Below are 139,928 nucleotides of genomic sequence, written 5' to 3'. Positions count from 1 at the left end.
GTCCATTAGCTGCAGGTATCATGGCACGACGAACGTTTAGCATGTTAAATAGAACGGGCAATGCAGTTGCGAATTGCTCTGGCTGGAAAGTGGAGGGCATATCAGGACGACCCCTAATCCCTGAAAGCTTCTTCAGCTCTTCTGTATCGGGTGTAAGGGTTGCAAGTCGAGATTCCACACCTAGGAGAAGAGCAAAAAGGCATGGTAATTAAAAATGGAAATCCCAGGTTCACGATGACCAGAATACCTTCTGATAAATTACCGAAGCAATACTTTCATATTGACTGAAAGCAACAGAAAGCAAAATAGTACATCAACTCAAAGAAAGAAATGCAATTGCAGAGTCATGACACGTATTCCATGGGTTTAATGAAGCAAAAACATGGTATACTTGCCTGGAGGTATTCCGATATAAAACTCCCCTTCTATTTGGAGGGAACGAACAAATGCTTCTTCAAGAATCTCCTTGAATTTCCTCTTCGATGCATGCTGTTCCACCCGAACAGATATATAGAAAAATGGTCAAAGCAAGCATTGAACATGAGATTCACGTTCATACAAACAATGATTCCAATAGATACTAAAACGTAATGAAAATAATAGATGTTAAAAATTGTTCTGAATAGTTGGCAACTGTACCTCAATGATTCCACCGCATATCCAACCAAAAGTTAGGTAGTGATACAGCTGCTCCTGGCCAGGTTCAGTCTCAGGTTCTGAAAGGGCAATGCGGTTTAAACACTCCTCCCAGTCTGAGATAAGCAAAGGGTTTTCTATGAGGTCTGCCGCAGCATTGTGCAGTCCAGAGGTATGGTTAAGGACATGATGGACCTAAAAATCAAAGGAAAGTACAAACAAAACTTATAGCTTTAGTGGATATTGGATTAAGAATATCAGTAATTGAATCACAAAGTATATACCTTTATGTTATGTTTTCCAAATGATCCAAATTCTGGCCATATATTTGCTACATCTTCCTCGAGGTTCAATTTTCTGAAAGGGCGGAAAAGTTAAAACAATTTACCGTACTTACCAACATGATGCATAAAGAGACATTATAAATCCCTCGTCAAGTCATTATAGTTAAAAGTAACATGTATGGCAGTTATTTTGTCAAACTACTCCTGAAGCCATGCAGGTAATGCCTAAAATATCAATTATTTCTCCGTATGGATCACATTATGGAAGTTTTTATACCAAGATTGATTCCCCAACTGTGCAGAATGGAATGGGATCCCAGACAACCTAACACAACGAGATACAAGCTACATGCTATGAAGACGCAAAAATAGAAACGACAGCTCATTCTAAATCAGGTAAAACCATATAACATGCCCAAATGCCTCAGGCACATATTTTATACAGTAAAAAGAAACATGGTAATAGAATGGATAACATGGAAACATACTAATACTCACCCAGTGTCTACCAGCCAATGTAACATTCCAGCCGTTATACCCTTTGTAGCAGAAAAAACTGGGAAAAGGCTGTCGGGCTGAACTGGACGAGGATCATATCTACCAAGCACTCCAGCAGCAGTGTCAATAATAACTTCCCCATCTTTGTAGGCACATACCTTAATTCGAAATCATGAAAGCTTGATTAAACTATAATTCGAAAAGAAAAATAGTCAAGTTTAAAAACAAACAATCAATTTTTTTGAAAGTACAAAAGAAGTAATAATAATATGAAACAACTGTTGTGTACTTCATTCAATACAAAAACAGAGGTAAAAATAAATAAACAATTCCAAGGGCATCTAGCGATCTAGCTCTTTGATCTATTGACATAAAGCCTTAACAAGAAAAGATCAGCATTCATAGAACACGCAACACAATTGTAACGAAGTGAAACTTGCACTGGAATATAAGAGAGAGCAGAAAGATCATACAATGTCAAGCTTTATTTGTTGGAGTATGTGGCGCCAACTTTTGGCTATAAAAAATTATAAAGAAAAAACTTTCGGTGAATATAATAGTGAAAGACAAAATGATGAGAATGAGGCATCATGATGATGTTTTCTTCTTTTGTGGTTTTTTATAAACCATAATTCATTGTTTTGTTTCGGTAGAGAGAAGAAAAGTAGAGCTCATTTTTAGATGAGAGCAGAGGAGAGAAAATTGAGCTGCCGAGAGCAAGAGAGTTGCAGAGAGCCCAAACAGAAAAAAAAAGGAAGTTGCTGCTTCATTTGGTTAGTAATCATTCACCAAAGTAATTGTTGTTGTAATAGCTTTGAGCTATATGTATAGAGAAGAAATTATTCATTATATTTCTTTCTCTATTTGTTTATGTGGTGTGTGAGAGCTATTGGGTGTATTGGGTTATTTGGGTTGTGAGATTGCCAACATTTTGTAAACTCCCATTTGGTTGATAGTGGATTATTGGGTGAGCTCCTATTGCTCCGAGGACGTACTCCAGTTACACTGATTGTTGAGGAACCTCGTTAAAATCTTGGTGTTCTTTTATATTTTGTTCTTGCATTTTCATTTGATAAATTTCCTGTGGGTTAGTTTGAGTTGGTTCCAAAAAGGTTTGGTGCTATCCTAGCGCAACAATTGGTATCAGAGCACTAGTTGCTCTTGGGTACTGTCTAGTTGCCAAAGATGTCAGACGGGCAAGATGAGAATCCTTTTGGAAGCACCTCCGGGTTTGCAAGAACTACGGTGCAAAATGCAAAGTTCGAAGTTGAAAAGTTTGATGGCACAAACAACTTCGGGATGTGGCAATGTGAGGTCAAAGATGTGTTGGCTCAACAAGATCTACTTGCCGCTTTGGGAGAAAAGCCGGAAGCTATGTCGAAGTCGGAATGGGAGAAATTAAATTTGTGGGCTTGCTCTTCAATTCGGTTGTGCCTTGCAAAAACTCAGAAGTATTTTGTGATGCAGGAGACGGTAGCAAGTGTGTTGTGGCAAAAATTGGAAGACAAGTATATGACGAAGAGTGCAGAGAACCGGCTACACTTGAAGAAAAAGCTCTACCGCTTCCAATACAAAGAAGGTACAAAAATGATTAGACACCTTGATGCTTTTAATAAGTTGATTGCCGACTTGTTAAATTTAGATGAGGATATTAAGGATGAAGATAAGGCCTTAATATTGTTGAATTCCTTGCCGGACTCTTATGAGCATTTTGTTACCACTATTATGCATGGTAAAGAAACTGTGAAATTTGAAGATGTGTCAAATGCCTTGATGAATTATGAAATGAGGCATAGAGATAAAAATCATGATAGTACCTCTGAAGCTTTATTTGTTAGAGGTAGATCATCGGAGAGAAGATCATCTTCTAGTAGGAAAAAATCACAGTCTCGACCTAGAGGAAACTCTAAAGGTAAAAAACCTTTGGAAAGGGATGAATGTGTCTTTTGTCGTAATAAGGGCCATTGGAAGAAAGATTGTCCTAAATTGAAGACCAAAGGCAAAGAAAGTTCTGAAGCTAATGTTGCTAAGGTTGAAACATATTTTTCTGATTTTGCTTTAACCACTTCCTCATCATTTGATTGTGCTACTAAGTGGGTGTTGGATACGGGTTGTACTCATCATATGACTCCTCACAAGGATTGGTTTTCAAGCTTGAAAGAGTTTGATGGTGGCGTTGTGTTCATGGGAGATGACAATCATTGCACAACAAAAGGGATTGGTACAATTCGTTTGAAGTTGCATGATGGCATAGTTAAAGAGTTGACAGGTGTTCGGTATGTACCGAATTTGAAGAAAAATCTTATTTCTTTGGGTACTTTGGAATCTAAGGGTTTCAGGTTTCATTCAGATGGACAGACATTGAAAGTTACTTATGGTGCACTTGTTGTGATGAAAGCTCTTAGATGTGGCCATTTGTATTTATTGCAGGGAAGCACTGTGACAGGTGAAGCATCTGTAGTCTCAGAAAATATGGGCACATCTGATTCAGATACTACTAGACTGTGGCATATGAGATTAGGCCATGCCGGTGAGAAAGCTCTACAAGGGCTTGTGAAAAAAAGGTCTTCTAAAAGGTGCCACGACTTGTAAGCTTGATTTCTGCGAGCATTGTGTCTTGGGGAAGCAAACTAGAGTGAAGTTTGGTACTGTTGTACATCAGACGAAGGGCATTCTTGATTATGTGCATTCGGATGTTTGGGGTCCTACAAAGACTCCCTCTTTGAGTGGTAGACATTGGTTCGTGACCTTTGTTGATGATTATTCAAGAAGGTCTTGGGTCTACACTATGAAGCACAAGAGTGAGGTGTTAGGTGTTAAGTATTTTCTTGGGTTGGAAGAAAATGGTTGAGAACCAGACTGGGAGAAAGATTAAGATTTTGAGATCGGATAATGGTGGTGAATACACATCCGATCCTTTCTTTAAAGTTTGCAAAGAGGAAGGAATTATGAGACATTTCAGTGTTCGGGGAACTCCACAACAAAATGGAGTTGCAGAAAGATTGAATCGAACCTTGCTTGAGAAGGTTAGATGTATGTTGTCTTAGTCGGGTTTAAGCAAGTCATTTTGGGCAGAAGCAGTTAATTATGCATGCCACATCATCAACCGGTTACCCTCAGCTGCTGTTCAAGGTAAGACACCAATGGAGGTATGGACTGGAAAACCTTCTTCTGATTATGACTATATCCGTATTTTTGGTTTACCTGCTTATTTTCATGTGACTGAAAATAAACTTGATCCTAGAGCCAAAAAAGCTATCTTTCTTGGTTTTAGTAGTGGTGTCAAAGGTTACAGGTTGTGGTGCCCAGAGATGAAAAAACTTGTAATCAGCAGAGATGTGACATTTGATGAAGAAAGTATGTACAAAGTCTCTGAGAAGAATGTGAAAGATGTCCAACAGGTGGAGCTTGAGAAAGTTGCCTCTGGTACTTCAAATCCTATTTCCGCTGATGTTGAAGCCACTACAAGTGAAGAAGTTTGAGACCATGAGGATGTTGAAGAAGTTGAACTTGAAGATTCTTTTCAAGTTGAAGAGGAAGTTTCACCTCAAGAGTCTATTGCCAAGAACAAGGGAAAGAGACAAATTACCAAGCCAGCTCGGTATAGTGACTATGTTGCTTTTACTCTTCCTATTATCACTGAAGAGATTCCATCCAATTTTGAGGAAGCTATTGAGAGTGAGGAGAAGAAGAGGTGGTGCAATGTCATGGGTGATGAAATGAATTCTCTCTTGAAGAACAAAACTTGGGAGTTAGCTAAATTGCCTAAAGGCAAGAAAGCTATCGGTTGCAAATGGGTGTATGCCAAGAAGGAAGATGCTGATGAGAAAAACAATGTAAGATTCAAAGCAAGATTAGTTGCTAAAGGGTATGCACAAAAGGAGGGCATTGACTACAATGAAATATTTTCTCCGGTTGTGAAACACTCCTCAATTCGTATTATGTTAGCTCTTGTTGCACAATATGATCTTGAGCTTGTGCAACTTGATGTGAAGACGGCTTTCCTACATGGTGATTTGAATGAAGAGATTTATATGTGTCAACCGGATGGGAATATAGTGAAAGGGAAGGAGAATTTGTTTTGCAAATTGAAGAAATCAGTTTATGGCTTGAAGCAATCTCCAAGGCAATGGTATTTGAGGTTTGATAAATTTATGAGAGGCCAAAATTATTCTAGAAGTCAATATGATCATTGTGTGTACTTCAAGCAGTTGCAAGATGGGTCTTTCATTTATTTGTTGATATATGTTGATGATATGTTGATTGCCTCAAAGAATGTTGAAGAGATTGAAAAATTGAAGAAGCAAATGAAGAATGAGTTTGAGATGAAGGATTTTGGTGAAGCGAAGAAGATCATTGGCATGGAGATCACTAGAGATAGAGAGAAGGGTTTAGTCAGTTTGAATCAAAGACAATACCTTGAGAAGTTGATTCGGAAGTTTGGAGTTCATGATTCAACCAAACCGGTTAGTACCCCTTTGGCTCCTCATTTTAAATTAAGTTCTCTACAATGTCCTAAAAATGATAAAGAGAAGCTGCAAATGAAAAATATACCATATGCAAATTTGTTTGGTAGTTTGATGTATGCAATTGTATGCTCTAGACCGGATATTGCTCATGCAGTTGGCATGGTGAGTCAATATATGCATAATCCAGGTAAAGAGCACTGGCAAGCAGCTAAGTGGATATTGAGATATCTCCATGGTACTCGAGATGTTGGTTTATGCTTTGAGAGGGATGACTCTGGTATTGGTCATTTTGCAGTTGGTTATGTTGATTCAGATTATGCAGGTGATCTGGATGGAAGGAAGTCTACTACAGGCTATGTGTTTACTATGGCTAAAGGACCAATTTGTTGGAGGTCCATTTTGCAGTCGTCTGTTGCCTTGTCTACTACAGAGGCTGAATATATGGCAGTTGCTGAAGCTATAAAGGAGGCCATTTGGATACATGGACTGATTAGAGATTTAGGGGTTGATCAGAAGCAAGTGGAGGTACATTGTGGTAGTCAGAGTGCCATTTATTTGGCTAAGTATCAGGTTCATCATGCGAGGACCAAGCACATAGATGTGCGTTATCACTTTGTTCGTAAAATTGTTGGTGAAGGGGAAATCATTCTCCAGAAGATTCCAACTAAAGACAACCCCGCTGATATGTTGACTAAGGTTATTGGTGTAGCCAAGTTTGTTCACTGTTTGAACTTGGCTCACATTTTGCCTATATAAAGAAGGCGTTGAGTAGTAGAAGTTTTAGAGCATTTGGCTCGGCATGAGTTGTTCTCTTGCTAGTGTTTGGGAGTGATGTTGTGTGTTAATTGTGTTGGTTGGCTTATCATGGTGTTTTTCGGAACTTGGCCAAGGTGGAGATTGTTGGAGTATGTGGCCAAGTGGCTAACTTTTGGCTATAAAAAATTATAAAGAAAAAACTTTCGGTGAATATAATAGTGAAAGACAAAATGATGAGAATGAGGCATCATGATGATGTTTTCTTCTTTTGTGGTTTTTTATAAACCATAATTCATTGTTTTGTTTAGGTAGAAGAGAAGAAAAGTAGAGCTCATTTTTAGATGAGAGCAGAGGAGAGAAAATTGAGCTGCCGAGAGCAAGAGAGTTGCAGAGAGCCCAAACAGAAATAAAAGGAAGCTGCTGCTTCATTTGGTTAGTAATCATTCACCAAAGTAATTGTTGTTGTAATAACTTTGAGCTATATGTATAGAGAAGAAATTATTCATTATATTTCTTTCTGTATTTGTTTATGTGGTGTGTAAGAGCTATTGGGTGTATTGGGTTATTTGGGTTGTGAGATTGCCAACATTTTGTAAACTCCCATTTGGTTGATAGTGGATTATTGGGTGAGCTCCTACTGCTCCGTGGACGTACTCCAGTTACACTGACTGTTGAGGAACCTCGTTAAAATCTTGGTGTTCTTTTATATTTTGTTCTTGCATTTTCATTTGATAAATTTCCTGTGGGTTAGTTTGAGTTGGTTCCAAAAAGGTTTGGTGCTATCCTAGCACAACATTATTAAACAATATACATAAATGGAAAAGGACTATTCAAATTTTCATGGCATCATATATTATCAACAGATAAATTGGTGCACACCTGGACTCCAAGTATTTTATTTTTATTCCCCAGCTCAACTAGGAGTTGCCTCAGCTTGGCCTCCACATTAGAGTGGGCAGGTGTGTCATAGACCCAGTGATCATTTTCCATTGGTCCCCTACTAATATTTCTGAAAATTTTGGGTCGATCAGAAAAGAACCAGATATGACAACAAACCAATGCAACACAATATTCAGCATACACTTACCCTTGTAGAACGGATTCAGCAAATGGTCTCATGATCTCCTGATATACAATCCGGACATTCATTGTGGAAGAAAGCCCTACGTCCAAGTCAAATGCAAAATTAAAAAGTTATAATTATTTAACACACAAACAGCAGAGAAAAACTCCGTATACAGACCTCTGAGAAGATTGAGAACTCGTGAAAAGATTACAATATCACCAGGGAATGCGTCTACCTAAAAAAGGAATTCTTACTTTAGCATAGATGAAATTAGTCAATAAACAGAGCAGAGAAGCACAGCGGTAGAAGGACATTATGCATGAACTTACAGGATTAAAGCGTTTTGCCTCCTTCTGGTTAAGTTGCATCTTGTCCTGTATAACCTTCATGTTTTTTGCTCTTTGATCCGCCAAAGATTTCATTGTTTCCTAAGGAAGATCATAAGCTAATAATAAACTGAACAGGATTTTTATATTGATACTAAACAAATAGGATAGGAAGACAAACTGAATAGAATAGAACTTCTGTCGTTGGAAAAATAGAACCAATCTAACCAGTCCAAAGTGGATAAACATACACATTAATGCATACTTACATGAGACTCTTTGGCAGGTGTTGTACTTCGGAATAATATACTTGTTATTTCCATTGCCTGCTCTGGAATATCTAGGCGCAACTTAAGTCCCATTTCTGCAAAAGCAGACAATAGAGCAACATGGTCCCCCTGTGACAAAGCATTGCAATGTAATAATCAAAGAAGTACTGTCAAGTAATTTAAGTGAATGCAGATTGTTCCCTGTTTACAATTACAGTACACTTCATTTAGTCTGACAAACGATATTACCGTCATCACTTAAAAAAGCATTGCTATCACTCATTACAGTGCTCTTATTTGCTTGACAAAGATGATCCTCAACATCTAAACGGAAAGGCAAGAAAGTAAAATTTTACATAGCACTACTAGTCGTTGCATTCCATGGAGAGCAATTCATAAGGGCTCTGAAACCTTAGGATACTCCAAGGTCAATCTTTTCAATCATTGAGCCTACTCACCTAAAAATCTTAACATCAAGTAACCATATGATATCAAAACTAATAACAGTTTGTTTTTCAAGAATTTTTTTATTATAACAGTTTGTACAAACCTCGGTAGAAGCCAAGAACATCTTTGCAAGTGCTTTTTTAAAAGAGCTTGATAATTTCTTTGTAAGCCCAAAATCAAGCAAAATAGGACGATATGGAAGTTCCTTGCTCACAAGAAAGTTTCCTGCAAAAAAGACTCAAGGATTAGTAAACCATGTAATACCTCACAAACTTGTTGAGTCGTGAATTCACTTGTTCTAAACAAAAAATAGGTGAAAAATAATAAAAACGGATGGGGTGGGAAGAGGGATACCAGGATGAGGGTCGCCATTAAAAAAACCATCAACATATATTTGATGGGCATATGCACGTGTGATTTCTTCAACAACCTTTTGTTTGTCAACACCAAATTCTTCCAGCGCTTCTATGTCATTTATACGAATACCATCCATAAACTCTGAAATGAGGACTTTCTCTGTTGACTAAACAAAAGCAGTAGGATGGTAAATGAGAAATATGTATAAAACAGGAAAGACAGCATCTATAGTTAAAGAAATGAATTAGATCAGCCACCAGTAAAGATCAGGAATAAAGGAGTCCCTATATACCTCCTTTTTCAGTTTTTACTCACTAAAACCACTTTTTTTTGTTGTTAATATCACTAAACCCCACTATATTCCACCATAAGTCATCTTTAGATTTTTATATGAACAATTGCTCATATTACTCTTAGTTAAATGAAATTGTGCTTGCAAAGTCATATATATTAGAAGAAAGGAACAGATAGTACCTGAATAACCTCTGGAATCAAGACATCCACTCGATCGGCACGTGTGTTATCATCACATTTGGTATCGCAGCCAAGATTTTTAGCCACTGTTCTGGTGTTCTCTACAGAAACAGAGAGTACATAAACAAAATCAATAAAGTAGACAAAATGAACAAACCTGTAATACAAATGGTCATCAAGGTTGCCAAACTAAAAAGGTATAAGATTTCAGCAGTAAGACAAAATTTAGAAATAAGGATGACAGTTAATTATACCAGCTTCATGATTGAAGTCAAGCTCTTTGGGAGATTCTTTGCACCATTCATCCATCATAGGATTAAAATTGTACTGAGGCTCTGCCCATGCTATCCAGTCAACAATTGACTTTGCATTCTTCAAGTCCTGCAAAACAAAAGTATGTCCGAGAATAATTTAGTTACCCCTTTTTAATTTATATAACCCGAATCTCAAAAGCCAAGCAAGACAAACCTCCAATATAATTGTCTTGATCCCCTCATGTTGAACTTTAACAACTACTTCCCGCCCGTTGAGCAGGGTGGCACGGTGGACTTGTGCGATCTGCATAAATTAGGATGGGAAACCAATTAGATAAACCTTTTTTTCTAGAATCAGAGTATCATTAGCAATGAATCTTAGCTAAGTGGTTATATTTGTTCACTCTACTTCCAAGACCCAAGAGTCTAAAAATCTTACTGATGCTGTTGCCAAAGGAACATCTACAAAGTCTAAGAACAACTCATTCATTGACTTCCCCAACTCTCTCTTTATAGTTTGACAAACCTGTGTAAATGAAATTGTCAGTTAGCAAATGACGTCGCAGATGATAATTGTATATTGATATTAAATCTATAAAGACAAACCTCTTCCAAAGGACGAGGAGGAAGAGAGTCCTGTAATTGCTTGAGAAGGCATATGTATGCCTCAGGAAGTACATCTGCCCGTGTAGACAGATACTGCCCAAGTTTCACCCACAAACCTTCCAACTCCACTATCAAACTGAGAAGACGTTTAGCATTTCGCTTATGCGCATTTTCCCATAAAGCATCTGTTTTAGTTTTGTTAGTCCATTTTTCTCTTTGCTGCAGAGCCTTCAATGATTTATAAGAAAAATAGGTTAAAAGGGTATTTTATATAAAATAGGCAGCCTAAAAGTAAAAGGAAATGAATGAAATTTACCTTGTAATCTAGGTATATCAGAAAAGCAACTGTGCATACTTTCATGCGTCTTTTGTAGATGTTTCCCCATCCCATCGGTGTAAATGGACTCAAGAGTAGTTTAAATTCACAAATCTTTGCTTGGGGGAAGAGAGGGGAAAATAAATGGCCAGAGTTAGACAAAATTGATCCAAATAAACCGACACATGGTCAGTCGGGAAATAGAACACAAAATGAAGTCAATAATATGTCCACAATATAAAACTAAAATCAGAGAGGACTACCCTAAATTTAACAAAATAAGGAAGATTTGAACAGTTAAGAGGAAAAGCTAAAGGGAAAGAAAGCTCAAGAAAATGAAAATCTCAAGTTTGAAATTAAGTGAGCTGAAACTCCAAGCAACACAAGCAATCATTGTATAAATTCTTATGCAATAACCACTATGAGATGATTCAAATGTGTAAGTCCTGTTTGACTTTGTTATTATTGCTAATAAAACAACGAAATGGAAGTCCTTTTTCAAGTGAAGGCATACGGCTTCATAAGAAAAATAAAAGAATATGCCAAATAAATATCCGAGCGAACTAGTTGCCAAAGAACATATCAAAAAGAGGCAGGTATGTCAGCGATCAAGATGATCATATACTGTTCACCCCCAATAATCCTTTCTAGTGTTCTTATAGGATCAATGCATCAACTTCAAGCTCATGAACATAAGCTCAAAGTTAGCACAACCCAATAAGCACAACCACTCCTACTAAATAGTTCTTAACCTCCATTGCCCCTTGCGAGGCATTGTGATTTATCCCCATCAATATCCTCCTTTGACACTTGTACATGTACGCGCATACAATGGTAATTTTTGTACAAAGGTAATTTCTTTCACAATGATAATTCAACAAGATTTGAAATTTATTGATGCAGCTTCAAACAACTTCACCAAAACCAAACCTTTCAAATGTTCATACAAAGTTAACTTCTTTCACAATGGTAATTCAACAAAAAATGGAAATTCAGGGATGCAGCTTCAGACACCTTTTACTAAATTCATCCGACTCCTACCAACCACAAATTCTCATGAAAATTCATTTCTCTGACTGAAATTCAAAACTTAATTCATAAAACCTCTCAAAATTTTCGAGCTACTAAATTACTTCGCGGCCAAAAAATTCATCCCTCAAATCTTAATCAGCAAATTAAACTACAACTAATCAGCAAATTACAATCAATAATTCGAAGAAAAAAACGATATTAACAAAATTAATCAGAGGAATGTAATCCACCTCAAGTCCCAGAGAGCTCCGGTAGCGAAAGCAGAGGAGAGAAAAACAGCTGAGAGCAATTTGAACTGAAAATAGTTGAGGAGAAGAAGAGACTGATGGGTAATTTCGTCGAAACGACGACTGTCGTTTTCGTTACGCGACTTAATACGAAAATTCCGCCACTGCCTTTGACTCTTCGATCTCGAGCTCATCCAATCGGAAGAAAAAAAACCGCGGGAAATTAAAACTTGGGGTTTCGCGTCGCGAGGTAGTTGGCAGGGTTAGTGCTGTGGGCGGGTGAGGTTAGGGGCTGGTTTGGTATTTTTACGCTTCGAATAAAAACTGTTTCTAATGTGTTATGAAAATAAGCAGTTGTGAAATAAAATAGCTGAGTGTTTGGTAAACTTTTATGTAAAACAATTATGACCGTGTAAAATGATCAAAAAGGGTTTGGTCTTATTTAGTGTGCCTTGAGGGGCCCACTCCTTTTATTTGGTCTCCCTCTTCTTCTCTCGTTCTTCCTTTTTTCTCGTGAGACTCTCATTTCTTTCTAACTCTTTATCTAACTATGATACTCTCGCTCTCTCTAATTACCAAGAGAATCACCCACACCAATGCCAAATTTCGAGTGAAATCCACACCAATATTCCTTGTTTTAGGTGTAGTTTGACATATGGATCGAATGGTGGCGTTGCATGTGAAGATCAAGTACTCAAAATGAATAAAGCCAACATTTCCCTCTCGGTGAAAAACTCTTCGACAAGTTGACCTGAGGCTCGACTAAATTGGGGTGCTTCAAACTCAATTCAACCTCCATTTAATCTCAGGTACAACTTCTATATCATGCATATTGAATTTTGGCATGAATTTTTTCGGATTTAACCCCAAATGCCCTCTTTGTGTTCATGCCCAGAAATCTGGTGACCTTCTTGGTCATTTTTCCGGCGAACTCGAGACTGAATCTACACCTATCGCCAAATCTCAACTCTGGGTAACTCTCTTGACTTTATCTGTGAAGTTTGAGGTTAACTTCGAACTAGAGCTAATGCATACTTTGTATTTTTTGCCCATAAACCAACGAAGCATCACCGGTGCCATTACAACTAATCAAAGACAAATTCATTCCTAATCGATGACTGTGTAAATCTCTGAACCTTTGTGTGAAGTTTTAATTGCTTAAGGTCATTTTAGGTACATGAAAGTTTCATTAAAACGCTCAGCACCTCTTAGAAAAGAGGTTTGCGCTGAAGCTGAAAAACTAGTTTTTCAAAGTTGCCTTTTGCTGCTTTTGTTTTTTTGACTTTTTTTCACTCAAAACTGTTAAAAAAAGTTGAAGTTTGAAGTTTACCAAATACAAAAATGCTCCCAGCTTTTTTTTATACCTGTTTTTTTTTTCAAAATCATCTCAGTATCAAACCATACATTAGTGTGGTTGAAATCAAATTAATTTAATGGTATGTCGCGTGGAATAAAGGTATGTAGTGGCCGTTGGAACGAGTGCGGAGGAGCATCGTGGCCGTGGAATTTCTTGAAATGCGTGGCACGTGGCGCGTTGCTAATCACCTCTTTGTATTTTGAAATATGGAAACTGGAATGGCGGTCCAATAAAAGGACAAGGATTGTCTGCCCTCCTTGTTCCCTTGCCCTCCCGTGCCCTCATGTTTTGTGCGGTCACAGTTAAGCCACGTCAACATTTTATATTGTTTTTTTTATAGAGATAATAAGACAAAAATGAATATTAATATAAAATGTTGAGTGGCTTAACCGTGACCACACAAACAGGAGGACATGGGAGGGCACGGGAACAAGGAAGGCAGACAATCCTTGTCCCCAATAAAAAGGCTATAGCCGTCTAGGACTAGGCCGGTGTTGAATTTTTTTCACCTTTCCAGTTCAATGCAATCTGCCTCATAACTTAGGTAAACCTGCCAAACCATGCACGAGGCGATTGCTTAAGTCCATAAAGTGACTTTCACAACCTACATACTCCGGTTTTCCCTTCGACATCGTACCCCGGAGGAAAATCCATATATACATCTTCTTCCAAGTGCCCATGAAGAAAAGCATTTTTCATATCAAACTGTTTTAATGGCCAATTCAAATTTGCAGCTAAAGAAATCAGAACTCGTACTGTATTCATCTTCACTATTGGAGAAAATGTCTCTTGATAATCAGCACCATAAGTTTGAGTATAACCTTTTGCTACTAACTTTGCTTTATACCTGTCTACCGATCCGTCTGCCTTATATTTGATCGTAAAGACCCATCTACACCCCACTGGTTTCTTTCCTTTAGGTAGCTCTGTTACCTCCCATGTATCATTCTTATGTAGTGCCATCATTTCCTCATCCATCGCAGTAGCCCATTTAGGATCCTTCAAGGCCTCCTCAACTCGGGTTGGTGCTTGGATTGCTTCCACATTGTTTACCCAGGCTTGACGTTCTGGTGCAAGGTTTGAGCATGACACATAATTAGCTATTGGATACTTCACTTTTCCTTCAGGAGAAAACCTGTCAGGAGGAACACCACGATTTTGCCTTAGCGGCAACTTATATGTACTCATAACATTATCTGGATTAGTTACATGAGTATCAGTAATACTTACCTCAAGAATATTCAGAGAAGACATATTGGGTGGCACTATTGAGCTTGAGAGAGAGGGGGTTGCAGGTTCGGTAGCTAATGGTTGCTGGAGCGGTGAAACTGGTTCGGCAATCCCTGCTGACACTCTGCATCACACTCGGCAACACATTGCCTAGAAGACTCAACTGGTACAGTGCTACTTGGCTGACTGATACTCACATTCTCGATAGTGTCTTGCCGAGATTCACTGTCTCCATTCTCAGCAATGTCTTGCCGAGAGCTTTCACACCTTTTTTTGTCAATAAATACTCCCCATGAGCTACATATTTCCAACCACCCAAGATCACCACTCATATTCTCCCCTGGGTGATCGGAATGTGATGGAGTCGAAGCATAAAATAACTCGGATTCGGAAAAGGTAACATCCATAGTTACATACATATGACGAGTTTCAGGGTGGTAGCACTTATACCCTTTCTGTTAAGGAGCAAATCCTAGAAAAACACACCGGTGAGCACATGGATCGAGCTTACTACGATGAATCTTGTGAATATGAACATAGGCTACACACCCAAATACACAAGGAGAAAGAGTATTGGTTGACACTACTGGAACAAATTCTGTCAATACTTGGAGAGGTGTACGAAAATCCATAACCTGGGATGGTATACGGTTAATCACATACACGACATAAGTGACAGCTTCAACCTAAAACCGTTTAGGTACAGATGCACCAATGAGTAAGGCACGGGCAGTTTCTAGGATATGACGGTTCTTTCTTTCAGCAACCCCATTTTGTTGTGGGTATGAGGGCAAGTAGTCTCATGTAGAATTCCTTGATCCCGAAGAAAGCTGGACAACTCGGAACCAATATACTCACCTCCATTATCAGAGTGAAGAACCTTAATAACAGAGGAATATTGTGTTGCAACCATTTGAAAGAATGATCGAAACACCATACCCACATCACTTTTATTCTTCATCACATAAATCTAAGTCATACAAGTGCAATCATCAACGAAGGTAACAAACCATTTAATTCCAGACAAAGTACTAACAGGAGAGGGACCCCAAACATCAAAGTGCACAAGTTCAAAAGGAAACAATCTTTTATGCATACTAGGAGGAAACGAAACGCGATGACTCTTCGCGAGAATACATACCTCACAATGTAAGTCTAATTCTTTTATTTCATGAAATAAACTAGGCAACATACGCCTTAAATACCCAAACGAAGCATGTCATAACCGACGATGCAATAACCAAACTTCATGTAAATTATTGGTACAGGATGCTCGAATTGCATTAGCTCTGCTAGGAATGACGTCATCCACATAATATAACCCCTCTCTCTTAGTGCCATGCCCAATTATCTCTTTGGTCTGAATATCCTGAAGCAAACAAAACAGTGGATACATAAGTACAACACAGTCTAATTGCTCAGTAACTTGAGGAATAGATAACAAATTATGAGACAACAAGGGAACAAGCAGGCAGTGATGGAGGGGAAGGGCTGGCGTGAGGTTTATAGTGCCGGCCCCCAAAACCGGTGTTGTTGTTCCAGTAGTAGTTGCAATACACTTCCATGAACTGGTTGTCATACTAGTAAATAAATTCTTATCATAAGTCATGTGATCGGTTGCACCCGAGTCTAGAATCCAACCTACATTCGTCATTGTAATAACTCACAAGACAGTAATACACGACAATCACAATACCACACCAATTATAGAACCACACACTGCAAGGGAAAAACAAGCAGTAGACTCCACAGATAAAACTTGTAGATACTCAGCAAAACCAATATAATAACATACGGACAATAGCAGCACTATAACAGTAGGCACGCCACTGAGAACTTCTGTGATTGTTGATGCACGACAACTAGAAAACCAGAGCACACGGCAACAAAAAAAAAAAAAAAAGCAGCAGCAAGTTGTCAAGCTGCAATTCAAACAGCAACTGGCAGCAGCACGTTGTCGCTGCAATTCAGATAGCAACTGGCAGAAAAACCTTATCGGCACAGTATATTACACACACGTACAGAAAGTTCGCATCTTTGCTGCAGGGAGGCAGCGACAAAAAAACTGCAGGGTACTGTGATTCCTTTCCTTTCCCACAACAGCACGAATACACACGGGCTGTCTTGACCCGCTGCAGAGATGCGGCAGAGATCAGAGACTTGCCGAGATATTTTTCCGGTTTTATGGTAGCAGCGGCACTGTGGGAAGTTTAGGGTTACGCTTGGCTCTGATGCCAAATTGAATTTTACAGCTTAATTTTCATTGTATTGCATAACAGACAATATATACAAGATACAATCCTTGTTCTATAAGGAAACAATAAAGGACACACAACTATCCTTCCTAATAAAGAATTTTAATATTTACAATATATTTACATACCCTTTTTAATACCACTCACGTTAACACTGGTTTGCAAAGTTGGGAAGATGTTCTTGAGATGTTCAACGACCTCATTGATTGGTTGAAAAACGAAAGGGAGTTACTCGTTTCCGTAGCAGAGCTTGAGGTTATGATAGAGGGGCTGTCTTAAGTAAAGGATGTGCTGACTGACAGAAGTAGAGGACTCTAGGAAGGCCGGCATCAAGGAAGCTTAGTGCAGAAGAAGTCGACGAAGACATTAGGTCATTAATCCCATTGCTTGTTCGCACTTTTGTTTTGTTATATTACCTCTATGGGCATGTTAGAGATATTGAAGTGGATGTACGCAGTGGGGTTTGTTGCTGTGGTAGTGAGAATGATTTCCGCTTGTGCATGGGAAGGATTGTGACTTTGGACGAGGAGGATATGGTTTGGAGTGGGGTGAGGCAGTTGGACAGTGCACTTGGGCTTTTTCAAGTTTGTATGGGAAACAGCAGGGATGGAAGGAGCTTTGCAACTGCAAGGCCATATATGGTGTGTAGGGGCTGAGGCCAGAGTGGTTACATACGGAGGAAACTCATTTTTTGTACACAGGATTCACGTTTAAGCAGCGATTGTCGTAGAATGTGAGTTCAAATCTCAGAGGCTATTTATGTGATTCGTTGATCAGTGAACAATTCATCAAAGTCGGGACTGCTGTAGAGAGACTAGCAAGAATTGGAGAAGTTGTTGCAGCAACTACGATGAGTTTAACTCAGTAGGTTCTAGGAGTTCTTAACATCACTCGACAACAGACTGACGATTGCTTGAATATGTGAAATTCGTCATCTGCAAATGTCAAGTGCTGTATATAGATGAAATGATGAACAGTTATCATTTACGTGGGCATCAGTTTCCTTGGTCATGAACAAACTAGAATCCACTAATGATAACAGGTGATGCCGAAAGAAAGATTAGACACACTGTTTGAATGGAAGTGATCACGAGGACTGCAGCAACCACAACAATAAAAAGTAGAGAGCATGGGGATTGAAAGAGTATTGTTTCAACTTTGCCTTCCACTTCTGCGGTAGGCATTGATGTCCTTACTAGGATCAGTAAAGAGATTTCTTCGGAACAGTTACTTCCTCGGATTAATAAGGTTTGTTAACCTCGTCCCTGTCAAGCTTTGAGTTTCAACAATTACATTATTGAACAAGCAAATTCCATATCCTTGCAAGTGATGCTTAAAGCAACATTTTAATGGAAATGTTCACTTGGTGTGGCCAAAAAAACAATCAACATGATACAGTTTCTCTTCTTTTTGTTCAAACATAAAAAGACATAAGCATAGGTCGATGAACATCAAATTGGTACGACATAAGAAGCTACATACGCATTAATTTAGGAAAGTGATTTTCGCACAATTGGTTGCATCTAAGGCCAAAAAATATAGAAGTGCAGAGAAGAAAAGGGTTTGTGGGAATCACTTCTCTTTATTTACAACACACACTTCAACAAAGCCATTACAAGTAGACACTGCTTCCCTATCAAATATAAAATCACTCTTCAATACTTTATTTTGTTGGAACATCTATTATGCTCACTTGAAGGAAACCTGAGATTGAAATGCAAACTCAGTACTCTCTCAAAGACTAGGCTAGACTTCCAAGTATATGGCAAGGGAGAGCCTAGCGGTCGTTGATGCTTAAGGGACAGATTTAAAAGAGCGGGACAGATTTGTAAGAGCACGCTGTTTGTATGACAGTGAGTATGAGGAGAATAACAGCAGCAACAACAGAAATACTGGCCCAAGGCGTGTTAAAATAATTTTGTTTCAAAATTACCATCCATCCGTGCCAGAGCTTTTCGCGGTAATCTTTCAGCTCTTTACAAAGAGGGGCATAGTAGTGGTGGTCAACCATCATCCCGGTGCCAAGGTCATGAAGCAAAGTAGATATCTTATGGGTATCACCTAGCCAATTATCAATGATTTCCTTATCAACAAGCAATTGCACATCCTCTGGGGTTTTCACGAGACGCTTCATAAGGAAAACATAATTAGCTAGGTAATCCTCCTCTCTGCGATGGCATTGTTCAAAAGCAAGGAGATTTCTGAGTGTCAGCTCTGTGGTATCGTCCACTGTTAACTTCGGAATTTCGAGGATCCCATGCGAGAATTTTATGTCAAATAAGCTGCTGCCTTTTCCTTCCTTAAACTTGACTCCAGCCTGGTGTAGCTCTGTCACGTTGGGTGTGTCTGTGACTGTGATGTTAGCTCTAGTTTTTGATTTCAACTGTCCGTATAGAATTCTTATCAGATCAACAAAATGTTGTACATCTCCATTAGAAATATTTTTAAAATTCTCTTCTTTTCCCTTGCTATCAATTTCGCCTTTGAAAAATTTGTGGGAAATATCAAGCAACGAAGGAGAAGAAGAAGAAGAAAAAAATCTGAAAAGATCCTGAAGAATGAAGAATGGCAGCTGATTTTCAATCAACCGCAAGTCTGGACGCACATCCCACAACATCCTAGGGTTGTTAAATATGTAATCATCTTCACCTCCATATTTTTTGTCATAGTACCTCAATAAGAGCTCAATGACAAAGGCGGCATCCACTAAAACAATTCTTACAAATTCATCACTGCCAAACTCAACGGATTCTGCATAAAAACCTCGCAACCTTCCCTCTTGGTTCTTTATCATTTGTATATAATCACAGAAGCTTACCCCGGTTCGATCTAGAAAACTTCGCAGGTACCTTAATTTGTGCTCTTCCATGCCTTTTAAGGGTTCCTCGCCATGGTGAAGTGGGCCTATAGACACTACTTGAGGTGTATATGCTTTCTCATTTCCTTGCCGTAGTCGCTTAGGAACTCTATAGATACACCGCCAGGAAGACAGGGGATTCAAGCTCCGCAACTCCTTGAGGACTGGATCCTTTTCGTTTTCTATGTAGTGTGGAGCTTCAGTGATTCCTTTCATTTCACCGCCTGAGATCCTTAACTGCATTGATTCAAATATTTTTTTTTTCCAACATTGATTCAAATATTTCATTAGGCACACATTCTACTAAGATACTTCGAGCTCAACTTTGTAAGAAACCCCAAAAATAAAAAAAATAAAAAAAAAACCGCCAGATGCCGTCGGAGTTCTTGTAGAGTGTTGCCACTAAATATTCATATGAACCCTGCCGGAAAAATAGGAAAGAGAATCGAACTCAAAATCTTGTGAGAATGAGAGCGTGAGATTTTTTTTTTTTTTTTTAAATTGTCAATAACAGTATTTCTCATCCAATTTTTTTTTTTTTAAATGAAGTGAATTCGCATTTGCTTTGTATACAGGAAAACAAGCAAGTTTATATGGTTAATTTGCCTCTTGTAGATAACTAAGAAATCTTATTACTTATTACTAGCTCTCCTTTGGTATATGAAAATTAAATGTTCTTTTAACAATACCATTTCTTCTTCAATATGTTTTTGCTGAAGGTTTTTTTTTTTTTTTTTTTTTCAACTAATGATATTATCTACACTAAGAGAGAGAGGGTAAGTTTAGCCTTACAATGAGCTAGCAATAATGTGGTTTAAATTCGCCTTTGGCGAGAATTGAACTTAAAACCTCTCACTTACAAATGAAGATGAATATTACTATATCGTAGTACTAAATCACTGCTAAAGGTGTTTAATTGGCCAAATTAATTAAATTAATGTCATGACTCATGTAGCTACCCACCCTTATCTTTCCTTAACTATAAACATAAGTGGTTGATGCTACTTCTCCAATTAATATAGTGAGTCTGACAAAACTTTGTGTTTTACCGTCTAAGAGATGAGAATCACTTACACGAACTTCTTCACCTTCAATTTCAGCGTCACTTTCGGCTGGCATCACTGGTATTACCAAACTCATTTCGGCTGGCATCACTGGTATTACCAAACTCATTGGCTCCTCTACAGGGCCCGAAGCCTACAACAAACAATAACACCATAAGTTTGACACCATTCATATATTTCGCCTAAGTGGTTAATTGAAGACAATACAGTGCATGGTTGTATTTGACAGCAAACACTTACACAACCAAAACATATGCATATACACAACCAAACTATTCAATTAAAAGATATTGAGCAGAAAGCTGCAGCATTCCCTTAACCGATAAGTATGAAACTAATGGCTTGTTTACTAATACGTAATTAGAACGAGAGAAATTGAATTGAGGAGTTGGAATATGGTAGAGTTAGAATCGAATTTCTGTTAAAATTATCTACTAAAATTTCCTAAAATTGGTATAGGAATCTTATTTATCCATAAAGTTGTTTATTGAAATATATGAGTCAGAATGAAAATTAATGTGATTACTAAAATGTTCCTATTGCAATAATTTACTTTTTTATTTTAGTATAAATTTTATTTTTTATTTTGTACTGTTCATAATTTTTTTCCATTCCCACAGTTCCATTTTCCCCCTCTTGGTTTGTGATACTCTTTCTTTTTCATCCTAAATTATTTGCAAATAGTCTTCTACAGTGATAGAGAGGGGGTGTTGTCCTCCCACCACGACATTGTTCGAAACCGTCGCCTTTCTAATCTAACCTCTAATCTATAGTTTGATAAAAAATAAAAAAACTTTTTTCATTTCTTCTCTCTATCTTCTTCCTGAACCCCCTTCCTCCGTAAATCTCTTCTTTCTCATCCCCAATTATTTTTTCTTTTCTTTTCTCCATCTTCTTCCCCGTCATCCTTGCTCCCTGATACTCTTCTTCCCATCCCCCAATTCTTTCAGCTTCACCATCTTTTTACTTTTCTTTTCTCCATCTCTTCCCAGACGATTCAATGCGCACTGAACGAGTTCCAAATCCGGTCGTCGCCAACGACAACCTATTCTTCACCAACTACATCTTCGAAACCCATCCTTTCAAAATCATCCTGAACCCGGGCAGCTTGAGCCCCGTCATCGCCGATGGACGGGATTGAGCTGGAGTCGGCAGACTCGGTTGAAAGGTAGAAGGACAGGGGTAGTTTGGGTAGAAAAGTTGGGTTCCTGATGGAGAGGAGACAAGCCAGATGTTATTGGTACGAACAAGTTGGATTCCTGATGGAAAAGTTGGTCTTCGTATTCCATTCCGGTTTCGTACACACGCCCTAAAAGTTTCAAAACAATGAATATGTGCAAGCATAGCAATGGAGAAGAAACAAGCCAGATGAAAGGAAAAAGAACAGAGAAAAAACAAAGATTATAAATTGAAAAGTGAGTTGTTATTGGGACTAACAATGTCGTCTAACACGGTTTGAAGTGAAATTTATTCCTTTGAGAATAAGTGTGTGATAACTTTTTAAAATCTAAATAACAAGTATTTCTCATCGTAAATGAAGAAAAAAAATGAAGTGAACTCACACTTGCTTTGTGTACAGGAAAACAAGTAAATTTGTACGGTCAATTAGCCTTCTTGTAGATATATAAGAAAACTCAATATTCTTTTAACAATAGCACAATGATAGGCTGGCTATATATAAGCATTTCTTCTTCAATATGTTTAATGGGATATATTAAATTATGGGGCTACCCACCCTTGTCCTTAACTCTTTTTACAATAGCACAATGATCCCTCCGGATCCATTACGTGAGAATCCTAGAATCATCACATTTCAGCTGTTTATCATGTACGTACAATCAGTTTTCGTCAAGTATTACTTATGTTTAATTTAAAATAATAAAAGTTAAATGATTTCTGATTATACAATACACGATAAACGGCTGAAATGTGAGGATCTCTAAAATCCCCACATAATGGATTCGGAAGGGATCCTTTTCCCACAATGATAGGCTGGCTGTATATAAGCATTTTTTCTTCACTTTGTTTAATGGGCTATATTAAATTATGGGGCTACCCACCCCTTAACTCTTTTTAACAATAGCACAATGATCCCTCCGGATCCATTAGGTGGGAATCCTAGGATCATCACATTTCAGCCGTTCATTGTGTACTGTACGATTAGTTTTTGTCAAGTATTACTTATGTTTAATTTAAAATAATAAAAATCAAATGATTTCTGACCGTATAATACACGGGATTATAAAGGCTGAGATGTGAAGATCTCTATAATCCCTACATGGATTCGGAGGGGATCCTTTTCTCACAATGATAGGCTGGCTGCATATAAGCATTTCTTCTTCACTTTGTTTAATGGGCTTTATTAAATTATGGGGCTACCAACTCTTGTCCTTTAACTCTTTTAACAATAGCACAATGATAGGCTGGCTATATATAAGCATTTCTTCTTCAATATGTTTAATGGGCTATATTAAATTATGGGGCTACCCACTCTTGTCCTTAACTTTTTTCTTTTTGGTAAAAGTGATATCCATTAGCCACTCAGTTGTATTCTTTTTCACTTAAAAGTGAGATGAGAGATTTTAGGTTCGAATCTCATAGATGATGAATTCGATATCAAATTAGACTGTCTATTATGTAGCATTTCCGAACTCCCTCTCCCCCTTCGTATAAAAATATTGATGTACTAAAAAAAAATCCATTAAACACCCAGAACGGGCCACAAGAACAAACAAGCAGAAAGGCAGGAAAAGTAAAAAAAATGAAGATGATGTCGATTCAAACTAAACAACTGAATAATCATCCTAGAAATATAGACAAAACACCGCCATCAACGCTAAAAGGTCAAACAAAAGAAGGGAGGCTGGGTGCCAAAAACACTACCAGACCTCAATATGAACATGTTTAATGGGCCATATTAAATTAACGTTGTGATTCATGTGGCTACCTGCCCTTATCTTTCGTCGATTACAAACAAAAGAGATTAATATTAATATTAATAGGCCAATATTAAATTAACGTTGTGATTCATGTGGCTACCTACCCTTGTCTTTCATTGACTATAAACAAAAGTGATTGATACTAATGAGCCATATTAAATTAAGGTCGTGATTCAAGTGGCTACCTATCCTTATCTTCCTTGACTATAAACAAAAGTGATTGATACTAATGAGCCATATTAAATTAACGTCGTGATTCAAGTGGCTACCTATCCTTATCTTCCTTGACTATAAACAAAAGTGATTGATACTAGCTCTCCAGTTAGGGATGGCCAAATACTCATTGGTTATGGGTAACCGCGATTATCCATCTATTTAAATTTGACGGTTACGGTTATGAGTAACCGTTTAGATAAATAAATGGTTATGGGTATAACCGTTTACCCATGAAATTTAAATGGACGGTTATAGGTATTACCCGTGGTTATAAACGGGTACCTATTTAACCGTTTATTTTAATATATGTAAAACTAAAATAAAAAAAAAATAGTTTCTAGCTAAGTTTAGTATCCCGAGACATATTTGGTTATAAAGGGCCATATAATATATATATATATATATATATATATATATATATGCCTCACTTGAGAGAAAAATATAGTTGATAGAACAGGCCAATGTTTAAAATATGTGATTGAATGTGCTACAACATTAGAGTGTTTGACACTTTTGTTTTGGAGTCTTTTGAAGCTTTGGCCAATTCAAGATAATGTTTACCATGAGATTTTAGAAATATATTATTGTCGGTTGATGAGTACTTATATATATATATATATATATATATATATATATATATAATTGGCCTCGAGTTTTCAATAAATATTTGATCCAAAAATTAGAAATCGATTAAATGGCTTGGATCGATGAACATATGTTTCTAAATAAAAATCCAAACATTTATCAAATAAGCTTATTAGCAAACTGATGCGTACTTACAGATACATATATATATATATATATATATATATATATATATATATATATATGTATACAAGAATATTAATTAACCTACAACCATGCATGATTCTTGTAATAGATTGACCGTCAAATAATTGGGAGACATCACATATATTCATAAATAATATTGCCGTTAATACAAAAATGCATGTTAAATGTACTTATAACGGTATTTAATTGTTAGAAAAATAAAATTACTATAAATTTCTTTTAATTTTCAAGTTGTTAAAAAAATATGTAGACGGGTAAAAAACAAAGAAAAAAAAAAGGGTTAAAAAAGGGTAAACGGGTACACGGTTATAGTTAAATGGGTATACGGTTATGGGTAAATGGGTATGGTTAACCGTTTATAAACGGTTATGGGTATGAATATACCCGTTTATGTAAATACCCAACGGGTAAATGGTTATACGGGTAAAAACTTAAACGATTATGGGTAAATAACCGCGGCTACTAGCCCGCCATAACCGTTGCCCATCCCTATCTCCAATTAATGTAGTGAGTCTGGCAAAATGTTGATTTGGAAGAGTCTCGATTGTGCTAGCCAGATTTATCTTGCTTACTATGCTCGATTAATTTAGCTTTTTCGTAAATGATAATTTTAATGAGAGAAAAGTTTAAATGACTCAAACTATAGATGAAGAAAAAAATCTCTCACTTATTGTGCAATCTGCTAGATGGGCTGAAGCTAGTTTGAGATTGTTATGGCGTTTTAAAACTGCTTATATTGTGCTATAAAAATAAACTGTGAAAAAAAAAACAGATAAATGTTTGATAAACTATAGTACTAAAAATGCTTCAGTAAAAAAAAGAGGAGGGTAGGATTGTCAATATGACAATTTTATTAATTGAAATTGTTGACTTGCCTCTTATAAAAAAATGTTTTTTTAGAAGCAAGAGTAGAGCTGCTTTTGCTTTTTGTTATTTTACACCCATGATTTTGAAAAAAACACAACACTTTTATTTTTCATTTATCAAACATAATTTTACGTTTGCTTATGTTTTTTTTACTATTTTTCACACTTAGAAATTAACTATTATGAAAATTTTAATGTGCTGATATTTTAAAAACTGTTTTGGTATTTTTAATCCCACTTATGTGAGATTAGTAACTGGTAAGATGAATCCTTCTTAACCTTTGGCTAGTGACCACAACCAATAACAGAGTCACGTCACCAAGGTTACGTCATCTGGCAATAATTCATTTAACAAACATATATAATAGGGGCCCATGAGGGCATCATTGAATAACAGAGGCATACTGCACCAGTAGCGACTTGTTAGGTATGACCTTCACTAAGTACCTCGATGGATGACGAAGGATGTTGTTTTCATGTTTAGTTTAAACATTGTTATTTGGTTGTATTCGGAATAGGCATCCATGAAGTCATTGTTTGTAGAGACATTTAATCCACAAAAGATACAACCAAGAAGCCATTGTTTTCATTGTATCCCGCATTAGATGAGAACAATGACTTTTTGGTTACGATCAATAATTTCACCTATAAGTAATTTTAACATCTCCAAGGTTTGGGATGTAATGAGAAGTCATTGTTTGCAATTTTAATTGGTTTTTCCTATTGGTTGTATCCTTGCATCATGATGTGGGTTCGAACTCTGTTGATTTTTAATCTAACATCTAATATAACAAATCTAAAAAAATTGGATATTACATATTTTTCAAACAAGCCTGCACATATGCCATAACTCATACGCCAATTCGCCTTTTTTTAATTGTATTGTATATTTTTGTTTCATTTTAGAATAAAATATTTTTCCTTTTTGTTTTTGCCAATAATACATTTTTTTAAATTTTTTATTCAAAGCAACAGATTAACCTTATAAACTACATCTTACTACATCTTAATAGAAATCATCTTTGTTAATCAAAAGAAAGTGAAAAAACTATTTAGTTTTCTATCACAAAAAAAAAATTAAATGCAGTAAAATAATTTCACGAAACAAAATTTTTCTATCTTTTGTTTAAACTTCACCAATAAGTAATTTTAACATCTCTAATTTTAAAAAGTAAAAATAAAACATCTCTCCTTCTCACCCCACTCCCAAGTTCTATCTCACTCTTTTCCTCTCTCCTTCAATTTTAAAACAAAAATAAAAAATTTCACACACTTTGTGTGTTGTGTGTGAGCATATACTAATATCAATTTAGTGAGTTGTTTAGAGATAACTATTTTAATCCCAACAAATTTATTACGACGTTTTAGTTATAAAAAAAATCCAATCTTTGGTATCATATGCTTTAGGGATGGGCAAATACCCATTGGTTATGGGTAACCGCGGTTTTCCGCCTATTTAAATTTGACGGTTACGGTTATGGGGTATAACCGTTTACCCATGAAATTTAAATGGACGGTTATGGGTATTATCCGAGATTATAAACGGGTACCTATTTAACCGTTTATTTTAATATATGTAAAACTAAATAAAAAAAATTAGTTTCTAGCTAAGTTTAGTGTCCCGAGACATATTTGGTTATAAAGGGCCATATAATATATATATATATATATGCCTCACTTGAGAGAAAAATATAGTTGATAGAACGGGTCAATGTTTAAAATATGTGATTGAATGTGCTACAACATTAGAGTGTTCGACAGTTTTGTTTTGGAGTCTTTTGAAGTTTTGGCCAGTTCAAGATAATAATTACCATGAGTTTTTAGAAATATATTATTGTCGGTTAATGAGTACCTATATATATATATATATATATATAATTGGCCTCGAGTTTTCAATAAATATTTGATCCAAAAATTAGAAATCGATTAAATGGCTTGGATCGATGAACATATGTTTCTAAATAAAAATACAAACACTTATCAAATAAGCTTATTAGCATATTGATGCGTACTTACATATACATATATATATACATATATACATATATGTATGTATATGTATATGTATACAAGAATATTAATTAACCTACAACCATGCATGATTCTTGTAATAGATTGACCGTCAAATAATTGGGAGACATCACATATATTCATAAATAATATTGCCGTTAATACAAAAATGCATGTTAAATGTACTTATAATGGTATTTAATTGTTAGAAAAATAAAATTACTATAAATTTCTTTTAATTCTCAAGTTGTTAAAAAAATATGTAGACGGGTAAAAAACAAAGAAAAAAAAGAGGGTTAAAAATGGGTAAACGGGTACACGGTTATGGTTAAATGCGTATGCGGTTATGGGTAAATGGGTATGGTTAACCGTTTATAAACGGTTATGGGTATGAATATACTCGTTTATGTAAATACCCAACGGGTAAACGGTTATGCGGGTAAAAGCTTAAACGGTTATGGGTAAATAACATCGGCTACCCGTTCGCCATAACTGTTGCCCATCCCTATCTCCAATTAATGTAGTGAGTCTGGCAGAATGTTGATTTGGAAGAGTCTCGATTGTGCTAGCCAGATTTATCTTGCTTACTATGCTCGATTAATTTAGCTTTTTCGTAAATGATAATTTTAATGAGAGAAAAGTTTAAACGACTCAAACTATAGATGAAGAAAAAATTCTCACTTATTGCGCAATCTGCTAGATGGGCTGAAGCTAGTTTGAGATTGTTATGACGTTTTAAAACTGCTTATGCTGTGCTTTAAAATTAACTGTGAAAAAAGCAGATAAATGTTTGATAAACTATAGTACTAAAAATGCTTTAGTAAAAAAAAAAAAGAGGAGGGTAGGATTGTCAATATGACAATTTTATTAATTGAAATTGTTGACTTGCCTCTTATAAAAAAACGTTTTTTTAGAAGTAAGAGTAGAGTTGCTTTTGCTTTTTGTTATTTTACACACATGATTTTGAAAAAACACAACACTTTTATTTTTCATTTATCAAACACAATTTTACATTTGCATATGTTTTTCTGTTTTACTATTTTTCACACTTACAAATTAACTATTATGAAATTTTAATGTGCTGATATTTTTAAAACTGTTTTGGTATTTTTAATCCCATTTATGTGAGATTGGTAACCGGTAAGATGAATCCTTCTTAACCTTTGGCTGGTGACAACAACCAATAACAGAGTCACGTCACCAAGGTTACGTCATCTGGTAATAATTCATTTAACAAACATATATAATTGGGGCCCATGAGGCCAATCATTGAAGAACAGAAGCATACTGCACAAGTAGCGACTTGTTAGGTATGACCTTGTAGCACTAAGTACCTCGATGGATGACGAAGGATGTTGTTGTCATGTTTAGTTTAAACATTTTTATTTGGTTGTATTCGGAATAGGCATCCATGAAGTCATTGTCTGTAGAGACATTTAGGGTGCGTTTGGTACGCAGACGGGACGGGACGGGACAGGACGGAACGAAGGTGTAATTTTTGAAAAAGACATGGGGTATATTTGTCTTAAAATGGTAAAACATTGTGTTCCACAGACGTGGAACAAACCCGTTCCAGGGGGGGAGGTGGAACGCAAAAACACCTAAAATCTGTCCCGTGGAACAGCCCGTTCCATCCATTTTTGGCGCACCAAACGCGGGACGGAACGCCTCGTCCCGTTCCGTCCCGTCCCGTCCCACGTACCAAACGCACCCTTAATCCCCAAAAGATACAACCAAGAAGCCATTGTTCTCATTGTATCTGTCATTAGATGAGAACAATGACTTTATGGTTACGATCAATAATTTCACCTATAAATAATTTTAACATCTCCAAGGTTTGGGATGTAATGAGAAGTCATTGTTTGCAATTTTAATTGGTTTTTTCTATTAGTTGTACTATTGCATCACGATGTAGGTTCGAACTCTGTCGACTCCTAATCTAACATCTAATATAACAAATATAAAAAAGTGGATATTACATATTTTTCAAACAAGCCTGCACATATGCCATAACTCATACGCCAATTCGTCTTTTTTTAATTGTATTGTATATTTTTGTTTCATTTTAGAATAAAATATTTTCTTTTTTTTGTTAATAATATATTTTTTTAATTTTTTATTCAAAGCAACAGATCAGCCTATTAGAAACTACATCTTAATAAAAATCCTCTTTGTTAATCAAAAGAAAGTGAAAAAATTATTTAGTTTTCTATCACAAAAAAAAAATTAAAAAATTAAATGCAGTAAAATAATTTTACGAAACAAAATTTTTCTATCTTGTGTTTAAATTTCACCAATAAGTAATTTTAACATCTCTAATTTTAAAAAGTAAAAATAAAACATCTCTCTTTCTCACCCCACTCCCAAGTTCTATCTCACTCTTTCCCTCTCTCCTTCAATTTTAAAACAAAAAAATAAAAAATTTCACACACTTTGTGTGTTGTGTGTGAGCATATGCTAATATCAATTAAGTGAGTTGTTTAGAGATAACTATTTTAATCCCAATTAATTTATTTAATATTACGACATTTTAGTTATAAAAAAAAATTTCAATTTTTGGTATCATATGTTTTAGTAGTTGACAGTTATGTTTCCATTTTTCTTAATAAAATATTGGCTTAATTGTCAAATGATCCATGTATTATAATCATTGGGTCAATTTAGTCCGTGTATTTTTAATTTGACCAATTTAGTCATTGTGTTTATCTCTTTTAGTCAATTAAGGACATTTCATTCATTCTCCGTTAAAAAATTCATAAAAAAAATTGTAAGGGATATAATTACCCTTTCTCTCTACAGAAAAATGCAAATCAATGAGAAATAACACATATAAGAGAAGAAACTCCCAAACATAACGTTTGTACCATACTTGACCACTCCCGAAACTACTGAGCACCAGTCAACGTTATACCGTCAAGGACCCATAAGAGTTTCCCTCCAACCAGAGGCCAATCACAGCGCGACACATGTTGACATCAGAAGTCAATCATAGCGCGACACGTGTTAACATCAGAAGCCAATCACAATACGACACGTGTCAATGTCATAATGAAACTAGAAACTCTCTTCTATAAATAGAGATTATTCTCTCACAATATTTCCTAATATCATTTGTACTAAATCATTCACTAGTACTCACTAAAGGATAGTTTGAACCTATGTACTTGTGTAAACCCTTTACAATTAATGAGAACTCATTTACTCCGTAGACGTAGCCAACCTGGGTGAATCACGTACATCTTGTGTTTGCTTCTCTGTCTCTACCTATTTGTATACTTATCCACACTAGTGACCGGAGCAATCTAGCGAAAGTCACAAAGTTAACACTTTATGTTGTACCAAAGTCCCCACTGATTTTGGGCATCAACACACAAAATCAAATTAACCAAATTAAAATACAAAGACTAAATTGACCAATGACCCTTTCAACATTTAAGCCTAAAATATTCTTTTCGTACCAGAACGAAATTTAAGTAGTCGGAAGAAATCGAACTCGAACTCAAAAAAAATAAAAAAAAACCACTCGAAAAACTGTCGGTGTGAGAGTTTCGTTGGCTGTGATTGCATGCTCCATGGCGCCCTCCAAGCTCGCGATTCTGTCAATTTTTCTTGCCCTTATTTTCTCCCAGATTCGGGCTGACATGAAAGTCCCGGATGAGGAAAACGAGCGACTCTCATTCCCGGTGAAGATAAACGAGCTAGGGAGCCCCGATTCGTGGAGTTCGAAGTTCAAGGCTAAGTTCCACGACTTAGGTTCGTTTCTGTCGTCTTCTGCGAATTATAGGGTCTATTGAATGAAATTTGTGAATTTTCAAGTGTTTGTGGATTCGATTTTTTCCCTCGGTTTTCTCGCCATCCAAACAGATGTTACTGAAGTTAGAGATCCTTTGGTTTTTCAATTTGATTTTTCAGTTCTATAATTTTAATCAGAGGAATAAAGATGCGTAATTGTCTAGTTACTTTGTGAGCAGAAACAACATCGATATCAGTTAAATTTCGATTTCGAGCATTTTAAGTGTTTTTGAGTGCGGTTTGGGTTTTCCTGGCTGACGGTTTGTGTTTCTTTAATGTTTTTTTTTTTTTAAGAAAAAACGGGGAGGCGCCTTTTCGGTGGGAACGCTAAGGAACAAAACAAGAATGAGCAGAGTGAAAATGGAGCCTCTCCAGGTAAGGCATATTTGCATGGAAATTCAGGGATGTAGCTTCAAACAACTTTTACTAAATTCACGTGATTCCTACCAACCACAAATCCTCAAGAAAATTCATTTCTCTGACTGAATTCACATAAACCTCTCAAAATTCATTTCTCAGAGCAATTTGAAACTGAAAATTGCTGAGGAGAAGAGACTGATAGGTACTTTCGTCGAAACGACGAGATTTACCGTCGTTTCGCGACGCGGCTTAGAAACTTCCGCCACTGCGGGTGATTGTTTGGATCGCGACCTCGTCCATTGTAAAAGTGAACCTGCGGGGAAATCAAATGAGGTTACGCGTCGCGAGGTGATTGGGTTAGTGCAGTGTGCGGGTGAGGTTAGTGTGGTCTAAATCTAATACGACATTAGGCGCCTGGGTAGGTGTTGAATTTTTCTCTACTTGTCATTTAGTATTACGATCTAGTAGTATTATCTTCACTTGTAAGTGAAATGTTTTAGATTTCATTCTCGTCAAAGACAAATTTAAACCAAATTAGTGGTATTCTCTTCCTTTGTAAGTGAGAGGTTTAGGTTCGATTATTACCAAAGATAAATTTAAACTAACTTATTACTAATTCAGTGTGAGACTAAGACCACTCATTCCTCTTTAGTATAAATAATATAGTTTGTTTAAAAAAAAAAAATTGGTCGTCTACTCAAAATTGGGCACATTTTGGTTCAAGCTGTAAAAATTTGTTAAAATATGCTGACGTTGCACATATGTCCAATAATATGGTGCCACGTGCATTACACAAAAATATCTAATTTTTAAAAGTATTTGAAGTCTAGCAAAATTTATAAAATATAATATAAAATAAAAGAGGAATGTCAACTAATATAAAGATAGCAGGTGGGTACAACTTATCAAACAAAACTACCTGAGACAAAAGAATTTTTTACAATGAATCAAAAAAGTAATAATTCCATGGATGATTCTTTTTTGAATCATCTACCACGACTTTTTCATGCAAAAAACAATTTCAATTATGCTCTTCCAAAAATTGACGATGAGATTTTCAATACCAAATTAGGTTGTTGATTGTATGGCTTCAAAATTTCTTCCTGTAACGTATAATATATCATCGTACTCAAAAATATGCTATCAACAAAGGATTATTTTTTAATGATAATGTTAAAGAGATTAAATTTGTAGATAAATTTGCAAACTATATATTGTGTCATCAATAAGAATGAGCACGTTTATCGACGCTTAAATCATAATTCAATTATCAACTTACATGTCATTTAATTTACAAAATTTTATGTATAAATTTATTCTCTCTAACATTACTTTTTTTTTCTAATTCCACTTGAATGTAATAGTCGTCCTCTAACTTTGTCAAGGGAAGACCCAAAAAGTTTTTATCTTTTCCAAATCTAATGCAAAGGTCCCGAACATCTTCTTGAAAACTTAGTTCGCTCTATTAATCACCATCATTGTTTGTTTTTTTTTAATGTCAGTATATATGAAATGGTCAAAAGGATGTAAGTACGGCTCACCGAGTTTGTCGACGGTCTTCCAACAAAAATCTCATCTTCTACCTCGACTTTTTGCAGGAAAAATACTTCAATTAAAACTAATGATGTGATTTTTGATGATATTCTTTTGCTTGTTCAAGCATGCCATCATTAGAGAATTTCTTTTAAATTCCACTCGTTGAATATAGTAGTCGTCCTTTAATTTGGGTAAAGGTTGGCCTAAAATGTTCATCTTTCCAAATTAATGCAAATGTCTTTTGACATCTTTCTTAGAAACTCGGTTCTCTTTATTAATCACTGGCACTACCTTTTCATTAGTATGTGTTAAACAGTAAAAAAATTGTATGCATGAATCAAGTTTAATGAAGGTCATGCAACCAAAAATCTATCTTCTATCTCGACTTTTTGTTGCAAAAAACACTTCAATTATGCTCTTTTAGAAACTCACGGTGATACTTTCATGATACTTCTTTGCTGTTTCAACTTTCAAGCATGATATCAACAAATGATTTTTTTTTTTTTTGTTATATGTTGTCTTTTCATGGAGGAATTTTTATCATCTAGTTGCCCTTATAATTAAAGCAAATATGGGTTAATATAAATATTTTTTTAATAATTATGACACTATAGTTTGTTTATATATGATAATATTTTTGTAGTAAAAATAAATCCAAAATTTCCACCAAAAATTAATTCAAAATCAAACACCCCAACGAATTTTTACTTCGAAAAGTGGATATTACATATTTCTTTCAAACACGCCTACACATATGCCAATCAGTCTTTTTTTAATTGCATGATATATTTTTGTTTTAAATTAGGATAAAATATTTTTTGTTATTTTTTGCTAATAATAGTATATTTTTTTCTATTTTTTTCGTTTTTTATTCAAAACAACAAAAGAAATAAGTATCCATTTAAACTGAGTTGAAATTACTATTTTAATCCTAACTTAATTTAATATTTTGAAATTTTAGTAAAAAAAAAACAATTGTTGGTATCATAAACGCTTTATTAGTTGACAGTTATATATCCATTTTCCTTGAGGTAATAAAAGAATGGGGGTAAATTACATAGTAGCCTCTCAAGTTTGAGGTCTATTACAATCTCATACAACATCTTTAAAACATTTCACTTTCATACCTCAAGTACTATTTTATTTCAATTTCATACAACTGTTAAAAATTATGTTAAGTTAACCGTTAAGTGATGACGTGGCAAATATGAGGTCCCCATTTGTGCTGATGTGGCTGACACATTTATGCCACATGGATAAACACTTAATAAAAAATTAAAATATTAGAATAATTAATTAAAGAAAAATATAAAAAAATTATAAAAAATAATAAATAAATAAAAAAAACCAAAAAGTCCCCTTCGTCTTCCCCACCCCTTCCCCTCACCAGAGCCCATCCCCCCAACACCCAACGGCCACCCCCTTCTCCCATCCCCCATCACCCGAGCCTTCCCCGCAACCTTCAATCTCCATCTTGCTCTAGATCCATCAATCTCCATCCCAGAAGCCAAAAACTGGAAAAGTTCAAACTTTTCCCACACTCAACAGAACACAAAGAAATCCAAACATTTCCTACCCATTTTCTCTCAATTTCTCTCTAACCAAACACACCATGTTGTCTTTCGAAAGAATATGCAAAGCCTACCCATTCAATTTCAAATCCTCAAAAAACCCAGCAAAACTAAAATATCCAAAATTTTCCCCTCACCTTCTATCATTTTCTCAGCAACCAAACACAATCCAGAATCCCAATTAAAAAAAAAAGTCTTTCAAATCAAAATTCACCAATAGCAACCCTCAAAAGTGTTATCTGGACCCTCATATCAGTCTGCTCCGAAACCTTCATCTGAACTCTCACGACCTCCCAAATCATCCTGGTCCGCTAACTCCTCCTCTGGCTCACTAAGTTACTGCCACCGAGTCTCCTGCCAAACGACGACTTCAAACCCAACGCCTTTTTTTACCCGGCTTGCCACCAACGACAGGAGTGAAGTTAGAGCACTCTGGTCGGTCTTCTCGAACTGTGAGATGTAGGTGAGAGGTTTGGGCTCAAAGATCCAGCAAGCTTCGACTAAGATCTCGTAGACAATTTCCCGGAGTTTCGAGTCCGAGAGAGAAAGGCTCGAAATTAGGGATTTGAAGAGAGCAATTACCTTTAGTTGGGTGAGCTTAGGGTTTTTGTATATAAGCACTGCAACTTCAATCGAAGTCCTGAGACGGTTTGGATTCCGGGTATGAGATGTGAAGAGGGAGGATTGGGTTTCTGGGGAGAGATAAGGAAAGGGAGGTGAAGAGAATGTGGGAGATGGAGGTGGATCGGGGGAATGGGTTTCGGGGGTTTTTTTTAATTTTTTTAATAGGATAAATTATTATAATATTTTAAATGCATAAAAATTATTATTTTTGCCACGTGACACACATTTGGCAGCCACGTGGTATAAATGTGGCAGCCACGTCAGCTCTTAACGAATATTGAAAGTGAAATGTAACGGATGTGTGAAATTGAAATAAAATAGTACGTGAGGTATGAAAGTGAAATGTTTTAAAGATGTTGTATGAGATTGTAATAGACCTCAAACCTGAGGGGCTACTATGTAGTTTACCCTAAAAGAAGTTTTTGGTACCAAAACAATATTTTATATTTGTAGTTGGAAGAAATCGAACTCGAACTCAAAAAAAAAAAAAAAAACTCGAAAACCTGTCGATGTGAGAGTTTCGTTGGCTGTGATTGCATGCTCCCATGGCGCCCTTCAAGCTCGCGATTCTCTCAATCTTTCTTGCCCTTATTTTCTCCTAGATTGGGGCTGAAACTGGAATCTCGTGGGAGGACAACGAGCAAGACTCTCCAGTCCCCGCGGAGAAACGCAAGAGCCTGCCGAAGGTGGCTTTTTTTGTAAGCTCATAGATAAGATCCACTGTTCATTTCTATCTTCTTCTACAAATTCTAGGGTTTATTGGATGAAATTTATGATTTTTCGTTGATTCGATATTTTGTTAGGACTCAAATTTCAACCCTAACTCAAACTTAACTACTGCAATCAATATCGGAGTCAGAATTTTGGCTCAGGAGGGACAAAAGTCTTCCTAAAACACTATTCTGATCTAAGAAAAATAAAGATCTGCCGTGTCCTAAATACAAACCACCATCATTTGGGTTTGGTATGACGTTGTTATTGTCATCCTTTTCTTTAACTTAACCCCCATACGTATTATCATGACTCGGATTCAAAATAAAAGTTCCTTTAAATAAAAGAATGGCGAAAAGAGGAGGGGAATAGGAAAAAAAAAAGTAACAGTATCAAAAGACTTCAAGGAATAAAATAAAAAAATGAAGCAAAAAAAAAAAAAAAACCCCAGCTCCCTCGCATACTTTCTCTCTCTTCCTCTTATGATCACATGAGTCCCTTAAAACAAACAGTGACGCATGTCGATGCAAATTTCTGCCGTCTCTTGCTTTGATGAAAACGAACATGCAAAACAACCAACATCTTTGATCAAAGACCTAAGCCTCACACACCCATAAGGTGGGGGGTTAGACCGATGGATCTTCAATGCCTAAGTTAGTTTCTCATAAAGGAGTATGTGATTAGGGCTTTTAAGGGTAGCAAAAGTTTACCAAAATATATATATATATAAGGGAGTGGTCGACCATTGTGTTAGGGTTTGTAACCTACACATGGCAGCATCCTATTGGCCAATGTGTATTCTCAAGATATTAAATAGAAAATAATATCTTGAGATAATAGTACAAGTATCCCTAATATTATTAAATAGGGATTACTTACTTGAATGAAATCAATCTTCAATTATGAATATGTTAAAGATAGGATTTGAGTAATTAATCCTTATCTTTAATGCTTTGACTTTTCCTTGCCATGAGCAGGTAATGTAACATCTCACATCGCCTAGGGGAGTGGATCATGTAAGCCTTATATGTATATTTCTATCTCTACCTAGCACGAGGCCTTTTGGGAGCTCATTGGCTTCGGGTTCCGTTGGAACTCCGAAGTTAAGCGAGTAGCGCGCGAGAGCAATCCCAGGATAGGTGACCCACTGGGAAGTTCTCGTGTGAGTTCCCAGAAACAAAACCTTGAGGGCGTGGTCGGGGCCCAAAGCGGACAATATTGTGCTACGACGGAGTCGAGCTCGGAATGTGGTGGGGGCCCTGGCCGGGATGTGACAATTTGGTATCAGAGCTAATACCTTGTCGGAAGTGTGCCGAAGAGGACGTCGGGTCCCTAAAGGGGGTGGATTGTAACATCCCACATCGCCTAGGGGAGTGGATCATGTAACCCTTATATGTATATTTTCATCTCTACCTAACACGAGGCCTTTTGGGAGCTCCTGGGATGTGGTGGACCCCGGGTCAGGATGTGACAGATTTGGTATCAGAGCCAATCCCTAGCCAGAAGTGTGCCGACGAGGATGTCGGGCCCCTAAGGGGGGTGGAATGTAACATCCTACATCACTCAGGGGAGTGGATCATCTAAGCCTTATATGTATATTCTCATCTCTACCTAGCACGAGGCATTTTGGGAGCTCACTGGCTCCGGATTCCATCAGAACTCGAAAGTTAAGCGAGTAGCGCACGAGAGCATTCCCATAATGGGTGATCCACTTGGAAGTTCTCGTGTGAGTTCCTAGAAACAAAACCGTGAGGATGTGGTCGAGGTCCAAAGCGGACAATATCATGCTACGGCAGTGGAGCGAGCCCGGGATGTGGTGGACCTCGGGTCGGGATGTGATAGGTAAGTTGGGGCCATTCAGTTGCTTGGACTTTTAGGGAGCTGAGCTGCGCGTGAGAGTATTTAAGAAGCCTGCCCATTTAAATGGCAATATTGTCTTTCTTGAGCAAAAGTCCACGTGTCACCTCTAGAATTTTTGGGATTATTTTAGGCTCCACAACGCCGGTTAACTGCATTATATTAAGAGCCATCAATCTCAAATTGAACCCAGAGAAGGAATAAGAAAAAGATTTTTGTTGGGGCTTTAATACCTTGAAAAATCTTTGGAAATTAAAGGGATAACTCTCATTTTTTCTGCGTGAAAAAAATGTCAAGGTAGGCCCGAGATCATACTGGTCCTTCATGGCTCTGCCCCTGACTGCAATGGAAGAAGAGGGAAGGAAAGAAGAGAGGAGCAATAATTTTGGTATTTGATTTCTTCTGTAAAAGTAAAAACTGATATGTTTACATTTCTGGGAGCTGGCCTCCTTTATACAGCACCGTACTTTTTAATGTCAGTTGGCATGTTTAACAACCCTTAACAATAAAACTAAAGAATAAAACCTTCAATTAACTGTCTAATTGGTGATTAAGGCAATCACAAATCAATTCTAATTTGAGTGAGTAATGCTAGAGAGATCAAATTTCTAAACCAAATGATGTGAATGTTGATAATTGACTATTACTCAAGTATTGATTAACGTACTTATTTCCTATTAGTGACATATCATTTGGTTTGCAAATTTTGTTTAAAAATTTAGTCTCCCTAACATTATCCATTTTGAGTTATAACATTTTTTCCCTCGGTTTTCTCGCCATCCAAACATATGTTACTAAAGTGGCAGTTCCTTTGGTTTTTCAATTGGGAAGTGTTTGTAATGCTTTCCATTTATAATTTTGTGTTTATGTTTTGGAATCTAAGTAATACTGCCAATTAGCTGAGGCCTGATGCTTACTTGTACAGCTTTGATTTTTCAGTTTTATAATTTTAATCAGACCAATAAAGATGCTTAATTGTTTAGTTATTTTGGGAGTAGAAACAACATGGATATTTGTCGAATGTCGATTTCGAGCAGTTTAAAGCGTTTTTGAGTGCTGTTTGGGTTTTCCAGACTGACGGTTTGTGTTTCTTTGATGTTGAGCTTATAGAAGAGAGGGAGAAGGTAATTCAAGGGCTTACAGAAGAGGGGGATAAAATAATTCAAGAGCTTAGAGAAGAGGGGGGTAAAGTAATTCAAGAGATGTTGGATAGCATTATTCAAGAGATTTCGGGTAGCATTTCTTCGTTGCCGACTGAAATCAAGTTTCTCCAGGTTAGGCATATTTGCACGAAATGCCAGAAAACCAATTACCCAATCTTTCTCGAATGACAGTTTGTTTATCCGCATTTTGATTTCTATCTATGTTTCTGTATTTTAGAAAAACGGGTCATTAGTTGAGCAGCAGGTTAGGAAGGCTCATGCACGTGCTGATGAACTAGAGAAGAAGGTTAGATTCAATGAAGTGGACTATTTTAGTATGTGAAAACCACTGCATTCTTGTTGCCAAAAAAAGAGAATACTGCTGAGTTGTCAATTCATTCTCCTATGCAGGTTAATGAACTTGAACAGAAATTACAATTGCAACGTAAGGAGAAAGAGGAATTGGAATCCCGGACAAATGAAGCTGAGGAGAAGATTGATGATTTGCTTTCAGAAATAGAGAATGTAAGTTATTTTTTGTCATTTGGAAGAAAAGTTATTTTGTGGCCGAATGTGCTCATAGTGAAAGTCCTTAGTGATTCTGATAATAAGAACAGAACATTGTTTTGCATTGGATTTAAGGGTTAAGTAAAGAATGATAGTAAGGGAATAAAAAGGATGCTAAAAGTTGTCTTATTTAACTCAACTTTGTCAATCAATCACTGTTTTGTTTTGGTTTGTATTTTTGTGATTCTGTAGATATTGTCAATTCATTTTATGTTATTTTTGTGATGAGTCCTTTATTCGCTTCTTCATAAATTAGTTTTTGATGTGAATGTCTTTTGTATAGAATGTAAGTTGACATCCTTCTTTTGCACCAATGTTGACACAATTGGGGTGCTGTGGTGTTTTTTTTATTACTATCTTGACTTCCATACAATGCTGAACAAAAAAGTCTACTTCTTTTTTCTTTTCCTTTCATATCATTTTATACTAGTAGTTGTAATTCTACTTGGAATTTTGCTTAATGTTTATCCCGTGGGGATAGTGGAATGATGTCTGATGATATTTTTACAGATTGGGAAGACTAATGATGAGCAGGAGACCAAATTCCGTAAAACTGAGCATGCTCTTGAAGTTAAAGTGGCTGAGGTAATTTTTAAGTCTCTGCGGAAGCGCATTTTTCTAGATTGGGGTTGGTGCTTATGCTCAGTCTATGTTTCTAAATTTGTCTTCAGGTGGAAATGTGGAAGGCAAAATTTGAAGCTACTCTAAAAGCAAAAGTGTTAAATGAGGTATTAAGTTGCATGAATTCTGTCGCTCTCTCATTTTAACCGTCTCCGAATGTTTGTTTATATTCTATCTGAGGTTGTTGTAAATTCAGAAAAATCAGCCAAGTGAGTTTCTTAAGAACATAGAATTTGAAAGTTTTTGTTTAAGGTTGTCATAGAATTAAGGTTCACTCTATACAGGTTAACGAACTTGAAAAGGAATTGCAATCACAACGTAATGAGAAAGGGGACTTGAAAGACCGGGTAAATGAAGCTGAGAAGAAGATTGATGATTTGCTTTCAAAAATAGAGAATGTGAGTTTTTTTTTTTGTCATTTTAACTATCTCCGAATGTTTGTTTATATTCTTTCTGAGGTAGTTGTAAATTCAGAAAAATCAGCCAAGTGAGTTTCTTAAGAACATAGAATTTGAAAGTTTTTGTTTAAGGTTGTCATAGAATTAAGGTTCATTCTATACAGGTTAACGAACTTGAAAAGGAATTGCAATCGCAACGTAATGAGAAAGGGGACTTGAAAGACCGGGTAAATGAAGCTGAGAAGAAGATGGATGATTTGCTTTCAAAATTAGAGAATGTGAGTTTTTTTTTTTTTTGTCATTTTAACCGTCTCCCAATGTTTGTTTATCTTCTTTCTGAGGTAGTTCTAAATTCAGAAAACTCAGCCAAAGTGAGTTTCTTAAGAACATAGAATTTGAAGGTTTTTGTTTGAGCTTGTCATAGAATTAAGGTTCCTTCTATGCAGGTTAACGAACTTGAAAAGGAATTACAATCGCAACGTAATGAGAAAAGGGACTTGAAAGACCGGGTAAATGAAGCTGAGAAGAAGATGGATGATTTGCTTTCAAAAATAGAGAATGTGTGGGTTTTTTTTTTTTTTTTTTTTTTTGTCATTTTAATTGTCTCCCAATGTTTGTTTATAGTCTTTATGAGGTAGTTGTAAATTCAGAAAAATCAGCCAAGTGAGTTTCTTAAGAACATAGAATTTGAAGGTTTTTGTTTATCCTTGTCATAGAATTAAGGTTTATCCTATGCAGGTTAACGAACTTGAAAAAGAATTACAATCGCAACATAATGAGAAAAGGGACTTGAAAGACCGGGTAAATGAAGCTGAGAAGAAGATGGATGATTTGCTTTCAAAAATAGAGAATGTGAGTTTTTTTTTTTTTGTCATTTTAACCGTCTCCCAATGTTTGTTTATCTTCTTTCTGAGGTAGTTCTAAATTCAGAAAACTCGGCCAAAATTTGAAGGTTTTTGTTTGAGCTTGTCATAGAATTAAGGTTCATTCTATGCAGGTTAACGAACTTGAAAAAGAATTACAAATGCAACATAATGAGAAAGGGGACTTGAAAGACCAGGTAAATGAAGCTGAGAAGATGGATGATTTGCTTTCAAAAATAGAGAATGTGAGTTTTTTTTTATTGTCATTTTATTGTCTCCCAATGTTTGTTTATAGTCTTTTTGAGGTAGTTGTAAATTCTATAAAAATCAGCCAAGTGAGTTTCTTAAGAACATAGAATTTGAAGGTTTTTGTTTATGCTTGTCATAGAATTAAGGTTCATTCTATGCAGGTTAACGAACTTGAAAAGGAATTACAATTGCAACGTAATGAGAAAAGGGACTTGAAAGACAGGGTAAATGAAGCTGAGAAAAAGATCGATGATTTGTTTTCAAAAATAGAGAATGTGAGTATTTTTTCGTCTCCCAATGTTTGTTTATCTTCTTTCTGAAGTAGTTCTAAATTCAGAAAACTCAGCTGAGTTTCTTAAGAACATAGAATTTGAAGGTTTTTGTTTGAGCTTGTCATAGAATTAAGGTTCATTCTATGCAGGTTAACGAACTTGAAAAGGAATTACAATCGCAACGTAATGAGAAAGGGGACTTGAAAGACCGGGTAAATGAAGCTGAGAAGAATATGGATGATTTGCTTTCAAAAATAGAGAACGTGAGTTTTTTTTTTTTTTTTTTTTGTCATTTTAACTATCTTCCAATGTTTGTCTATATTCTTTATGAGGTAGACATAAATTCAAAAAAATCCGTCAAGTGAGTTTCTTAAGAACATGGAATTTGAAGGTGTTGTTTAAGCTTGTCATAGAATTAAGGTTCTTTAAAGTTCATTTTGCAATCGTCTTCAGTAATTTAGATGACTCATGCGTCAATGGTTGAATTGGAATCTGAAAGTGATGCGAAAGCTTTGGTTTGCTTATTTTTTTTCAATTCGCACATATGCTTTTCTTTTTTCTGGTCTCTATATATCATATGGTTACACACATCTTTCCTTTATGTTATATATGGTATTCGAAGTAGTGTGGTGATTAGATTCAGAAGGTATTTTTTTTTTTTTTTGGTCAATTGATTCAGAAGGTATTACAATTAATTTCTGTATGGTCACTTGAAGAACCTGACACCTCACTCCCACAACCTTTTCTTTTACAAGTGTGTGCTTAATTTACTGAGTATTGTTGTCCTTCAATAACTGACGAGGGCTTTCAAATTTGTTCAGGCTCTGGAGAAAAAAGCCCAAGCTGAAAAGTGGGCTGAACCCCTTGTCGAAACAACAAAAACTGTAAGCTAGGTTAATTTATTTTATTTTCAATTTCCACGTTTGTGTAACAATGTAGAGCTTTCCACCATTACACTAAGTGAGAACCTGAAATTAATGGTGTTTCTGTTTTCGACGTCTCTAGCTATAAAATTGTTCCATGGCTTTAATAGTGTTAGGCAGGATACAGTCACACACATGCATGCTAGTGTATATACATGTGTGTTAGTATACTTGTATGTGTGTATGGATGCTAGTATGTTCTATTCAGTTGTGCTTTATGCCTTGCTTATAAGAAGTGGTTTGCCTTTCTCACTAAACTTTATTATCCCCCTTTTCATGTCTGTCCTGTTGAAGAAATGGATCCCGGCAATAAAGGAACAATGGGTGGTGGTGAAGGATACTGTTGAACTTCATGTGATATCGTTAAGTAATAAAAGTATTGAAGTTTATGAGGTTTCAAAGACTACATTAGCTCCACATGTTATAAAAGCACAAGAAGTAGTTGATATTTATTTTCAGGTATCATGTATACATTTCATTAGACAAAGAAGTTGGTCCATTCATGTTGCCTACATGCATCCTACGGCTGTATTTTTGGATGACAGGAAGCAAAAAAGTTCGGCAAGCCATATGTTGATCAGCTGACCACTGTGACAAAACCTCATGTCGATAAGGCAGTTATTGCCTACGAGAAGTTTCTCAAATCTGCATCAACATACCATCATCAGGTATCAGCATCAATTTGAAATAACCTCCATTCATTATGCTACTGTTAGATACAAATTATTTCAATGGTTGATTGCTGCAAGTTCGTTTATTATTCCTTTGTTTTCCATTTTCTTTTTCTTCTCCATTTCTTGACGATAATTATGAACTGCTCTGACCAATCAATTCATCGTAACATAAGATGACATACAGTCTTCAGTTCATATGTTACTTCTTGTTGAAGACTGTTACTGCATGTTGTGAAGGAATTACGGTTTCTTTTCTTTTTCTTTTGATGTCCTTGCCATGGTGGATGCACCCGTAGCTTAAGCCATTCCCCGAACCAGCTATAGTAGTATATTAAATTTTGTAATCAATATTTCTTCAAGGTTCAAGGGACAGTAAAAGATTTGCTGAAGAGGCATGAACTGACAAGACCTCTTGCTACAAAGGAGTTGGAGTGGTTTGCGGTACGTGTAATGAAATCAATCTTCTTGCATTTCTTTGTTTGTTCTGTTTTCTTTCTTTGAATTTTATGTTTGATCCCCTTATTTAGTCGCAATTAAAATGTTGCAGGCCTCGGCTTTGGTGGCCCTGCTCATCATAATTCAGTTCAGAATTTTCTCCTCACTTTTCTGGTTAGTTACTTATACGTGCTCATGCCTGCACACCGCATTTTCTAAACGAAAAGTAACCCTAACATATTTCTGTTTGCTGATTACGACTTTGTGCGTCGTTATGCAGTACAAAGACTAAAAAACCTGTTCCAGGTACCAACCATGCGCGTCGTAAGGCTAAAAGGGGCCATCCAGAGAAGTAAGCTGCTACTGGCTTTGTTTAGATGTCCTTTTTCCGTGCATGATTCAATCGTCTGTGTAAAATGTTAGAAACTGTGATGCACTGGTTAAACGTTAAGATAAGTCTAGGAGTTGGTGGCGGTGGGCGGCTTTTACTTATGTTGTTGAAGGGTGTATTTTAGTTTATCTTTTTAGTGTATTTGGAATAAAAGCTGACAAACTACATATCAATATTATTATATATAAGTGGGGTTACCATCATAAATAGTCTTTGAATTTACATCATTCTTTGAATTTCAAAATCGATTTTTGAAATTAACTAGCGCACATTAATTTGATTCATAATGTTAATTTTTACTAAATGTTCTGATGACATGTTCAATAATTTGGTGCCACGTGCATTATACAAAAAATATTTAAAATTGTTTGAAGTTCAAAAATTAAAAAGTATAAAAGTTTACAACCACAATATAAAAATAAAGGGGAATGTTAACTGATATAAAGATAGTCGGTGGGTACAAATTATCAAACAAAAGTACCCAAGACAAAATCATTTTCACAATAATAAAAAGGTAATAATTCCGTGGCACTTTAATGATAATGATCTTAGACGATTCCTTTATTTAATCATCTACCCCGACTTTTTCAAGCAAAAGTATTTCAATATACGCCCGTTAAAAAATTGACGGTGAGATTTTTGATGATATTCTATTGCTCTTTCAAAGTTTCAAACATGCCATCACCTTTTTTGAATTCCACCCGTTGAATAAAATAGTCGTCCTGTAACTTTGTCCAGGGATGATCTAAAAAGTTTATCTTTTTAATCTAATGCAAAGGCCGCTAACATGTTTCTAGAAAACTTGGTTCGCTTTGTTAATCACCAGTATTGTCTTTTTGTTAGTTAGAGTTAAATGGTCAAAAGAATGTACGTATGACTCAGCAAATTGAAGGTCTTATAACAAAAAACTTATTTCGACCTCGACTTTTTGCAACAAAAAATATTTCAATTTATGCTTTTTCGAAAACTCATGATGGCATATTTGATGATATTCTATGCTATTTCAAACATGCCATCAACATAGTATAAATTTTGAATTCCACTCGTTGAATATAATAATCTTCCTCTAATTTGGTTAAGGGATGACCTAAAATATTTATCTTTCTAAAGTAAATGCAAATGTCGGTAACATAGTTTTGGGAAATTTGTTTCTCTTTATAAATCGTTGGCACGATCTTTTCGGTAGTACGTTGCAAATCAACTAGCTTAGCGAAGGTCTTGGAACAAAAATCCTATCTTATATCTCAACTTTTTACAGCAAAAAATACTTCAATTACGCTTTTTCAGAAATCGATGATGATACTTTTCATGGTATTCTTTTGCTATATCAAGCATGACATCAACAAAGGATTTCCTTGTTTTTCGTATTCAATGTCACGTTTATATGTTTTCTCTTCATTGAGGAATTTATATCGTCTATTTGTCTTTATGTTAAAGGAAATTTAGATTAATATAAATATTTTTTTAAATAATTATGATCTTGTAGTTTGTTCATATCTGATAATGTTTTGTAATAAAAACAGTTTCCACTTGAAAAAAGTCAAAATTAAACAACTCAACGAATTTTTACTTGTATAAAAATGAAAATTACTCATTTCTTTCAAACACGAAATATTACACATCCTAATAACAATCTATGTTTTTAGAGATCTAAAAGCCCCATATTTTTATGGGAACTTTAACGAAAAGCTCCCGGTACTGTTCATTTTAACGAAAAACCACATTTTAACACTAAAAAGTCAATCTTGGTACTATTCACTTTACCTTTTATTTTGTCCTTATAGTTAAAATTCAAAGTTTTCAAACCCTTTTAATTAGTTTTCCTTATTTTTATTAGTACCAAAAATATATAATTACTAAAAAAACCCAATTAGCATATGCGTAGGCGTATACCATGAGCTAATATTTTGTTTGTAAATTCAAAGTAACAAATGAAAGTAATAGCCATTAAGTAGGGTTGATTTGAAATTACTGTTTTCTTTAAAAAAAATTGTTGGCAAATATCTTTCTAATTAATTAATTTAATATTTTGAGATTTTACTTAAAAAAAAAAAACAATTTTTGGTATCATGAATTAGTTGACAGTTATATTCATTTTCGTTTTTTTATTTTTGGTACCAAAAGGGTATTTAATATTTGTAGTCGGAAGAAATCAAACTCGAACTAAAAAAACACTGGAAAAACTGTCGCTGTGAGAGTTTCGTTGGCCGTGATTGCATGCTCCCATGGCGGCCTCCAACCTCGCGATTCTCTCAATCTTTCTTGCCCTTATTTTCTCCCAGATTCGGGCTGACGCTTCAGTCCCCGCGGAGGAAGACGAGCCAGTGAAGCTCCCCCGATCGGACGGCCCTGATTCGTCCGCTCTGAAGATCGAGTTGGATCAGCTCAGGGCTAAGATCCACTCCCTAGGTTCGTTTCTATCGTCTTCTGCGAATTCTAAGGTTTATTGGACGAAATTTGTGATTTTTCAAGTGTTTGTGGATTCGATTTTTTCCCTCGGTTTTCTCGCCATCCAAACAGATTTGACTGAATTTACAGATCCTTTGTTTTTTCACTTGGGAAGTGTTTTAATTTCTTTCCATTTATAATTTTGTGTTTCTGTTTTGGAATCCAAGTAATACTGCCAATTAATACTGCCAATTAGCTGACTCTGGTGCTTACTTGTAAAGCTTTGAGTTTTCAGTTTTTATAATTTTAATCAGAGCAATAAAGATGCTTAATTGTTTAGTTACTTTGTGAGTAGAAACAACATCGATGTTAGTTAAATTTCAATTTCGAGCATTTTTAAGTGTTTTTGAGTGCTGTTTGGGTTTTCCTGGCCGACGGTTTGTGTTTCTTTAATGTTCAAGAATTCGATGTCGGTGAGAAGATTAAGGAACTAAAAAAGAAGAATGAGCTTATAGAAGAGAAGGAGAAAGTAATCCAAGAGAACTCGGATAGCATTTCTTCGTTGCACAGTGAAATTGATTCTCTCCAGGTTAGGCACATTTGCATGAAATGCCAGAAAACCAATTACCCAATCTGTTTTTTGAATGATGGTTTGTTTATCTGCACATTGATTTCTATCTATGTTTCTGTATATTAGAAAAAAGGGTCATTAGATGCTGAGCTTGGGAAGGCTCATGCACGTGCCGGTGAACTAGAGAAAAAGGTTAGATACGACGAAATGGACTATTTTAGTCTGTGAAAACCACTACATTCTTGTTGCCGAAAAAAGAGAATTCCACTGAATTTTCATTTCATTCTCCTATGCAGGTTAATGAACTTAAAAAGGAATTGCAATTGCAACGTAAGGAGAAAGAGGGCTTGGAAGCCCGGGCGAATGAAGCTGAGAAGAAGGTCGATGTTTTGCTTTTGAAAATAGAGAATGTGAGTTATTTTTTCTCATTTGGAAGAAAAGTTATTTTGTTGCTGAATGTGCTCATATTGGAAGTCCTTGGTGATTCTGATTATAAGAGAACAGAACATTGTTTGGCATTGGATTTAAGTGTTAGGTAAAGAATGATAGTAAGGGAAAATAAAATGGATGCTAAAAGTTGTCTTATTTAACTCAACACTGTCAATCACTCGCTGTTTTGTTTTGGTTTGTATTTTTGTGATTCTGTGGATATTGTTAATTCGTTTCATGTCCTTTTTGTGATGAGTCCTCTGTCTGTTTCCCCAGAAATAAGTGTGTTGATGTGAATGTCTTTTGTATAGAATGTAAACTGCTGGTGGGCAAAACAATGTTGTTAGTTTACATCCTTCTTTAGCACCAATGCAGACACAATTGGGATGCTGTGGTGTTTTTTGTATTACTATCTTTACTTCTATAGAATGCTGAACAAAAAAGTCTACTTCTTTTTTCTTTTTCTTTCATATCATTTTAAGCTAGTTGTAATGCTACTTGAAATTTGCTTAATGTTACCCCGTGGGGATAATAGAATGATGTCTGGTGATCTTTTTACAGATTGAGAAGACTAATGATGAGCAGAAGACCAAAATCCGTAAAACTGAGCGTGCTCTTAAAGTGGCTGAGGTAATTTTTTAGTCTCTGCGGAAGCGCATTTTTCTAGATGTGGGTTGGTGCTTATGCTCAGTCTATGTTTCTAAATTTGTCTTTCAGGAGGAAATGTTGAAGGCAAAGTTTGAAGCTACTCTAAAAGCAAAAGAGTTAAATGAGGTATTAAGTTGCATGAATTCTCTCTCTCATTTTAACTGTCTCCCAATGTTTGTCTATATTCTTTCTAAGGTAGTTGTAACCTGAAAGTGCTGCGAAAGCTTGGTTTGCTTATTTTTTTTCAATTCGTACATCTTTCCCTTATGTTATATATGATATTCAAAGTAGTGTGGTGATTTGATTTTGATTGCGAGCCCTAAAGGATATTTTGTGTTTTTTTTTTGTTTGTATCAGGTGCATGGTGCATGGATTCCACCATGGCTTGCTGTACATTTTATGCAGTGTCAGGTAAACTGAGTGTATTTTACTGTAGTAAAGAAAATTTTCCTTTTCAAGGAATTGAAGTTATTATCAACTTGCAGTCCTTTCTAGAGACACACTGGAATGTGCATGGAAAACCTGCAGTGGATATTGCTGTTCAGAAGGTATTAAAACTAATTGCTGTATGGTCGCTTGAAGAATCTGATATGTTACTCCTACAATTTTCTCTTTTACAAGTTTATGCTTAATTTACTGAGTATTATCCTTCAATAACTGACGAGGACCTTCATATTTGTTCAGGCTCTGGAGAAAAAAGCCCAGGCTGAAAAGTGGGCTGAACCCCATGTGGAAACATTAAAAACTGTAAGCTAGGTTAATTTATTTTATTTTCAATTTCCACTTTTGTGTAACAATGTAGAATTTTGCATCATTACACTATAAAAGGTCGTACCCAGTGCACAAGGCTCCCGCTTTACGCAGGGTCTGGGAGAGGTGAATGTCGGCTAGCCTTACCCCCATTTATGGAGAGGCTGCTCCCAAGTCTCGAACTCGAGACCTACCGCTCATGGGCGAAGGCACTTGCCATCGCATTATTACACTATGTGACCTGAAATTGATGGTGTTGCTGTTTCCGACGTCTCTGGCTATAAAATCGTTCCATGGTGTTAATAATGTTGGGCAGGATACAGTCACACACATGCATGCTAGTATGTATACATGTATGTTAGTATGCATGTATGTATGTATGTATGTATGGATGCTAGTATGTTCTCCCATTCTGTTGTGGTTTTTGCCTTGTTTATAAGAAATGGTTAGCCTTTCTCACTAAACTTTATTATCCCCCCTTTTCATGTCTGTTCTATTGAAGAAATGGATCCCGGCAATCAAGGAACAATGGGAGGTGGTGAAGGATACTGTTGAACCTCATGTGAAATCGTTAAGTACAAAAACTTTTGAAGTTTATGAGGTTTCAAAGACTACACTAGCTCCACACGTTATAAAAGCACAAGAAGTTGTTGATCCTTATTTTCAGGTATCTATATTTTCATATATACATACATTTCATTAGGCAAAGAATTTGGTCCATTCATGTTACCTACATGCATCCTACAACTGTATTTTTGGGTGACAGGAAGCAAAAAAGTTCAGCAAGCCATATGTTGATCAGGTGGCCACTGTGGCAAAACCTCATGTCGATAAGGTTCGAGTAGTATTGAAGCCTTATACAAAAAAGACAGTTATTGCCTATGAGAAGTTTCTCAAATCTGCAACAGCATACCATCATCAGGTATCAGCATCAATTTGAAATAATCTCCATTCATTATTCTACTATTAGATACAAATTATTTTGAAGGTTGATTGCTGCAAGTTCAATTATTATTCCTTCTCTTTCCATTTACTTTTTCTTCTCCATTTGATGACGATTATTAACATTTAATTATCAACTGCTTTGACCAATCACTTCATTGTTACATAAGATGACATATATGTTTCATCTGTTATCTTATAGTGACAGCGTTGAACAGTCTTCAGTTCATGTGTTATTTGCTGTTGAAGACTGTTACTGCATGTTGTAAATGAATTACGTTTTCTTTTTTATTCCTTTTGATGTTCTTGCCATGGTGGATGCGTAGCTGAAGCCATTCAGTGAACCAGCTGTAGTAGTTTATTAAATTTTGTAATCAATATTTCTTCAAGGTTCAAGGGACAGTAAAAGATTTGCTGAAGAGGCATGAACTGACGAGACCTCTTGCTACAAAGGAGTTGGAGTGGTTTGCGGTACGTGTAGTGTAGTGAAATCAATCTTCTTGCATTTCTTTGTTTGTTCTGTTTTTTTTTTCTTTGAATGTTATGTTTGATCGCCTTATTTAGTCGCAATTAAAATGTTGCAGGCCTCGGCTTTGTTGGCCCTGCCCATTATCATTCTGTTCAGAATTTTCTCCTCACTTTTCTGGTTAGTTACTTATGTGTGCTTATGCCTGCACATCGCTTTCTCTAAATGAAAAGTAGTCCAACATATTTCTGTTTGCTGATTACAACTTTGTGCGTCATTATGCAGTACAAAGACTAAAAACCCTGTTCGAGGTACCAACAATACACGTCGTAAGGCTAAAAGGGGCCATCCAGAGAAGTAAGCTGCTACTGGCTTTGTTCACATGTCCTTTTTCAGTGCATGATTGAATCGTCTGTGTACAACTTTAGAAACTGTGATACACGAGTTAGACGAAAGATAAGTCTAGGAGTTGTTGCTGCGTAGTGTGGGCAGCTTTTACTTATGTTGTTGAAAGGTGTATTTTAGTTTATTTTTTATTCTTACAAATTCACAGCCCAAAGGATTGTCATTTTTTCTTTTGAACTTTGAAGCACTGTGGAGAATCAATATTTTAGTGAAGATGACCGGTTTATGTGGTTATTAATAAAGCTGTTGAATGTTAATGATGGTGGTTAATCTGTGTGAGCTCCTTGTAGCGTACGTGACGGTGGTTAATGGTTTCTTTAACGTTACTCCTTTCGCCCCCAATGGCACGGGTCGGCTAGCCTTATAGGATGGCCGATGCGTGCGTTGGTTGTGACGGAGACTAATAATCGAAATGGTGATGTTGCTGCACCAAGTGAACTTGCTTAATAATGGACGAATGTTTTGTGACCAACTGCCCTCAACGCCTTGTCGATATGCTTTTTTTTCTTTGGCCTGTCGATATCCCTCCGCTCGCTGGTTAGCCTAATTTGGACTTTTAGCTAACAAAACTTCCCATTGCATGTCTCAGAGATTTCCTGACCATGAATCCAACCGACCGTATCTGACGGCCAAAATAATAATATAATTTATTTAGTTTTTATGTTATCCATCCTCCAACAACCTCATCTCAAACTCTATGAATACCTACCTGTTTATCTGATAATTTACAAAGTCATTTATTTTTGGGTAGATTCAGTAATCTAATTTTGTCATTTATTATTAAGAATAGTCCACTTTTAAAAAATAGGTCCAAATTGACCATTATCTTTTTGTTAAGTTTGTGATCAAACAGAAAATTTTAAAAACAAAGAAAAAGATTTAAAAAAAAAAAACCCCAAGTAGGGTCAGTGTTTAAAATATCGGTATTGGTAGAAATATCGATAGGCAAATTTGTGGAAATATCAACAGATATATTGTATATTGTATATCGATATCGATATCGATTGCTTTCGATGAAAATGATGGAAATCTAAAATTACTTTTTATGGAATGTCATATGAAGCCACAACACACGTATGAAATAAGAATTAATGATCAGATACTGTGTAAACAATGAGTATGTGATATGTGAGAAGAAAAACTTCTTTATAAAGACAAGTAATAAAATAAAGCATTTCAATAGAAAGAATAAATTATACATAACTTAATTGAAATTTTCGACATGAAAGCATCACAAGTTTTATTGATGTAAACTAATACCATAAAGAAAGAAATTTAAAAAAATAAAGAATGCATAGACTCATGGATATTTACTGCCAACTTTTTGCAAACTGTCTACAAACACTGGATATTTTCTAAAAATATCAAAAATATTGTGGATATTGACTGATTTCCAGAAATATCGTGGATATGGAGTGAAGTTTAGACTTCATCCCTCTTTCCATCTCGTTCCCTGAATTTTTGTATATTTCCGTGGAAATATCGAGCATATCTAGGATATTTCAAACATTGAGTAGGGTAAATGTGGGTGGTTAGTAAGTTCATTATTTTTAATATGTTTTAATGAAAAAAAACAACTAAAGTAAGTAATATTAAAAAAAATACAATATCAAATAACAAAATAAATAATAAAATAAAAAAGAACCAATTGTCACATGCGTAGTCTTGTGGCAAAAGGCTAAGAATTAAATCCCTTCAAGCATGTTGCATTTAGTCTTTTTACTTATTTAGTGTACATATATCATAGATTTCTTCATCGATTATCTACCTACATCACAGATAAATTGTTTTTTAGCTACCTATATTATAGATGTTTTTCCATACTTGTAATCAACCTCTCCAGAATTAGTTGTATTCAATTCTATCTTAAATATATTTTGCTGAAATTTTTGTAGTTTTCTTATAATATAGGTATGTTACAATTAGAATCAATTTAAAAAATAAATTGAATTTTTAGACATGGATCTAACTATCCTTTAGTTTTTTACTCTCACTAACAAAAGTTGCTTTCGATCTCGTTTTAATGAAGTCAAACTGAAGTGGTCTTTTAAACTTGGTTGGAATTTGAGTTTTTTAGGTTAAATTTTCACAAAATTAAATTAAGATAGCCTATACTAAATTTAACTAAAAAGTTACATTTAAAACAAAAGTTAAAATGTATAAAACTGGAGTCTTAAGACTTGTTTGGAAGTGCTTTTAAAACGACTGAAAACACTTTTGATGAACAGTGACAGAGTCAAGATTTTAGGAAATGAGGAATAAACTAATTAGAGAGTAGAACGCATGCTTGGAGTTGTGAGCTAATTAAAATTTTGGAGGTGCTAAATGCTTTTTCTTTATATGTTGAAATGAACCTTCCAATATCCGGTCAATATAGAAAGTAATTAATAAAAAATTAAAGAGGATTTAGAGAAATTAACCTTCTAATATCAAGTCAATGAAAAATGCTAGGAAAACCATGTTTTTAGACTATATAATGGAGACCACATTATGTGGTAGTTGATGATTGGATTTCTTCTTTAATAATTTAAAAGAGTAGTCCATCCATTAACTGCCAAATGTGGTTTAAGTAGATTGTCTCTCTAGTAACACCCCAATGCAATATAGAATGGATTGGGAATTTTAGAACAAAAAATGAGAAGAATGAATTGAAATTTTGAATAATAAAATATATGAAATTTTAAAAATTTAGTAGAAAGGGGAAGAAAAGCTCAAGTTTATAATTCTTCGGTTGGATAATGTGAAAACAATATTTTTTGATAAAAGTAAATCAAACTTTAGATTTTAACTAGTAATTGTGCCCGCGCGTTGCCGCGGGTTTTCAAAGTGTATGAATAAAATTTTCAGAAAGTTTTACAAACATGTATGTGAATTTATCGTATTTACAGGAAGGAATAAAAATATAGAAATAACAGATGGTACAGCTCTGTTTTGGTAATGGAGCAATTGTAAGAAACAATGCATTTGTAATCCAAAGGTTAAATTTGTGTTGTTGGGTGTAAAAAAATGTTGATTCAAATGTGAGTTTGTGAAGGTTGTTAAGTGTGTAAATTGACAATTATCGCGGATGAAAGTGTTTAGGTATTTAATATTAACTACAACAACAACAACAACAACAAAGCCTTTTCCCACTAAGTGGGGTCGGCTATATGAATCCTAGAACGCCATTGCGCTCGGTTTTGTGTCATGTCCTCCGTTAGATCCAAGTACTCTAAGTCTTTTCTTAGAGTCTCTTCCAAAGTTTTCCTAGGTCTTCCCCTACCCCTTTGGCCCTGAACCTCTGTCCCGTAGTCACATCTTCGAACCGGAGCGTCAGTCGGCCTTCTTTGCACATGTCCAAATCATCGGAGCCGATTTTCTCTCATCTTTCCTACAATTTCGGCTACTCCTACTTTACCTCGGATATCCTCATTCCCAATCTTATCCTTTCTCGTGTGCCCACACATCCCACGAAGCATCCTCATCTCCGCTACACCCATTTTGTGTACGTGTTGATGCTTCACCGCCCAACATTCTGTGCCATACAACATCGTTGGCCTTATTGCCGTCCTATAAAATTTTCCCTTGAGCTTCAGTGGCCTACGACGGTCACACAACACGCCGGATGCACTCTTACACTTCATCCATCCAGCTCGTATTCTATGGTTGAGATCTCCATCTAATTCTACGTTCTCTTGCAAGATAGATCCTAGGTAGCGAAAACGGTCGCTTTTTGTGATCTTCGCTAGATTGCTCCGGTCATTAGTGTGGATAAGTATATAAATGGATAGAGATAGGAAAGCAAACACAAGATGTACGTGGTTCACCCAGATTGGCTACGTCCACGGAATAGAAGAGTTCTCATTAATTGTGAAGGGTTTACACAAGTACATAGGTTCAAGCTCTCCTTTAGTGAGTACAAGTGAATGATTTAGTACAAATGACATTAGGAAATATTGTGGGAGAATGATCTCGTAATCACGAAACTTCTAAGTATCGGAGTGTGGTGTCGTCTTGACTTGCCTTATCTGTCTCATAGGTAGATGTGGCATCTTCTCTGGAAGTACTCTTCCTCCATCCAGGGGTGGTATCTTTAACTGGTGGAGATGCACAAGGTAATGTATCAATTTCACTTGAAGCTTACTTGTAGTCTCAGGCTTGGTCAATCGCGATACAAACCATGTAGTAGGAGTCCCCCAAGTCGCCGAGCTAGGGGGTCTGCTGAAAGAGGTGACAGACAAGGTAAGCAATCAGAGCTCCGACTGATTGTTCACCTTCTCCCCATCTTGCAGCAGCATGAAGGATAAAGAGAAGAAAAATGAGAAGAGATGATATGAGATACTTTTGCTTTTGAAGAAGTAACTTTCCACAGGCTTATTCTTGAACTGAGCTGGATGGTTTTCTGGTTTCCTCCAGAGTATAAGGCCGACTGAAGAATTTGAGGGTCAAAACAAGTCCATCAAATCTAGAGTACGTTCCACCCTGCTGATATGGGATACTTTTGCTTTTGACAGAGTAATGGGTGTATCGGCACGTGTGCTGTTACGCTTGTCTCCACATGCTTCCTTGTATCCTTCGCACTTGCCCTATCTGTTCCTCAAGCAGATGCGGAATCTTCCCTGGAAACATAAGATGTTGAAGATGAGTACTCGAGAGCAATGCCAGGTAAGTAATCAGGTAAGGGGTTCCAGGCAGTCAGTTCCTGGCTGGAAGCTTGATCCAAGTGCTGACTGATTGCTCTCTTTCTCCTTGTCTTGCAGGTAAAAACAAGGCCAAAGGAAAAGACAGGGAAAAAGCATGATATGGGATACTCTTGCTTTTAACCCTGATGATATGAGATATTCTTGCTCTAGTATAGCTTGTTTGCAGAGGTATTATCGGGGGGAAAGAAAGCTGAATATTTCGAAAGGCTTCGTTGGGAGTGCCCTCTCAGATATGATGAAGGGTTGAGCATTTTTGCAGGTCTGCCTGTCCGTTGGGGATGGAGGTCGACATATATAGGAGTCTCCCTAACAACAGGTAGTAATGCTATTCATTTACCCTGCTTGGTCATAGCACGGTAGTGGGAGCTGCCAGTTTCACATGTTTTAACTCTGTCAGAGCACTTTGAAAAAGTGGTCTGTGGTATCTGGCTCTCGAGATTCGGAGAACGATGCCTCTTCGATTTTTGAGAAAGCAATCATGCTGGGGGTCTGGCTCTCGAGATTCGTAGAGCAGTGTCTCTTCGATTTTTGAGGAAGTAATCATGTTGGGAGTCTGGCTCTCGAGATTCGGAGGGCGGTGCCTCTTCGATTTTGGAGTAAGCAATCCTGTTGGGAGTGTTGTCTCGAATGTGAGTAAAGGTTGGGCATGTTTGCTAGTCTACCTTGCCACGAAGCACAAAGGTTGACACACAGAGACTTTCCAATTATCCAGCAATGGTACTGTTCCTTTACCCTCTCTTCGCTTTTGAGAAAGTAGTCATGTTGGGAGTCTGGCTCTCGAGATTCGGAGGACGGTGCCTCTTCGATTTTGGAGCAAGCAATCTTGTTGGGAGTGTTTTCTCGAAAGTGAGTAAAGGTTGGGCATGTTTGCTAGTCTACCTTGCCACGAAGCACAGAGGTTGACACACAGGGACTTTCCAATTATCCAGCAGTGGTACTGTTCCTTTACCCTTGTGGGTAATAATATGGTAGCTAGACCTTCAAAATTTATGTGTCTAAACTTTGTTAGTGATGTTTCTTTGCTATTCTTTTACCTTTCTTGGTCAGAGCGATGTAGTGGGAGCTGCAAGCTTCACGTGCTCAACTTTGGCAAAGTTATCTGTGGTACCCATGAGCTATTGTTGCGTGTGGGAAGTGGGTGATTGAACAGTAAGATTCATGTGCTTTCTACTTCACCAGAAGTCTTCGACAGAATGCCCATAATTTCTGCAAAGCTGAGTGTGCGTGTGACAGGTGCTGACAAGGCTAGAAAAGTAGGTGCCTCTTCGATTTCTGAGATCGGCCCTCGTGGTCTCTGAGCAGCCCAGCTTTTGAGAAAGCAAGCGCCTCTTCGATTGATTCGGATAACGATGCCTCATCGATTTTTGAGAAAGCAATCATGCTGGGGGTCTGGCTCTCGAAGATTCGGGGAGCAGTGTCTCTTCGATTTTTGAGAAAGTAATCACGTTGGGAGTCTGGCTCTCGAGATTCGGAAGGCGGTGCCTCTTCGATTTTGGAGCAAGCAATCTTGTTGGGAGTGTTTTCTCGAATGTGAGTAAAGGTTGGGCATGTTTGCTAGTCTACCTTGCCACGAAGCACAGAGGTTGACACACAGGGACTTTCCAATTATCCAGCAATGGTACTGTTCCTTTACCCTCTCTTCGATTTTTAAGAAAGTAGTCATGTTGGGAGTCTGGCTCTCGAGATTCGGAGGACGGTGCCTCTTCGATTTTGGAGCAAGCAATCTTATTGGGAGTGTTTTCTCGAATGTGAGTAAAGGTTGGGCATGTTTGCTAGTCTACCTTGCCACGAAGCACAGAGGTTGACACACAGGGACTTTCCAATTATCCAGCAGTGGTACTGTTCCTTTACCCTTGTGGGTAATAATATGGTAGCTAGACCTTCAAAATTTATGGGTCTAAACTTTGTTAGTGCTGTTTCTTTGCTATTCTTTTACCCTTCTTGGTCAGAGCGATGTAGTGGGAGCTGCAAGCTTCACGTGCTCAACTTTGGCAGAGAACTTTGGCAAAGTTATCTGTGGTACCCATGAGCTATTGTTGCGTGTGAGAAGTGGGTGATTGAACAGTAAGATTCATGTGTTTTCTACTTCCCCAGAAGTCTTCGACAGAATGCCCATAATTTCTGCAAAGCTGAGTGTGCGTGTGACGGGTGCTGACAAGGCTGGAAAAGTAGGTGCCTCTTCGATTTCTGAGATCGGCCCTCGTGGTCTCTGGGGAGCCCAGCTTTTGAGAAAACGAGCGCCTCTTCGATTTCTGAGATCGGCCTTCGTGGTCTTTGAGCAGCCCAACTTTTGAGAAAGCAATCGCCTCTTCGATTTTTGAGATCAACCCTCGTGATCTCTAAGCAGCCCAGCTTTTGAGAAAGCAAACGCCTCTTCGATTTCTGAGCAGGCGCCTCTTCGATTTCCGAAGCTCCGTCGAGTGCAGATTTTTATAGAGGCTGACATTAAGTTCCAAAGCACACTTGAATCTCCACCAGTAGAAGCTTAATTCTTGCACTTCTAAGATCTTGATTTGTCAAACCTCTTCTCTCTTCAACACCTTTGAAAATGTCTGGCCCCTCCGACCGTCGTTTTGACTTGAACCTTGTTGAAGAGGCAGCCCCGCCTTCTCCAGACAACATATGGCGCCCATCCTTCGTCTCCCCTACTGGTCCTCTTACCGTTGGAGATTCCGTGATGAAGAATGATATGACCGCTGCGGTGGTGGCCAGGAACCTTCTCACTCCCAAAGATAACAGACTACTTTCCAAACGGTCTGATGAGTTAGCTGTTAAGGATTCGCTGGCTCTCAGTGTTCAGTGTGCAGGTTCTGTGTCTAATATGGCCCAACGCCTATTTGCTCGAACCCGCCAAGTTGAATCCTTGGCGGCTGAAGTGATGAGTCTCAAACAGGAGATTAGAGGGCTCAAGCATGAGAATAAACAGTTGCACCGGCTCGCACATGACTATGCTACAAACATGAAGAGGAAGCTTGACCAGATGAAGGAAACTGATGGTCAGGTTTTACTTGATCATCAGAGATTTGTGGGTTTGTTCCAAAGGCATTTATTGCCTTCGTCTTCTGGGGCTGTACCGCGTAATGAAGCTCCGAATGATCAACCTCTGATGCCTCCTCCTTCTAGGGTTCTGTCCAGTACTGAGGCTCCAAATGATCCCCCTCCGGTGCCTTCTCTTTCTGGGGCTCTACCGACTGCTGAGACTTCTCCTAAGCAACCTTTGTGAAGGCTCCGTCTTGTGTGTTTATTTTGACTCATGTATATGTACATATTTGTAGCTGATCGGGGATATCAATAAATAAGCTTTCCTTCATTTCAACGTATTGTGTTAAATACACCAAAGCCTTCTTCGCTAAGTTCTTTGAATTTTCTTTTGTTGAAGCTTGTATGTTGAAGCTTTCTGAGTGGAGCATGTAGGTTGGGGTAGTGTTCCCTTAATTTCCCGAGTGAGGAAAACTTCTCGATTGAAGACTTGGAAAATCCAAGTCACTGAGTGGGATCGGCTGTATGAATCTTAGAACGCCATTGTGCTCGATCCTGTGTCATGTCCTCCGTTAGATCCAAGTACTCTAAGTCTTTTCTTAGAGTCTCTTCCAAAGTTTTCCTAGGTCTTCCTCTACCCCTTCGGCCCTGAACCTCTGTCCCATAGTCGCATCTTCTAATCGGAGCGTCAGTAGGCCTTCTTTGCACATGTCCAAACCACCGTAACCGATTTTCTCTCATCTTTCCTTCAATTTCGGCTACTCCTACTTTACCCCGGATATCCTCATTCCTAATCTTATCCTTTCTCGTGTGCCCACACATCCAACGAAGCATCCTCATCTCCGCTACACCCATTTTGTGTACGTGTTGATGTTTCACCGCCCAACATTCTGTACCATACAGCATCGCCGGCCTTATTGCCGTCCTATAAAATTTTCCCTTGAGCTTCAATGGCATTCGGCGGTCACACAACACCCCGGATGCACTCTTCCACTTCATCCATCCAGCTTGTATTCTATGGTTGAGATCTCCATCTAATTCTCCGTTCTTTTGCAAGATAGATCCTAGGTAACGAAAACGGTCGCTTTTTGGTATTTCTTGATCTCCGATCCTCACCCCTAACTCGTTTTGGCCTCCATTTGCACTGAACTTGCACTCCATATATTCTGTCTTTGATCGGCTTAGGCGAAGACCTTTAGATTCCAACACTTCTCTCCAAAGGTTAAGCTTTGCATTTACCCCTTCCTGAGTTTCATCTATCAACACTATATCGTCTGCGAAAAGCATACACCAAGGAATATCATCTTGAATATGTCCTGTTAACTCATCCATTACCAACGCAAAAAGGTAAGGACTTAAGGATGAGCCTTGATGTAATCCTACAGTTATGGGGAAGCTTTCGGTTTGTCCTTCATGAGTTCTTACGGCAGTCTTTGCTCCTTCATACATATCCTTTATAGCTTGGATATATGCTACTCGTACTCCTTTCTTCTCTAAAATCCTCCAAAGAATGTCTCTTGGGACCCTATCATACGCTTTTTCCAAATCTATAAAGACCATGTGTAAATCCTTTTTCCCATCTCTATATCTTTCCATCAATCTTCGTAAGAGATAGATTGCCTCCATGGTTGAGCGCCCTGGCATGAACCCGAATTGGTTGTCCGAAACCCGTGTCTCTTGCCTCAATCTATGCTCAATGACTCTCTCCCAGAGCTTCATTGTATGACTCATTAGCTTAATACCCCTATAGTTCATGCAATTTTGTACGTCGCCCTTGTTCTTGTAGATAGGCACCAAAGTGCTCGTTCGCCACTCATTTGGCATCTTCTTCGTTTTCAAAATCCTATTGAAAAGGTCAGTGAGCCATGTTATACCTGTCTCTCCCAAAAGTTTCCACACTTCGATTGGTATATTGTCTGGGCCTATTGCTTTTTTATGCTTCATCTTCTTCAAAGCTACAACCACTTCTTCCTTCCGGATTCGACGATAAAAAGAGTAGTTTCTACACTCTTCTGAGTTACTCAACTCCCCTAAAGAATCACTCATTTCATGTCCTTCATTGAAAAGATTATGAAAATAACCTCTCCATCTGTCTTTAACCGCGTTCTCTGTAGCAAGAACCTTTCCATCCTCATCCTTGATGCACCTCACTTGGTTTAGGTCCCTTGTCTTCTTTTCCCTTGCTCTAGATAGTTTATAGATATCCAACTCTCCTTCTTTGGTATCTAGTCGTTTATACATATCGTCGTAAGCCGCTAACTTAGCTTCTCTGACAGCTTTTTTCGCCTCTTGCTTCGCTTTTCTATACTTTTCACCATTTTCATCGGTCCTCTCCTTGTATAAGGCTTTACAACATTCCTTCTTAGCCTTCACCTTTGTTTGTACCTCCTCATTCCACCACCAAGATTCCTTTTGGTGTGGGGCAAAGCCCTTGGACTCTCCTAATACCTCTTTTGCTACTTTTCGGATACAACTAGCCATGGAATCCCACATTTGGCTAGCTTCCCCCTCTCTATCCCACACACATTGGGTGATTACCTTCTCTTTGAAAATGACTTGTTTTTCTTCTTTTAGATTCCACCATCTAGTCCTTGGGCACTTCCAAGTCTTGTTCTTTTGTCTTACTCTTTTGATATGTACATCCATCACCAACAAGCGATGTTGATTAGCCACGCTCTCTCCTGGTATAACTTTGCAATCCTTACAAGTTATACGATCCCCTTTCCTCATTAGAAGAAAATCTATTTGTGTTTTTGACGACCCACTCTTGTAGGTGATCACATGTTCTTCTCTCTTCTTAAAGAAGGTGTTGGCTAAGAAGAGATCATATGCCATTGCAAAATCCAAGATAGCTTCCCCATCCTCGTTTCTCTCCCCAAAACCATGGCCACCATGAAAACCTCCATAGTTGCCTGTCTCCCTGCCCACGTGTCCATTTAAATCTCCTCCTATAAATAACTTCTCCGTCTGAGCAATTCCTTGCACCAAGTCTCCAAGATCTTCCCAAAATTTCTCCTTCGAACTCGTATCCAACCCTACTTGAGGTGCGTACGCACTAATCACATTGATAAGTTCTTGTCCTATTACAATCTTGATTGCCATGATTCTATCTCCTACCCTCTTGACATCTACAACATCTTGTACCAAGGTCTTGTCCACGATGATGCCAACACCGTTTCTCGTTCTATTTGTGCCCGAATACCAAAGTTTAAACCCTGAGTTTTCTAGATCCTTTGCCTTACTACCAACCCACTTAGTTTCTTGTAGGCACATAATATTTATCCTTCTCCTCACCATAACTTCCACTACTTCCATAGATTTTCCCGTTAAGGTTCCTATATTCCACGTTCCTAAACGCATTTTGCTCTCTTGAACTCTACCCTTCTGTCCTAGCTTCTTCACCCTCCCCCGTCTAATAGGATCAAAGTACTTCTTTTGTGTGTCCCGGGTAAAGTTGATAGGAGCATATGCTCCCAAACAACTTTGAGTGGAGTCGTTCGAAAAGAAGTTTCTATGGCCCCCTTGCTCATTTAACACTGCATCCGGGTGCCGATGGAGATGCAGCGACCCTTGCTCACTTATCACTGTGCTCAGGCCACACAGCGCGCCACTTACGGGTGACGCCCTAGCTTTAGCGCGATTTTGTTCTGGATTCATTTTCATAAGGATTCGACGTGATCATGGAGTGCCGGCTGTCGACTACCTGACGCCCTCCCCCTCCTCCTTTATCCGGGCTTGGGACCGGCCATGTAAGACATAGGCGGAGTTGTATTTAATATTAACTAAAGGTAGAAATAATATTGTTCTTGTTGATAAGTTAAACAGCTGACAAATAATTTTATCAAAGCAAATAAAAGATGGTGCTAGAATGGTGTACCTTGAAATGAATGATGACTGGAGGCAATGCTTTACACAAAAACTGGTTATGCTGTAAAATAACAGTAAGCAGGAATAAATTTGTATGCATCAAATTGTTTTCAGAACTGGAAAGTTAGGAATCAAACATTGTACGAAAGTAATAAGAAATATAAATCCAGGCTAACAATATGCTTTAGCATTTTTCTTTAGGAACCTCATATATCAGAAGTAATATTTAGCAAATAGTAATTGTATAGTTTCAGTCTTATCACTAATGTAATCATGTTGGTTTCTAATTGAAAATCTTATACTGATGCATCTTTGGAAAATTTTTTAATCTATAACTAAAGCATTGTTCAATCAAATTGAATAATAATATTGTTAATAGAAGGAGACGGCATAAAAAAAATGGATCAGATACGTTTAGTTCGCTGTTTCTGTACAGTACAGAGGTATAAGTTGCTTAGTTATTTTAATAATTCGGACAAACGATCATCATTTCCATTCTTCTTTCTCAGAAGAATCAATTGTTACAAATTTGTAGGTAAAGACTTTCATGGATTGGCTAAGTCGTAATACATGGCTAATGACTGTGCTGATCACTGAGGGGTTTAAAATGGATGTCTAAAAGTATAAACAAAAGATGTTCCCACCAAAGATATACTTGTCTCACATGTTTTAGCGAAATGAAAGAAGACTTTAGAAATAGAGGAATTGTTAAATGGATCCAATAACCAAGAAAATGATATATGGATAAATTTAACAATTTCTCTATTACCAAATGTTTTTTGGATGAATTAAGCCATGTGAACAGGGTAGATCTGTAACGGGAACGTCTTGGCTAATACTTTCAGATATTGAAGTAAACCCCTCAGCGATTAGGAAAGGGATTAGTCATGTATTCTAGACTAAGTCAAAAGAAGACAGTCATTATCTACATTGGTAACAGCCAATTCATCTGAGAAAAAATGTTAGTAAAGATTGAATGTAAATGTGAAATATTAAGTAAAAAAAGGGATTAAAGCTTGAATTATTGGTACATACCGTGAAGCCTTCAATTGTAATTTGGGTTACAGGGTGGGGAAGGATAAATTATAAACGTTAAGTAAATGCAGGCACTTATACCTCAATTGGATTTTCAAATTGATTTTCTTTTGGAAAAAGGTGAACCTACAAAAGTAAATGAAAAACGAATTAAAACTGAATTAACACTGATCAGAAAATTATAGATAAATAGCATTGTACATGTTTTTCAATCATAGCTTGAGATCAATCTCATTCGATAACTACATTTATAAAGCATACATAAGTTATAAAAATTAACAAAAGCATATTAAACTAATAACTAAGGACATAAAAATTTTAGATAAAACTCGAAGGCAAATAATCCAAGCTTCTTATTTCATATTAGGACTGCCACCCTACTGTTTATTGATTGAGCAAGCAGGAACACATTTCATCTAAAATTTTGTAAATTATGATATCAGTGGAGTCACAAATTTAATATAAAAAAATTCATAAATTAATATAACGACTGATAAAATTTTGTATTTTCTTTTCTTTCATTCTTTTATCAACCAAAGAAATCATGAATTGATCAAATAGAAAACAAAAACGATAATTCAAATTGATACCAAAACAGTAATCATTCCAAAACTGTATGAATCCAAACCTGTATCTGCCTATTTAATACTCAGATTATCACCAAACTGTTTTCTCAATGAGTATTAAGACTGGTGTAAGAATAAAATTTACACTGGACCAATATTATCACTACGTGTCCAGCAAACAGTAGACATAGAGCAACCTTAATAGTGTCTGAGTTTGTTTATCTTGTTAAAGAAAAGATAATTAGATATAAAATTATTGGATCATTTAGTTACAGAACAATTTAACACGGCATCAAAGAGGAATGAGTCAGCAATTAAGCATTTTGTATGAAACGGTGTGAAAACAGAACAAAAAAAGATAACAAATAACTAAAACCAATAATGAAATCAGTGTGCTTCAACATGACACACTATTCTACGGAGCCAGAGTAAAAAAAAATGAACAATTACACCAACCAAATTTTAGAGAAGTTAAAGAAACAAAGAAAAAAAGCCAAAGAATACCAAAAAAAAAAAAAAATCCAACACTTTATAAAGTAAGATAGTAACTTTACCTCCCTCCGACAATAGAAATCGATATTATAGCAGCTAGGTTTGTTAGGTGGCAGCGATGATTTCACTGCAAAAAAGAACTGGTAAAAAGAAACACAAAATTTTAGCAACAGGAACAACCAAAACCCAAAATCAAATAAGTCAAATTCAGTTTTTGATGATCATTGTGCAAAAAGAAAATCATACATCACTAACATGCAACAGCGATTGAGCAAACTGAGTTCAGTTGGGTTCAAAAACTTTGAAAGCAAAAGGAGCCTGATGACCTGCAATACACTCCACTCAATTAAGAAAAGCTGAAATACTCGTTTCATTAACCAAACAGATATGATCTTTGCCACACAAAACAAATTTGATACATCTATTTATATAAATTAGAGTTAACAGTTTCTTGTCTGGATTATCTCTGTAGTAATACTAAATTGTCCAAAAATTAGAACCAAACAGGGTGTTTGTTATTGATCTGCCATATACAACATAAGAAAGGCAATATTTGCACCACATAAAAAATAAGTTTTTAAATAAAAAAATGTAAAAGAAAAGCTTCAAACTATACACCTGAGTGATAAACTATTTCAAGGGTTGTGACAAAGCTAGAAAGAATATTCGAGAGCATTAAGAAAATGGTGCAATACATAAATAGTAATTATATACAGATGCAAATTGTTTTAACATATTATCAGATTGGAATAAAACAAAACAATTTTTAACATTGGCAAAATAAAATAAAGAGTAGCAACAAAAGTGACCTGATTTAAAGCATGTTTTCTATGTTGTCCTTGTACTGTTGACATTGTTTATTCTGCATGTACAAAAGACAAATAAGTATAACTATTCACAGTGAATTCAAAACTAAAAGTAAACATCATTTTATAGTTGTATGAATTGCACTGGATAAATATATTACCACTTGGATATGAAAAAATTAAATTAAAAATTTGATTGCAAATTTTGGAGAACATCTTTAAATACTATATTAGTAGTATAATTTTTTATATTGTTTTCTCCATCTGCTATTAAAATTTTTAGACCTTCTTTTGATGTCACTCTAGATAATGCAACATATAATTGACCATGAGTGAAAACTGGTTCCGGAAGATATAAACCAACACGTTTCAAAGATTGACCTTGACTTTTGTTAATAGTCATTGCATAACATGGTCTAATCGGGAATTGTCGCCTTTTAAAAATAAAATGCCACTTGCTCTCAGTTGCTGTAAGAGTGATTCTTGGTATGAAAACTTTGTAACCAGTATTATGTCCAGCAAGTATTTTGGCTTCAATAATTCTATGAAATAACTGAGTAATAATTAATCTAGTTCCATTACACAAACCCAAAGATTGATTCAAATTTCGTAATAACATAACTGGCATTCCTATTTTCAAAGTCAAGTTATGTGTAGGTAAACCATTGAAATCTAGTTTATTCAAAAATTCAATAGGATATGATGTCTCTAAATTTTCAATATTCCCGCTAGAAGAACATAAAGAATCATAACTCAGAAACACATGTTGTTCTCCAGGTAACAAATCAATTATATGATTGTTTATGTCTATAACAGTTGTATTTCGAGGTGTTATGATAGCACGCTCCCTTAAATAATCAAAATTGTTAAAAAGAACTTCAAAATTGGGATAAGTTGCAATAAAGATTGAAGAAATTGGATTTCCAGAAGAATGAATCAATAAATCTTCAGATATTCTAACCAAAGATGTGTCCTTATCGTCCAAATTATTTTCATTACTTATATCACTAATTTTTCCATCTCCTATTTGTAAAATCCACTTTGCGAAATCACTGATTTTTTTCTTTTCTTCAATGCTTATTCCATTTCTTGATAATCTCATATTCTCTTTTAAATGAAAAATTTTAAAATGTGACCACAAATAAGAACTATTTAAAGAAGCATTTATTATATCTTCTTTGGTTCCTCCAGGTATAACAGGTAATATTTGTCGAAAATCACCACCCAATAAAACAGGTTTACCACCAAAAGGAATATTTTCTGTACCATGTAAATGTGACAAAAGATCAAAAAGCGATTTATCCAAAGCTTCAAAACAATGTTTATGGTTCATAGGTGCTTCATCCCATATAATTAAATCTGTTTTTTCAATTAATGTAGCAAGATGTGTTTTCTTTTTTATTGCACAAATTGAAGACTCAGTAATAACCAAAGGTATTTTAAATCTGGAATGAGCTGTTCTACCACCTGGTAATAATAACGATGCTATTCCTGATGATGCAACTGCTAAAACGATTTTTCCTTCGGATCTAAGCCTACTTATGATAGCATCCCATAAAAAGGTTTTTCCTGTACCCCCATGACCATAGACAAAAAATAGGCCTTGCTTTTTGTTATTTACAGTGTCTATAACATAATCATATATATGTTTTTGATCTTGATTAAGTTGCAATTTTAAAATTGCGTGTTTTTTTGACAATTCTTCACAATCATAATTTAATTCTTCTCTTAAAAGTTTATTTTTAATTTCCAACATTCTATTTGCATCAGGCATAGGTAAATGATATTTGTCTAACGAAGTTGATGCATTATTAAAAAGCAATTCTAGTTCAAATAGGACATAATTTTTTAATTCATCTTGTGGTATAATCATATCTGGAATGCCAAAAGTTTTCCGTAAGTTGTATAAAATGTCATCATACATGTTTTTCCAATGATTATCAAAAAGAATTTGTGGACTTGCTACATCACAGAACAAAATTATTGTAACAAATAATTGCCTTAATTGAGCAGATGTAGCTACATTGACAGCATTTGATAAAGCTTCAATCCATTCTTTATCATCACCTAACAATCCCAATGATTGACACGCAGCTTGATATGAAACATGTACAATACCATTAACTGTTTTGATATCGTCAAAATTAAAAGCACCTTTTTTTAAATTTAAGAGCATTCTTAAATAATATAACTCACCAGATGCAGGATGTACATATGTTATTCTACCTATTGAACCTCTTTGTTTCCTTGGTTGCCAAATTTTTTTCCGTGTATCGTATAAAAATTTTGATGGAAACTGTGCATAAGTCAATGAACGTGCTTCATTATAAATTTTGTTAGCTTCAAACCAATTTGTTAACATTGTATGGTCAGAAGCATTCTGATTGATAATTGATTGCAATGATTGATCACCATTGAAAACAATATTTTGCTCTAATGGTAAATGTACTGGTAATCGCTCTACAGAAGGTTCTCTATGATGTATGGAATACTCAAACAATCTCCAAACAGCTTCATAAGGTGATATATATCTACAATTTAGATAAGTTAATATTTCATCATTTGGATGTTGTTGTAAGACTAACCGTGCTCTATCTGAACCTTTGGTTACATACTTGAACAAATATTTTATAAGCGTTGATTGACAACAAATTTCAACGTTTATATGAGCATTATATCTTAAAAGCAATTCAAGATTATAAGGAACCACAAAACTGTTATCAATTTTGACTCCATTTTTTATAACAAATTTTGTATCATCATCACGACGCCTATAAACAGGAAAATCATTGGGTTCAAAAACAGTTTCATTTTTAAATGGCTTAGGAAAGTTTTTGGAACATTTATTTTCCCTCATGCAAGAACAGTTTTGATTGAGATAACCACATGGACCATGAATCATAAATTGATTAACGATTTCATAAAGTTGAGGATTCACAAATTTGTTTGGCAACTCAGCTGAAATGATGGAATCTATATATGATGCAGTATAGCACTTAAAATTTGATTTCAACCATATTAACATATGAGAATGAGGCAAACCTCTTTTTTGAAACTCAATTGTACAAACATCTGTTTATAAAAAGAATCAAAACAAAACAAACAAAAACAGAAAAAATAAAAAGGTTAGGTTGATGTACAAAAAAATGTGAATAAGATAAAGATAATAACGAAAAATAAGTTTTTAGAACTTACTTGCTTCAACTTGACCGAAGGGCCTTCCAGACTTGATAAAATCAAGCATATCATTAAGTTTCATTTTAAATATTCTAGAAATTATATCAGGCCTGTCTTCAGGTTTGAAACCTGGTTTTTTTTCAAATTCTCTAATAATTTCTGGCCACTTTACATTGCAGGTAAATGTTATGAACAAATCAGGATGACCATATTCTCTACAAATTGCCATAGCATCTTGGTAATTGTTAATCATATATCTAGGACTTCCTGTATACGAAGCAGGCAACACAATTTTTTGTCCTAAATTGTTAGCATCGTTATCACCTCTTGACATTGCATCATATATTCCCTTGTAAATTTCACTTCTCAAATTTTTTTGATTTTGTTTAATGTAATATAATCTATCTTCTTCAAGTGTTGCATAAGAATCAACCAAATATTGTTGAAAAAGTCTACCTCCTTTTAACAATGTAGTTAAGCACATCTCTCTTTCTTGAATTTGATAAGCTATATAAGCTCTCATAGGTACTCTCTGACTTTTTGTTTTGGGGCCTTTATAATTTTCATTCCATTTTAAATCTGGCCTATACCCATCTTCACCATACGGAAAAAGAATAGGATACTGAAGAGCCATAAATTTTGGATTCAATTTTGTCACACGCTTTAATCCTTCGTTTTTACAGTCTATAATGATATCTCTATTAGAGTCAGACAAACCTATATCACCAACTATTAAACCGCCTATTTCATCACTTGCTGGTTGATCATATTGTTTGCTATCTCTTGGTTGCCTGCCTAATAAAGTCATTGTTAAATTTATGAGACCATCAATTTCAAATTTATCTCTAGCTGTTCGGAAAAATTTAACCAACTGATTGCATTCATCAAACATTTTGATCAACTCTTGAACAATTGATGAATCAAGGTTTCGATTGTTTCCTTGAGAATTAAAAGCTCTTAGACGATTTTGTACTTCATTATATGTATCATAAACATACAACTGAGCAAATTTTGGAGGCTCGTTATCAGTAGGCAAAAGAGATCCCATCAATTGACAAACTTGACCACTAATTTTAAAAATGTAAGGACTTGATCCGTCATTAATTGAGTGATCAATTTTTGCTCCCGTCGAAGTAAATGAGAACATAGAGTTGTAAGCTCTAATATTTTCTCGAAATGATAAACTCTTTTGACCTCCATTTGGATCAAGTAAGCAATTTAGAAAAGTCGGTGTTGGTTTTGGAGCTGGAAATATAATTTTTCCTTGTTGGCAACAAACAGTGAAAATTGGTTGATTTTTTTTCCTGCTTTGTTTAAGAGACTCTTTTAACCAAAAATATGCACCGCAGAAAACACATTTATAACTTTTATCACCCAAGTCCGCATAATCTTTCGTAACCCCTACAAAAAAACATATGCAGAGAAAAAAAAATGAAAGTCAAATATAATCACAATATGTAATTAACTAAATCTTAAAGTTAAAACCTAAAATAAAAAATTATTGTTCAAAATTTAAAACGTACCGTTTCTATTTTTTTGGAAAAAGGCTTGGCCCTTATTCATAGGAGTACAATTGTCAGCATCAGAGGTTTTTTCAACTGTGTTTTGATCATTATTTGAGAAACTAACAACGTTTTTCCCTTTTTGATCATCTCTGCACAATTTCTTTTTAAGAGGGGTCACATCTAGCATTTCACTTTCATTAACAGATGCAATGTCACAGTGGTCAGCAGAAGATCTGCTGGTGGAGCACTGATATTCAACCGACGAATTTTGAAGAACAAATGTGTTAGTTCTAGAGTAAACATCTTCAGAATTATGCATATGATTGATTCTACACACTTTTTTTGGCCGCTGATCAAGCTCAAACAGTGTATTATATTCGCTATTAGTGATGTTTTGGTTTCGCTTTGTAGCACCATTTGATTGACCATTTATAGACTTTTTAGACATGATGGAAACAAACTGTTTCACCTATTTGAAAAACAAACGACTGCAAAACAAATTTCAAGAAAAGAGCAATAAATAAAAAATTAATCAAGACATGAAATATGTGCAAAAGCAATATAGCTCAAATCAAATACAAACAGTAAACCAAACTTGATTTGAATTATAAAAAAATTAAACAAAAACTGTATAATTAAAGTTTCTATTAGATAATTCCAAAATTTAAATTACTTACTTTGAGTGCAAAGCGTCTTGGAAGCTAGAAACAAATAGCTCAAAAACCAGGATAGCTAACTGTTTTTCAAATCCTGTAAAAAAACAGAAAATCTTTGCTTATCTTTGGCTGCAAAAAGTTAATTGCATTTCATAAATACCATTGTACAACACATGAAATTCATAAAAAATAAAGCATGGTTTCTCTATTGCAACTTGCAAGCATAAGTATTAGAACTCAGATTGATTTGAACTGTAAAAAACGAAAAGCGCATATGTAAACTTTTCACAAATAATAGCGGGGGTTTGATTGGTTACCTTGAGGATAGAGTGCTTTGGAAACCAAGAATAAATAGCTTGAATTCCGTACTAACCAAGATTTTTCAAAGGCTGCAAAAAAATAAAAAAATCAGCCTTAGTCACATATTTGTATTCAAGACGACACCAAATTTGTATAAGCATTTTTACTCAGCACAAACATAAAAAAAAAGGTCGTACTCAGCACAAACATAATTAATTAAAAAAATATTAAGTGAATTAGATATAGAGAGCAGCAACAAAGTGGATACGCTTGGTTATCTTACTTAGCCAACCATTAAAAAGAATACAATTAACATGAAACTACCAAAGTAAATCCCAACAAATGAAAACGCTCGGCTAACCAAGCTTAATAAGCACTCATATAAATCTATTAATCACTATTATTGATTGTATATCTTTAACCTCATTTTCCATTGGCTCTTTACTTTTCCAATTTCTTTCACACCATAACCTCATTTACGACCAACGAATTCACATTTTAGAGAAAGACAGATCACATCTCATTCCATTTAATCCGGACAAAGCAAAGAGGCTTAAATATAAATGTTTAGTTGAAACTAAACGAATTGTACCCTTCAGTTTCATCATTCTTTGTCCAATTTATCACCTAAGCAATCCAATCAAAAAATCCAAAGAGAAAAGACTCCATAAATAATTACATATATATTACTTCATCTTTCAAAATTTACACCAATAATGCACACACGAAGCTCAAGTAACCACAGCAGTTTAAATCAGTTAGATTTATATACCTATCTATCAATTGGGGTAACAAAAGATGTGTGTTTCAAAGTCCAATTTAAGCACCCTATATCACTGTGCATCAATTGTCTCCCGGTTTGTTTTAAATCAAATGTAATGGACCGAAACCAAAAAAAAAAAAAGAAAACATCATTTACTATCTCTCTCTACAATTTAATCCACATGGTGTTATGCCAAATCTAGATCTCCACAGATGACTCAACCCTGTTACTTTAACACGACACACTGTCGACGAATACAGTCCCATACCCGCTGCAGGCACACTGCAAAGACACATAAGGAAAAAAAAACAAACTTTATATTTGGGGCACAAACTATTCGTCCAGTTCATGGACATGATGGTTTCTGCTTTTATTTGAGCCATGTTACCACGGCACAACCTCCCTTATCACAAAGCTGTTAAAACATCAGGAATAATGGAATTAAAACATGCATTAATCGATTAGTTCCCTGCTTCATTTAAATAGGAAATCCATATACAATTAGGAAGGAACGAAAGCAGGGAATACATACCCAAACCAACAGTAGCCTTCAAGCTCCTTTTAAATCTCAGATTTATCAGCGGAGTAAACCAAATGCAAAATCCGCTCTTAGCCAACAAAGCCTCGACAAACTGCCACAACTCAGCATAAAATCAAATTGTTAGGGTTTCGTTCAAATCAATGCAAATTCGAAATAACAACTCTCATATAAGGGTTGCAGAACTTACCTGAGTTAAATAATTTTTTTTTTACTATAATCTGAACAAAGATCGCACCCAGACCGCACCAAAAATTGGTCGGAAAGCCGGTGACAATTGGGGAGAAACGATTTACAGAGATGCAGAACTTGTCTCTAAACAGAGAACCCAAACAAACTCCCCAAAAAAAAAGAACACGACGATCTTTGCGATGAATATTTTGCAAAACGAAAAGCACAGGATTACAGACGAAAGGAAGGCGAGACGAAGATGGAGAGAAGCAGAGATTGCCGACACACAAAAGGCAAAGCAAATGGTAAACCAACGAAAACCTATTCGACGCATAAACTGAACGATGACAGACGCGTGGCCATGAGGGCCAAAGCAGACTTTTCACTGCACAAAATAGCAAAAGACAACAGCAAGCAAAGAAGAATCCGAGGGCAGTTTCGCCCTTTCACTGCTGGTGAACAGTGTCGGGGGAAACTGAGTTTTAGTATATATGATTTTAGGATCAATTGATATGTTTATAAAATAAGATGTTAAATTTAATTTAAGATGAGTCCCATTGGAATTGGAAAGGAAAAAGAGAACTCTTGTTTTTAACTATTGGTGAATAAAATTTAAAAGTTTTTTTTTTTTGTAAATTAAAAGAATCATAATACTAAGTTTACCACACAAAAAGAAGTATAATACTAAATTATATAGAAAGATAGAAGAGTGAGGGTAGGCCAAGGCCTATGCTGGGCTATAGTTCCTCGGCCTATGTTGATGAAATTATTGATTTTGGGTTTCAAAATGAAAGAAAAATCAGCTTGCAGGTCGTACTTTAAGTACTATTTTAGGATCCACTTGAATTTTGACTAAGGATTGATTTGGAAAATATTTTATCAAAAGCGTTTTCAGTCATTTTAAAAGTATTTCCAAACGAGTCGTTAGTGTTTGAAGAATAGGGGACAAAATTGTTCAAGTCCACGTGTATAGAGATGAACTGTGAAAATAAATGCAAAATACATTAATCAATGCATGTTATAGCATGTCCATCAAACTACTCCCTTAAGCAAAATTATTTGTATTCCCATATTAGAATACATAGATTGGTTACATCCACTGATAGAGCCAATGAAGGTTCATTGAAAAGTATTATATTTTGATTCTTTGACCGTATCTTCAGATATATAACTCATGAATGAAATTTCCCATTTGGTTTTTTTTACTCTGTTGTGTCAATGTCAATGATTATCTAATCACCAACCCTAATTATACATTTTAAGTCTAATCATGTCATATTAAAAATGTAGAAGTTAATATACATAATACATTTAAAATTGTCTTCAATGAGTTTTCAAAGTATGATTTTATGTTAGGGAAATTTTATTCAGACCCATTTATTCTTTTTTTATACCCAACTTATAGTTTTTAATCTTGAAATTCCGAATCTGCCCAACAATTTTCTTTCTACACCCATAATGAAAAAGAACAAAAATATAAAATATAAAATTCCAGCACTAGAAATCCAGGGCCATGCCATCACTCCAAACCCTAACCACCCCCAATTTCTACCCCTCCCCAACCCCACACCACCATCTTCTTATCGCCCACAATGAAACCCCCAAAGATCTTAGCCATCAATGTCCCTTTCCCGACCTTTCGCCGGCCACACAATAGCTCCCTCTTCCATGCAATCCTTCTAACATGTCCAAATTATGCCAAAATTGTCGACATGTCGAATCTAATTGTGTTGGACCATATGTTAATAATACCATTAATTTTTCCAAAAAAAGAAAAAAAATATATTGACATGTTTCTTTTGGGTTTTTTAATTGGGGGTTGTTGGGAATAATGTTATAATTTCCAAATTGTTGTGGGTGGTAAGGGAGGTGGCGGTGGGGAGTTGGGGACGTTAGAAAATGGGTGGTTGAGGTTTGAAGAGATAGGGTGGCGGGAGTTGCCTATTGCTAAATTATTATTATTTTCTTTTTGTTCTTGTTGGGTGTAGAAAGAGAATTATTGGGCACATTTGAATTTTCAAAATAAAAAATAATAAGTTGGGTGTAGAAAGAGGATAAATGAGTCTAAATAGAATTTCCCTTTATGTTATTATATAAGTTTTCATAATTTTATTTCATTTTTCACTTTAAGCTTATCGATATTTAAGGTTCATCTCATGGTAGAATTTCTGGTTGCACCACTAGTTACATCACATGACGTTATTTTAGTAGAATATGGACACGACCCAATGATCACTACTTCTCTTTCTACGTGCATAATTGTAACACAGATTTGGGTACTTGTGAATTATATGTTGAAAAATAATCGTAGCATCGATTTGAGTAATTGTGAATCATGTTGAAATGTAATAATAAGCAACTCAAAAAAGGGATGTCAAATGTGTGTTAAGGCAAAACCAACTTTATAATTAAGCTTAATAATTGTTGAAAGACATTAAAATGACGGAAGTAGATTGAACAAGATGAAACGTTTCTGAACGAGAGTAGCCACTTGACTCTAATTCATAGGACTATAGTTGCTGGGTTCATAGTTCTTGATTACCCTAACTGGGAAGGACATGTAAATCGATTTTATACCTAAAGCATAACAATAACTAATAATAATCAAGCTTGTCGCTAACTTAATTGGCCTTGAGAATATTAGATAGTTGATACTCTTAAGTACCCTAATAGGGAGGCCAGTAGTTATCAAGATCAACACAAGGCTCCATGTTCATAAACCTGTTTCCACTCCCACCATTTGCGTTGTTGTTGTTCATGTCTATTGTTCCATATCCACCTTGATGATCTGGACCGTTCATCATGGCGGTATTAGTAACATCTTGCACTTGAGGATGATGATTCATAGATGGAGGGCCTTGATGATGCAGATGTGGTGGTGGCATTGTCCTCAACATAGGCTGTGATGCTGGGCCACCAAGATTCAAGTTCAACCCAGATATTGTAAACCCTCCTCCTCCTCCAACACCACCACCTCCTCCACCAATTGGGTAATTGAACTGGGGTTGGATTGGTAGGTTAACAGTGCTACTTGATGATCCGCCGCCGCCTCCGCCGCCTCTTAAGACTCTTGAAATCTCTGCCATCTCAGCGCTAGTCATGTAATTTCTGCCATAGGGGAACTGATGGTGGTTTGGATCACCTAGCTGCATTAGGGGTGATGGTACCATACTTGGACCTATTTCTAGGTTGTAGGGATTGGCCGCTCTTGATTGGTTCGTTGGGTACTTTTTTATACCTGCACTCTTTTGGAAGACTCGACAAATCACCCACTCATCCTGCTAGTACAACATTAATTTAGTCAAATCAGTTAATTATTCATTATTTGATCCATAATATCAAATCTATATTCATGGAATAATATAGAGTGGAAGACATAAATCACAGGGGGCAAGAATATCTATATTATTTTACTTTCGATATATATGGACTATGGACGGTATGTCGTCTACGAACATCGTTTCACAAATCTTGCATGGAATCATGCTGTATATAAATGAAACTTGTGCTCAACTCAATGTGTTCATGTATTCACAAGTTTATCTCAGAGAGAGAGAGAGAGAGAGAGAGAGAGAGAGAGAGAAAGATTGGAAGTGTAATTTCAGTTTCACAAGTTCATCAGCCCTAGTCCTATTAATATCAAAGGTGATTTCCACTAATTATAAGATTACTTAAAATGGAACTTAAAACTAGTTGTTTTAGATCCTTAATTCAAATTCATACTTAGATGTTATTAATCAATTTAATTAGGTATACCTTGGATGTTCTAAAGCCGGATTTAGAATGAATCCGATATTCGTGCATGACCCAGTTGGATTTTTCGCCACGAGGAGCTCGGCCTCTGTAGAAAACAAGGGTCTTTTTCATCCCAGCTAGCTCAGATGTGACACTGTTGAAGATCTCCTTGTCTTTTCCTGTGGTCTTCCAGTAACCTATGTTTGTTGCTCGGTTTGTTCTCACTCCCGTTGGGTACTTTCGATCTCGTAGGCTGAAAAAGTACCACTCCTTTTCTCCCATTTTCGCTTTTGCTACAATATTTGATCCAAGAAATACAATTGTTCATCAACACTACTAAATTAGACAAGAAGCTAATTTGTCTATGCAAGCTGGTGAGAATATTGATATATGTGTGTGTGTGTATATATGGGAAATTTTTTAATTATTTTCCATTATCAATGCTACAAGAAATGTTTTCAGAACAATATATCTTGTGAGTACAACTAATTTGAAGAATATATACTTCTGATCGAAGAAGAGTATATACGATGAAACATGTAATGTTCATATGCAAAGTTCACATGAGTTAAATACATTTTATGAAATACTTGGTCTCAATTAAAAATTAATTAATAATATCAATAAGCAAAAGAAATTAAATCCAACAAAGAGCCGAGAAAAGTAAGCAAGATTTACCCACTAGCTACTGCTCTTAATGCTATTTCTCTGTACAAATCCGAATCCCCCCCTTCCCGCCCCCTCAGATCATATTATACGTATAAAACTAATAAAGATCTGATGATCGGTGAAAATATTTGGGGTTCTTTTAAAGGGTATATATATGTAAAGAACAAGCTGATTGCAAAAACTACAAAACTATGGATATATAGAAATAGATCAAATTTGTGCATGTGACGGATGACCTGAAAACAAGGGTTAGATTGGAAAAACTATATATATGTGTACCAGGAAGTTCCCAGGGTTCGCATTTGTTGAGATCAACATCGGCGATCGCCCTTCCAGTAAAAGTGGCATCATTTATCTTGTTCATGAGATAGAAGGTGATAAGTTCTTCATCCGTAGGATGAAATCTGAACCCTGGTGGCAATTCCTCCTTTGGCTCTGCTGTCATGATGTGATGATCTTTCAAATTTCCTTTTTAGGGTTTTGCCCGGCTTGTCTGGCTTCTGCATATATGACAAAGATAATCATATGAGATCGATCGATCGATCAAGAATACAACTTGAATTACTCAATTTGAAACTTGCTAAGTTTGAAAAGCTATCTAACTTTTCTTCATCTCCTAAAAATACTCAACAACATAAACCCTAGATGGGTACTGAAGACTTGTAGGTGCCAGTTAATTAATTAGCTAGCTCTTACAAAACCAAAAGAAAAAAAGAAAAGAAAAAGAAACTAGCTATCTTCCTTGCATATATGGAGAGCGATATGTGTTCATACATATTGATTAGGTCTTGACACTTTTCAAAACCTTTTTGTTTTGGGGATAAAATAATATCAAGAGATCCGATGCACGAGGGGTTACGATGGATGAGTGATGAAGGTGCAAGAGAGATCTTGAGACGTTGAGCCTAGCTAGGGCTTTTCTTGCTCAGCATGCACAAGAAATTTTGGAATTTAAACTTTCTAGTAGCTGGGGTGTGAAGAAAAGTAATTGGGGGCAAACTCTGTGTGAAGGTGAAGTTCCCACCTACTATGGGTCTTGAGATACAAGGTTTTACAGCTTTTAATATTATCAAAGATCATGGACGAAATCCTTGTTTTGGGATTATTGCATTATAGTCTACCTGCACTCATGAAATGTGAATTGACAGAAATGACCTTTGTAATTGATGGCCCCGTGCGCATTCATTTTTGTTGGTTTTCAAGTATACATCCTACAGTTACTGAAGCTGGGATCTTCCTTTTTGGTTATATATACGAGAAGTTTGAATTTGATTTTACAACTATATTCTTAGATATTTTTGGAAATTTTTTTTAGCTCAGATTGTGTGATATCACGAATACGTACGTACTTGCATGTACAGTACATACTGAAGGTTGGAGGGTTATTTTTGTAACTGTGATTGGATTGAAGCTTAGACGAAGAAGTTGAATAAGTGAATATATATATATGTATGTATGTATGTATGTATGTATATGCAGTGCAGTAAGATGCAAATGATAACAGATTAAATTATAATTATAAGTTACAGAGACTTGCTACATGCAAATAAGACAAATCATGCTGAATACCATTGTATACATATCCAATGCTTCACGTAAACTCTGTTCAAATTCAGACAGAAGCAGCCAGCGTGATGGCTAGGTCATATTTAGACAGAGGGGTCGAATTTATGCCCTTCTATTTGAGTATAATTTGCTTTCACTAACTAGGGCATGGCATGTATCACTAAGTCGTCCCATGACGACTAAATATGAGTTCAGACGTAATTGCTAAATTTTGTTTACAAAATGATGTGATAGTTGTATGTTTGATCGATGATTTATTCAGTTTTTTGATCAATTTTTATCTCATTAATTAATTTGTTTTTAATATATAAGATGCTAACATGTACGTACAAACCATAACAGAGGCGTCTACCCGAATTGGAAGGACTCGGAGAGTCACATGCTTGAAGAGTACTGAAAAATAGGAGAGGAATAGGGTTTGGGGCACAAACCAGACACAACCCCCTGGATTCCCTTGCCCTCGGTTCCTTGTGTTTTGGCTCTTTTATGTTAATTTATATCCATAATTCTAATTAGTACTCGTACAATATGCTTCTTTAGCAGAAAAAGTTAGTACAAATCAATATATATCGTCTCGGAGAACGTACGGCCGGAACCCCCGTCTCATGGCACCACCCTAAAATGTTCTCATCCTTATTTTGTCGAATAGCAATTTGGTTAGACCAGCTCAAATCTTTTATTTATTCCTAGAAGGCTACCTATAGCTTTTCATGTCCAAAATATATTCATGCATATGTACGGATGATGTATATTGAGCTCATTATCCTCAACCAAATATGTACAATCATATCTGCAAATAAGTAATTATGATGTTAATTATGCCTGAACCAAGATAAATATTAAATACTTCCACGATGCATGATGCAATGCAGAATATATGAATTGACTATTACAATTCTTCGATAATTGACATTTACCCTATAATTATTGATCTCAACTCAAGTGATCTTTAGAATGTATGTGCATTATCACTGAAGAAAACCCATCAATAATAATTACAACTTGGATCCCTTTCTTTCTATGTTTTGGCTTCTTGCTTGACAATTTATCATGGGTGGTACTTTCTTGTTTGACAATAGCAAAGGGTCCGTCTTGTGGTTGCTAATAGACAAGAAGTCGTAGAAAGAGCAACTAATATACTTGTCCAACACCAGGATAGTAATATATGATATCCTTTTATACGTTATACATACATACATACATACATACATACATACATATATATATATATAACCCTAAACCCTATACATATCCTTCATGCCCTTCAAGTGCTTAATATAACAAACCAATATGCTTGTGGAGAGGCCCTGTAGATGAAAGTGTTTGGCAGAAAGGAAAGTGAGAGAAAGCAAGAGAAATGCTTCTGCAGTGGTATATACTTACATGAAATTGAATCTATGTACTATCACCTTTTAACCAGTCCTATATAACAAATTCTTAATTTTATTTGATTTTCTTTTCCAATCACCCAATATGTCGGTCAATCGCCCATAATATCCTCGTAAATTATTAGCAAGTTGTGATCTGTACAGCACTGGATGGAAGAACAGGTGAGTTTGATCAAGAGCCATATACCAATTTGATATTTGAAGTGTCTGTCAAGTAATCAAGAGAGAGATGTGATGGATTACTACTACATACATATTGTGCTTAATTAAATTCTCGTAAACCTGATGGACCGAAATGCTCAATAATTCTGTTCTAACCTCTCAATCTTTCCATAATCATAACTAACCTCATCACTAAAATACAGAAGAGTTAAATTTACAATTGTGAAATGTTCCATAGATTAGGACACTTTACAGATTACAAAGGAAGACTTGGGCACTTTCAACCTCGCTTCATGGTAGTCCAATTTTGGGACAATTTTATCATAATCTGTGTCAAAGAAGATTAGCCAGGATGATGATCAAAGTAGTTGTTGGAAGTTTGTCAGTGTAACTATCAACATATATGGTAGGCAAAGACAAATTGATTAGCAGAGACGATTACCATCTGTCATCCCCTTTCCAAGATTATAAAACTGTTTTAAGGAGTTTTAATTTTGTTGAAACATTTAATTATTTAAGTCTATATCCATGGAAGTTTTATATTTATCCAAACTAATTTATCTGCTACGTACGTACTCAGATTAAAATTAAGAGATATATTTGATTATGTAATATGTTAGTTTGATCATGTAATATGTTAGCTTGCTAGGGTTTTGGATGACTACATTAATTAAGCTACTAGTCAGAGTAGCTTTCACAACTAACATGATTAAAATCACAGCTTTTGTATCAATAAAAAATATCACACATTTTTATTCAATAAATTGGGGATGTGAATGAATGATTATGCTTTTGTTATTTACTCTGTTGTTTCTCTGGTAATCACATAAATATTTATTCAAGGAACAAGTCATCTAGTTATGTAACCAATTATCATATTATATATGTACCAAAGCTAAAAGATTTATTTAAGTTTGCGTGCATCTACAAATAACGTAAAAAAAATATAAATCGAGCGACTTGATAGATACATGATTAATTGTAGGATGCGTGTTTGATCAAATTTAACGCTCAACGATTTACTTTTGAAAATTGAAATTTTGAGACGACTTTGTCGACTTTGATAACATTAAAGTAGTAGTTGATAGGTTTATATCAAAGAAGACACTCTAGAACGATGAAGCCCTACCCCTAAGCCAGTCTCACAATGTTCATGTCTGACATGCTACTTGTCAAACACTTCGAAATAAAATACCAGGCTGCTGTAAATCTCACTTGCATGTGTTTGCATTCTTCCTGCAGTGTACAAAATAATTAAGCAAACTTTTAAATTAATTATTCGGTATAAATAGATTTAAGTTGTTGGGGATGGAAAGGGTACAAGAAAGATCACGAAGACAGCATAAGGGTGAGATAATATTGTTCCCAAAAGGGATGCAAATTTTCAAAAGAGTAGTTGCATGTAAAGATTTCATGAAGCTATCTAGCCAATGTTTTATATGCAGATTAAGGGGGAATCCAGATTAATGGCTCATAAATGACTGAAAGGCTTTTGCGGTGAAACTATTTTTGTAACCAATCCTTAGTAAAAAATTCAAGTGAATCCTAAAACAGTACTTCAAGTGTTTTTAGAACTAAAAACATTCTCTCTAAAAGCACTACTTTCAATTATTTTAAAAGGATTTCCAAACGAGAGCTAAGTCTATAATTATGATCCTTGTTACAGTTAATAGATAGTTTTGTGAACAGTACTGTCCTTACTTAATCATGTGCTTGATTATACGTGCGTATGTACGTAAGTTAGATGTAATGGTTAATTTTATTGGCATTTCTTGTTCAAAATATGTCAACACAGGATGCTTATTGGTCAAGTTAGGTGAGAATTAGACCTTAATTAGAAACTCGAGCCATGCATGCAGACAGACCCATCAATTTGCTATATTAAGACTTTGTACCCACAGCAAGCTAACTATGGCGAGAAACATTAAAGGACACGTTTTGCCTGATTTCTGTTGAGAACTGAGATTGTGTTTTACTAAATTTAGATATCCTGTTACATATAAACATGCGTATAATTACGACAAGAACACATACGATGGGATGTAAAAATATTTACATACGACGGGCAGTAAATTGCTTCTGCCTGCATATACAGAGGTGTCGAGAGTTAGTTATATACACTTGGCAATATATGAAGAGATCTAATTAATATCTTGAAAAAGAAGTACAAGGAAAACTCAGATCAAAGTTTGTTCAAGGCACGAGTCGATCATTAGATATCGTCATTCTGTGATCTTGATATACTAGACTCTTATTAGCATGCGTCAATGCACTAAATTACATTAGGGTAAATGGAGACTAAATTTGCAAACTAAATGATGTGTCATCAATAAGAAATGAACACGTTTATTAATGCTTAAGTAATAATCAAATCATGAGTTTCCATGCCATTTTTTTACAATTTTGTCTACAAATCTGGTCTTTCTAGCATTACCCATTACACTAAATTCTGTTGAATCAGATCTTTGTAATATAGTGGATTTTTTTTCTAGAACAACTTCATATTTGAAGTTTGACTTTGGAGTACCAGATGGTTTCGGCAATTTTAGAGCTAAGAATTTGGGGCTTGAATTTTTCTTTCTTAACTAAATATTTTAGTCTTTACAATGGGCTTGCAGCGAAGTGATTAAAGAACATTACTTCGACACCGGCGATATATTGTTCGATTCTTGCACATAACGTCATGTGTTCGATTTCTCCACCACCAATATTATAAAAAAAAACAATAAAATTAATTGGATAATTACTTTAAGGATATTGAAGAGAAATGCATTCCACGTGTTTAGTGATTATTTAAGTGATTTTATGAAAAACCATTTCTCAATGCTTCTTTTCATTAGTGATTTTGTCCCTCCTCATTAATTATTTTTATATGAGCTATTCGACACACAAAAATAACGTACTTGTATGTAAGATTTACAGGTATTACAGAGTGCGCCAACAAAATGTGAAAATTTTGTGTGCCAGAAGAGCGTCACCTCGAAAAATAACTGGGTCATCGGCCATTAAGTCGTGGCCCGTGGACCTCGTGGCACATTTTTATTTACTTGTATCAAAATGGGCTTGGATATATTAACCCTGAAGAAATTGGGCTAATTGAGTCAACCCGCATACACCAGAGCCCAAACCTAAACGAGAGCCCAACCTTAGTCTCTCCTTTTCGTTTCTCTCCGACCTGTCTGGCTCTGTAAATTAATTCCAGTTGCTCAGTACTTTCCCTCCCGGCCTCCGACACTCTGTAGCAGAGCTCCTCCATCTTCCAAAAAGCTTCAAATTTTGTTCCCAGGTCTGTGTTTCTTCTCTTTGAACCTTCCTTCTCTGGTTTTCCATTGTTGTGTGGTTGTACGGCCATCTGAGGCTTCTTCTGAACAATTCAAATGATTTAATTTTGTTTTCTATTGATTTTTTAGTCTGTGGTAAACATTCATCTTCTTCGTTTTGTTGAAATTGGTACGTGTTACATACGCCCACCACCTGTTTGCTGTAATGCCGCTATGAAATTGTTTTCGAATTTATGCACCAATAAATTATTTGGAATTTAAGAGAAGCGGAAAAAGTCAGATATCCGAAACAACCCTCTTTCCTTACAATTTGGTTTGTCTAGTTAGAATCCAAGGAATACAGATTTCGTTAATGGTTCATACATTGCTTGCAGTTTGGCATTTTATGATTCCCATGTCAACTGGCCTGCCTCGGAAGCGCTTCTACCGAGAAAGAGCACACAGCAACCCTCTCAGTGACTCCCACTTTCCAGTACCTGTCTCCCCGCGTCACGTAGATTATTCTCTTCATTACCAGCAATACTTACCCTCATTTGATCAAGTTGATAGCTGTAAGAAGGTTCAGTTTGCAGATATCGGTTGTGGTTTTGGGGGGCTTCTGATAAGTCTGTCAACCCTTTTCCCCGAGACTTTGATGATCGGAATGGAGCTTAGGGATAAGGTGACAGAGTACGTGAAGGAAAGGATCTTGGCATTAAGGGTGACAAATCCGGGTCAATACCAAAATGTCTCAGTCGTTCGGACTAATTCCATGTAATACATTCCAAACTACTTTGAGAAGGGGCAGCTTTCAAAGATGTTTTTCCTGTTCCCGGATCCTCACTTCAAAGAGAAAAATCATCGGCGTAGAGTGATCAGTCCTTTCTTGCTGGACGAGTATGCTTATGTTCTAGAAGGCGGTGGGATCATATACACAATTACGGATGTTGAGGAACTCGGAGACTGGATGAAGACTTGCTTGGAGAATCACCCCATGTTTGAAGCTCTCACCGACGAAGAGCTCAAAGCAGATCCAGTTACGAAGCTCTTGAGTTCTGCAACGGAGGAAGGACAGAAGGTTGACAGAAATGGGGGACAGACTTTCCGAGCGGTTTACAGACGCATTGCGCCATCTCTATGACTCGGGGTGTTTTATCTTAGTCGACAGATGGATTGATTAACTGAAAAATACTAGTGGATTATTCTTTCTTTTGAAGGAGTTTTCTAACTACTCTTGAGAAGATCATCTGGTTTTTGAAATCTTTTATTTACAATTTTTTGTTGAACTTATATTTTACAAAGAAGCACGTCATTATTCATGCTATTTAAGAAAGCAATTTTGCAACATGCACTCCCGCAATGTGTCGGTCATAATAATTTCGTTAAAATCACTTATAGGTAAAGAGAAATATCACTAGACCGGAGTACTAAATGACATTCATAGTTAATACTTATCAGTTATCAAAGTTGGTAATTGGAAAGGAGGAGGGCTGGTGTCATAGTGGGAACCAAGCACCATTGTGGCCTTCTCATCCGAATTCGAGGCTCTCCCATCCCACCGAAATCGGTAATTGGTAAGAAAAAATTAATTAGTTGTACTTTTGAAAAGAGCTCATTTCTCACTCCTTTGTAGACGGTTGTGATTAGGTTATTGAATCGACAATTATCATTGATGACTAGTTAATAAATATTGACTATTTCGTCTAGTGACACTCAATATTCACTTTGTGAGACACACTCATTCTCACCTCCAATGAATAATTTTGATTAAGTTTGAACAAAGACATTGCTGATACATGATTAACTGTCGATAACTGTTGTCAGTGAAACTCAGACTCCATGGTATTGAAACACACACTTATTCTCATTTTCAATCAATGTTTTTTATTAAATAATTGAATCAAGGAATTGTTGTGGAGTCAAGTAATAGCCTATAACCATTGTCGGTGAAATTCAGTCTTTATTTTGTTGAAGTCAGTTTTTGAGTTCAAATTTCATGAGATATATAAATGAGAAATAGAAAAAAGGCTGGTTAATAGACGAGGTCAAGTTGGGAATTTACTACTATCGGACTCGGGTCCGAATCAAAAGCAGAGAATCCAAAACCAACCGACCCAGAACTAGAGCTGATACCACAGACTCGTATGAACTGCAGCCTTCGCTGAGAAGTAAAATACGAAGCGGTCATCGATTGATTGAAGGAAAAAATGACCACAAACAGCCGAGAAGCCCGACGGAGGAAGATCATGGAGCGAGGGTCCGACCGCCTTGCCCTAATCACGGGTCGGATCCAAACCCTATCCCCCTCCTCCTCTTTATCTTCTTCACCACCGCCAGACCCAGCAACTCACAGTGAAGATACAGACCTGCCATCCCGGCATCAGATTCCCAGAACCCACGTCCCAGATCAAATCCCAGGTACCCTTTTTCTCTCTATCTCCAAAAGCCTTAATCTTTAGTTGCTTTGTTGTTGTAGTTGCTAATGGCGGTTGTGGGTCTGCAGTTTTCACTCCTGAGATTGAGGAAATGTGGTCAGCACCATCAACGGTTCAGAATGAATCACCGACGTCCCAGACCGAAACCCACGTCCCTGGTCAAATCCCAGGTACCCTCTTTCACTCTTATCTCCAAAAGTCTCCATCTTTAGTTGCTGTTGTTGTGTTTGATAATGGCGGTTGTGGGTCTGCAGTTTTCACTCCTGAGATTGAGGAAAGGCGGTCATCATCGTCAACGGTTCAGGATGAATCACCACCATCAACTGTTCAGAATGAGTCACGACCATCATCATTGTCATTTGAGAAGCCTAGACTTTTCACTGCGAGTAGAATAAGTGGCGCCATTGAAGCATCAGAAAGGATCCGAATTTACATTTCCATGGCGATTGCGGTACTGGTGGCTTTTTCCCATCTGGGTTTTCCTTTACTGGGTAGTAAATTGGTGAAAACCCTTATGGGTTTTAGGCCTCTGTACCTGGTTTTGGTGACCAATGTGACACTTGTGCTTGCTCGAATTTTCGACAGCGGTCAACAAAGACACCACAGAGTGCCTGCCGGAATTGGTGAGGGTCAAACTATGAGTGGTAGCGAGTATGAGTGGGCTGAGCGGTTAGGCAAGGCTTTAGGGATAGGCTTGTTGGGAAAGAAGGTACTTGATGCTCTGTTTATGGATTGTGCTGTGTATGCAATAATTGTTGTTTGTGGCCTCTCTTTTGCTCAGTAGTTCAGCTAGGAGTAGGATTTGTACGTTTTTTTTTCTGTGGTATGGGAGTTTATATCAATGAAACTGATCAACTTTGCTTCCGAATTTCTGATATTTTTGTTGTCCTGTGTCATTTTGTATTGGTTGGAAATCTGCAGTTGGAGAAATATAGCAATGTTTTCTTTATGTTAGCACCTATATATTCATTTGGGATTGACAAAAATGATTGAAAGAAGAGCTAGTACCTTTCGTCTTCGCTAGTTTCCTACTTGTCTTGATAGTTCTAGCACCATTTTCCTCTGGCCGTTAGCCTCCTCATCAGCAAAACCAACTTTGGTCAAGTTATACAGTTCAGGTAAAACTGCTAATGGAATGCAATGGGTTGCAACTTGAGGGTAACCAGCTATGAGAAAAAACAATTTAGATTCCTGAAAGAATAAGTGAGGTTTACAGTTTTGTTTTCTGGGCGTTTCTCAGCCCGATTGTCTCCCGATATTAACACAAAAGTTGACTGCAGTCCTCTGGTGTAGCGTCTAACTTATCATCTGGTATGTTCTGCTCCGAAAGAAGCAGCTCTAGCATGGAAAAGATGTCTCTCGCAAATGGTTTTGAATCATCACCGGCTACGAATTCCATAACCACATTGTCAACCTCGATCGAACTGCAACCTGGGGTTCTCTTCATGCTCTTACTTCTTATAAGTTTCCTCATCCTTGACACATCCTCCCACTTCCCTAGGTCTGCATATATATTGGAAAGTAGCACATAGTTCCCTGCATCATCTGGTTCAAGCACCGAAAGGTGCTCCATAGCAGTAATGGCAATCTCGAGATTGCAATGAGTCCTGCAGGAACTTAACAACGAACCCCAAATCTTTGAGCCTGGATTCATAGGCATCTTGTTTATTCTGTCAAGAGCCTGATCAAGGTGTCCGGCACGTCCCAGAAGATCAACTAAACAACCATAATGCTCGATTTCCGGTTCTATATTATGATCTTCTCTCATAGAATCAAAGTACTTCACTCCCTCATTCCATAAACCAGCATGTGTGCAGGCTGATAAAAGACCTAGAAATGTAACGCCATTCGGTTCAACCTTCACTATTTGCATCTCTTGAAACAGTTCAACTGCTTCGCGAGCTTTCCCGTAATTCGCCAGCCCTGCAATCATGGTACTCCAAGAAATCACATCCCTCTCCAACATCTGATCAAACAAGTGCCAAGCCTCATCAATGCAGCCACACTTCACGTACATTTCAATCAGGGCATTGCAAACACAAACCGACTGCAATAGCTGCTTCTTTTCCGAGTACATGTGAATCCATTTCCCAACCTCAAGAGCTCCAAGCTGTGAGCAAGCCGGCAAAACAGAAACAATACTAATCTCATCAGGTTCATTATCCAGCATTTGCATTCGCCGGAACATATCCAGAGCTTCGGCGTAGCACCCGATTCTCGTATACCCTGAAACCATTGCTGTCCAAGACACAATAGTCTTGTTAGGAATTTCCTCAAACACTGCCCTTGCCCCTCTCATCTTCCCCAATCTAACATACCCAGAAAGGAGACTATTCCAAGAAATGACATCCGGTTCAGACATTCCGTCAAACACCTTGTGTGCATCTGCTAAATTATCACATTTCAAATACAAATCCATCAAAGCATTCTCAATCAGCAAATGCGACTTCGGCCCAAATTTACACACTTGGGCATGAACTTGCCTCCCCAGAACTTCACAGAAAATCGCCGCGCAAGATTTGATCACAAACGGGAACGTGAATTTGTCAGGAAGTTTTTGGTTTTCTGCTTCTCTCAGCATTTGCTTATACAAACTGATTGCTAAATCATATATTTGATTATGCGTATTAGCTCTGATCATGGCGTTGAACAGAAAGACGTTTGGCTCCATAACTTGTTCAAATAGCAAGCCAGCGTAGCGCAAATCCCCACTGTTGTCACACACGTCCACCATTTTTGTCACCAAGAAATTGCTCTGTGACAACGAGAGCTTCACAATCTGAGCGTGAATTTTCTTCAACCCTTTTGTGCTTTTGCAATTTAGTAACTTGGGTACGAAGGAATTCTCCAGTTCTCTGACAGATAAGGCGCTGATTCTCGTTGCCATTAGGGACTAACGGGGTTGCTCGGAAGGATGAATGAGCGGCAGAGGTTGGCGAATATCCTTCGGAACTGCTCGAAGAATTTGCTGCTTGATCAGGGACTGCAGGCTCATGGGATGGTGATGAGATTGGGATTTGGGCTTGACTTAATGTTGAACAACGATCTTATAGATATGTATGGCAAATGCGGGAGAATGGGGATTGCCCTTGAGGTGTTTGATAGAATGCCCGAGAGAAATGTTGTTTCGTGGACGGCTTTAATGTGTGGATACTTACAGAATGGTAATGCCAAAGGCTCACTGTCTCTATTTAGTCGAATGGGATTTTCGGGAATTAAGCCGAATGAGTTCACCTTTTCGATCAATCTTAAGGCGTCTGGGTTTGTGGGCATTGTTGAGAATGGAATGCAGATTCACAATATGTGCACCAAATCTGGTTTTGAATGGGTTACGGTGGTGAGCAATTCTATCCTCGACATGTATGCGAAATGTGGAAGATTTCACGAAGCAGCACGAATGTTCGATGTTATGCCAGTTAGGAATCTTATCAGTTGGAACGCGATGATAGCCGGATTCACACTTGAAGGAAATGGGGAGAGTGCTTTGCTCTTATTTAGGAAAATGCAAGGGCTAGGAGAAGTCCCCGACGAATATACGATTACGAGTACGCTGAAAGCTTGCAGTGGTATTGGAGCAGTCCGGCAAGGAAGCCAAATACATTCCTCCTTAATCACAAGAGGATTCCTGTGCTCAGTTCGGACTACCATTGCTGGTGCTCTTGTCGATCTGTACGTAAAATGTGGGCACTTAACTGAAGCTCAGAGGGTATTCGATCAAATTGAACAGAAGAATTTAGTATCCTGGAGTTCCCTTATTCTTGGTTATGCCCAAGAATGCAATCTACTACAAGCCATGGATTTGTTTAGGCAGCTCAGGGTTAGTATCGATCATCGAGTAGATGGGTTTGTTCTCTCAAGCCTTATGGGCGTGTTTGCTGATTTTGCCCTGGTTGAACAAGGTAGGCAAATGCATGCTTTCACCATCAAAATCCCATCTGGTTTAGACATATCAGTAACTAATTCGATTCTGGATATGTATCTCAAGTGTGGATTAACAAACGAGGCAGAAAGACTGTTTAATGAAACTCCGGCGAGGAATGTAATTTCTTGGACGATTATGATCACAGGCTACGGAAAGCATGGTCTTGGAAGGAAATCTGTACGTCTGTTCCAACAAATGCAATCGGATGACATAGAACCCGATGGGGTGACTTACTTGGCCGTGCTCTCAGCCTGCAGCCATTCTGGACTAATAGAAGAATGCGAAGATTACTTCTCAAGATTGTGTCTCGACAAACGGATCAAACCAATTGTAGAGCATTATGCTTGCATGGTCGATCTCCTTGGCAGAGCCGGACGGGTAAAAGAAGCCAAGAATCTCATCGACAACATGCCTTTGAAACCGAATGTTGGAATACAGCAAACTCTACTTAGTGCTTGTAGAGTACATGGGGACTTGGAAATAGGGAGAGAAGTGGGCGAGACGCTTCTGAAACTGGACAGCAATAACCCGGTCAACTATGTGATGCTGTCAAACATCTACGCTGAGGCCGGCTACTGGAAAGAGTGCGAGAGAATAAGAAAACTGTTTAAGATGAAAGGGTTAAAGAAAGAGGCAGGACGCAGTTGGGTGGAGATCAACAAGGAGGTCTACTTCTTCTACAATGGGGATGAGACACACCCGCTTACGGAAAAGATTCATCAAGTGTTGAAGGAGATGGAAAAGAGAATAAAATCCCAGCTGGGTTATGTTCATGGGGTGAGGTTTGCGCTGCATGACGTGGAAGAGGAGTCGAAGGAGGAGAGCTTGAGATTTCACAGTGAGAAGTTGGCAATCGGGTTGGCATTGGTGTGTGGTGAAATGGAGAAGGGAAACAAAACGATTCGGATTTTCAAGAACTTGAGAGTGTGCGGGGATTGCCATGCTTTTATCAAGGGCTTGTCGAAGGTTTTGAAGGTGGTGTTTCTGGTGAGAGATGCAAATAGGTTTCACAAGTTTGAGGACGGCGTGTGTTCTTGTGGAGATTATTGGTGATAACCAATTGACATGTAATTCATCTAACTTATTGGTCTACTTTTTTCTTTCAATGGCAGTGTTGTGTACTTGTGTGATATAATAAATTGTGGGTGATAAAAAAAAGAGAGCGATTATAGCAGTTTTATTTCTGACCTTCTGGCCGTCGAATATAATAGATCAAGGAAAATCACGGGACAAAATTAAAAGCGGAATGCAAGAGGTAAAAAGGAGTGTGAAAATATGAGGCAAAGCGCGCCTAAAAAGTACGAAAACTCCATGCATTTTAGAATCACCAAGACTAATTCAAGACGAGTAAGGGAAAAGTTCAGTATTTCATAGATGAGGCCACTAAACTATTTGTACATATACAAGTGAAGCTCAACTTACTATTTGAGCTCTCCCTCCCTCCCTCCCTCCCTCCCTCGATCTCTCGCCATCGTTAGATGAGCTAGCTTTGCTTTCTTCGAATCCTAACATAGGGAAACTAATTATATCTCGCGATGGGGTTCCTCAGGTTGGAATCTTGAAGAAGGGGTGATCAAGTGCCTGTCGAGCTGTGAGGCGTTCAGATGGATCATATTTCAGCAACCCATACAACAAATCAGTTAGGTAGGAACTGGCTTTCGACGACCCTACAAGTCGCAATATCAGATCCTGTATACAAAATAAATGGCACCATATCAACTAACAAATCAAGAAATTCCACAAGTTATCAAATCATGTAAATACTTTTTGGAACCGAAAATAGAGAGGAAAAAGGTAAAAACCTTTAAACAGTCGAGCTTCTTTACAGCTCTAATGCTCTCCCTTGAAACTGCTCCTAAAGGCCAATTCAGTCGTGCACCCCGCCTAAAATACTTTTCAGCACCATGGCTACACATGGATAAAAACTGAATAAAATTATCTCATCCAATTTCTAGTTCAATAAAATAATCAAAACTCAAAAGTGCTCTAGATCCAATACAAAACTTGTTCAACCATGTTCTAGAAAAAAAAAATAGCCAGAATCAGTATATTTCAATACATACTTGGCCTTTCGGGTCATATGTTGCGGCAGAGGTCCCAATATCCTCTCCATCATTGCCAAATGCTCCAAGTTCTCGTGCGTCTGAAATAATGCCTCTCCCTGACAAAATTCCCCATCTTAGAAATTCCTGACCAGAAGAATCCATATTTGAAACAGGATAAAGTAATGTAGGACTAACCGAACAAAGTTCAATAAGAATGCACCCTATACTCCACAGATCACAGGGGTAAGTCCACCCTAGACCTGCAAGATAGACATACAGCAATGATGAGAACAATATAGATACTATTACTGGTCAGTACCTGAGATGTACGCAAGATAAAGCTTGATCATTGTAACAGAATAATTATTACCAAAAACAACTTAGTGATTTTTTCTCTACTTCCATAATAACTTAAAATGACAAGAGAGAATAAAGTAAAAACAAAATTAGGTTAACAAATAGCTGGTAAAAACAGCTATAATCTTTACAAACCAACACACAAAAAACAATTACACTCTGCAGAACCAGGACAAGTAAAGGATGACCATGCTGGAAATGTCACCAAACTCAATTCAAAACAGACCCAAGAAAGAGCTTAGGGGAAGGATAAAAAACATGAATATCCTATGCTACGGATGCATCTTAATAAAGAGAAGAAACCACACCACTACGGTAAAAGCTAATAAAGATTGTTATAAGTCTCCATCAATGCCATACTGTAACGTGCCCTTATTATGTGTTCTTATTGACCATGTTGGGGGATCCAGCATAAAAAAACGTGACTAATGCACCACAATAACCTTCTATGACTCTGTTAAACACTCCCTTTGAAAAAACTTGTTTATAGATGTACCAGCCTCAAGTACTTTTCTAAATCACCAGTAAGATAGTCCTTTTCATCAACACCATATTGCTTAGTATGGTTTCAGTGAAGATGGGAACAGAAGGTGAATAAAAAAGGAAATGATATCACATTTTGGCTGGCCAGCACCGTAATTAGTTACCTAGAATAATCTCAGGGGCTCTGTAATGCCTGGTAGAAACAATGGAGCTATGGTTCTGATCATCAGACACTGTACTACCAAAATCAATCAGCTTAATGGCACTAGACTTGGGCAAGCACCTGTAATTCGTTTCATCTGAAGAAAACCTCTGTACCATTTTCAAGCACTTTTATTAACTGAGTCTGTAGCCAAATATGAAACATGGCATGAACTTTAAATTGTAAAAGTCCAAGATACCTTAGAACCAGGAAGCTTTACATATTCAGAGGACACAAGAAGAATATTTTCTGGCTTCAGGTCAGTGTGAATTAAGCGTAAGTCATGCATATCTGTTGGAAATATTGAAGAAAAATTGTAAGTTAAAAACAAAAGGACTGAATTAAAACACCCTGTTACAGCCATGGACAAAGACAAGAGGCCAATAAACAGATTTGTGTGACTGGTTACAATAAAAATAAAAAAGAGAATGAGACTAAGAACTATCCACACACATGCTACAGATTCCAAAAGCTGTCGTCCAAATTCCCGAACAAGATCCACAGGGAATGGGCAGTATTTATTTCTCTTTATAAAATCAAATAAGCTTGGTCCAAGCTTCTCAAACACCTGAGAAACCATTAAATTCATCCAAATGAAGGTTTCTGTTTAGTTCCCAGTTCTATAAATAAAGTCCATGGACATACTAATATCAAACTGTAAGTCAATCTGAAAGCTCGATTGGTATTACATGCATATGAGAATCGATCATCTAAACTACTTGTAGGAAAATAACCAGCATGGTAGAAAAAATATTACACAGATTCACAACAGCAAGCAGAAAACAGTCAAAGAGTACAACATAATGGAGCAAAAGAGTAACATGAAGGAATTTAATTGGGATACTTACAATGCAAATGTGATTGCGGTAATCAAACCAAGTGCGAATCTGCACACAGCTGCATCAATGTATTAACATGCTCGAAGTTAGACGACATCACAATGATTGAACCAGCAATTCTATCAGCTAAACCCAGAAGACATGTACCGTGAGTTGCCCTTATCATGCTTAGCAAGCTGTTCAAGCACATCAATCTCAATCATTGCTGCTTCCCGATATTTTCGTATGCTTCGAACTACCTTGATTGCCACATACTCTCGTGTTTGACGGTCCCAACATTCCAAAACTCGGCCAAATGTGCCTACAGCACTAGCAATATGCTGAATGACACAAGCAGAATGACAAAAAAAATAAAATCTTGTAGACAGCAGGACACTTGACATCTAACCTTCACCCATCTTGTTAAGTATTTTATCTGCCAAATCAACGTAAACAACCCCGAAACAACATCATTACCCGATAAAAGCATGTAATTAACAAAAAACAAGAACAATGCGCTAAAATTTCAGGAAAAACTCACATCTTGAAGTGAGATTCTCGCCGAGATTGTAAATATAATGCCCTTCCCGATCATCGTCTCGTTTCGGAGGCGATCCACGCCTTCCATTCCCTTCATTACATGCCATCACAGCCCGTTGCGCCTACAAAAACAAGATGCATCCATCAACCATTTTCATCCCTGTCCGATTACCATTAATCACTGCAAACCCTAAATCCACATGCCGCACAAAAAAGCCCCAATCTTGTCGTTTCTTCTCATTTGGAAACCCTAACCCTAACAAATGAATAGCCCGAAACCAACCTCCGGTTCCGATTGCGATGGGCCGACGTCCCACGCCGACCTCGGCCGCTTCCTGATTCGATTCTGCGAGTTCTCCATCCTAGTCTCTACTCCCACCGTCGACACCATCTGAATCAAGTTCGATCCCCGGCCGTCTGCAACCAAAATTCTCACAACAAAAATTTGGGAAATTTTCTATGGTTTCTGAGACGAAGCTCGGAGGAATCGGTTACTGGAGAAAGAAACGGAGAGAGATTAGCAGCTAACAGGTACCGTACCGACGGAGGAGGTTAGGGTTTGTTAAATGTTAGTTATATAAGGATGTTACAGTCTGCGCCTTTTTGCTTTGTATGCGACGGTGGAGATTGGCGGTTTAAAGATCAGATTAGTCGCGCCGCCATTTTTCTTGCCTTAACATTTCCCATTTATTGATCTAAAGCCCAATTAGGCCCATCTTAAAACCTCACACCATGTTCGGACCCATCTCACATTTTCATGATTCTTAATATTTTTAATGTTCTTTATTTTTTTCAAACCATTAAATTAGATAACTGTTATTATCATTTTAAAAATCTCATTTTACAAACTTCGCAAGTGTATATATTTTTTTAATTATAGAAATATTAGAATGTCAAATAAGACTTTTGAGTGATAATAACAATTCTCTTACATCAAATCTCAATCTTTGAATTTTGTGTTTTAATGCGCAGGAGCCTTTCAAGTTTCTACCATCATCCTTAGCTATTTGATTTATCATTGTAATCTTTTTCAATCTGTGTTCATTTTATCTACTGAAAACTAAAAAATAGACAATAATGAAACCAAAAAATGTAACAGACGCATGTTACAAATGTAATTTCATTTTCGTTCCTTGATCCTTAAAAGATTATTTTGTCCAAATATATCTTCTTTTGCCACATCGCCATATGAAGTTGTCAATTCAGTTTCACTTTATTATAAAAAATGCATTTACATTTTAATAAACTAAATATAAACTGATAGAATATAAACTATCAGATCAATACTGTTTGTCTTTCTGTTTAGGCTTACAATTTGGAGAGATTTTTCAAAGTTTCCGGCACTTGTCCAGGTAATGTTCCCCACAAGTACCGGGAACCAAAAAAATTCTCCACAATTTTGCATTATATATCTCCTTTACAACCGATCAAATGATTATTATGTTCGAATTGGGATCATAGGATATTTCTGTTTTTTCCTTTTGAAAAAGAAAGGGTATTTTGTATTTGTACGCAAATTGTAAGTGACAACATAATTAGCTCATAGTGTCACATAAAGAATAAAAGAGGACAAAGGGGACCAACGTGTCAAATCCACCATTGCCCATAGTTTCGAGACCCTCGACTTCCCATTGGTCAGCAAATCAAATCCGGCAGCGTGCAATCCACGCGGGCGGCACGAGTCCCCTGTATAAACTAAACAGCTTCCTCACAAATCTCCAAACTCACACTTCCTCGAACAAGCACGCGGACTCCGCCACCAACCAGTGAGCAAAAGAATGCAGAGCCTGCAAGCCAAGGCCGCCGAGTGGAGCGGCGTCGACTCGGCCGACGCGTTCGCCATCGACGAGACAAACCTGTTTCAGAAACTCGGCCTCCAGGCCTTCATCAACCTCTCCACCAATTTCTACACCAGGTTCGTTCTCTGGTTCGTCTTTCTTCAGTCTTCATCGATCTCATCGTATCATATGCTGAATTGGATTGGATTGGATTGGATTGGTAGTGAATTTACGATTATGCCCTTGATCGGCAGGGTGTACGATGACGAACAGGAGTGGTTCCGGTCGATTTTCGCCAATTCGAAGAAGGAAGACGCCATTCAGAACCAGTACGAGTTTTTCGTGCAGAGAATGGGAGGCCCAAATCTCTTCTCACAGAGAAGAGGTACGTGTGTGGGAAGTTTTTCGGTATTTCCATTTTATAGTCCAAATTTGCATTTGGTTTGTGCTATGGAGGCCCGAATTTAAGTCCGTAACATTATTTTTGTATGTGACGATAACTTTACGTGACATTCTTATGTGGCGTATGATAAATTAAGTATTCATAATTCACAATTTTGGAAATACTGTTGTTTGTCATATCATGTTATGTGTCGGTGAACGATTTTGATTTAGTTTACTTAACACACGAGTTTGAATTAGTTCGAAAAGGGAAAATTATTGAAAAGAGTTTGAAAACTTTGAGTTTTAACAATAATGACAAAATAAAGGGTAAAATGAATAGTATCATAATTGACTTTTTAGTATAAAAATATGGTTTTTCGTTAAAGTGAATAGTATGAGCTTTTCTTTAAAGTTTCTTTTTGAAAATTATAATTTGGATGGACTTGTAACACCACACGACATGGTATGTTATGCTGGCACTACACACTGAATAATTTCTCTGCTTACCGTGCTATTGTCCGATCCAGTATGTTACGAGATTTTACTGTTACACTGAATATTTCTCTGGTTAAAATTTAGCAAATGCATTGCATTGCATTGCAGCCCGTTTGATTACCAATCTGAGTCCTGATGTTGTAATTGGAAATTGGCAGGCCATCCTGCTCTGATTGCACGCCACCGTCCATTTCCCGTCACGCACGAAGCTGCGGAGAGGTGGCTGCATCATATGCAGCAAGCACTGGACACCACTCCAGACATTGATGCAGAGTCCAAGGTCAAAATGATGAACTTTTTCAGGCACACTGCGTTCTTCCTTGTGGCCGGAGACGAGTTGAAGAAGAGACAGAATCCGGCACAATAACCTCCACGTAAGCATCGCCAGCAGCTACCACCACGGCTGCCAAAGATTTTAGACAAAAAATTAATCTCCATATTCAGAGCTCAATTGTGTTGTGTTGTGAAGACATAGGAGAAACAAGATTGTATTACTTGTCAAACCCTCTTCATTTTTGTGCTTAAATGAGCACAACTTGATACATTATTAGCCACTTATGAATATTTATGAAGAAATAATACATTTCGTACCCTAAAGTTGAAACACTCAAAGGTTCTCTCCTTTTGCACTTGCGTTTTTGCTTCCGTTGGGGACGAGCATACAACATTGAGGATGTCACTGCGGCAACTTCTCAAGTCAATAAGATTCTACCATGTGGAGAGGTTACATAATTATGTTTGGTTGGTCTGGAATACCGTTACAGTAACATCCTTGTTGCACGAAAGTTGTTCTTCTTGCATTGAGATGACAAGCTAAGTTCCAAACACCAAAAACCTAGTTGACAGAACAAAAACAAGAAAATGACATAATAGCTAGCAATTTTCCATGAATTATTGTCCAGATGCATCCATTTTACATGGATTTTCTTTCCATATATATATATATATAGAGAGCCAGGATCGATATGTAGTTTCTGCAACTTATAGAGTCCGTAAAAGGAGGCATGGGTCGTGCGAAGGTGCAGCACATTCCTGATTTCCATGCCTTCTGCAATGTATACTAGACAAGCTTTCGTGATGCCTCCTTTTACGGACTCTTTAAGTTGCAGTGGGACAAGCCTCAAATTCAGTTTTCGATGTTGAAAAAAGAAATCGAGACTCTGGCAATGTCTTCGATTCCACATCTCTGCATCTCGTCACTTGCATTTTTACATTTGTAATGCCTATGGATTCCGGGATGTTCAAAGCTTCAAGGTTGCACATCCACTCTATGGATTCCGGAAGCTGCTCAATCAGAGTATCCTTCAGATTCAAATATCTCAAATCGGATAGGTGCACTAGTTCATTCGGGACTCTAGCAACTGGGACGTCCTCTAAATCAAGAATTGTCAGCAACTTGAACCTAGAAGGCAATTTCTTAAACTCATACAACATGTTTGTGGCAAAGATCGGCAAGAAGCAACCGAAGCTTTGACATACTAGTACAACAACAACAACAACAACAACAACAACAACAAAGCCTTTTCCCACTAAGTGGGGTCGGCTATATGAATCCTAGAACGCCATTGCGCTCGGTTTTGTGTCATGTCCTCCGTTAGATCCAAGTACTCTAAGTCTTTTCTTAGAGTCTCTTCCAAAGTTTTCCTAGGTCTTCCTCTACCCCTTCGGCCCTGAACCTCTGTCCCGTAGTCACATCTTCGAACCGGAGCGTCAGTCGGCCTTCTTTGCACATGTCCAAATCACCGGAGCCGATTTTCTCTCATCTTTCCTACAATTTCGGCTACTCCTACTTTACCTCGGATATCCTCATTCCCAATCTTATCCTTTCTCGTGTGCCCACACATCCCACGAAGCATCCTCATCTCCGCTACACCCATTTTGTGTACGTGTTGATGCTTCACCGCCCAACATTCTGTGCCATAAAACATCGCTGGCCTTATTGCCGTCCTATAAAATTTTCTCTTGAGCTTCAGTGGCCTACGACGGTCACACAACACGCCGGATGCACTCTTACACTTCATCCATCCAGCTCGTATTCTATGGTTGAGATCTCCATCTAATTCTCCGTTCTCTTGCAAGATAGATCCTAGGTAGCGAAAACGGTCGTTTTTTGTGATCTTCGCTAGATTGCTCCGGTCATTAGTGTGGATAAGTATATAAATGGATAGAGATAGGAAAGCAAACACAAGATGTACGTGGTTCACCCAGATTGGCTACGTCCACGGAATAGAAGAGTTCTCATTAATTGTGAAGGGTTTACACAAGTACATAGGTTCAAGCTCTCCTTTAGTGAGTACAAGTGAATGATTTAGTACAAATGACATTCGGAAATATTGTGGGAGAATGATCTCGTAATCACGAAACTTCTAAGTATCGGAGTGTGGTGTCGTCTTGACTTGCCTTATCTGTCTCATAGGTAGATGTGGCATATTCTCTGGAAGTACTCTTCCTCCATCCAGAGGTGGTATCTTTAACTGGTGGAGATGCACAAGGTAATGTATCAATTTCACTTGAAGCTTACTTGTAGTTTCAGGCTTGGTCAAGCGCAATACAAACCATGTAGTAGGAGTCCCCCAAGTCGCCGAGCTAGGGGGTCTGCTGAAAGAGGTGACAGACAAGGTAAGCAATCAGAGCTCCGACTGATTGTTCACCTTCTCCCCATCTTGCAGCAGCATGAAGGATAAAGAGAAGAAAAATGAGAAGAGATGATATGAGATACTTTTGCTTTTGAAGAAGTAACTTTCCACATGCTTATTCTTGAACTGAGCTGGAGGGTTTTCTGGTTTCCTCCAGAGTATAAGGCCGACTGAAGAATTTGAGGGTCAAAACAAGTCCATCAAATCTAGAGTACGTTCCACCCTGCTGATATGGGATACTTTTGCTTTTGACAGAGTAATGGATGTATCGGCACGTGTGCTGTTACGCTTGTCTCCACATGCTTCCTTGTATCCTTCGCACTTGCCCTATCTGTTCCTCAAGCAGATGCGGAATCTTCCCTGGAAACATAACATGTTGAAGATGAGTACTCGAGAGCAATGCCAGGTAAGTAATCAGGTAAGGGGTTCCAGGCAGTCAGTTCCTGGCTGGAAGCTTGATTCTAGTGCAAGAATTAAATTCTGCAGTTATTTGAATTGACAATCTACGCATTCCAACTTCTTTGCTACTTCTCTGCCAACAAATGCAGCACCAAAATTTTCCTTTCTTGACATCGACAGAGCAACCTCAGGTGTAAGATCATGCATCTTACATGTTTTTGCTCTTCCATCTTCATTCGTTTGCATAATTTGCAGCATGCTACGCGCAGTAAATTCCGTAAGATAGTCCTCTGCAACTTCTTCTGGTGTGACCCCGTCATTAGGTTCAACAAATTCTTCAGCTATCCACAACCTAATCACCCATTTAACATTGCAGTTTGTGGTTAGGATGTGGACAACTTTGGCTTTGTTCTTTCGGAAGGCTGTGCAAACAAAGTGGAAAATTAAGTTCGATATTCTTAACACATCCAAGTAATCACAGAAAACTGTACGAAATATAGATATAAAAGGTTGAAACTCAAAACACTCGAGGTTCTCTCTTTTAGTCTTGTGTTTTTCCCTTCCATGTGAGCGAAACTTACATACATGGCTACACCAGAATGTCACTGTGACGGTATCTTAAATCAATCATGCACTACCACGTAAAGAAGTTAAAACACATAACAATGTCTGATTGATTTGGAATACTGTAATTGTGACGTACTCAATGTAAGAAAGTTTTTCTCCTTGTAAGGTCCAAAGACTAAACTTTGGCCAAATTCAATCATTTTACATGTAATAATGAACATGATTAGCAAAACGAGCTTAGAAAAACCGGAACAAGTTATCCGGCTCCATCCATCCCATCCCTCCGTCAAAATTCTTTGAATATATTTTTGGATCACAAGACGCTTGCGACGTGATTAAAACCAAAAATTTTCTTCTATCTCTATCTTAAAGTTTGATTCTTCATTCTCAACTATCACTTGTGTCAAAAACAATGTTCGTAATTGGTAATCGAGCGATTACCAAATATGCTCGCTTAAAATGTACTCTAACAAAACAAAAACATAAATACAAGAACATTTTACGTTGAGATTAAATTAATCAGAGCCAAAGAATAATGTTTCTTCGTTTTCGTGTCGAAAATGTCACATGACATATCGTATTAATTATGCCAAAGCATCCCAGATCCTCAGTCAATCACTTTAGCATGTTTGTTTTGTCGTATATTCTCAATAATTTGACGACATTTTTCTCTCTCTAATTTTGGCACGCACGTTGGCTGACAATGTCACTCGGTCATCCACAGAGATTGCTTTTGATAGATTCTGTGTTTCACCAAGAAATTTCGTAGGCAGATTGCCTGCCCTCTTGTTTGGATGTTCTTTTTATTTTTTTCTATTTGTGCGATCACAATTAAGTTATGTCAACATTTTATATTCTTATTATTTTTTGTCTTATTATCTCTATAAAAAAAAATAATATAAAATGTTAACGTGACTTAACCGTGACTGCACAAAATAAAAATGAATAAAAATGACACCCAAACAAGAGGACATACAATCTGCCTCCAGAAATTTCTGCGTAGGGCCGCCCCAATGCACATTCTCCCATAAAAATGAGATTATCCCATGTCATGATTTATTATACCATGATTATTTATTAAACGGGTTATGGAATTAGGTTTTAGTCTATGTAACGTCACCGTCCAGTAATCAATTGCCACGTGTTGAAAAAAAATGCAATGTCCATCTATTAAGAAGTCGTTATGATGACACGAGAGAATCTAAACTGCATGAAAAAATCATTCGCGATTTCGGCTCACCATTTGTGTAAATGCTACCGTACACAAAATCAACTCTCATTTTTACCCCAAAACAAAAAAAACTATTATCGACACTCCAAACATATCAACACTGTTGTTAAAAAATACCCGCCAAAGAGCAAAATATAACTATTTTATAGTGCTAATATCAAATCCACCAGGAAAAAGAACAAGCCAATAAGTCACATGAAATTTCCCTCGAGTCACAACTTCATTGCCTCCTGTGCATGATTTGCATGTTTCAGCAAAATTTCCAGAGGACAAAGATATCACTAACGGAAACAAGTTTTCCGCATACAAAACAGTACAAAAGCCTCCTACTTCCTAGCAAAACAAATCATACACATATTAGGACATCACCATTTCATACTTGTGCCTCTGTGGTGGACCTCAGTTTTCCATAAGCCTCGGAACAGGCATTAGCGTAGTCTGTCATGGAGCGGAAGATCTCAGGCAGGCGAGTTTTGAGACTCCCAAGTGACTTCTCCCTCACCTGGATACAGTGTCTCTGGTGAGCTTCGTATTCCTCTTCCATTCTCTTCTTCAAGCTCTCAACAATGAATTTCTTCTCTGAGACCGGATCCTTGGGAATTGCATCTTCACCTCTCTCCTGATCCATTTCCGCGTGTCTTTGCGCGTACTTTTGGTGCCAGTCTTCGAAGGCCTGACTTTTACGCAGAAACTCCTTCCGTGTCTCCTCAAACTTCTCTTTTAGCTTCATCTCTTCCTCCTGATTAAGTATGATGGTCTTTATCACAGCCGCAAAGGACGATATTGCAGATTTTGCGAGTTCATCAGGAAGCTTTTCAAGAGAATCGTGCCATGAATGGAGGAGAGCTTGGATTGGTGGACGCTGAACTCTTGGCGGGGATGAGATTTTCTCTTTTAAGCTGCTCTCGATAGGTATGAGATTTAGCTTCAACCAACTATTAAGAGCTTGGATGTATTGTTTTTGATGAGTCACAAGCTTTTCAAAGTGAGAATGCCATTCTTGGAGAACATTCCAAAGCTGGACAGTGCGGTCATGGTGGTGCTTGGTTGTTTCCATCGGAGTATGGGGAATGTCTAGGGACTTTAGGTCTGTAACAATCTTCAACTGGCTGCCGTGATGTGTGCACATGTTCTCCCACATTTTTGCCATCCTGTGATGCAGATGTGATGAATATATTTGCAGAGGAAACCTTTTCTCAATAGCACAATAAACAAATGGGGACATCAACTACGAAGGAAGCAATAACTTCCACAAAATTCAGCACATAACCTTACAGAAGCGGAAACCATCAGTTCAAATTTTCCACCGATAGAAATGGTGCTTTTTAGACACATGCCAAATGATTTTAAGAAAGAATAAGGATCGTCTGAGCAATCAAGAAGACACTAGGGGCAACAAGAACGAAACAAAGAAATAGCAAGAATTCTCAACGCACAAACTTACCCATCAGCTAGAGAAACAAGTTTAGGGTACAGCTGCTCATCCCGTAATTGATTTACTTCTGAAGCTGTAGAATCCATGGACTGCATGTCAACTATGTATCTTGTATGCAAATGACTTACAGCTGCTTTTGTTTTTTCCAATGTTTCAGCACTAGCACTGCGTTTCTTCTGCTTATTCAGCACCGCAACTTTTCTCTGATACTCAACCTTCATAAGCTCCCCTTGCTATCAACACAAAGTAAGATTAAAAAAAAAAAGGTTCAGCGTAAGAAAAAAAATAAGCAGGAAGATACATTTTTGTGCTGGAATATTATTCTCCCGATTAACCGAGTAGAGGATGTGTACTTTTTGTGATATCAACAAATACAAAAAGGACCGCCACCACGAACAGTGTTCATGATGTGGAATGACACTAGTGAATCAAGATGAAAAGCAGCAAACAAATAAAATGAAACAAACTAATGCAATATACCTTCACTTCATCATAAAGTTTCTTTTCCCATGCCAACATCTTATCCAAAACAGTGGCATGAGTTTCATAATCTTCTGAGTTTTCATCCTTCCCATCACCGTTTGGCATGCCTCTGAAAGACTTATTCCACGTAATAACACGCATAACCCTTGCAGAGTGATCAATGTGTCCTGCACAACATCACGAGAATCAGTACCACATCCAACAAACGATTCAAAAGATATCTCACAAAAACAAATGACAACAATATTTAAAATTCAAAAGATGTTTTCGGTAGAACGGCCATTCACATAGTGGTTTCCGAAACTAGTTTAACGATTTCCAAGTCCTGGAACAGGAAGATTCAAAGCATCAACCTTTAAACAGAAAAGGGTAAATACCGACAACTAAAGAGGAATTAGTTTTAGATGTCACAAGAGGCAACATATGGGCAAAGTGCTTATACAAAGTGCTTTTTCTCACTTTAATTTTTTTGAAAGTGTAAATATCTAAGGTTGAGATCAGATCAACAAAAAGTAATATGAAAACCAAAGATTTATCGTTTTGATATTTAAAGGCTTAAAGCCCGAGTGAAGTCAAGATGTTTGCCCACATGTTTTTTATAGGACAATTTGTAGACATTTTTGAAAGCTTTTGAGAAGAAAATAAGGTCTCTTTCAAACTTCGATATCAACTTAGCCATTACATTACACCTAAGGATCAGAACAAAAACAAGCACATCATATAAAGAACTTGGCTTAAGGGGAATTCATAGAACTCGTATACCTCGATTATCTGCGAAATTCGAGTGATAGTGCAACCGAGTGGCCTCGAGCATCTTCGAAACCTCCTGAGCACTCTCCGAGGCCTTCAAGAAATGATCGTCAATCTTATTCAATATGTCCATCAAAGTCACACCAGGAATCACATTAGCTACTCTCCTGCTAAACTCCGGTGGCGCAGTCTTCGAATGCTCGATTGCCACCGGAGTTTCCTCTTCCGCCTTCTCCTCAATCTCCTCCACCTTCTCCGGAGTCTTGGGCTCAACCTCATCACCCAAATCAACGTCGCCGCCGCCGCCGCCGCCGCCAACCCCCATATTCTCATCTTCACCAAATTCCTCAGCCTCTTCATTCTCACTCAAAGATGGTCCCGGCATGTTATCCACCATAAAGAAATAGTCCCAAGCCATGCCCTTCGACTCCGGCATCGGAGGCACCGCCTTCATCTCCGGCGTCCTCGGCGGCGACGATGTCGTCTCCGAAGCCCCATTTCTCGATCTCCTCTGAAACCCTTTATGGCTCTCATCCTCATCATCATGTTCATGGTCCTCTTCTTCCTCATCCTCCTCCGCAATGGCCAGCCCAACTCTCCGACCCCCCATTTTCCGAGCCTCAGAGCTCATCACTGGCATGCTGGTGGCCCGCTTGATCGGGCTTGGAGTGAAAGTGGGCAGAGGCGGCGGAGGCGGCGGAAGGTTCAGGTTCTCGAGATGGGGCGGCGGAGGCGGCGGCGGCTCAGATGCGGGGTCCATCGGCTGATGTTGGCTGTGAAGGATTTCCATCTCCGGGGTCACTTGGGTTTCTCCATGGCCGTAATCACTCAACGCGGCACCGGCGTTCTTCAAGGCCACGGCGTAGCCAGAATGGCCGGAAGCGAAGGCGTTCCTGGCCACCACCGCCTCTTTCATCAGGTTCCGGCGGTCCTTGCATCGCAACACGGATTCCTCGTTTTCGATTCTCGATTGGGCGCACCCCATTTTTCGTGGGTGTCTTGAAAAAACGACTAAAAACTCCTTAAAGTTGTGTACTTTTTGACATTTAAGAGCAATGGGTTGAAAAAAAATACAAAAAGAAGATGTGAGCTTTGGGTTTGGAGCTTCTGGGTGCGGCTAAAACGGCGCCGCTTCCATGGAAATGGCAGAGCGAAGCTTGTCGGAGCTGGGTTTTGGGAGCTCTGGTAAGTCAGAGAGATTTGAGAGCAAAGACGGGGGCTTTTTTGGTTTTCACTTTTGAGAGAGGAGAGGGTTTCAATGGAGGAGGCCAATGAAGTGAAATGAAAAGAGAGTGAGTGCTGCCAAAACAGGTGCAGAAGTGAGCAGACAGAGCAGAGAGAGAGGAGAGAGAAAGCAGAGAAAGAGGAGAGAGAGAGAGGGAGTGACTTTTATTGTGTACTCGCACGGAACGGATGAATTAACGTCTACTCGCGCGCTTTGATTACTCGGTGTCCCTAATTATGATTTTTTAAAGTAACGGTCACATTTTTTGAGGCAGCTGAAACGGCGTCGTACTTGTTGATTAGTGAATTAAGTGGTGAATCAGTCAAAAATTGAGTAGGTAACCAGATAATTACCAACCCAATTACTTGCTTCATTTGAAAAAGTAAAATAAAAAAAATTACTTGGTGTGAAATGGAATAAACGTTCGGTTGGGGTGAATTCGGTAAAAGGAGATATTATTGTGGCCACCACGAGAAAAGCTCTTAATGGCAATTTGAAATTTTGATCACCTCCAACAAAAACTTTTCTTTTTGTACCGTTGTCAGGTGTTACTAATTACCCCGTTAATAGAATCTATAATTTTAAAATGTATTTTACGAAACATTCTTGCTTACCCTCTTAAATGATAGTAATGCTCATCATTCTACGATTATTATTAAATGAGTTTAAATTTTAAGAACTGAAAAAGTAAATCAACTTTTTTCAATGCTTCAACACTTTTCTTGCTTTTGCTGGGAGAAATGTCAAATCCATTAGAAAAGTATCATACATCTCCACACCATCCATGGAATAAGATGCAAATTTGAATATCTAGCCATTGATTAGAAATTAAAAGCAAAGGGCAAGGCCTCTTTTTTTTTTTTTTTTTTTTATGGAAAACAGGGCTAGGCCTTTTTATCCTTAATTAATTGGATAAAATACCGAAATTCAACAACAAACCCCATGCCAAAGTGGCAATGCATCAAACCTATCCCTCGACCTCAGCCATCATTTGTTCCAACTTTCTCACATGGCAAAACGTGATTAATTTAGAACAGACACTTGCCATCCCCTTACTTCTCCCATAGAAAGAGTGAATTCTACCAGTTACCCCACCAAGAGAAACTTCTCATTGGTAAATCGAGTTTAAGAAAGAGTAGATAAGAACTTAGGGCTGTTAATTTTTCGACTGGGATAAAGCACTTGTTTAACCTAAACATTAACCGTACAAACAACGGCATTCACTATCTGAAGATGATACAAAGGAATTTACACTTTTCTTCGGTGATGATGCTCATATGAAGCAGACCGTCCAGTTATTTCCTACCGCCAAAAACTTCACATGAGATTCACAACAGCCGGAAACTGGTCCTGAACAAAAGACTTGCACCTGCGCAACCATGATATTGCCCGATCCTTGAATTACAGCCCAACCATATCAGTTCTTTCATCACCCTTCTAATAAAAATGGAGGAAAAAAGGATTGCGTAAATAGACTGAACTCAAGGAGAGAGAGAGAGAGAGAGAGAGAGAGAGATGATACAGACTAAACAGAATACGCACACACATGATTTTAGAGTTTCTCCTACTCAAGGAAACGACGACGAATGATGCAAGTATTTAACTGTAACTTAATATGTTGGATCTACACTGTACACAGGAATACATCATATGCATGCCCAAAGCCTTTAAAACCTTTGAATTGAACTTTCATGAGTCACTTCCGCACAAGTAGATAAAGATAAAAAATAAAAAAAAATCATTCACGAATGTCTATTATAAAAGTGGCAGATCCTGTTAATTTGACAATTTCATAAAGCTCCAAAAGAGGAGAAAAGCTTCTTTTGAATCACAATGCATAGAGCCCACGAGAAAATGATGGCCAAAAAAATTCATTGAGCAATGCAATTAGGTAACTCACAATGAAAGTAGGGATCTTTCTTTGTTGTAAAACTTACCAATGGGAGCAAGTTCACCCAGCCGCATTGCTTATTTCTTCTTAAGTGCAGGTTTGAGTTTAAGTTCCGCTTTGAGTTTTCTCAACTCCTTTCCTTGTTGCTAAAACAAAAAATGAAAGGAGAAAAAAGTCATTTGAGATAGTTTGGCAAAGGAAACAACACCCAGAAACATTAAATAGCATATTATTCAAACACAATACAATATATTGTAAATGACAATGAATATTTCCAAGACCTTATATAAGTTCCTCCACAAAAGATCTGATCTTTCTTGTTGTAAACACCACTCCATGGCCATATCGTATTCAATAGTGTTGGGCTGGGAACAATGTGAAGTAGATATGGCTTCTTTCTGGATCCAAAAAGGTAAAAACATAAACATGTAGATGAGAAGGCTATGAAAACAGAAACAAACAATACCAGCTTTATACGCTTGTGTTTCTCGTATATGTGTTGATGCTTGTAGAGAGAGAGAGAGAGAGATGCAACTGTACCATTTCCCGTGCATTTTGGTGCCGTAGTTTCTCAATAGTAAGATGACCAAAAAAGGGTGCCTTCTTTTCTGAGGAACAAGGAGTTCCAAAGCTGCCAACAAGAGGCCTATAAATCGTATAAAAACTATCATCATGTGAACCACCCTATTTGCAGAAATTAGCTGTATATAAATTAAAAGTTGATAATCACATTGAAATTGACAGAAGCTCGTCTCCTTCGTCAATCAAAAACAGTTAATTAACAGAACCTAGAGAAAAAAAATACCACCTAGTGAAAACTTCTTACATGTCAACTGCTTTGAATTGATAAGACAGAAAAATAGGATACAACAGAAAAGATTACCAGTACGTCATAAGAAAGGACTTCAAAATAAAAAATTTGGTATGCGGAGTATTCTAAATTATTTAATGGGGAGTGGAACAGAGAAACAAGGAGAAATAAAACAAGATATAGAGAGTAAATAGCATAAAGATGCATCATGCTGTAGAGGCTGACACGACCTATGCTAGAATATTAGCCAACTACAAACCTTCCATTTGACAACAATAAACATCTCTTATCCAATTCTCTAACAACCTTTTGTGCTGCTTCCCTAGTTTTGAGAATAACAAGAGCTTGTCCTACAATATGAACAAACAAATAATTTAGAATTAGACTATAAGCGTAATTTCATCCATGTTGTGTTTACAAATAAATATTATCATCTGAAAACAAGATCAAGTCAATTTTTCTGAGAAAATAGATAGGAGAATAAATATAAGATTTAAATACATTATCCATACCATAGTGAGGACTAGAATTGGCGGTCCGCTGAATCATCTTAGCCGTGCAGCTCTCCTTAAAACCATGCCATAGTATGTCCTGAAATGTAATACATAAGATCAAATGAGACGTTGCTCTAAAGTAGAAAACCCAACACATAAGTGGCAGCCTAGAGTTGACAAAGATGAAAAATTGGACGAGTAAACACACAACTACATACTGCATTAGTACATTTAGTTCAAAATCTATACTCCAAGTAATAACAGTGTTTGCAACTAAAGCTCCAATGCGACTGTTACCTCCACTTGTGCTGAAGTGTATGCTGGATCCAAATTCTGGAGCAGAACAAGGGTGCCTTGCTCATGTGCAGCCTGAATTCTATCCTCCCAAGGCTGACATTGATAAAAGACATTTCATCAGTCCAACATGGCACCCACTACCGTCCACATAAAAACATCCATTAAATGTCAATTTAAAGGAACTTCTCTTTTAACTTTTTTGGTGAAAGTAATTACTAATTGAGGTTCAAATTGAGAACACCCCATTATGTTTCCTTGCCCCTAGGCAATAGAGTGGAAGACAGTTTCGAGGCCTTACAGGTGCAATGCACTAGAATCAAATTCAACAATAAACAAAAACTTGAGATTCACAAGCAAAATTAACAATTAAAACCAAGAATAGAAGTGAAAATGAACAACTCACAAATCCCTTGAACCATGTTCTTCTGTCCTGCAAGAATGAAGATGAGCAACTGTAAGAACTAAATACAATGTTAACTTTTTTGGAATCTTTATGTTATCATTTTGGAAGAACTAGGCATTAATAACACAAAAGAACTAACAGTAAACCGGACTACCAAACCCTCAACTGGTGTTTAATAAGCACTTGTAGCCAAAGCGCTTTCTAAACAAGTAGTTCCAAGTGAGCTTTAAAGCGCTTGCGAATAACCAAAAAACTTCTTCAACGCTTGGTAGAAAAACTTAAAAATGCTTGTGGCTTATAAAAGCACTTATGAGCCTAGTATTGAGGGTGGACGTAGGGTGACTTGCACGAGTAGGCTAGGTCCATAGTTTGAAACCATCTAATGTGAAAATAAGAAAAGATTAATGAGTATAAAATCACTTATGAGTAATCGTGCTTCCTAAAAAAGAAAGTGCCCTTGGTTATCTAAAAATGCTTTTATCCATTCTAAAAGAAGTTCCAAATGAGCCCTTCCTGTTTGTTTGGCCTCCTTAGCTAGGATTGGCTTAGTTATTGTCCTAGTTCCTTGTTTGGCATGGTTAAAGGACTAGCTTTAATGAGATTAAGTAGGACGACCCTTCGCGCCTCACCTCTAATACCGTGTGAAAAGTTGGGATTAGCAGTCCGTGTTCATTGTCCCCATCGTTTTCACCCATTTCAATGAGAATCCTCTCCATCGAACTTCCACTCAGTGGTGAAGGGCTGCGCAGGATCTTGAGTGCCTCGTCGTCCCCGCCACTTAAGAGCTTCTGCTACAAAAGGGCATCGATGGCTTCTGAATTCGAACCCATACGAACAAAGGCGATGAGGATTGGTTGTTCTCGTTAGGTGGTTGTGGGAGTTACCTAAGAAAAGGGTGCGGTGGTGCTCAGGTAGGGGGAGGCCATGATGTTGAGGGATTGGATCTGGGTTTCAAATGGGATCCAACAAGTAAATGATCGAGCTCAGCTTTCGTCTTGACTTCTGGGTTTTTCATCTTGATCTTCCAACTTCCAGAGGGATTCGATTCGAGTTTCAAATGGGATTGGAGGGATTTGATTTGTCGTGCCTTCTAGAGCTCTCCAACTTCTTGAGTTGGAGGGAGAAAAGGAGGAAGAAGGGAGAGAGAGAATGGCACAAAGAAAAAGAGGGAAAGGTTTAAAGAGAGAGGAAGAGGTTTCTATAAAAAAGAAAAAGATAGAATTAATATCAAAATACTAATAGATATGGATTAAATAATATAATATTAGAGTCTGTATAATTATCCTGCACCAAACGCTTAACTAAGTCAGTCCAGCTTAGTCTATTTTAAGTCAGTCCGGCTAAATCCATGAAGCTAGTCTAGTCCGATTTAGTCGATGCAACAAACGCACTCTTAGTGTTCTACTGGAAGGAGCACAATGAAGAAGGAAACAAGTAAAAACTACTTTCAACCCAATAAGGGTTTTACCACGTGGACACTAATCAAATTTAGCAATGATGAGAACAAGGGAGATAGCTAAACTACAAATAAAATAGTGGAACATTGTTGCCATTACTATAACTACTAGCGAAATAATTCATGACATAAACTCGCACGCAACATTTGGGAATAGTTCAACTTTATATATTTGAACTCCATAAGTTTCAAAATTTACCATAATTCTGCATGGCAAGAACATGAAAAAAAATTGACGCGAATGGACAATTTGGTGAAGAAACATTGTTAAGTCATGAAAGAAGCATTGCAAATTTGAAGTTTGGTTGATGATTTGAATATTCCTTGAAAGCTTTGGTAGTTTGTGATAGCCTTGACATTATTCATTTAGAAAAGTAACCAATGTTGGCAAGGCATGGAGCAATTCTTGTGTAGCACATGACACACAATGTCCACACCACAATTAAGTACAAACGAGAGTCAACTCGCCACAGGTGTACAATGAATGAGTGCCAATTCTTCGAGTAGAACTCAATTATCGAATGCTACAATCAAGTGCCAATTTGTGCCTTAACTACAAAAGCCTTAACTCCAACATCCTACCTCTCCATAATTAGAGCATCTCCAAGGATATGCAATTGCGAAAACATAACTATCAACCTTCTCCAAAGTATTTAACGTTCCAAAATCAACGCTAAAAGTAGTTCCAATTATGACAACCTAGGGAGTCGCCAAAATTTCGCATTGGAAAAACCCTCATCCATGAGAGATAGGATATATGGACACTCCACCATATAAAACAATGCATGGTATTTGTAAGACCCAAAGAAAAAAACATGCTAGAAATGACACCAATATTCGACTTAATGTGGGGAATAACGACAACTCACACTCTCAATAAGGGAATCATTTGGACTAGAATGAAAAGAGGAAAGAATGGCATTACTTACAACATCGGGACGTCGAGTAACTTCTTGGCCATCAACCTTTTCGGCCATACTTTGAGATTGTGTAGGAGGTACTTTAGGCAACTTGCCATCAGAAAGTGCCATGGCTTTCTCATCGAGCTTTATCTTCTTGCAAGACTCTTCATTTGCTCCACGAGAATCCTCTACATGTTTGACTTTACGTTGAGATGCTTTAGGCAACTTACCATTGTTGCCTTCGGAAATGGTCATTGCCTTATCATCAGGCTTCATCTTCTTGAGAAGGGCATTGTTTGTTCCAAGAGAATCCTTTGCACGCTTAAGTTTGGATTTATCATCAAGAGCAGAGGTAGTCGATGATAAAACTTTTGTAGCATTCACACGCTTTAGGTCACTACTTTTGCTTTTGTCATTGGGCACTTCAATCGAAGATTCAAGCTTCGGCTTTTTAGATTGTCCATGGTCCACTTCAACAGGAACCTTTGGGGATACAGCCCTTGTAACATGCATACAACTTAGGTCACTACTATTCTTTTTGTCATTGACCGCTTCAATTGAAGTGTCATTCTTCGCCTTCGAATCACAAACATTGGTACATTTTTTCTTTCTTTCCACCTCCGCAAGTATTTGCTCACTACCTTTACCATTATCAAGCTTCGCCTTCTTGGTTGGCCTATTATCCGAATCAACGTTATCCTTAGTGAACATCACTTTTTCTTCCACTTCAACTTGTTGTGCATGAACTTTACCACACTTAACCTCACCTTCATCACTTTTAACTTCAGAACTCAACAAGACCTTGGGATTTGACACATGTTCCTGTTTTTCATTCATTTTATCCTTTTCATTTGAATTTAAACCTACACCATAAGCAGGTTTTTCTACAATTGATGGTTTATGCTTAACCAAATCACCCTTTTCTAGTGTTGACGAATCAACAATATTTCCATTTGTCTCTAAAGTGATATTTTCTTTAAATGAGTTTTTGTTTGATAGAACCACTGTTTCATTACTTGCTATGGAATTCCCACAAACTTCATTTTTTCCTAAATCAACTTTCAGAACGCCACCAGGCTTCTGAATATCCTTTCTGTTAAACATGAATTTAACTGCAACAATTACATAAACAAAGATATAAGACTCAAAATATGAAAATAAACATGCAACTATAAGTCAAACTACAAGGGTCCGAGTTGATAGATATACATACCATCAATCCCAGCAATTGCTCCCTCTATCTTGTCAGTGATTTTTTGCAGCCCAACATCAAAGGTTCGATGAAACACAAATTCGGCCATTTGAAGCTCTTCGTCTGATGGTTGAGGATTTTCCTTGTCTTTTGAAATGCAAAGAACATTGCATTTTCCAGCAATGGCTTCCTGATTTGATTATAAAACTTCAGCAACTAGACCATTGATCTTTAATAGTAGAATATGAAATAATTGTTGATTTATAGCTTAACAACATAAAATTTTATTATGGTATCAAAGCATGAGATTTCAATGTTGAAGTCTCTGCAATTGTACCTTCCAACAAAGCTTGAAATCCACAAATGAACTCTTGTGATAAAGAGAGTCCCAAGATTGGGGGGCAGTGTTAGAACATAACATAACCGTTGGTCCACATCTTAACTTGTTAAGATTGAGCTACAATGCTATCATAGTATAAAGTCTAAATACAATTCCTACTAACCAAGACATGCACATAATATATTTTTCTAAGTGCTTAGTTTCATTTAGCGCAAGAATATTTACAATCAGTTACCAATTGAAACCATTTCTCACTTGTCATATTACCATGTCTATTAGGGTTATAACATCTATCAAATACTACCAAAAGTTCAAAACCCAAGTTCAGCCTTAGCATGTATTTGTAATTGTGTGTGTGCGAGAGAGAGGGGCAACATGTAATCTGGGAGAGAGAGAGGGGCAACATGTAATCTGACACAATTGAAATGTCATCACAAGGGGAATGCAAATCTTATTGTATTGCTGGAAATCAAAGTTGTAAGGATTGCCAATTAGAGTCTTTTAAGAAATACAAAAAATAGAACACTAAGAAGCTTAACAATGTTTCACGGTCCTACTTTATCAGAGAAGTAGAATTTGTTGTAAATTATATTCAAACACGTCAACGAATCTATAAAAGAAACTGCACGGTTTAGTCAACTCGGTGAAAAATGAAGTGAAAAATTGAAGACAGACTTGGCAGCAGAACGAAGAAAAGAAACAATAGCATTGCAAAGACATATAGCATGGAAAGTTCCTGCATCATTATTGATTGAAAATCAGAAAGACTATTTTCATTTAAGCTAACAAACTATATACCACACCTTTACGTAATCAATTAATCATTCCATTTCTAACAAATACAAATGATAAAATTAGTTAAGAGCATAAATCAAAATGTAAGTACCAATGGATTAAGATTCGCAAGGCCCACACCATCACCGGATGCCAAAAACAACTCATTCTCAAGTACCTCTTCACATCCAAGAAAATTTGAAATCTCACAAGGACGAAAAAACCATAGAACTTTAACTTTCCTTGCCTTCTCACCAGTTTCCCATATTTTTATTAGCTTTCCAATCTCAGGCTCAGGTTCATCTTCCTTGTAAAGATAAACGCAATCATACAGCGTGTACTCTTCACCATCAAAAGTAAAAGATTCATAAAACTGAACGTCCTTATTTTTCCCTCCCTTTCCTTTCTTCTTTCCCCATGTAAATTCAAGCTTTTCAGTCCGTGTATCTTGTTCCATATTCCCCCACCAGGCCTCTTCAAAAGCAGACTCACAGTTAACCTGAAAAAGTAGGAAAAACCTATTACCAATATTTTGATAGAACAATTGCCAGTCAATAATGTAAGAAGATAATGATTCCCGAGAACAATTTACACCCAAGAAATCTTTTTTTTTTTCCACTACGGCTACCAATCCCGGTTTATCTTAAGCAGAAAACACTACTGCAGTTCAAAGGAATAAAGAGGAATACATTCAAGCGAAGTGAAACTGATTCAGGACAGTACTAAATTTGTCTTATCTTAAGACTTAAATAACTGTTCGATAACAAATCAAGACCTTCTTTCCATAAATTAATAAAACATCTTTTTTTTTTAATTAATAAAACATCTTTCAATTGATACAAAAACAAACCCTAGAATCCCAGACTCCCAATATCCTGGAACACTAACACTGCACTATCTTGTGCCTCTGATTTAAGCAATCAAAATTACATCCCGAAGACCTCCGAAGGGGGAAAAAAACTAATTAAATGATGAAAACCACAGATAATTACACATAGAACAATCCCCAAATGCATGAAATTCCAAAACTTTTCAACCAACCCAAAAAATCTGACAATTAAATCAAACGAATAAAACCCAGATACAACCACCAATCAAAGAAACAATTCGCGAGTGAAAATTTAACGAATTAAAACAATGAGAGGGGCAAAATCGAACCTTACAGCGGCTCTCTGCAGAGCCGAGGACAGTAATCGATGCAATGCTGGTTCTCCAGAGAACAGGAAGAGTGCGAACCCTAAGCCGATTCGCTTTGTTTGTGAACTTGTAAGCCGATTCGCTTTGTTTGTAAACTTGTTCTGGTTTCTGATGAAAACCCCTAAATCGATCGCGCGCTGAGATGCCGCGCGGGACTCTTCCTCCACTCTCCTCGCTCCAATTTATAGAATTTCTCGACTGTACTTGTCTCTCTGTAATTCTTTTTTCTTTTTTACATTTTACTTTTATTTTTGAGCGAGAGGCTAGTGCTATATTCTATATTCTATATTCCCTCTAATCTAACATATGTTTTTAAATGCTATATAATATAAAAACATTTGTTTTTTGATGTCTCTATGATTTTTTTGTATTTTTTGGAGAATAATGCTCTTATATATAGAAAAGTTTGATTTGATCAGTTATTGTGTTTTTTTTTTTTTGTGTCAATTAGTTTATTTTTAAGGCATATGTAATTACTAAAAATGAATATAAGAGAAAAAAATCATTTTGATTTCTAACTTTGTTATATAATTTTTTTTTTAAATAAAGGAGAGAGGATACGCTTAGCCTCACAATGTGTTAGCTGTAATGTGGTTCAAAATCGTCTTTAGTGATAATCAAATATAAGCTCTCACTTACAAGTGAAGAATAATAACACTAGATCATAGTATTAAATGTTCTTATTAAAATTTAATTAAGAATACAAAAATGTGGATTCTATTAGGGGGCATATATGCTTTACTTTGAGCGAAAGAAATCATGGAATACTGTTTAGTTGTTCAAGTAAGGACAATAAAGCTCGGTTGTTTATATATGGCATACTTAATTGCAACATGTTAAACGATAAATATTAATCACACACATTTTTTCTCCCTATTTCTCATTGAGGCTTAAAATATAGTATCCTCGTAAAGGATAAAGCCTCTATTGGTGATACCTTTATTATAGCTCGTTTACTAATTTATAAGTAAAATAAGAGAAAAGAAAGAGGAAAAATCATAATTGGATTTTCACATTGGTACTACTCACTAAACTTTATAGAATTAGAGTAAATAATATTATTTTTATATAAACTTTCTACTTATTCACCTAAATCGAAATGAAAACAATATAATTGTAGCATCAAATCAACTTTGACTTCACCTCTTCAATGAACTCGATATAAAGAAATCAACCATCTATACACACGCACATGGGAGGTGACATGCATTTTGTTCCTTTCGTCTTGTCATTTAAATTTTTGTTCTTTTTCTTTTTCGAGTATCTATCAGTTTTACATGGCATGATTCTTCTTCAATGGTTGTTCATGCTACTATGTTTTTAGACTATGTTGACTTGTCTGATTACCACTTCTCAAATTAATGTGCATGTCAGCATCTAGATTTGTCTCACTTTCTTGTTTTCTCCTAACTTTATGATGTCATTTGACTTGTTTTGCAGGTTTAGACCTTTAGGTTTGATTTTAGAGGGGTTAGGTTTCATGTCCCCCCCTTTTTTTCTTTGTATCATTCTCGTTTTTTGTTTATAGAATGATAAGGTTTATGTCCCCCCCTTTTTTCTTTGTATGCATTCTCTTTTTTTGTTTCTAGAAGGGTAAGATTTAGGTCCCCCTTTTTTTGTGTATTCCTTTTTGTTGTCTTTGTTTTTTGAGGGGTAAAGTTTGTCTCCCCAAACTAGGTGTAACTTATTTTTTTGTTATCAATAAAATTACTCCGTCGAAGTTTCCCCAAAAAATAAAAAAAAGGTATCTATCAGTTTAGATTTATTTATTTATGGGATATTGTGAGATTTGTTGACTTCTGCCTTGCTAAATGTGAACTCTTCAATCTGTGGTGAAGGAAGCTGCTATCACTGAGGTATGTGAAGCTTTCAAAATGGCCAGAGGTATGGTGCAGGCCTTACAAGAGAAAGGTTTGCATCTATGGTTAACCATGTTTTGTGAGAGGCGTGGATGGCATGATTTAGAGGGCTTGGTTTGCAAGTTCCAAAATCGTGTTTCATTTGGAGTGAGAGCAGAGATTGTAGAGCTTACTACAATTCCATATATCAAGGTGTGTGAACTACAGTCACATTCGTAACCTCCTTTTGATACCTGACATATGCTCAACAGTAATGTTTATATATTTATTTGTAAATGGTATGTGCTGATCTGTAGGGTTCTCGAGCGAGGGCACTCTATAAAGCTGGCTTGCGTACTCCTTTAGCAATTGCTGAAGCGTCCATCCCTGAAATAGTCAAAGCTCTTTTTGAATCTTCATCATGGAACGAACAAGGTGATGCATATAAGATTCTAATTTTAGTACACGGCTTCTCAGTTTCCTATGATAAGTTCCTGGTAAATGATATCTTAATATCATCTGATGTCCTGATAAGATCATGTTCTTCTAAACTATGTTTGATTTGTGATGGTTACCAGGACTATTAAGAAATAATTGTTTCTTAGCTTAGTTCTTAGCATTTCTTTGCTTTGGAGACATTCTGAAACCCCGAAGTGTGTTTCTTAGCTTACTCCATGCATTCTCTTTGACCTTTAAAAAAGGAATTGAGTTTATGTAACATTACAAACCAGTAACTACAGAAAAGAATTCTGCCTAAGAAGGCAAATTTTAGTGTGTGATAACTAATTCCAAGACCTTTTTTTGAACGCGAATCTCTTTCTGGTCTTTCAATGAAATGCACAACGGTACTCTTTCCAGTCAAGTATTGTACAACAATTAGCTTTCTAAATGCATGTAAGTTTGCTCAGATGCATTTGTTTCATATGCTTGTTTGCCAGCGGGATTGTGATAATATTTGTTCATATGGATGGTTCTAGCTCTATAGTTTATGTACTTCATTTTACGAAGATGAGTTTTTGCCCACTTTTCTTTTATAACTTATTTTACTATTTCTTAAAGTTATTTTGATTTTATTGCGTATTTTTCCTGCATTCTTTCCTAATATTGGTAAGTTGATAATATGACTGCAGAAGGTTCAGCTCAAAGGCGCATCCAAGTAGGCGTAGCAAAGAAGATCAAGAATGGGGCGCACAAAATAGTTCTTGAAAAAGCTGAAGAGGCAAGAGTTGCCTCTTTTAAAGCTCTTGGATTGGATGTCCCACAGTTTTCTGGACCGGTATTTTTAACTGGTGGTGGAAGTCCCAGTATGCAAGGAGAAGGAAATTCCTCTGGTGATAACTCCACTAGTAGCTTCCCTAATGTAGAGCGCAGCACAGAGTACGCTGCTAAAGCATCTTTGGAAGGTAGGGTTCATTCTGAAAAGGCTGCAGAAGTAAAGTCAACTGGTGTCATGCAAATTAAGTCTAGTCCTGACAATTCTAAAGTAAATCTTCGAGGGCTGGATTATCTTACTGCTGCGATGGATCAAACGAAAAGTACTGATTTGACTGACCGGGTTGAGTTACAAAGCTTAATTGATAGAACTAGGGCATCTGAGGACTCTCTTGCTCTTGAAAAACAGAAACGCTGCAAAAGGGAGAATTTGTCCTCTAGCTATAAAAGCAATGCTTGTGGGAAAGGCCCTATTCATGCAGTTAAAACTCTTGGCGGTTTTGATTCCTTCTTGGATCTCTGGGGATCCATCTGAGAGTTCTATTTTGATATTCACTACAACAAACGATCGGAATTGAATTCTGTTGCGCCCTTTGAAATACATGGCATAGCCATCTGTTGGGAAAACTCTCCTGTGTACTATGTCAATATTCCCAAGGATCTAGTGTGGTCAGACAGCGGTAAAAATGAATGCTTGAATTTGAATGGATCCGGCAATAGAAGTAATGTGTTACCTCTTGATGATTTGTTGGAGATGGCTAGATGCAGATGGAATAGAATTGGCAAAATAATGGGGAAAAGAGGTGTTAGAAAATTTACTTGGAAGTTGAAAGTTCAGATTCAGGCACTTAAAAGTCCTGCAGTTCATACTCAGAGATTTGGCTGTCAGAATCTTGGAGGGAAAAGTGCTTGTTTTGAAATCATAGACAGCTCGTTTTTATTGTTGCCTCCAGTTCATATAAAAGATGGAATTGACATGTGCATCGTGCCCTGGGTTCTTTGGCCTGATGAGGAGAGAAGCTCTAATCCTAACCTGGAAAAGGTAAGATAAAAAAGGAACTTCATCATTTCAATCAAAGCATTTCTTAAAGGCAGAAGTGTTTAACTATAATTCTTTCATTCAATATTTACATGTTCATCGTTACTGAATTTGCATTTGAAGATTTTAGAACGATTTGTAGGAAGTTAAGAAAAGGTTATCCAGTGAAGCTGCGTCAGCTGCTAATCGGAATGGCAAGTGGAAGAATCAGATGCGAAGAGCTGCACATAACAGTCGCTGCCATCGGGCTGCAAAAAAACGAGCCTTATGTTCTGTTCTTTGGAAGTTACTTGTTGCTGAAGACCTTACTGAAGCCCTCCTAGATATTGAATTCCCGCTGGTAAGTTACTTTCATAGCATCTGACTTAATTTTTTGTGAGGGAGCTTCATTTTATTTGAGGTTTACATTATTGCTATTGTTTGTTTTTTTTTTAAATGCATGACCACTGTTTAGTTGGGTGCTTGAGAACCAGTACCCAACCCAACCACTTCGACAATAGCTTATTGCTTATTTGTATGCTAGGTTAATATTCTTGCCGACATGGAGCTCTGGGGAGTGGGTCTTGACATGGAGGGATGCTTACAAGCACGCAAGGTGTTAGGAAAAAAGCTAGGGCAGCTTGAGAAGGAAGCCTATAAGTTGGCTGGCATGAAATTTTCGTTATCTTCGGCAGCAGATATTGCCAATGTATGTATGGACACTTAAAGCTGCCCATACCAGAGGGCCGCAATAAGGGGAAACAACATCCAAGTACGGACAAGCACTGCTTGGATTTATTAAGGTATTAGGGAGACTTCTTTTCTTCTATCGTACTTCGTAACCTTACCCCTCTCAGGTGTGAATTAGCTGTTCAAATATAAATACTCAAGGGAATAGGATTACCATTTAGTTATTTGATTCCATAGAGGCTTCCATCCCATTTAGATTGTTTTGTTTGAATATTGAACACTTGAAGGAGATGGTATTAAAGTATTCTTGCTTGCACATTTGAATCTCTTGATTTTGTGGCATCAGCTTCTCATTGTTTTGATGGATGAGCATCCTATAATCGATTTCATTTCAGGGATGAGCATCCCATTAAGGAACATCGTAGGTTGGCAAAACTTTTAAACTGTACATTGGAATCAATTTGTTCACTGGGTAGGCTCTGTGAGGACACAGAATGGTCATTGGCTCCAAACATCAACAGCAACTGGTCGCCTTTAATGGAGGAACCAAATCGCCAGGTTTGGGTTTTCCATGAGTCGTTTTATTCTCTCTTCCCTCTCCTTCAGTCGTTAACAAGATTTAATCATTACTATAATATCACATTTTGTTCTTTTTGATTTATGCATTGTGTTGAACATATGGTTGACTTTAAAATAAATAAGGATGGAAATGGAAACGAAACTGATGTTGATCAATTGAACATCAATGCTCGTGATTACTTCATTCCTACTCAGGTAACGATCAGCTTGCTCATGTCTTTGAAGGCCATTTGTGTGTTATTATTATATTTATACTGATAGGGATTTTACTACTCATGTAAACGGGTTAAAAACTTCTATTATACTTGCAAGAATCACAAGGTTGTTGTAGTATAAACGGATCTCGCAAAGTCGTTCTCCATAGGAATTATTAAATAATTCGAAACAAACCAAATTTCAATTAATTATTGTAAGGTAGAAATTGAGATGATTGATTTTATAACCTACTTAAATTAAAAAACGAATTTAACTAATAAAAATAAGACACTCTACAAAATTAAAAACTAGAGGGAAAAGAAAACAGTTTTGGGAGCAATCAAATTAAAAAAGCATTAGGGTTCCACCATCACCTAGCAATCCTATGAACTTTTACCAATTACTTATGATCTACACATGCTACTTTGAAGGTTAGATTTTCCTAATTCATATTCTACTTGGAACCTCCAACATATTAAGTATATCTAACATGCAACCCGTCCGGACGTTCAGATCAAATCTGAACATGAAAGACTCATTATGCTTTATGAAAATCCTTTGAAAAACCATGCAACCCTTAAGACGTGGTGTTCATCTTAAGTGAAATTACAATTATTAATCACAAGAAGTCAACGTCAATTTCAGGGAACCTTCCGACCAAAATTGCATCAAATTACTTTTCTAAAGATCCTAATGGTGATCAGGCATTAAGACAACTAGATAGTTTTTATCCCGGTGATTAACAATTCAAAGTATACATGCAATCAATCATAAGCAATTAAATAAAAATCACATATTCATGCTAAGGCTCAAGGCTTCGCCCTAGCAAAAGAAATTAGTTACGCATATTCATAATTAGAATCATAGAAAATATTATTAAGAAAATGATTGAAAACACCTTCAAGTAGAAAATCTCCAAAACCCTAGCAATTCTCTCTGTCTTCAAAATTGCATAAAATAAAGCGTCTTGAAAAACTGTAGACGGCCAAGCAATATATCTGCTAAGCCACCACACAAACCCTAAAAACAGGTCATTTATTCCCCCTAGGAAACTAAAATTAATAATCAAATAAAATAGGAAACATAACCCTAAATTAAATGGTAAAATTCGTCTACAATCTGAACAGCCACGTTTTGGACCCATAAGTTGCTCCAAAACCGGCCTAGTATTGGAATATTTTGAACACTTCTCCAGAAGGCCACGAACCCATCCGAGGTCATCTTGGGTTCCAAAAACGTAATTTAAGCCAAAAAACGTCATTTTCCAGCACCGCGCATCGTTCCTTTATTTTATCTCCAGAAAATAATCGCTTGGTGGAAACATCCCAAATTTTGATACGATCAAGCTAATTGACTCATGAATGTTCTCCAACTTGAATTACTCCAAAATTTGTCCATATGATCCTGTTTTGCTCCAGAGGAAGTCAAAAGTCCTATATTGAAAATACAATTCAAAGCATCAAAATTCTTCCAAAATATTAACCAAAATATACTAAGATTAGGGTAAAATATATAATATAAAATCTACTCATCATATACCATAAAGTCAATAAAATTCTCAAGTAGATGAGGATGTGGGTGAGGGTTGGTACAGTATTGTCATATGTTCAGATTAGGACTTTTTTTGTGGGATATTAACTAGGAGAAGGGGATGGATTTATGACTCCATGGTGTACGTTAATTGATTTATTGTTGCTATTCTACTGCAGGACAACTGGTTACTGTTAACTGCAGATTATTCTCAGATAGAATTGCGGCTGATGACACATTCTCTAAAGACTCTGCACTCATTGAACTCCTTAGTAATCCCCATGGTGATGTCTTCACCATGATAGTGTTGTGCTTAAGTCCGTTCGTTAGTGCGGAAACGAGATTCAGATTACAATTTCACAAAATCACACTCAGTTGAACAGAATAAAATACAAGAAATAAAGACACTAAGAAATTTACGAGGTTCAACAAAAACATGCCTACGTCCCCGGAGAGATATTGCTCTTCACTATGAATAACAGTAAAAGTACACATGAGTTAAATCAACATAACCCAATCTCGAATCTCTTGCACACCCACTCATAGAATTTTCCCAATAGCCTCACTCTACCCCAAAAGTTCTTTCACTAGAATACTTTTCACTCTAACTCTCTTGATTTTCTCTCAACCCATGTTCAACCTTTCTCATGGGAGAGCCGAATGCTCTCTCCATCTTGGATGCTTTCCTGATGCAAACATTGTCCCTCTGCAAGCACTCATAATGCAAGCATTTCCTTGCATCACTCATAATGCAAGCATTTCCTTGCATTAAATAAAGGCCAAGCCATCATCACATTTCTTCATAATCATAAAAGCAAAAGCAACCACCTTTTTCTATTTTCTTACAAGCATCATCATTGTGTCTTTGATCATGATAATGTCTACCAAACTTTTCTTTGTTTAGTTTATTAGCCGAAAGACATTTGACTTGTTGTCTACTTTTGCTTTTACTTTGCAGCCCACCCCATGTGATATTTCCATCGAAAGCAAACATATGCCACTTCATTGTTGCCAGCTCAAAATATGAGCCAATCACAACAGATGGGATTCCAGAAGAGTCTGTTAGTTCCCTTGTAATACAATGCTGTAAACATTTATTTGAAGCTATTCAACTGTTCATTATGTGCATTATTGTGCCTAGATACATCAAAACCCTTCAGGGAAGAAAGCGCTTTATGTCAAAAATAAAACTTGGGAATAGTAAAGAAAAGTCGAAGGCTCAGAGACAAGCTGTGAATTCTATATGTCAGTCAGGTATGACTTTTTCCCTCCCTTCTGTGGGGATGAGGAGTGTGGGTGTTTAAGGGTAATCACTAAAGTGTAGTATTTTTCTCTGATGTCTTCCTTTCACAGGGATCTGCTGCTGACATAATTAAGATTGCAATGATAAATATATATATTCCGTGATAGTTGAAGGTGTTGAAAGGCCTGATTCTTCTTCTCACCCTGCAACAAAGTTACACGTACTGAAGGGCCGCTGCTGAATTTTATTACAGGTTGGTTTTGGAAATTCTGTTTACAATTCTATAATTTTATGTTCTTTGGTCAATTTGAAAAGTAGAGGAAGATATTAATAAACTAAAATATTTAACATCTTGTTAGCTTTGTTAATTAAATATAATTTTGCTTCATTTACATGGCAACTCATGTAACAATGTTTGTTGGTTGTTTCTAACCAGGTGCATGATGAATTAGTACTGGAAGTTGATCCTGTTGTGATAAATGAGGCTGCTTTGCTGCTACAGACGAGCATGGAAAATGCTGTTTCGCTTCGTGGTATAATTCTAAAGTTTCTGGAACATTGCTTAATGCTCGACAATTTGAGGACATTTGTTTGCTGTACCTAATTTAAGTACTCGTTGTCCAGTTCCGTTGCATGTCAAACTGAAAGTTGGAAGATCGTGGGGTTCCCTGCAACCTTTTCAGGGCGACCAATATAAAGATAAAGCTGTTGTGCCTGAACCATAGATTTTACCAAAGGTGTGTTGTTGCTGTTGATCTGAAAAAGTAAAACTTTCTTACATTGGATGGCGGTGAGTGATGGCCTTACTACCAATCTATGTACTTCTTGTTGTCAAAAGAAATGTTCTACGGCATGTTTTCTAGTCATTTTGCAGCTCTAATTTTTTTTTACATGTTCTGATGATATATATAATACACAGGGAAATTCACTATGTACTCTGGCTAACCGATGCTTTCCTTGGAAAGATGCTGGACTGCACTGTGACTTATGAGCATGTCAGTCAAAGTTCAATTTTGCAATTATGTCCGCCATCGGCTCACATCATCTATAAGTTCTTGAAGAAAATTTGCAGAGCGGTCGCTCAGGTTTATGAACTTGTGAGATCCTCTCTCAGTATGTTCCAAGATAAAATAGCATCCAAAAGTGGTCTACGGGCAGCTATGCTTCAAGCTTTTGTATGCTAAGTTTTATGATGCACTATGTGATAATGCACTGGTTTTCATAACGTAGTGATCCGGGTTGGGGCTGTCCAAAATGTTCAGATCTGAGAATGTCATCTGTTGCTGAATGTAGTGAGCACAGAAGAACCACCTGGAATAGAAACACTATGCTAAGTGACCAGGTAGAACTGACGGGTTCAGGGATCGTAAGCTCCTGATTTCTTGAACCAGACCAATAGTGTCCTCGAAAAGAAAATGGCAGATGGCAATGGTTCGTGGCTGAACTTTGAGAAATCTGAAGACAGCGTGCTTTGGGTTCCATTTCGATGTCTCTGCACATTGAAAACTGCTAGCTTTATCGTTCATGTTGTCATCACTTTCCAGAGACAGCGTACTTGTAGTCGAGCTTATGACAAACAATTCTTTCGTCACCTGCCAGGTGATAAAACGATAGAATCATCATTCATTGTATCAGATGTTTTTAGTCTTCGATTGTACAGATGTATCTCATCAACTCAATATATCACATGTATCAAATGTATTCATTGTACAGCATGATTATATAATACACACCTTATGCCTCTGATGAGTTATCGAGGCCGTTCACTTCAGTCGTCTTCTCTGCCTACGCCTCTTTCACACCGTCTTTTTTTCCGATCCTGCTTACCCTTGCAAGCGTGTCCCACCGCGTCAACCATTTCTACCAATCCTCCTGCTGCTGACCGTCTTCCTTTCTGCTTCCTGAGATCGTTCTAGTTTTGAAGAGCCACCGTTTGATTGCTTGTGTTGACGGATCTCTCCCCTGCCCACCTGAATTCCTCAAAGACGACGACAAAGGAAATGATACTCATCTTCACTCCAGGCACTCCTTTTTTCACCTCTGTCGACACTGCTTAAATATTTCTTCGGACGTGGAAAGTTTAACCTTAATTTGAACTAACGCACCAATTTTTGGGATTAATTATGTGCAAAACTTGCAGCCCCTTTCATAAGCATGCATCCCCTTCGACACCTAAACCCTAATATGTCACTTTCTTCACATGCAAGTCACTTGTTTCATTCGATTTTTTAGTTCTCTCGGTTATAGCACGTAGGGTTTGCATTCTCAACTTTCACACCAACGCACTCCGAGTGAGGTCAGCATATCGATTGACCGATTTAGCTGTCTAGTTTAGTAAATCTAAGGATGCAAATACGACAATTAAAAAAGCAACCATGACATCACCTGCCACATGAATAAGTTTTGTCTCTCTATGAAATAGATCAAAAATTATGTGTCTCGAAAATATAGTCTTATAATTTGACAGTGCATTTATATTTATCCATGTCCCATTATTCTTCTTTAGGAAAATATGTAACTTGCATAATAACTGAGGAAAATCCAGACCCATTTTTTCTATCAAAGCTAGTATTTCCTGTGCCAACTCCTTCAAAACATCGGCAAGATCTTTCTCACCCTTAACACTCTGAACCCACTTGGCATTGATCCACACCCTGTTGAAGAATCAACACCAGCCCAAAAGGCCCATATTTAATTAAGCCCAGTTTATTTGTGCATAAATTCCTACATAACTCTAGAATAAGAAGTTGGTTAACAAACCAAATTCTAGAGTAATCTAAAACACTAAGGCCCTGTTTGGCACACCGTATAAGGCACCGGATAGTACTAATAATACGGTGTACGGTGTTTGGTGTTGTTTGGATTAAATAGGCACCGGATTAAATAATCCGGGCCCACGTTTTTTATCCGGCGCTTACCCGACTGCTTATACCGTCTAAATTCACGGTATAATTTAGTCGGCCTCGCTCTCCTTCCTCTCCGCTCGCTCTCCGCTCGAACTCGACCCCTTCTCTCTCGCCCTCTAGAACTCGACCCTTCTCACTCGCCTTCTCGAACTCGACCAACTCTACCATTTTCAGCTCTGCTGTACCGAAGTAGCAGATTTTGGCGCCGAGCACAAGGTGGTCATACTCGGAGACGATGATGCTGGAGCTCTTGATGTGGTTGTGGACGAATGTAGAGTCAAGGCCGGAGCAGTGGTGGATGTAATCGAGGCCGTGGGCGAGGTCGGTAGCGATCTGCATCCGGGAGAGCCACGACGACAGGATGGTGTAGCTTGGGTTCTTCGGGTTGCGGGACTTGCGCTGGAAGACGATAGCATCTTCGGAGCGGATGGAGCAGCGCCAAGAGGAGGATGAGAAGCGGTGGTGGGGGACGAAGTTGGAGGTCGCGGAGCGGATCTCAGAGAGGTCGTAGATTTGGGGGTTCTGAGAGATGGAGGATTTAAAGGATTTGAGGGAGGCGACGGAGGAGGAGGTGGAGGATTTGGAGAAGTTGTAGCTGGAGTGGTCGATGCTGGTGCAGAAAATGGTGGAGCAGACGAAGAAAAAGAATGGAGAGAGGGAGGGATTTGGGGGTTGCAGAGGAGAGATCTGGGAAAATAGATGATTTCTGTTTTTTTTTAAATTTTATTTTAAGTTTGATTCTCCTATCCGATATAATACCAAACACTGTATAAATAATACGGTTAATAGTCTGATACTGCACCAAACGCCTGACTAATTTAGTCAGTACTATTCGGTGACTATTTATACTATCAGACAGAAATAGTCAGTACAGTCCGACCTGCCAAACGAGGCCTAAAGAATAATCTAGATGGGCATTCTTAGCCAAGTAATAAAGTCGGCTATTAAGAATGGCTTGTATGTCAGTGCAGTGTGTGCATGAATATGCACTAGAAAGTGCTAGTGAAGTCGGCAAACATGCCTATAAATATGGGTGTGGTGCTATGCAACCAATCAATCAAGAAATAACCAATCAAGAAGAAGTAAGAATAGTCTTGTAGGAGTGTGAGTGATCTAGAGTGTCTTTAGAAAGCGAGTGAGTGTCATTGCTTCTAAAGTTGTGTCCTTGTGAGTGTTGTAATATTTTGTGTGTGTAATACAAGTAATTTGTTTACTTATGTTGTCTCTCCAACACTTGTGTTAGAGTTGTGTACTCTGAGTTTTCCTCAACAATTGGTATCAGAGCGGTACGATTAGGGACCGTTTCTAGTGAAGCTTTTTAGAATCGTGAGAAGTTTAGTACTTCGCAAGATTGTTGACTAGTCTTGTTCGGCTTATCGAAGTTCTGCTGACACGATGGGAGATCTTCAAGTTGTTGGAGGAATAAAAAAGTTGAACAACAAAAATTACAACACATGGGCGACGTGTATGGAGTCTTACCTACAAGGCCAAGATCTTTGGGATGTCGTCGGCGGTAATGAAGTTACGCAGCCGGAAGAGGACACCAACGGCGCTCTGTGAAAGTGGAAGATCAAGGCAGGGAAAGCCATGTTCGCCCTAAAAACCGTAGTTGAGGATGACATGTTGGAGCACATACGGAAGGCTAAGACACCAAAAGAAGCGTGGGATACCTTCGCCACACTCTTTTCAAAGAGGAACGATACAAGACTCCAGCTTCTCGAGAACGAGTTGTTATCAGTGGCCCAACGAGACATGACGATTGCCGAATATTTCCACAAGGTAAAGTCTATTTGCCGTGAAATTTTTGAGTTAGATCCTCAATGTACTATGAGTTTTCCTCAACACACCCGCTCAACGCTCTGCTTCAAGGTTCTAGTTATCGAGGGGATACGATGGACTTTGAAGAACTCATCTACATCTTTAACCTTCTCAAATGACGCTAGCTGCGTAGCAAGGAAGGTAATTACACAAGGATACAAGGCCCCAGATACGAGAACAATTAAAAGTTTCGAGAGAGAGAGAGAGAGAGAGAGAGAGAGAGAGAGAGAGAGAGAGAGAGAGAGAGAGAGAGAGAGAGAGAGAGAGAGAGAACGAACCGGTGAAACAATTTCACTGACAATCTGAGTAATTAGAAATCCAGAACACAAGGTTTTTGACATGTGCTCCCAGTTATCCTGTGTTTCGGATATCATCCCCGAAGGCAAAATGAACCATATTAACAAGACCAGGAAAGAAACCAAATCCATGAATGTGGGTACGTACATTTCATAGTATGCATGCTCATTAGAAACTAGTGGTATTGAGAGTTACCTTCAGCCACGTCCAAGCTGTTTCCCGTCCTTCCCTACTAACTGAGGACAGCACAGCGGAAGCATCCTGATGGCGTACCTATATACATAGATGGCAATCGATGGGATTAAACCCAGTATCGTCAATCACAATTGGTTTGAGATACTCTAATGTTGTGGTACCTAATTACAATTTAAACCTGCAATTAAGAGAGACAATCAGAAATACCTCAGAAGTCAACAAAAAGTTGAGAACTTCCAGTGTTATGTTCGGATCTGGACAAGATGCTAGTGATCCTACAGGCACAAACAGATACATTATTATTCCAACGACATAACAAACTCAGATGTTGGATCAACATCCTTAATTGTACAAATTAATCTGTAGTATTACTTAAAATGCGAGATTTCTCCTCGCTCAGATCAGTCTCTCTGTAAACTCTAAGAAGAGATTCGTAGCCCCATCTGTCAGACATGTTTATTCTTTGCATTACTGCCACATACACTGCCTGCAGTGCAAGAATTAAGAGTTACTAATAATGATGATCAACAGAGAATTAAAAGGTGTTTAATTAATGGTTTACAACAAAACAAACCTTTCTTATGTCAGGATGAAGAAGAGGCGTATTTCTGTCATCTAAGAATTCATGAAAACGCCTACTTGCTTCGTTTATTGTCGGGCCATGTCCAAACACAGCAAGGGCAATTAAAACTTCTTCTCTCAACATTGCATCTAAATGGCTTTCACCCGGTTTAGGCTCCCAGCCAAGCTTCCTGGAAACAAAACCAAATTTAAATATACAAATAAACGAAAAGAAAGAACCAAAATTGTGGATAGTTTGGGAGTGTTAAAACATTTTGCTCCAGCCCTATTGTCATCACACAAGCGTATTTACCCAGACAGTATGCATGAATACCAATTTGTCGATATGCCATGAAATCATGTAACGATATCATTGTAGGCAGTACCAACTGGACGCCCATTTTTATTTATTAAAGAACCGATGTCTGCGTAAAGAATTTTTATCTAGCTAGGTACTTGGCCAGTTGAGGGAAGAAAAAGAAAAAGAGAACAAGCTTACTCTGCAGAGTACTGAAAAAGGCCAAGAAAGAACTGATTAATAAGATCCAGTAGATCCGGTACAGCATCAGCTGCAATTCTTGCCAGCTTATAAGATATCAGTGAAAGGTGAAAACATGAATTACACTAAGGCTATAAGTCCGGAAAATTAACACAATGCAGAGGTGATCATTACAGTAATCAAGAGCAGCTTACAGAGGGCGAACGAGTCATCCAAAATTCCCGTTGAAGGAAAAGAAATGATGAAAACTGAACTGAATACTTCCAATTTCACTATCGAAGAGATAAACAAGTGTGTGAGCATAAAAACGTGATTACCATATCTGTCAGTTGCAGACAAGTGTTTCTTTTCTATAGCATATCCAATAGCAGCTAAAAGTTCCTCGTCATATTTCACCCTGTAAAAACCAGTCTGATACACATTGACTTTTATCCAACTCGATCTTGTCTTTGCTATGGAGCAACCCAAAACTTCCTTTACGTCAAGAGTTTCAGACTTATTTCGTAGCAAGAAGTTCTTGCGTGCATCATAGGAGCCACAAACATAATAGTATTGGCACAATCCATTGCCCATTGCCTTGGGAACCACTCAAGTAGAATTGTGTCTACCATTTATTAATCAACTTATTAGATCTTTGTACCATGGAATAAAACCTAAATGAACGATTTAAAAACTTTAAAAAAGTGCATTAGACCTCTGAGATGTTCGTTTAGAATTTCATCTGATAGTCAAACAAGATTTTCAAGGAAGGCAACATATGGAAAAACCTGATCAAATTCCAATTTCTGATCTTTGACTTCGACAGATATAACAGGGTAACCCTTTTGTTGTGTCCATGAATTCATTAGCTTGTTCACTGGTTCACCCGATCCCTCCTAAAGGGCAGCCCATAAATCTTCTGTCTTTGCATTTGATGAAGCATACTTTTTTATGTACGAAGCAAGTGACCTCTGGACGCATGAAAAAATAGCAGGCAGTTAACTCTGTAACTTTCATGAGAAACGTATTTGATAACCAATACGAACCAGAAGACGTGTGAACAAAAATCTCAAAGAATAATCATTTTTCAGGATATATCCTCTTTTAATCCTGCATGCCTTGAAGCCTTTATTTTTTGGAAATTTGCATGGAATAAATGTAAAAAAAATCTCATAAATAAGATTGTTGGTTTAGTCGTCAAGGACAATTGCTAACAAACCAAAAGACCAACCTGGAAGCATTCGGCACCGAGATAGGTTTGTAGTATCCTAACAACAGAAGTTCCCTTATCATAACATATTGCATCAAATATTTCATGAAGCTCGGAAGCACGATTAATATCCACCTAGCCAAAAAAAGGGAATAAGGTGTACAAGAAATACTACAAATGTGAAAGTATACGTGCATATTTCTATTTAAAGCCTGTTATGCAGGTGATCAAGGTCCTACGCCGCGAAAAATAAAACTTCAGACAAAGAATAAAAAATCTGTGGAAGACCTAGTCCACTTTGACGTACCTCAATGGCATGAGAGTCTTCAAGCCCGTCCAACTTAAGACCCCCACCCCCACTAACTTCAATGCGAAGAAACTGAGTCCATATTTTCCACTCTGGGAACAAGATGTCTATATAACTAAATAGCTCACCTAATGACGTCAAAACAAGAACTTTAAGTCTAAAAGCATGTAAAATAACAAGTACAACAAATGAAGAAAGTGATACCCATGATGCAAATGCCTCGTTTAGCCATAAATCCGTCCACCATTCCATCGTCACAAGATTGCCAAACCATTGGTGTGCCAATTCATGTGCCACGACAGTTGCAACCTTCCACAAAAACAAAATGAAATGGTTAAGGTTAAAAAACAATAGCTAGAATGAAGCTAAATTATGAAAACAAGATTGACATTCAGTATGTGTATGTTACCATTTACTTGTTGGCAGCTGAAGAGTTATGTTCATCAAAGAGCAAAAGCGTTTCTTGGTATGTAACTAAACCATAGTTCTCCATGGCGCCAAAAAAATCAGGGATTGCAACCATATCTAATTTTGGCAAGGGGTATGGCACAGCAAAGAAACTGTAGAACTTTTTTTGTCATTGATTTCATATCAAATGATAAACAATTGAACATAAGCACGGAAGGGGAAAAAAATCAGAGAAAGGATTCATTGAGTTATTTTGAGATCCATAAACATACTCTCTGTAAAATTCAAGAGCGCTGACAGCAAAGTTCAGAGCAAACGCCCCTTGGTTTGCTTTACCAACTTGACAATATACCCGCACTTTGACTCCTGTGAGGAGATGGAATATGACACTGTCAAGAAACGGTTACTAACAAATACAGAACAAGAGATGTTGTGTATGAGTTTTACCATCAGATGTATGATCTTCAATGTAATCAAACAACCCAACAACAATGGCCACCAAGTATGTCGACATGATAGGTGACTCTTCATACAAAACAGTCTTCAGATGTCCATCCACTTTTTCTTCAATAATGGGCATGTTGGTCAGTGCAATTAATTCAGATGGAACGTCATCCAGTCTAATCTTAAATGTAGCCTGCCAATCAAAGTTCCAATCGATAAGAATAAATGGGGTAAATTCAAACAATCCTAGTAAAACAATCTAACAAGAACTTAAGGAATGATTTCTTATCCCATAAAAACCTATCTTTCTTCTGAGACTCAAAGCTGCGATTAAGAAGTGCGAAAGTATCCATATTGATTTCACAAAATGACTAGATACAAACATATATCAAGATTTATTCAACTAATTCAACTATCAGAGAGAAAAATCGAGAGCGACCTTCCAAGCAGGTTCATCCCAACACGGAAAGCAACGCCTGGGATCAACCGGTTGAAATTGTGTAGCAGCCATATATTTCTTCTCACCGTTATGCTCATACATACTGCACAGGATAAATCAAATTTTACCACTGAAATATAATAGGCACATTGAAAAATCAAAAGTTGATAAACAAACAGGATAACGAATCCGGAACTCAAGGAGCATTACACTCTATGGAATCCCTGCATCTTGTCATCCAGAATTCCTTCAAATAAAATAGCCAAAATTCCCCTTCCAATCGGAATGTCTCCCCAAACTCCAAAAGCAAAATCTCATCTCAATAGCCACTTAAGCCTTTAATTCCTCCGGTTATGTCAATGACTGTTGTCTTGTACTCCAAACAAGGCAGTAAAAGTTGAAAATTAATGTTATTATTAGCATCTTAATGCCACTTAGTATTACGGTTAGTGATATTCCTATTCACTTGTAAGTAATAGGTTTTATATTCGATTCTTGCCAAGGTGAATTTGAACCACATTATTGATGACTAGCCCAATGTGAGGGTGAGGCTTAGCTCACTCCTGTACCCCTTAGTGTATATATAATATCGTTTGTTAAAAAAAAAAAAAATTAGCATCTTAATATGTAGCAAGAATGCCACTTAGTATTACGGTATAATAATATTTCTCTTCTCTTCTCTTGTAAGTGACAGATCTTAGGTTCGATTCTCGTCAAAAGTGAGTTTGAACCACATTATTGCTTACCCATTGTGAGGCTAAACCCACCTCTCCCCCTCAGTGTAAATAATATCGTTTGTTAAAAAAAAAAAATGTAACAAGGATAGGGGAGCGGGGATTTGGGAGGGGAGTTCGGCCATTCATGAAAACTCAAAATTTATGCTACAATTGAAAAATATTAAAATTATATTTTTAACCTTAAAAATATTTAAAATGGAAAATGTTATTAGCACTCCATAAATCTCATTTTATACTTCAATGTTTTTTTTTTAATTATAGAAAATTTGGAGTACAAATGATATTTTTGGAGTGTCAATAAAAATTCTTTTTTTTTTAGTACATCGATATTTTTACACTAGGGGAGGGGGAGTTCGACTAAGTCATACAATGAGCAACCTAATTTGGTATCGAATTTGTCATCCACGAGATTCAAACACTTCCAAATAAAGAGGAATATCACCAAATCGTAGTACTGAGTGATAATAACAATTCATTTTAAAACATAGTAAATATTGAAATGATTACATTAATTAAATGGGAACATTTCTACTCACCAGTCTAAACTTTTGTCTCTGCTCACCGTCACCTAATGAGCTTGCCACGTGTCCTGTTTAATACCCTGGTTAACTTGAAATTAAATGATGCCTTTTAATTTTTGAAAAGATTTAAAAATGTAAAACTAATTTTTGGAAAAAGATAAAGAATTCAAAAGTCACCCACTATACTGTTCTCTCTCTTTTCCGTCATTCCACCTGTTTCCTATCCCAACAAGTAGAAATCCTAACAAGCAGTAAACCCAGATAAATTCTTGAGCTCTAATAAAATTTCCACTTCCTTCAGCAATACTTTAGCATGTGGATCCATAGAAGCCTGAACGCAACCCTCACTTCAAAGTTTAATGTGTAGGGTAAAAAACACTCTCGTTTCGGGTGGTCGTATCGGAGACGGAGAGTACATATATATGTGCTTTGGTGTTTCCTCGATTCAGGATTGAATAAATTGATCGGTGCTTCATAACTTGAATTTATATAATCAATCCATCCAGTTATTAATTATTTGAAAGCATGAACAGAACAGCAGGAGCACTTAAAGGAAATTAAAACAATTAATCGAGGAGTGTCTGCTTTCAAATTAGGCATCCTAGTTAATTGCATGGATGATCAGATGAGATCAGTAGTATATAATACACCTTGGAGGAATCTGTGTGAGTGAAAAAGACGGAAGCGGCATTGACGGAGAGCTCGGCAGCGTTGAGGACGATGAACCGGGTCTCGGAGACGATGTCGACGAGAATGGCGACGGAGCCGCTGAATTTGCAAGCTTTGAGGTCTGGCTTCAGCCTTAAGTCGTACCGTTTCGGCAAGGCGAATTTCGGAAGCCGAGGCTGCCCTTTGAATTGCTCCATGTTAGTATGTTACTGCTTACTAGTACTCACTACTCAGAGGGGCCTCGTGCGATTCGAAGAAGACGACCTGAAACCCAACCCAATGTTTCTATTTTGTGGACGACGTTGTCTTAGTTTTATTTTGATACGCGGCATAATCTTCCGAGTAAGGCGACCGCCTAGGACATCCTATTTTTTGGGGCTCCAATTTTTTTTTAATATATCTATTTCTCTTATAAATAGGATAAAAGTCAAATACATGACATAGAAAGCATGCTGGTGTAGTGGAACAGGCGTAGTTGTTGCTTGTATATCTCTATTTTTTTTATATTAATTTTTAATTGTATTTGATGCATAAATATATTTGGGGTAAATGACAAAAAATTACCTCAATTATTGGTCTCACTACACTATCATACCTTATCTATTAAAATTGACAATGTCATACCACATCTCTAGAATTTGGTCCATTATACATTCCTTAGCTTGGTTGTGAATTTCTCGGTTAAATGATGATATGGCTTGATTTGGATTCCACAATCTATTAAAAAATTAATAAAAATAATAATTTACCCTTAAAAAAACAAAAAAAAAACAAAAAACAAAAAACCAAACACCCTATCTTCCCCGACCCCTTCCCCGCAACTCAAATCCAAAACCCATATCCCTTCTCTTTCCCCTTCCCTGCAACCCCCAACCCCTTCCTTACTCACGCCAACATCTCCCCCCCCCCCCCAAAACCCACCTCTCCCCGCCTTCCCTGCAACCTAAACCCGCCAACCCATTCCGAAAGCCAGCACTCATAATCTTGCATCCCAACAAAACTGAGTGGATCCAGTTCGACACGGCGATTGAAGCAGCCAAGGCTTACGATCGAGCAGCATTCAAGCTTCGGGGCGCCAAAGCGATCCTCAACTTCCCTCATAACTAGCTGTCCCAATTCTAATCTCAAACACACGCGAGCTTCCCTCGCACCTTTCAATCACCCACATGTCTCCTCTCCTCTCACTGTAGTATCAGGCTATTCAAAACCAGTACATTTCTCCTCTCTTAGCTCTCTCCCTAGGGTTTCCCTCTCTCCAATGGCGTCATTGCAGAGCCAACTCTCTGTCGTTTCTTCGATTGCCTCGCGCTGTTCGTCTCCGTCTTCACCGCCATCGTCGTCCTTCTATTCAATCGCTGCCACTCCGCTGGTCCCCGTTGGCAGGTCGCCGGAAATGCTTCGGAGAGGGGATGATCGACTAATGTACCTGCAGATCCTAATCCATCTCATTTTCTCTGTTTTCCCCAATTTTGAAATCTCAAGACACTTATGATTGACGCCGTGAGCTCAAGCCTCCTTATCGTTGTCGTCCATACAAACCCTACAAACGGTTTCAGTCTCTTGTGATTGACGCCGTGGGTTCTGTCTCGGGTCACGTCAGCATTTAATAAAAAAAGTAACAGAAAAACTGACGGATGTCTGACATTGGCACAAATTCATAAGAAGAGATATGACATTGTTATTTTTAAAAGATGAGGTATAAAAGTGTCGTAAGATCAATAGTTAAGGTAGTTTTTTGTAATTTACACATATATTTTTTATGTATTTAGCAGAATTTTTTCTACATATTAATGTATAAAGCGCCACGTGTCAATACATTTTATTACTTTAGAGCCCAATTCGAAAACTTATTTAGGGCCCCAATTCAAAGTGCTCTGCCAACATGCATGTATGTGACGGAAAAATGATCCTCGGCTGATCATTTTCCTAGGGATTTAGTAATTGTGTTCGTTCATCATACATCGTGAAGTTAGTTTTCGTTATGTACTATTTATATTTGAATTTTAAATTTTAAATTTTAAATAATTTCTAATCACATGATATACAATTAACGAATACGATTACAGAATTCCTAAAAAAATGATCCCGCAAGAATCATTTTCCGTATGTGATCGTTAGTTACTCAAAGTTGGCAGAGCACTTGTGCTCCCTTAAGCAACTTGCATGTACGTAGATCCTCAGTTTCTCACAGCTGTCACCAAGCCATGGACATTTGGACAAGATCTTATCTCAAAAGCAACATGCACGCTGTTCCGAAAAGCACTTCCAATGGTGTATCACACGGGAAAAGTACATAGTTACCTATGTGTATAATGTTTAAAAGATAAATACTACAATTAGTGATATTTTTTTCACTTATAAATGAGAAATTTTAGGTTTAATTTTTTATAAAGGTAAATTTGAACTACATTATTACTAGCTCTTATGTCTTAGCCTACTCTCTCTGTCTCTCACAGTAGATTGTTAAAAAAAATTTAAAATTATATTCTAATCATTGTCTAAGATTACTTTTTGAATAAAACCTTGTCTAAGATTAAAAACTAGGTAACTTTAACGAAAAAAACTCATGATACTGTTCACTTTAACGAAAAATCACATTTTTACACCAAAAAATCAATCATGGTACTATTTACTTTACCCTTTATTTTGTCCTTATCGGTAAAACTCAAAATTTTCAAATCATTTTCATTAAATTTTGTTAAAAAATCATTCTAATCCTTGGCATTTAATTATACTTTTTTAATATTAAATAGGTTGTAGTAATTATTGACTTTTTTGTTTGTAGGTTATATATTGATTCCCATAAATAATAAAAATGTTATTTATCATTGATGGTTATTGTTAAGTTTCCATAATAAAAGAAGTCATATATTATCATATATTTTTTTATTGTGCGTGAATTTCTCCATATATATGTATATGCATATTACGTACATATGTATGTTTATATACTATAGTTACGTACCGATACATTTGTATAGATACATTCGTATTAAAAGTTATGTATCGATATATTGTTACCAAAACTTATGAACCGATACTTCTGTACCTATGTGACACGCCCGACCCTGATATCCTCCAAACATCGGGGTAGGCACGTACTGGCCGACACTCGAAGGTGACGAAACCATAAAAGGATGCATGAGAACTAAAAACAAATACAACAACAACAACAACAACAACAACAAAGCCTTTTCCCACTAAGTGGGGTCGGCTATATGAATCCTAGAACGCCATTGCGCTCGGTTTTGTGTCATGTCCTCCGTTAGATCCAAGTACTCTAAGTCTTTTCTTAGAGTCTCTTCCAAAGTTTTCCTAGGTCTTCCTCTACCCCTTCGGCCCTGAACCTCTGTCCAGTAATGACATCTTCGAACCGGAGCGTTAGTAGGCCTTCTTTGCACATGTCCAAATCACCGGAACCGATTTTCTCTCATCTTTCCTTCAATTTCGGCTACTCCTACTTTACCTCGGATATCCTCATTCCCAATCTTATCCTTTCTCGTGTGCCCACACATCCCACGAAGCATCCTCATCTCCGCCACACCCATTTTTTGTACGTGTTGATGCTTCACCGCCCAACATTCTGTGCCATACAACATCGCTGTCCTTATTGCCGTCCTATAAAATTTTCCCTTGAGCTTCAGTGACCTATGACGGTCACACAACACGCCGGATGCACTCTTACACTTCATCCATCCAGCTTGTATTCTATGGTTGAGATCTCCATCTAATTCTCCGTTCTCTTGCACGATAGATCTTAGGTAGCGAAAACGGTCGCTTTTTGTGATCTTCGCTAGATTGCTCCGGTCATTAGTATGGATAAGTATATAAATGGATAGAGATAGGAAAGCGAACACAAGATGTACGTGGTTCACCCAGATTGGCTACGTCCACGGAATAGAGGAGTTCTCATTAATTGTGAAGGGTTTACACAAGTACATAGGTTCAAGCTCTCCTTTAGTGAGTACAAGTGAATGATTTAGTACAAATGACATTAGGAAATATTGTGGGAGAATGATCTCGTAATCACGAAACTTCTAAGTCTCGGAGTGTGGTATCGTCTTGACGTGCCTTATCTGTCTCATAGGTATATGGGGCATCTTCTCTGGAAGTACTCTTCCTCCATCCAGGGGTGGTATCTTTAAATGGTGGAGATGCATAAGGTAATGTATCAATTTCACTTGAAGCTTACTTGTAGTTTCAGGCTTGATCAAGCACGATACAAACCATGTAGTAGGAGTCCCCCAAGTCGCCGAGCTAGGGGATCTGCTGAAAGAGGTGACAGACAAGGTAAGCAATCATAGCTCCGTCTGATTGTTCACAGTCTCCCTATCTTGCAGGCAGCATGAAGGATAAAGAGAAGAAAATGAGAAGAGATGATATGAGATACTTTTGCTTTTGAAGAAGTAACTTTCCACAGGCTTATTCTTGAACTGAGCTGGAGGGTTTTCTGGTTTCCTCCAGAGTATAAGGCCGACTGAAGAATTTGAGGGTCAAAACAAGTCCATCAAATCTAGAGTACGTTCGACCCTGCTGATATGGGATACTTTTGCTTTGACAGAGTAATGGATGTATCGGCACGTGTGTTGTTACGCTTGTCTCCACATGCTTCCTTGTATCCTTCTCCCTTGCCCTATCTGTTCCTCAGGCAGATGCGGTATCTTCCCTGGAAGCATAAGATGTTGAAGATGAGTAATCGAGAGCAATGTCAGGTAAGTAATCAGGTAAGGGGTTCCAGGCAGTCAGTTCCTGGCTGGAAGCTTGATTCCAAGTACTGACTGATTGCTCTCTTTCTCCTTGTCTTGCAGATAAGAACAAGGTCAAAGGAAAAGACAGGGAAAAAGCATGATATGGGATACTCTTTCTTTTAACCCTGATGATATGAAATATTCTTGCTCTAGTATAGCTTGTTTGCAGAGGTATTATCGGGGGGAAAGAAAGCTGAATATTTCGAAAGGCTTCGTTGGGAGTGCCCTCTCAGATATGAAGAAGGGTTGAGCATTTTTGCAGGTCTGCCTGTCCGTTGGGGATGGAGGTCGACATATATAGGAGTCTCCTTAACAAGTAGTAATGCTATTCCTTTACCCTACTTGGTCATAGCACGGTAGTGGGAGCTGTCAGCTTCACATGTTTTAACGCTGTCAGAGCACTTTGAAAAAGTGGTTTGTGGTATCTGGAAAGCTGAT

At 37.2% G+C, this 139,928-nt stretch overlaps 13 protein-coding genes, 1 long non-coding RNA gene and 2 pseudogenes across 20 annotated transcripts in view; 7 read left to right on the top strand and 9 right to left on the bottom strand.

The window, feature by feature from the left end:
- LOC126603441 (uncharacterized) overlaps positions 1–12,195 on the bottom strand; it is a 13,135-nt gene extending 940 nt beyond the window's left edge. Inside the window, exons 1-19 of one of the 2 annotated variants that reach the window (XM_050270287.1) lie at positions 12,021–12,195; positions 10,759–10,872; positions 10,443–10,670; positions 10,276–10,362; positions 10,051–10,140; positions 9,837–9,963; positions 9,583–9,683; positions 9,106–9,274; positions 8,855–8,976; positions 8,305–8,433; positions 8,039–8,137; positions 7,887–7,944; positions 7,731–7,806; positions 7,523–7,652; positions 1,419–1,576; positions 921–993; positions 640–831; positions 396–489; positions 1–180 (exon numbers count right to left, since the gene is read on the bottom strand). The exon at positions 1–180 is cut by the window's left edge and continues 940 nt beyond it. In XM_050270287.1, coding sequence (XP_050126244.1) covers positions 1–180; positions 396–489; positions 640–831; positions 921–993; positions 1,419–1,576; positions 7,523–7,652; positions 7,731–7,806; positions 7,887–7,944; positions 8,039–8,137; positions 8,305–8,433; positions 8,855–8,976; positions 9,106–9,274; positions 9,583–9,683; positions 9,837–9,963; positions 10,051–10,140; positions 10,276–10,362; positions 10,443–10,670; positions 10,759–10,833 — 2,188 coding nt within the window. In that variant the 5' untranslated portion in view covers positions 10,834–10,872; positions 12,021–12,195. The remainder of the gene's footprint in view (positions 181–395; positions 490–639; positions 832–920; positions 994–1,418; positions 1,577–7,522; positions 7,653–7,730; positions 7,807–7,886; positions 7,945–8,038; positions 8,138–8,304; positions 8,434–8,854; positions 8,977–9,105; positions 9,275–9,582; positions 9,684–9,836; positions 9,964–10,050; positions 10,141–10,275; positions 10,363–10,442; positions 10,671–10,758; positions 10,873–12,020) is intronic. The other variant, XM_050270288.1, reaches the window with a different exon arrangement.
- A 6,115-nt stretch (positions 12,196–18,310) lies between these two features.
- LOC126603449 (UPF0481 protein At3g47200-like) lies at positions 18,311–22,429 on the bottom strand. The gene is made up of 3 exons (XM_050270298.1): positions 22,343–22,429; positions 20,791–20,913; positions 18,311–19,953 (listed from the first exon to the last, which is right to left on the bottom strand). Exons 2-3 carry the CDS (start codon positions 20,887–20,889, stop codon positions 18,667–18,669), a joined length of 1,386 nt encoding a protein of 461 aa, XP_050126255.1. The 5' UTR covers positions 20,890–20,913; positions 22,343–22,429; the 3' UTR covers positions 18,311–18,666.
- An 8,679-nt stretch (positions 22,430–31,108) lies between these two features.
- On the top strand, positions 31,109–44,811 carry LOC126603444 (uncharacterized). Its single transcript, XM_050270294.1, has 20 exons — positions 31,109–31,356; positions 31,690–31,770; positions 39,165–39,328; positions 39,435–39,503; positions 39,608–39,721; positions 40,274–40,348; positions 40,435–40,491; positions 40,669–40,782; positions 40,947–41,060; positions 41,229–41,342; positions 41,521–41,634; positions 41,780–41,890; positions 42,056–42,169; positions 42,316–42,429; positions 42,988–43,050; positions 43,384–43,548; positions 43,635–43,757; positions 44,124–44,204; positions 44,311–44,372; positions 44,479–44,811. Exons 1-20 carry the CDS (start codon positions 31,176–31,178, stop codon positions 44,552–44,554), a joined length of 2,106 nt encoding a protein of 701 aa, XP_050126251.1. The 5' UTR covers positions 31,109–31,175; the 3' UTR covers positions 44,555–44,811.
- Positions 44,812–46,725: 1,914 nt separating this feature from the next.
- LOC126603450 (uncharacterized) lies at positions 46,726–51,458 on the top strand. The gene is made up of 14 exons (XM_050270299.1): positions 46,726–46,998; positions 47,439–47,566; positions 47,675–47,740; positions 47,845–47,958; positions 48,539–48,607; positions 48,695–48,751; positions 48,983–49,036; positions 49,111–49,173; positions 49,310–49,372; positions 49,878–50,042; positions 50,142–50,297; positions 50,708–50,788; positions 50,902–50,963; positions 51,069–51,458. The coding sequence occupies exons 1-14, from the start codon at positions 46,815–46,817 to the stop codon at positions 51,142–51,144; spliced, it is 1,338 nt and encodes a 445-aa protein (XP_050126256.1). The 5' UTR covers positions 46,726–46,814; the 3' UTR covers positions 51,145–51,458.
- A 12,220-nt stretch (positions 51,459–63,678) lies between these two features.
- Positions 63,679–73,211, bottom strand: LOC126603446 (uncharacterized). The gene is made up of 11 exons (XM_050270296.1): positions 72,745–73,211; positions 72,549–72,648; positions 71,271–71,342; positions 70,975–71,047; positions 70,316–70,785; positions 68,811–70,193; positions 68,658–68,687; positions 65,619–65,671; positions 65,056–65,135; positions 64,872–64,949; positions 63,679–63,877 (listed from the first exon to the last, which is right to left on the bottom strand). The coding sequence occupies exons 5-8, from the start codon at positions 70,743–70,745 to the stop codon at positions 65,667–65,669; spliced, it is 1,848 nt and encodes a 615-aa protein (XP_050126253.1). The 5' UTR covers positions 70,746–70,785; positions 70,975–71,047; positions 71,271–71,342; positions 72,549–72,648; positions 72,745–73,211; the 3' UTR covers positions 63,679–63,877; positions 64,872–64,949; positions 65,056–65,135; positions 65,619–65,666.
- A 1,899-nt stretch (positions 73,212–75,110) lies between these two features.
- Positions 75,111–78,167, bottom strand: LOC126603452 (NAC domain-containing protein 92-like). Of its 4 annotated transcripts, none has more exons than XM_050270304.1 (4): positions 77,935–78,167; positions 77,409–77,629; positions 76,482–76,753; positions 75,111–76,006 (listed from the first exon to the last, which is right to left on the bottom strand). In XM_050270304.1, exons 2-4 carry the CDS (start codon positions 77,572–77,574, stop codon positions 75,392–75,394), a joined length of 1,053 nt encoding a protein of 350 aa, XP_050126261.1. In that variant the 5' UTR covers positions 77,575–77,629; positions 77,935–78,167; the 3' UTR covers positions 75,111–75,391. The 4 variants fall into 4 exon arrangements, with proteins under 4 accessions (XP_050126261.1, XP_050126259.1, XP_050126262.1 ...); XM_050270302.1 differs by having other exon boundaries at positions 77,904–78,166; XM_050270305.1 differs by having other exon boundaries at positions 75,111–76,003; positions 77,904–78,164.
- A 5,198-nt stretch (positions 78,168–83,365) lies between these two features.
- LOC126603455 (tRNA (guanine-N(7)-)-methyltransferase-like) lies at positions 83,366–84,838 on the top strand (annotated as a pseudogene).
- Positions 84,839–85,569: 731 nt separating this feature from the next.
- On the top strand, positions 85,570–86,808 carry LOC126603454 (uncharacterized). The gene is made up of 3 exons (XM_050270307.1): positions 85,570–85,923; positions 86,009–86,110; positions 86,195–86,808. The coding sequence occupies exons 1-3, from the start codon at positions 85,713–85,715 to the stop codon at positions 86,722–86,724; spliced, it is 843 nt and encodes a 280-aa protein (XP_050126264.1). The 5' UTR covers positions 85,570–85,712; the 3' UTR covers positions 86,725–86,808.
- LOC126603447 (pentatricopeptide repeat-containing protein At2g20540) lies at positions 86,717–88,827 on the bottom strand. The gene is made up of 3 exons (XM_050270297.1): positions 87,155–88,827; positions 86,949–87,022; positions 86,717–86,855 (listed from the first exon to the last, which is right to left on the bottom strand). Exon 1 carries the CDS (start codon positions 88,825–88,827, stop codon positions 87,199–87,201), a length of 1,629 nt encoding a protein of 542 aa, XP_050126254.1. The 3' UTR covers positions 86,717–86,855; positions 86,949–87,022; positions 87,155–87,198.
- A 27-nt stretch (positions 88,828–88,854) lies between these two features.
- LOC126603445 (putative pentatricopeptide repeat-containing protein At3g15130) lies at positions 88,855–91,042 on the top strand. The gene has a single exon (XM_050270295.1). The coding sequence runs from the start codon at positions 88,855–88,857 to the stop codon at positions 90,913–90,915; it is 2,061 nt and encodes a 686-aa protein (XP_050126252.1). The 3' UTR covers positions 90,916–91,042.
- Positions 91,043–91,161: 119 nt separating this feature from the next.
- On the bottom strand, positions 91,162–94,935 carry LOC126603451 (serine/threonine-protein kinase AFC3). Its single transcript, XM_050270300.1, has 12 exons — positions 94,591–94,935; positions 94,309–94,429; positions 94,177–94,203; positions 93,936–94,089; positions 93,798–93,846; positions 93,403–93,517; positions 93,149–93,240; positions 92,912–93,059; positions 92,103–92,167; positions 91,926–92,023; positions 91,665–91,770; positions 91,162–91,551 (listed from the first exon to the last, which is right to left on the bottom strand). The coding sequence occupies exons 1-12, from the start codon at positions 94,696–94,698 to the stop codon at positions 91,408–91,410; spliced, it is 1,227 nt and encodes a 408-aa protein (XP_050126257.1). The 5' UTR covers positions 94,699–94,935; the 3' UTR covers positions 91,162–91,407.
- A 1,044-nt stretch (positions 94,936–95,979) lies between these two features.
- On the top strand, positions 95,980–97,561 carry LOC126603458 (two-on-two hemoglobin-3). Its single transcript, XM_050270309.1, has 3 exons — positions 95,980–96,222; positions 96,340–96,470; positions 97,123–97,561. The coding sequence occupies exons 1-3, from the start codon at positions 96,086–96,088 to the stop codon at positions 97,329–97,331; spliced, it is 477 nt and encodes a 158-aa protein (XP_050126266.1). The 5' UTR covers positions 95,980–96,085; the 3' UTR covers positions 97,332–97,561.
- Positions 97,562–101,922: 4,361 nt separating this feature from the next.
- On the bottom strand, positions 101,923–105,870 carry LOC126603443 (nitrate regulatory gene2 protein-like). Its single transcript, XM_050270293.1, has 4 exons — positions 104,478–105,870; positions 103,713–103,882; positions 103,242–103,465; positions 101,923–102,948 (listed from the first exon to the last, which is right to left on the bottom strand). The coding sequence occupies exons 1-4, from the start codon at positions 105,448–105,450 to the stop codon at positions 102,171–102,173; spliced, it is 2,145 nt and encodes a 714-aa protein (XP_050126250.1). The 5' UTR covers positions 105,451–105,870; the 3' UTR covers positions 101,923–102,170.
- A 967-nt stretch (positions 105,871–106,837) lies between these two features.
- LOC126603442 (protein ANTI-SILENCING 1) lies at positions 106,838–115,670 on the bottom strand. 3 transcript variants are annotated; one of them, XM_050270289.1, is made up of 12 exons: positions 115,409–115,670; positions 114,363–114,749; positions 113,158–113,326; positions 111,972–113,056; positions 109,587–109,613; positions 109,184–109,276; positions 108,905–108,983; positions 108,652–108,742; positions 108,122–108,227; positions 107,863–107,979; positions 107,628–107,727; positions 106,838–107,127 (listed from the first exon to the last, which is right to left on the bottom strand). In XM_050270289.1, the coding sequence occupies exons 2-11, from the start codon at positions 114,705–114,707 to the stop codon at positions 107,659–107,661; spliced, it is 2,181 nt and encodes a 726-aa protein (XP_050126246.1). In that variant the 5' UTR covers positions 114,708–114,749; positions 115,409–115,670; the 3' UTR covers positions 106,838–107,127; positions 107,628–107,658. The 3 variants fall into 3 exon arrangements, with proteins under 3 accessions (XP_050126246.1, XP_050126248.1, XP_050126249.1); XM_050270291.1 differs by having other exon boundaries at positions 106,838–107,124; XM_050270292.1 differs by having other exon boundaries at positions 106,838–107,085.
- An 8,808-nt stretch (positions 115,671–124,478) lies between these two features.
- Positions 124,479–135,596, bottom strand: LOC126603459 (aminopeptidase M1-like; annotated as a pseudogene).
- Positions 128,550–129,372, top strand: LOC126603460 (uncharacterized). Its single transcript, XR_007616258.1, has 2 exons — positions 128,550–128,663; positions 128,722–129,372. It is a non-coding gene; the product is annotated as an uncharacterized LOC126603460 (long non-coding RNA).
- Positions 135,597–139,928: the final 4,332 nt, after the last annotated feature.

The sequence above is a fragment of the Malus sylvestris genome, chromosome 15 (assembly GCF_916048215.2).
Source record: "Malus sylvestris chromosome 15, drMalSylv7.2, whole genome shotgun sequence".
Classification (NCBI taxonomy): domain Eukaryota; kingdom Viridiplantae; phylum Streptophyta; class Magnoliopsida; order Rosales; family Rosaceae; genus Malus; species Malus sylvestris.
The sequence above is the reverse complement of the archived record's forward strand: the minus strand, read 5'-3'. Positions and strand labels throughout refer to the sequence as shown.

Excerpts from the sequence above, each read along its gene's own strand:
- LOC126603458 (XM_050270309.1), top strand. The coding sequence starts at position 96,086 with ATGCAGAGCCTGCAAGCCAAGGCCGCCGAGTGGAGCGGCGTCGACTCG. Across the intron at positions 96,223-96,339 it reads TCCACCAATTTCTACACCAG|GGTGTACGATGACGAACAGG; the intron begins GTTCGTTCTCTG and ends CTTGATCGGCAG. Across the intron at positions 96,471-97,122 it reads TCTCTTCTCACAGAGAAGAG|GCCATCCTGCTCTGATTGCA; the intron begins GTACGTGTGTGG and ends GGAAATTGGCAG.
- LOC126603446 (XM_050270296.1), bottom strand. The coding sequence starts at position 70,745 with ATGTCTAAAAAGTCTATAAATGGTCAATCAAATGGTGCTACAAAGCGA. Across the intron at positions 70,194-70,315 it reads TTTCCAAAAAAATAGAAACG|GGGTTACGAAAGATTATGCG; the intron begins GTACGTTTTAAA and ends GTTTTTTTGTAG. Across the intron at positions 68,688-68,810 it reads CTTCGGTCAAGTTGAAGCAA|ATGTTTGTACAATTGAGTTT; the intron begins GTAAGTTCTAAA and ends TTTTATAAACAG.
- LOC126603449 (XM_050270298.1), bottom strand. The coding sequence starts at position 20,889 with ATGAGTTTGGTAATACCAGTGATGCCAGCCGAAATGAGTTTGGTAATA. Across the intron at positions 19,954-20,790 it reads TTGAAGGTGAAGAAGTTCGT|TTAAGGATCTCAGGCGGTGA; the intron begins GTAAGTGATTCT and ends GAATCAATGCAG.
- LOC126603447 (XM_050270297.1), bottom strand. The coding sequence starts at position 88,827 with ATGGCAACGAGAATCAGCGCCTTATCTGTCAGAGAACTGGAGAATTCC.
- LOC126603445 (XM_050270295.1), top strand. The coding sequence starts at position 88,855 with ATGAATGAGCGGCAGAGGTTGGCGAATATCCTTCGGAACTGCTCGAAG.
- LOC126603452 (XM_050270304.1), bottom strand. The coding sequence starts at position 77,574 with ATGACAGCAGAGCCAAAGGAGGAATTGCCACCAGGGTTCAGATTTCAT. Across the intron at positions 76,754-77,408 it reads CGAACCCTGGGAACTTCCTG|CAAAAGCGAAAATGGGAGAA; the intron begins GTACACATATAT and ends CAAATATTGTAG. Across the intron at positions 76,007-76,481 it reads CCGGCTTTAGAACATCCAAG|CAGGATGAGTGGGTGATTTG; the intron begins GTATACCTAATT and ends ATGTTGTACTAG.
- LOC126603450 (XM_050270299.1), top strand. The coding sequence starts at position 46,815 with ATGGCGGCCTCCAACCTCGCGATTCTCTCAATCTTTCTTGCCCTTATT. Across the intron at positions 48,608-48,694 it reads GTGCTCTTAAAGTGGCTGAG|GAGGAAATGTTGAAGGCAAA; the intron begins GTAATTTTTTAG and ends TTTGTCTTTCAG. Across the intron at positions 50,043-50,141 it reads TTGTTGATCCTTATTTTCAG|GAAGCAAAAAAGTTCAGCAA; the intron begins GTATCTATATTT and ends TTTGGGTGACAG.
- LOC126603444 (XM_050270294.1), top strand. The coding sequence starts at position 31,176 with ATGGCGCCCTCCAAGCTCGCGATTCTGTCAATTTTTCTTGCCCTTATT. Across the intron at positions 39,329-39,434 it reads CTGAAATCAAGTTTCTCCAG|AAAAACGGGTCATTAGTTGA; the intron begins GTTAGGCATATT and ends TCTGTATTTTAG. Across the intron at positions 41,343-41,520 it reads TGCTTTCAAAAATAGAGAAT|GTTAACGAACTTGAAAAAGA; the intron begins GTGTGGGTTTTT and ends TATCCTATGCAG.
- LOC126603451 (XM_050270300.1), bottom strand. The coding sequence starts at position 94,698 with ATGGTGTCGACGGTGGGAGTAGAGACTAGGATGGAGAACTCGCAGAAT. Across the intron at positions 94,430-94,590 it reads CATCGCAATCGGAACCGGAG|GCGCAACGGGCTGTGATGGC; the intron begins GTTGGTTTCGGG and ends TTGTTTTTGTAG. Across the intron at positions 91,771-91,925 it reads CATATGACCCGAAAGGCCAA|CCATGGTGCTGAAAAGTATT; the intron begins GTATGTATTGAA and ends ATCCATGTGTAG.
- LOC126603442 (XM_050270289.1), bottom strand. The coding sequence starts at position 114,707 with ATGGAACAAGATACACGGACTGAAAAGCTTGAATTTACATGGGGAAAG. Across the intron at positions 108,984-109,183 it reads ACACTTCAGCACAAGTGGAG|GACATACTATGGCATGGTTT; the intron begins GTAACAGTCGCA and ends ATTACATTTCAG. Across the intron at positions 107,728-107,862 it reads TGTGGAGGAACTTATATAAG|CAACAAGGAAAGGAGTTGAG; the intron begins GTCTTGGAAATA and ends TTTTTGTTTTAG.
- LOC126603454 (XM_050270307.1), top strand. The coding sequence starts at position 85,713 with ATGACCACAAACAGCCGAGAAGCCCGACGGAGGAAGATCATGGAGCGA. Across the intron at positions 85,924-86,008 it reads CGTCCCAGATCAAATCCCAG|TTTTCACTCCTGAGATTGAG; the intron begins GTACCCTTTTTC and ends GTGGGTCTGCAG. Across the intron at positions 86,111-86,194 it reads CGTCCCTGGTCAAATCCCAG|TTTTCACTCCTGAGATTGAG; the intron begins GTACCCTCTTTC and ends GTGGGTCTGCAG.
- LOC126603443 (XM_050270293.1), bottom strand. The coding sequence starts at position 105,450 with ATGGGGTGCGCCCAATCGAGAATCGAAAACGAGGAATCCGTGTTGCGA. Across the intron at positions 103,883-104,477 it reads GAATTTCGCAGATAATCGAG|GACACATTGATCACTCTGCA; the intron begins GTATACGAGTTC and ends GATGTTGTGCAG. Across the intron at positions 102,949-103,241 it reads CTTGTTTCTCTAGCTGATGG|GATGGCAAAAATGTGGGAGA; the intron begins GTAAGTTTGTGC and ends TCTGCATCACAG.